This window comes from Mesoplodon bidens, assembly GCF_964165515.1.
Source record: "Mesoplodon bidens genome assembly, chromosome: 11".
In the NCBI taxonomy this organism is placed as follows: Eukaryota; Metazoa; Chordata; class Mammalia; order Artiodactyla; family Ziphiidae; genus Mesoplodon; species Mesoplodon bidens.
In genome coordinates, this window is record NC_138167.1 from 1 (window position 1) to 141,994 (window position 141,994).

Consider the following 141,994-nt stretch of genomic DNA (forward strand, 5'->3'; position numbering starts at 1 on the left):
GAGAGATGTAAGCAGACCACCAGGAGAAGGGAGGAAGAATGCCATTCATTTATCTCCTCGGCTTTTTCTTGAGATATAATCGACACATGGGTTTATGTGTACTGCCCGTTGATGTGACACATTTATGTGTAAAGTTATTACCACCACAGTGTAACCTAGGCTAAAACCGCAGTGTTAACCACCTCCGTGCCATCACATAGTTACTAACTCTTTTCTGTGGGGAGAACATTTAAGACCCACTCTTTAAGCAACATTCAGGTATATGACACAGTATTATTTGCTTTGATCACCATGCTGTGCGTTAGGTCCCCAAACTTGTTAATCTTATAACTGGAAGTCCCTACTCCTTGGCCAGTATCTCCTCATTTCCCCTCCCCCCACCCCTACTGGCCACTATTCTACTCTCTGTTTCTCTGAGTTTGTCTTTTTTAGATTCCACATGTAGGTGATATACAGTATTTGTCTTTCTCTGCCTGACTTATTTCACTTAACACAATGCCCTGAAGGTCCCTCCAGGTTGTCATATAGCAGGATTTCCTCCTTGTTCATGGCTGAATAATATTCCATTGTGTATACATACGTGTATGTGTGTGTGTATATATATATATATATATATATATATATATATATATATATATATATATATCCATCCGTGGATGGAAACTTGGGTTGTTCTTGTATCTTGGCCATTGTAAATAATGCTGCTGTGAACATGGGGGTGCATATATCTTTCATTATAATTAGTGTTTTTGTTTTCTTCAGTTAAATACCCAGAAATGGAATTCCTGGATCATATGGTAGTTCTATTTTTAATTTTTTGAGGAACCTCCATAGTGGCTGCACCAATTTACATTCCCACCAACAGTGCATGAGGGTTCCCTTTTCTCCACACCCTCTCCAACGCTAGTTACCTCTTGTCTTTTTGACGATAGGCATTCTGTCTGGTATGTGGTGATATCTTGTGGTTTTGATTTGCATTTCCCTTATGACTAGTGATGTTGAGCCCCTCTTCATCTATATGTTGGCCATTTGTATGTCTGTTTTGGGAAACTGTCTCTTCAGTTCCCCTGCTCATTTTTTAATCAGTGTTAGGTTCTTTGCTGTTGGGTTATATGAGTTCCATATATATTTTGAATATTATCCCATAGTCAGATATGTGATTTGGAGCTATTTTCTCCTATCGCATAGGTTGCTTTTTCATTTTGTTGCTTGTGCTTTTGCTGTCACATATAGGAGATCATTGCTGAGACCAATGTCAAGGTGATTTTCCCTTGTTTTCTTCTAGGAGTTTTATAGTTTCATGTCTTCATTTAAGTCTTTAATCCATTCAAGTTCATTTTTGTGAGTAGTGTAAGATAGGGGTCCAGTGTCATTCTTCTGCATGTGATTACCCTGTTTTCCCAGGACCATTTATTGACGAGACCATCCTCTCCCCATTAAATATGCTTGGCTCTCCTGTTAAATATTAGTTGACTATATATGCAGAGGTTTATATCTGAAATCTTTATTCTGTTCCATTGGTGTTTTTATGTCAGTACCATATTTTTTTTAATACTTATTTATTTGGCTGCACCAGGTCTTAGTTGTGGCACGTGTGATCTTCATTGCTGCGTTTGGGACCTTTTTTGTGGTGTGTGAGATCCTTTTTTTTTTAATAATTTTTTTCAAAGATTTAATTTTTATTTATTTTATTTATTTTTGGCTGCGTTGGGTCTTAGTTGCGATATGCAGGATCTTCATTGAAGCACGCGGGATCTTTCATTGCGGCGCGTGGGCTCTTCGTTGTGGTGTGTGGGCTTCTCTCTAGTTGTGGCCTGCAGGCTCCAGGGCACATGGGCTCAGTAATTGTAGCATGCGGGCTTAGTTGCCCTGCGGCTGTGGGATCTTAGTTCCCTGATAAGGGATCGAACCTGTGTCCCCTGAATTAGAAGGCAGACTCTTTACCACTGGATCACCAGGGAAGTCCCTATAATAACTTTATTTTATTTTATTTTGAATCTTTGAATTTTATTTTATTTATTTTTTTAGACAGCAGGTTCTTATTAGTTATCCATTTTATACATATTAGTGTATATATGTCAATCCCAATCTCCCAATTCATTACATTTTTTTTTTAAGTTGTGGCATGTGGGACCTAGTTCCCTGACCAGGGATCGAACCCAGACCCCCTGCATTGGGAACACAGAATCTTAACCACTGCACCACCAGGGAAGTCCCCATGCTGTTTTTGATTACTATAGCTTAGTAATATAGTTTATTTGGGATCCTTTGTGGTTCCATTCAAGTTTTACAATTGTTTTTTGCGTTTCTGTGAAAAATGCCATTGAAATTTTAATAGAGATTACAGTGAATCTATAGATGGCTTTGGGTAATGTGAACATTATAACAATATTCTGATCCATGAACACTGGATATCTTTCCATTTATTTGTGTTTTCAGTTTCTTTCATCAAAGTCTTGTAGTTTTCAGTGTATAGATCTTTCATCTCCTTGGTTAGGTTTATTCCTAAGAATTTTATTTTACTTTTTTGCTATTGTGAATGGGATATTTTTCTTCATTTTTTTCTGATGTTTTGTTGTTAGTGTATAGAAACACAACTGTTTTCTATATGTTGGTTTTGTATCCTGCAACTTTCCTAAATTTCTAACAGTTTTTTTGGTGGAGTCTTTAGCATTTTCTGTATATGAGATCATATCATCTACAAACGAAGACAGTTTTACTTCTTCCTTATCTATTTGGAAACCTTTTTTTTTTCTTTTTCTTGCCTGATTGTTCTGGCTAGGATTTCCAGTATTGAATAGGAATGGTGAGAGTAGGTATCCTTGTCTTGTTCCTGATCTTAGAAGAAAAGCTTTCAACCTTCTGCTGTTGAATATGATGTTAGCTGTGAGCTTGTCATATATGGCCTTTATTTTGTTGGTACGGTGCTTCTATACCAAGTTTTTTGAGCATTTTTATCATGAGAGGATGTTGTACTTTGTCAAATGCTTTTCTGCATCTGTTGAGATGATCATATTTTTTTCTCTCTTTCTGTTAATGTGGTGAATCCCATTTATTGACTTAAGGCTATTGAACCATCCTTGCATTCCTGGAATAAATCCCACTTGATAATGGTGTATGACTTTTTTTTTTTTTTTTTTTTTTTTGCGGTACGCAGGCCTCTCACTGTTGTGGCCTCTCCCGTTGTGGAGCACAGGCTCCGGACACACAGGCTCAGCGGCCATGGCTCACGGGCCTAGCCGCTCTGCGGCATGTGGGATCTTCCTGGACCGGGGCACGAACCCATGTCCTCTGCGTTGGCAGGCGGACTCTCAACCACTGCGCCACCAGCGAAGCCCTATGATCCTTTTAATATGCTGTTGAATTTGGTTTGCTAATATTTTGTTGAGAATTTTTACATCTGTATTCATCAGGGATATTGGTCTGTAAATTTCTTTTCTTGTACTGTCCTTATCTGGCTTTGTTATCAGGGTAATGATGGTCTCATAAAATGAGTTTGGGAGTGTTCCCTCCCATTCAGTTATTTGGAAGCGTTTGAGAAATATTGTTAATTTTTCTTTAAATGTTTGGTAGAATTCACCAGTGAAACCATCTGGTCCTGGGCTTTTCTGTTTTGCGAGGGTTTTATTTACTGATTCAGTCTCCTTACTCAATATTGGTCTGTTCAGATTTTCTGTTTCTTCATGAGAATCAGATTTGATAGGTTGTATGTTTCTAGGAATTTATTCATTTCTACTAGATTATCCAGCTTGTTGGCATATAATTGTTTTTAGCAGTTTCTTACGATCCTCTGTGTTTCTGTGGTATCAGTTGTAATGTCTTCTTTCATTTCTGATTTTATTTATTTGAGTCTTCTCTCTTTTTCTGAATTAGTCTCATAAAGGTTTGTTAATTTTGTTTATCTTTTCAAAAAAAAATCAGGCTCATTGATCTATTCTATTGTATTTCTGGTTAGGTCCTGTTACTTTAACTTGGGAATAGGAAAGTTCATTTGTCAAAGGAACCACTCTCTCCAGATGAGAAGGATGAGTGGAATTACTCCTGTTTCAACAGTTTCTGTAATAGGGTCTATCCTTTAATTTTCAAAAGCCTTGGCTGTAAGTGGGGGGAAAGAAAGAGTCGGGGAAAAACAACCCTCAGTGACTGAATCCCACTACCAGCATCGTGGGAAGAGCCCAGGTTGGTGTTTTTCAAACTTTTGATCATGTCCACAATAGGACATACATGTTACACTAGGACCCAGAAAACCCAGGTGGGCACAGCTGAGCTGTGAGAAATAATCCTTGACTCTGAGGATGCCACAGTGCACGCTGATGCTTTTTATTAGGCTTTATTCTGTTTTGTTTTAGTCATAGTGCATTGTAGGATTTTTGGTTTGTTTTGCGTTGTTTTTAGTGCTGATCCTGACCCACTGTGGGTCAGAGCCGCAGTCCAGCCGGCACTGGCTCGCGGGTGCTTGCAGAGGGGCAGCAGGAGGGCCCCAGTGGGTTCGTGTTCTGTGCCGCCCCGCCCCCGGCAGCCTGCAGGCCACCACCGCTGTGTTCATTCTTGGTTTCCCCAGAAATGCTCCTCTGGCTCTTCATGTGACCACATCTTTGTTCTGCACACACTGCCACTTTGTTTGCCGGCCCTGCCGTGCAGGCTTTGGTCTTTGCTCCAAGCCCTGATTGGGTGATGGCTCCCTGGCCTCCACACATCCGGGCACAGGGGAGAGGAGGGCCTGGCCTCCCTGGACGAGAAGCCTGGGCCTGGGGAAGGCCGGTGCTGGGGCGAGCGGATGACCGTGCCAAGACCAGGGGTCAAGCTGGGAATTTCAGAGACTTGCTCACCCTCTTCCCCTGCCCCTTGCTGCCTGCAGGTAAATTCTACTGCAAACCACACTACTGTTACCGGCTGTCTGGGCCTGTACAGAGGAAGAGACCAGCAGTGGCCCCTCTGTCTGGAAAGGTAATGTTGATCGGCCGCAGGGGGCGGGGGGGCAGCAGGTGCTGTTTCAGTGCGGTGACAGGGCAGGGTGTGGCCAGCAGGCCCTGAATGGCCACTGCATTGCCTTTCCTGTGAGTGGGAGGGCCTGAGAGATGGTCACAGTCCGGTATGGGGAGGGAGCATCTTTTCAAGCCTAATTAATGTTGGGTTTCGGTAAGGTAATGTTACAGCACCACCTGAGTTGGATTTGGAAGACCGTGTCAGACCTTCTCTTCTGCTTACTGTGTAAAAAAAGCCTTTTGCCTTTGAAAATCTCACCTTTCCTGAGAGGAGGACACCAGAAAAGGACTTGGCTAGAAATAAATGCTCTGCAGCCAATTTATTGAACTTTCTATATTCTGGGAATTACTTATCTAAGAACCTTCTTTTTACCAAAAAAAAAAAAAAAAAAAAGTAAGCGTAATCAGCTCCCACATCTGTCTTTCCAAGTGAGCTGTGTATTCTCTCCGCTCCGTGGTGTTGCCCTGTGGGCGTGCAGTTGACTGATGCTTCCAGGAGGGCCTCTGCGGACTGCAGAGAGACTGTGGGGGAAGGGACGTGAGGTGCCTGCGACTCCCGCGTGAAGTGTGCCCTGGCGCAGCTTTGGGTTTCCTGGTGAGGGCAGCAGACCGGCAGCCAGGTGTCGTTGTCTCCTGAGATGTGGGTGCTTCACTCAGTCACTCTTCCTCTTCTTGTGGACTTTCCTAGGAGGCCAGGGGACCCCTGCAGGACGGCCCCGCTGTGGACACCAACGGACAGCCCAGCACCAGTGCCATCCCTGCCGAGAGAACTCCAGGTAGCCTCACTTCCTTGTTTGGCTGGGTGGTGCGTCACTCTCTCGGCCTCTGTGACAAGGCCAAGGGGATGAGCCAGCACCTCCAAAGCAACGTTTCTTCAATTGGGCATCAGGTGGCCCAAAACCCTCTGGACTCCTTTTTCATGTGCCAGCTGCTTGCATTCGGAGTCCCCTTTCTCTATGGCCTGTCGGAGGTGCTGGTACAAATCAGAGGGGAGTTTCACTGGCCGACCGTGAGCCAGTAGGGGCGCCGTCTGGTGAGCGGCGTCACCCAGGCTTCGGTACTGTCTATTCAGAATCTCAGATTTTTATTGCTGGAGTCCTGGGACCTGCCCACATCCATCAGATACCTTGGGGGGTTGTCCCAGGCCCTGTTTAGGGAACAGAAGTTCAAAACAGGCTGCTTTTAGCACTGACCCAAGTGATGACCCAGGGCAGCGGGGCCTTCTTGTAGTCCCTCGCTGTGGGTTCCTTGGATAGAGCGTGGAATTGTGAAAAGGCCCCAAGGTCTGAATGTGTGTCCGCCTGAACTGGACATCCTCCGTCCTCTTCCCTGCTCAGGTGTCTAGGTGAGCTGCCACTGCTCTCCCACCTCACCTGTAACCACTGAAGGACATGCCCTGTCCTGGTCATTTTGGGGCATTTGATCAGGCCCTAATTGGTCCCACTTTCACTAACCTCTTCCTGTGTCAGGAGGTGAGTGCCACCACCCCACATCTAAAAACACATTTATTCTAGTCTCAAAGGTCAGGAGAAGGAAGGGCTCGTGGGCACCAGACTCCTTGTGAAGAACTGTGGTTTTTTTCCTTAAAATCACCTCTCCCTACTCCCTGCCAAACCAGCCTGTGACGTGTGTCCACAGTTCCACAGACGTGGGTGGTCCTGATGCCCTGCACAGCCCTGACAGGTCATAGCCCACGGTCACTGTAGCCAGTCGGAGAGGAAGTCGTCAGGGCCCTGTTTTCACCTGTCACAAGTTTCTTCCCTTCAGAGCAAATAGGTCTCAAGCAGCTGTTTACAAACTCACAGAAATCACCATATTGAAAACTAAAGATTATCAGCTAAGGCCAGAAACTATGGAGAGGGAGTTGGTAGTGGAATTTCCAAAATGGGAGAAGAGAAAGATTATCCACTGAGCCTTCAAATGGGAGGTTAGCAGAGCTGCTCCTTCGCCCGTGCTCCGGAACTAACGCAGGCCCCGTGGTGTTGCTCTGGGGCAGGAGGGTGTCACAGACACTGGGCAGTGCCCCCGGGTGCAGTGACTGGAGCTTAGGTGAACTCAGCTTCTGCGACTATGTGTGCCCTGATAAAATCTAGGCAAGTTTTTACCTGCCCTGCAGATTGGACCAATATTTTATAGCCATGTTTAAGCTACGAATGACTTGGTACCCCTTGAGCCCCTTTACAATCTGTCTTTTTCAAGAAGTGCTGATGGCCCTTGCAACAGGGGAACTGGTAGAGACAGGGCGTGTGCCTTTGAGCAGGTGAGAACCACCTGGGTGCTCAGCAAACAACTAAAACGTTTGGCTCTCTTTGTGGGCATCTGAAGAAGGGTGAAGCCAGTGGAGGTCAGGCCATTCCTCAGCCAAGGTTGTGCACTCTGTCCAGTTCAGTTTGCCGTCTGACTGCCTGCTTTGAAAGCATAGTGGGCTTCAGGTTTTTAGCAGTTGTGGAGAATTAAGGGTTCCATAGAGAAGGGGACCATTCTGTGAAGCAGGGAGAGAAGATGAGAGCTGGGGTTGTGGTGACAGAATCAAAGTCCTGAGGGCCTTCTTGATTCTGAAGGTGATGTGCTTGTCACAGCATGAGGGGTTCAAGATGTGAAGCCCAGTTGGAGGTGCCCTGTGGTCAGTGGCAAGGCCAGCACCCGGGGCCACTGGGCTCCAGTGAGTACCTGCCTCTGGAGGCCCGAGCTTTCCGAGAGCGCGGCTCCGAGTGTGGACATGCCCTGGAGCACCAGCACTTTTCCCTTCGTAGAAGAGGAGCAGGATCGTGGGTGTATGTTATAGTTGGCAGGAAATTGATTTCTTTTTCTCCTTTAATAAGGATTTCCTTCTTTAAATCCCAAACTAAAGCTTTGATTGGTTAACTAGAACTTCCTTTTGAAAAGCTTCAGAAAAACTCAGGCGTTTCGGGGCTTCAGGAAGTGTGTTGTGGACGGCAGTGGTCAGGCTGGTTCCGGGCACGTCCCCTGGGCTGCACTCTGAGCAGAGCGAGTAGTACGTGGAGCGTGGTTCACGCCCCAGATCCACGTCCCCCGGGAGGTTGTCTGGAGGAGCCGTGGCTGTGGTTGGCACTGCTCTGTGCCCCCCTTTAGTTTGTGGCATTTCCCTCTTTTCCCTTATGTTCTTCTCCTCTTACACCAAAACGACTGCTGTTGCCAAAAAAACAAACACAACCCGCGAGTTAGAACCTGGTCCGGCGTCATCTGTCTCTGGCCCCCTGGCCTGCGACTGCTGCCTGATTTAGCATCTTTGTTTGTAATGTGCTTTTAATGTAGAAACCCTCTTTGCTGTTCTCAAAATTAGTAAGTGCTTTGTTTCCAAGCTTCTTATACTTAGTGCTGCAGGTCAGTGGACCTGGCACAGATTTTCTTACCCTGGCCTCATAGTACCTGCCCTGATTTGAGGAAACATTTGGATAACAACAGGCAGAGAAAGAAAACCCCCAGTGGGATGTTTTGCCCTTGAATACAAGACCCTCAGTTGAAGGTTTTTAGATCCTTTTTTCATCCAGAGGAATCCTCTTTACACCTCACATCGTGGGTAACCAGGCATGGGGTATCATAGGGAACCGAAGAGCTTTGCTTCCAGTCCAGGTGACAGACATGGGATGGGAGAAAGGCTTCATCGTCTGTCATCTTATGGAAAGATGATCTTAACATAAAAGGCTGCCTCGCTGTGGCTGGTGCATGCCGCGTCCCCAGACACGCTTGCACGGTCACCCTTGGGTTCCATAGTTTGGATGCTGAATGAGCCATTAGGAAATGCAGGCATTTCCCACACCAGCTAGAATAGCCACACGCGGTACAATCCTGGGTTCCTGCCGTCAGGAGGAAGTTACGAGATCTTCCCACTGCTTCCCAAGCCCTCTTCCCTTATAGGCATTTCTGGAAAACCTATTAGAAAAGCAAAGAGAATTCCGAATCCAGCTTCACTCTCCAACCCCACCTCAAGAGTCCAAGTAGACGGTGATGTGTGAACACATACATATACACACCTGTGTTTGCGCTGGCTTAGTTTCATAATCTACAAGTACACGTTTATATGTTGTGCCCTAAGTGGTACTAACAATACTAGTGAAGCTTCCCCAAGCTTCTCATCCCTTGGCTCTGGCTTACACTGGGGACCATGCCACGGACCTGGCTTAGTGTTCCCGTCAGGCTCTGGGGAGAGCAGAGCAGCCAGGCGCCCGGGGGAGGGGGGACCACGGGGGCAAGTGTCCCCAGACACGAGCAGTGCACACTCCCCACCCCCGAAAGGTGACTCAGACAAAGCAGGGGAGCAGGGATCTCGCTCAGGAACCCCAGGGGACTGCGTCACTTCCAGGCGCGGGTCTGTTAGCACCGCTCCCTCCTGTCTCTTGGTGTCCAGTGTGTCTGTAGGGCAGTGGAATCCTTCGTCTCTCCTGAAAGGGTCCTCAGCATGGCCTTCAAGGCCTGGCCAGTGAGTTAAGGGGTTCTGCACCCACTGTTCCTGATCCGTTAAGCTTGGGGTGGAGGGCGGGGGCAGGCAGCAGGCGGGTCCCCAGGCGTGGTACAGAGGCCAGAGCTGTGCCAGGGACGGTGCGCCTGTCCGTCTCCAGCCTTCCTGCTGTGAAGCCTCGCCTTTGCCTTCGTCTCTAACCTGTGCTGTTGTGCGTTTTGGTGTGTTTCTTTGTGAGTTGTTTTTATTTACTTGTGTAACTTTGTTTTTCCGTTATTGTGAAACTAAGGTGTTGTGCTTTTAATTTTTTTTAACAAGTGTCACCATTCTTATTTAAGAGAATAAATTCCAAACAATTTTCAGGTTTCTGAGTATTTCTTTTCCTCCCCTTTTTCCTGATTGGAGGGTGGGGAGGGGTCGCTCAGGCAGGTCTCAGGAGTGGGCGTGAAACCACGGTGCCTCAGGATTCTCACTCGTGGGCTGGGCTCGGGAGAGAACGTAGGTGTATTAAAATGGGGAAACAAGCTGTTTATACCTAAAATACAGGTTCCCATTAGTGGAAGGGCCCCTGTTTGAGGGGGGCATGGTGGAAGGCATTTTGCTTCCTTGCGTGGAGGAAGATGCCACCTGTGTCCCCCATTCCGTCATCCTGCAAGAGGGCCCTGAGGCGGGAGCAGGTGAAGGAAAAAGCTCTCCGTGGAGCCTGCCTCCGCCTAAACCCAGGCTGTGCCCTCCTCTTTCCGACTAGCTGGTACCGTGGGGACCGGAGCACTTGGGCGCCTCTTCGCTGCCTTGAGGCTCTTGCCTGGCATCAGGGACAGTCCTTGCTCTGTCCTCCCAGCTCTGTGTGTTTCTGTGACCTGGACACAGAGGCAGGGGGTCCAGTTCTGCTTGGCTGCTTGAGCCTGGAGGGTTGAGCCCCCTTCTCACACACACTGTGACCTTGGCAGCGGGGCCTCTGGTGCCGGCCGGCCCGCTGACTACAGGGGCACAGCCGTTTGGGTGCTGAATGGGGCCAGGAGAGGGCACATCGGAGGGGGGCGCTCAGCGCCAGTCTGCGCCCACCGTGCTTAGGTGATGGAGGCCTGGTGTGAAGCGGCCTCCTGGCCTCCCCTCCACCCGGCGGCCCCCTTGGGTCCCTGCGCGGCCACAGCACCATCACTGGGTTGGGAGTTGGTCCCGGCAGGGAGAGCGCCCGCCTCTCCCGGCCTGCTCGCCGCCCTCCCCCTTCTCTGAAATCAGTCAGTCGGGTCTGTCCTGGGCCCTGCAGAAGGCTGGGAGAAAAAAGATTCGGGCTGAAGACCCTGGAGAGCTCCCTTTGGGTCGAGTTTCTTTCTGAAACTTGAAGCCCGTTCTCTTTTTTTCTCATCGGTTCCCTGGCCCTTCCCTCACTGGGACACTGCCCAGGAGGGCTCCTGCGTGCGACGGGGGCGCAGGAAGCAGTGAGAATGGGCTGCCTTCTGTTCCCGTCCTGTCCCCTGAGGGACCCACTGAAGACAAGCCCCTGCTCGGGCCTTGCTGTGGTGTAATAGCCAGCAGACAGCTTCAGGAAGACTCCTCCCCGCACGCCAGGCCCTTTCACAGAGCTCTACAACCTCACCAAGACTCCGAAACCAGGCCTTACCTGGCACCTCAGATCCAGCCAAGCATCCAGTAAGTGCCAGCAAGTAGATCCGTCATAAGGGCCTGCGGGGAGAAGGCGTGCGTGCTGGGGTAACGCCTCTCGCTCCGCAGTTGCTCTGGGGGCAGCGAGGCTTTGCTCCAAGAAGGACAGTGGGTGAGAGGTTGAGTCGCCCTTACACCCAAGCCAAGCAGACCTGACCTCGCCCTTGATGGTGTCCACCGGTGAGGTCAGACTGCCCCCATCACTCACAGAGGGGCGTTGGCACAAAGGGCAGTTTGGGGACACCTTCCGGCAGAAGGGGGTCCGGGGCCCTAGCTCTGCCTACTAAGAACAGGCTCCTGAGGCCATGCTAGTGATTGCTAGAAAAATCCTTAAAATGGAGTCAGAATTTCTGTTGCCTCTTATGGTGTTCTTTACCTCTATTTCTGTACTCACCAGCTCGCCGTGACTGTGCATTAATTTTATGAAACTGTCCCTAGTATGAGTTCCTATTCTGTACTTCTGTAAAATGTCAGGGTTATTTCCACTGTGTCACTGTTGTTTCATAGTGTCCTTGCCTGGAATTGTAGGTCTTTAGTGGTTATTTTGTGTTAAGGGGCCCCGGTTACTGGAAGAGCTCGGGCCCTGCAATTCAGGCACCTGCTTGCTTCTCTGCGGTTCCTGCGCCCCGGGTCCCAATGTGACTGGGCCTCCATCACAGCTGACTCCCCAAGAAAGTTTGGCCCTACTGGGGGCCCCTGCAGACCTGTGCTGCCAGACGGGGGTTGGGGCTCTGGAAGGACCTGGGCCTCAAACACACAACGAAATCGGGGCTGTTTCAGTGCAGAGGCCTAAATAAACACGTTTTCATTCAGTTCTCGTGTCCTTCCAGGGTAATGAAGCCGGGCATCAGTGGAGGTGAGTTCCTGAGGGTGTGATCCTCCTGGCACTTTGTGGCTGCTCAGAGATGAGACCTAAAAAAAAGTGGGATTAGGGACCTGAGGGCGAAGAGTCTGTCAGGCGCCTGAGCTCAACCTGGTGCTGAAGGAGAACAGCTGATGTTGTCACAATACGGTTATAATAGCCTGTTTATTCTTGTTCCCCTGTTTGCTAGAACTGAGTCAGTATCTAGAAAGACGGGGCTGGAGAGACCAGCTGTAAAATTTCCCTCCCACCATTTGCCACCAGCAGACTTACCTGGGGTAGTACGTTCTTCCTCTAGAAGAGAAGGCTCTGCCCTCGGTTCTATCTCCTGTGAATTACTCTAAACCAGCTCCCTGCCTGCCTTCAGTGGGGCATCAGCATTGCTGGAGGCCCAGGAACACAGGGATCCGGGTGTGGGGAAGGCAGCCCCAGTGGAGGCTCTGGGCCCTGGGGCGACGGGGCTTGGCCAGCTGCCTGCGGGAAGGGCCAGAGTCTTGCTGCCCTTGGGGGCTGCTGAGAGCCGACAGCCGTGCTCCGGGCGGCTGCAAATACCACACCAAGGGGCCGTCGTCGTGTTTACAACCGGGAGAGCCCCCGCCTCTGCTGGAGTCTCCCTCAGATAAAAATAGGGAGTGAAACTTGAAGTGTGCTCACGGCTGTCAGTCTCCCCCAAGTGTTTATACTGGTGAATCTGCCGTTGGGGCTGATGTCACACGAACTCATAGAGAACAATTCAGGAAGACGCGTAATGGGGTACAGCTAGTGTGTAGCACTTACTGTGTGCCAGGCACTGTCCAGACGCCTTCTGTATACGCATCCCTCATCTCATCACACCATAGGCTGTGAGGAAGGTAGCATTTTGCAGACTGGATCGCTCGGCCCCGTGACTGACCCAGGCAGAGCCGGGTGGAGTCGGTACAGGACGCACACAGTGCCGCCCCCTCCACTCCCGTGTCCTCCAGCCTCAGCTTGTCCGCATGGGGTGGCGGGAAGAGAGCTGCGTGTCGGCTCCACCAAGATGACTTTCTAAAAACACGCACGAACGCCCGTGTCATCTGTGAATGTGCATTTGGTTATTTCCGGGAAATATGTGTCCCCAGATTTTTAGCAGTGACCCCAGGGCTGGGAGTGTGCCTTTGCAAAGAGGGTAGATTCCAGAGCAAAGGGTTTCATCACTGGTACGTGAAGGGGGAGATCAGAAGAGACGGAGGAGAATAATGATGTTGAATCAACTGCTTTTCATTTCCTCCGTATCAGCACTCTGATCAGTTCAAACGACACCGAGCCTAAAGTCGTGCTACTAAGATGTCCCTGCACATGGACCCTCCCTGCCCGTCTGGAGGAGCCGGGCTTGTGCTCCGGGATGACCTTCAGTGCTGCTCTTGGGCAACAGTCTAGCTCCTTCTGACTTGTACGCCTGCTGCTTATTTCTCCTCTACACTCACATTTTATCACACTTCTCTGAGAGGCCCGGGGGGTGGTGGAGCTGACGGTTTCCTTCTCTTACTATTGATGCTTTACAGCTGCCATTCACAGCAGTTGCCTGGCTTGGCCCTGGGTGGGGTTGGCAGAGGAGAGGGAGAGATGAGGGTCTGCCTCTTTCTGTCCTGACACTTTGAGCAGAATCACCCATGACAGGAGTTAAACACGGACATTCTTACCTGTCGGAGTTTGGGCCGCTCCAGATTCCACTCACGTAAAACGACGCTTAAATCCGGGCTAAGCGTGCATGTCATTGCAGTGAGCATTTTGGGTTCTGCCGTGTTGGATCAACTTGGGTTGGGCACAGAAGCAGCTCGGGAGGCCTGAGCATGTCCAGGCCCAGCCTCGGGCAGGCGTGTCATGACGGGCCCTGCGAGCTCATAGAGGATGTTTCTGGAAAATGGAAAAGGAAGAGAGTTGGGGACATGGAGAAGGAAGCAGTGTTTTTCCCCGTCGTGTTTCCATGTCTGCTTTTCTCCCTGGATTTAGTGAGTGGGCCTTCTGACATACCTGTCAGCCTCCAGCACTTGGCCTCTGTCCCCAGGCCCCACGCCGGAGGGCTGGGCGGGTGGACGGGGGCCAGCAGGATGAGCAGCATCTCCGTGAGAGAGAGACTCCTGTGTACCGAAGGACAGTGGAGGGCGGGGCACCTCTGCCCAGCACGTGGACCGTGTGCCCCGCACGCCCTCCCCGGCGGGCCCTCCCCGCGCCGCCCTCCGGCTCCGGTGGCGGCATCACCGCCCCGTCCTGACGACCTTGTCCACTGGGCCGCGGTCCAGCGTCCGCCGCGCCGGGTGGCCTGGTCAGTGAGCGGTGGGAGATAGTCTGCTCTGATCTCCAGGCAGGGCTCTCGGGCTCAGCACTGTTGACGTTTGGACGGATAGTTCTTTGTTGTGCGTTGTTGGCTGTTTGCAGTATCCCTGGCCTCTTCCCACTGGATCTCAGGACACCCCCCTTCCCAGGTTGTGACATTGCTAGGTGACCCCCGAGGAAAAGATCACCTGGTTGACCACCACCATTCTAGACTACAGTCAGGAGAAGTAAGGACAGGCCCTAAATGTAAAATTAGCCTCCGTTGGATTGTTCCCTGTAGGAGACCAGGGAAGAGAGTGCGTGAGGACAAAGAAAGTGACACAGACCACACTGGACGGCAGGGCCTGCCCGCCCCTGTCAGGTTGTGGGCACACGCCTCCCAGCATGTGACGCTGTGTGCACGTCGGCAGCTGTGCCGGTACTGTGTGTGCTGTCCGACACCGAGGAAGTGTTTTAGAACAGGAGTCCGTTTTCCTGAACCACAGTGAATCGCCCTGTGCCCCAGAATGTGCTCATCTTCTGAGGTGAGCACAGCCTCGGAGAGCAGAGCTGGGTCTATAGGGAACAAGGACAGATCTTGAGGAGAAGATGCAGCCTGTTATCCTTGCTGTCTCCGGTCATTCGTCTCCCTGAGCCTCAGTTTCCCCATCTATTAAGATCATAAAATGGAAAAAAGGCTCCCTGCTGCTCTAGTTCATGAGATTGTTGTCAAGAGCAACTAAGCTGAGACGTGTGGAAACTCGTTTATTTAAAAGGATTACAGGAATATCATCTATGATCATTGGTGGAGGTTCCAGAAAATGCTGGCATAATCAGAGTCAGAGTGAGTTAGGGCTATTTCTGCTGACTGGGCGATGCATCCTGCGGGGTTAGGACAGGACGGCCTGCTGGGATGTGTTCCCAGCCAGCAGAGATTTGGGGAAACGGAACAGTGAGGAGGGCTGGCCGTGTCTGGTCCTGAGACAGTGGGCGTTGAATCTCTGCAGGGCTTGGCTAAATTTGGCCTTGCTTGTTCCTCAGCCTGCGTGGATGGGCTGTGAGGTCACCTGCTAACTCCATGACACCCTGGGGGCTCTTCACTGTAGCAACGGAAGAAAAGCAGTCCTGGATAGGTTGACATTAAGCTGAATTTCAGCACCCACGTGAGAGTCAGATGACTGTGCAGGATTCTAGCTTCTCTTAGGCAGAGGTAGGGTTACACATGGGCCTAGGGACGGTGTGGCTCCCCACAAGCCCCCAGGGGCTCCGAGCCACCTCCCGGGCCTGGAGTCAGCGCAGGGACAGTGCTTCGTGGGTGCCAGGCTGGCCGCTGGAGAGGGCTCTGAACTCCCAGCACCAGCCGTGCAGGCCCCCGTGCCCGGATGTCTCAGGGACCGGCTGACAGATGAGAGCGCAGGTGTGACGGGGCCGAGGTGCGCCTCAGGTGGTGCCTGTGGGCATTGCTGGAGGGGCTTGGCTCCTCTCCCACAGCAGATCTACATTGTCTGGGGGGGAGGCCGTTGCGGAGATGCTGTCTTTGGAAGGAGCCTGTCGAGGGCCTTTCGTCGCGAGGTGGGTTTGTCCCTGTTGATCGTTGGATTATGGGCAGGGCCTCGCTTCCCACCTTCCACGGCTCAGAGGCCAAGCCCGCTCTGGGGCTGTGCAGCTGGCCCCCCGAAAGCCCCTCGCAGCCAGCTTGGGACGCACTCTGGACTGAAGTGCCCCAGAGGGGAGGGGTGCAGTCTGAATGCGCATCTTGGAAAAGATCATCCTCTGGCGGTGCCTGGCGGGCAGACGCGTGGTCCTCCTCTCCCTTCCCACCTCTCCCCTCCGCGTGCTCGTACGGGTCTGGTCCTTCAGTGAGCGAGATGCTCCCTGGAGCTCAGCTGCTCTCCACGGTGAAGCGAGGACATGCGTTTAGAGCATCAAGTCGTTTGAGATGGCGTCTTTTCAGAGCCTTCCTCCGTGGAGTCTTGTAGGACGTTGGCATCTTCATAGGAATTTCTCTGTCCCGGGCGCTAAGGGAAGGGCTACTGTCTTCACAGGTGGTGTTCCTGCCTCTTCTTGGGGTCTGGAACAGCATCGAGCTCCTTGAGACACACAGAGGCCCTCAGTGTTGTGTGTCAAGATGAGGAAACCGAGACCAGATTATGTCCAACCAATTCCTTAAAAGTATAGTGAGGTGTTGCTGTAGTTCAGATACAGGCTGAGACCTTCCATCTTGATTGTTTATTCAAGACGCTTTACCGAACACTTGCTCTGCCGCACTGACGGCACCTGAACCACAGGAGGCTGGGAGAGCCCTGTGCGGTGGCGGACAGGACCCTCCAGTTTGGGGTGCACTCAGGAGGTGGATGGTGTGATGAAGGCGCACTAGAGCCCTGGGGGTACGGAGGGGCCAGCAGCAGCAGGCGGAGGGCCGGGCTGGGCTGACCTGTGGGCCACCCTTATCTTTACCCACCTCTTATTAAGATTTCAGAGGCTAGCCCCACGAGTGGGCTGGTGGACAGGCCCCTTACCTTGAGCTGTAGGGACCCTCCTGATCTGCCGACCGCACCCATGGCTCCCATGTGTGCACAGGTGTGTGCATGTGGGCGGCCAGGTGGGAACAGCAGAACTGCAGCTAGAGCTCAGCTCTGTGGGATTTAAGAGAAAACACAGCAGACCCCAGCGCTTTAGACAGCAGAGAGGTGGCCGTTCTGCGGGGTGACCCAGCTGACTGTTAAGGGTCAAGTCGAGTTTCATCTCTGAGATATTTCGACACATGAAAGATATGTTATCAAGAGAGCTACACGAAGCCCTGTTAAGGTGATTTTTTTATGGAGACTCGGGTACGTGCCTTAAAAGAGACCTCTTTGCCTGGGTCAGTTAGAGTGACGTGTGCCAGGATTTTCACCTGCCAAAAAGACACCTTTGGGAGATGTACTAATAGCAGCAAAAGTCACGTAATGTTAGAAAACTAACGTAACAGCAAAAGTCCCCTGGGATCCTGCAGACGGGGAGCCAAGGGCTGTGGCGATGGACGAGCCCCTCAGCTTCCTGAGGGGACTCTGCGGGCTGTAGGCTCCCGCCTCCCTCCTCCCACCTGGTGGGTTTCCTGGGACGGTTCTGACTTGTCCCTGTTGCGTTTCCCCTCCTCGGCCTCTCGGTCACTGCCCGACTCTTGGTAATTCAGTATCTCCCCCTTGCGTCCGCGTGACCTGCTTTTCTCTGTGCCCCACGTGAGCACGTGGTCCCCCTGGACGACGAGGAGACGCTGGGTATGGAGGGGCAGTTCGCGATCCCGTTCCTCGCTGCACAGCCACACGGCCCCGGGTGCCGTCCAGGGCCGGTCTCCTAGGGCCTGTGGACATCAGAACCCTGGGTGGCAATAGCGCCGGCAGCGCCCAGCGGCGGGGCGTGCAGCCCACGTCACAGTCCTGGATCAGCGGGTCGTCCCTGTTCCTTCATCACCTGCTTCCCGAGCAAACGAGCATCTGACACCCTCCTGTCCTGTGACCTCGGGACGTGCTGTGAACACTACCCCCTGGCAGCAGGAAACCACAGAAGAGTCTATCGGAGGGTCCACGTGCAGGGGCCGGAGTCACCTCACTGAGGCAGTGCTTGGAAACTCCTTCCTTTGGCCTCCAGAACCAAAGCGCCGGCGAAGTGTGCAGTGTCCTCCAGAGGGAGAAATGGCTGTGCGAGGCCTCAGGCGTGCGGCCGGCCCAGCAGAGTCTGCTGAGGCCCAAACCAGCTGTCCCAGGGCCCTTCTGAGAAGGCCATGGAAGCAGCCCCAGTGAGCCTTTCCCCCAAGGTGGGCCTCCTCCCGCAGACACCAGACCCACTGCCCCGCCGGACGGGAGTGGGCACAGGGTCCCGGGCAGAGCGGCCGCCCACTCCTTGGACAGCTGAGCAGCAGCTCAGCCGGCAGCTTGAGTGGCAGTGAAGTGGGGGGAGTGGGCTGCTGCTTCCCCACGGGGCCGCCGGGCCACTCACGTCACGGGGCCCCTGTCGAAGGCAGCACCCCACAGAGGCAGCTGTCTCTGGTCCGGACAGCAGTCCTGCCCCGGGGTGGCCATGCGTTGCCACAGAACTGCAGCAGGGACCCCCTCTCAGCCCCGTGAGGTCGGGGGCTCCTCGTGAGGAGGGCGACCTCTCCCCCAGGGTGATTTCACGCGTGTTGCCAAGGGCTTTGGCAGCGCTCGTCTGTCATCTGAGAGCGGGTTCTCCCGTGAGGAAAATATTTCCTTGAGGATGATGTATGGAGCTCACGCAGGCAGTGACTGTCCCAGAGCAGGGCCCGTCATTCAGGCTCAGAGCCTTTCTCTTATTTAGGGTGCCACCCAGATCCTGGAGCTGTTTCTCTTTGGTCTGTGGAGCTGGAATTGGCCTCCAGTGACCTGAGGTCTGCTTGCCTGGACTTAGGGAACAGTCAGCCTAGGAATGATCCCAAATCCCTCGTCCCAGTTTCAGCTGGGAAGCCCCTGTGTGTTGCTGCATCAAAAGCATGTGACGTGGAGAGTCTGGGGGTCTTGGCCTGACCCTGCTGGTTCACTCTGACTTTCCAAACTGCCCTCCTGCAGCCTCTGCTCTCCTGGGCTCCTCCGAAGCTGACGAGACAGCGAGGACCCGGGGGCGGCAGGTGGGGGTCCTCTGTCTGTCGTGGTGTCAGAACCACTGCCAAGGCCGCCTCCACCATTACTTCCTTCAGTGTCTTAATTTATCATCACCATCTGGTTAGTCTGGCAAATGGCCCTTTGCTCAGGACAGAGAATCAAGGATGCTGATTTTGTTGATTGTTTGTTTGTTTGTTTTAATTCCCCATGACATTTTAAGGTGATGGCCCAGGACTGCTAAGCACATTTTGGCAGCTGGTGAATTTTGGGTACTTGCCGAGCGTCCTCTGAGTGCCACCTTCCCTTTGGGAAACAGCCTCCATGGGGACCCGGCCCTGAGGGAACATCCCGCTTTCCCTGGTCGCTGAAAGTGGGTGGAGACCAGAGGGGCCTGGGGCCTGACCAGTGAGCGACTCCAGCCCTCCTGTCTTTTACAGCGTCTCCAGTGGGAATGTCTTAGGCCTCACAGCCCACAGCCTCCTCTCTGTGGGGACTGATGTGTGAATGATCTGAGTGTTTCTGGCTTCGTTTTTGTTGGTTGTGGCCAAGCCCAGTATTAAATTAACATCTCCCCTCCCTAAAGCCCTAGACTCTGGGCTTGGGGTTGGATGATCCCCTGCTCTACACAGCCTGTGGAAACTCCAGAGAATTGACGCTGGGAGGAGGGCAGGATGTCATTCCAGACGCCAGACACTCTGCTCCAGGACATTTCCATGGAGTCTCTGTCCTTCGTCATGAAGGTCACGGTGGGGAGGACATCGTGGTGAAGACGCCCCTGTGGGGTAAGGCAGAGCAGGACTCCAAGGAAACGTGCCTTGGCGGCAGCACGCCAGGCCTCTGAGCGGACGCTGTGCTCCTGGGACTCGGGTCTTGGCCGCACCGCTCACCAGCTGTGTGACCTTGGGCAGCTTACTTACTGTCTCTGAACCTCGGTGATCTCATTTGCAAACTGTTACCTACCTTAAAGCTGGCGCCTACCTCCATGTTCCTCCAGAGCGCCCTCCTTGGATCCCTGGGTGGGCCACGCGCCCCTTTTCCATGCTCCCGTGGTCCTGCGTGTGTGCTCGAGCCCTGACGCCTCTACACGCCTGGAACCATCCCTGTGAGGACTTTCTTTGCCATGCCTGGCCTGCGGCGCTCGGAGTAGAGAGCATTTTCGCCTGCGTTGCTTCCCCAGTTTCTCGTGGAATTCCTGGCAGACACTGTGCGTTTCCCCCAAGGGTCTTCCCATGAGTGTGTTCCTTCTCTACCTTGAAATTGCTCAGTCTGAACTGATGATGTGAGTTGTTTTCCCTGAAGTGACATCTCTTACTCTGTTTTTCTTCTACCATCTAAAAGAAATACTGGTCTTTATCCCAGATTCATGGAATTCCCCAGAACTTTGTGCTCGGGTAGTTGCCACCCATTTATTTCCCTTTCCGTTTAAGGGCAGTTGTCAAAAATACATGATGGGAAGGACAGGATCAAGTGGTACTGTAGTCGGGGACCCTTGGCCTTGTCTTTATCGAGATGGGTTTTGATGAGGAGAAGGAAGGAGGCCAGGAAGGCTGGTGTTTGGAAAGGCTGGCCCCGCGATTAGAGCCTGTGCCCTCGGAGGGCCTGGGGGCAGGTGTGGAGACTGTCGAGACCGTGTCCACCTGCTGTGCTCCCTGCCTCTTTCGTGCTGTCATCTGGAGACCACGTGTTTCCTAATTTTCCACACACCCTCGTCCAGCATCAGAGCTCACACTTCGGGGTCCCTGAGCTCAGTGTTGAAGGATAGTCCGGGGGTGTCCAAAATGAGGCTCCCGGGGCACCAAGACCGGGACGGGCAGATGTGTGCACACGGCACAGGATTCGTGCCCAGACCCCACGGTTATACATTTACCTGCATTTGTAAGTGAACACGCCCCAGGTCTTGCTTTTCAGAAAGAATCTCTAGTGATTTGAAGGGTGCTGTTTGGTGGGAGATCCTGGTCACTGCAGCAGATGTGCTGAGACTTTATTCCGTGACTGCCTGCGTTCACAGGGTTATTTCTAATGATTTTACGAGGAGGTTTGGAACGTGCGCATGACAGAAGGGTCAGCCTTCCAGACGTTTTCTGCACAGCCTCTCACGTCACAAAAGTTACTAAATCGGTGTTCCCACCCCGTCCTTCAGCGCTTCATCAGGGGGCTTCTGGGCTTCGCCTTAAGACCACCTGACACTGGCTGGTGTGACTTCACCTGCTAAACCTAGTGTCGGTCCCTAAAGCTGAGAGTGTCACTGAAGCCAGGTGCCTGCCCTGGCGGGACGCAAGGCCCTGTGCCCTGCCCCGCCCCAGTGCCTGCGTCCCTCCACCTGGGCCCCTTCCCTGTGCTGCTCGCTCTGCTCAGAGCCTCTTCCCGGCCTTCTGTGTCCAGTGACTGTCGTTTGCAATCCAGGGCAGATGGATGCAACAGACTTGTACAGGTGGGTGGTGAAAATGTTCCTGGACCTCAGCTGTATCACCTAACTCATAGAAGAGGGAGGCAGTGTGTACGGGGCACAGAGATGGCACCTGCACAGATGTGCGTACATGCGTGTGTAAGTCACTGTGTACTCGTAGTAACCCTGCGACGTGGGATTGTCCTTGTTCATGGATCAGGAAGCGAGCTCTCAGTGGTCGTGTGATTTTCCTAAGGTCCTTCAGCTGGTCAGTGGCGGAGTCCGTTGTCTCAGCGGGTCTGTCTGACTCTGCACCACATGTGACGTCCTGTCACAGTGGACACAGGAGAGTGGTCGGTGGGCCTCTTCTGCCCAAACGTGGGGTCACAATGTGTATTAGGAAGGGTAACGATGGAGATGGGGGAGGTGAGGGGCGCATGACGGCGACATCGGACACCTGAGTCCTCAGGGTCCACGAGCCCATCGCAGGCCTCAGATTTCTTTCTTTCTTTCTTCCTTCCTTTCTTCCTTCCTTTCTTTCTTTCTTTCTTTCATTTATTTTTGGCTGTGTTGGGTCTTTGTTGCTGCACGCTGGCTTTTTCTAGTTGCGGCAAGTGGGGGCTACTCTTTGTTGCAGTGCGTGGGCTTCTCATTGCGGTGGCTTCTCTTGTTGCGGAGCACGGGTTCTAGGCGCACAGGCTTCAGTAGCTGTGGCATGAGGGCTCAGTAGTTGTGGCTCGTGGGCTCTAGAGCGCAGGCTTAATAGTTGTGGCGCACGGGCTTAGTTGCTCCATGGCACGTGGGATCCTCCCGGACCAGGGCTCGAACCCATGTCCCTTGCATTGGCAGGCGGATTCTTAACCACTGCACCACCAGGGAAGCCCAGTCCTCAGATTTCTTCGCAAAGGAATGATAGAGTCTAGAAACCGCCATCGTGGGCCTCCCAGAGCGATAATTGACCAGGCAGGGTCATCAGTGGATCTTTAGGCCCCTGACCTGGGTATTCTGGGAACAGGTAGTCCAGGGTCTCTCCGCATCCCCCCACAGATTACATATTAATTACAAAGGGGAAAAGGTCTCTTTACCACAGAGACGTGGGTGGGCACCAGCTCAACCAAGCCATCCAGCTGGTGTCACCAGGACCGAGGGGGCCTGACTGTCCTGCGTGGGTGCAGTGGGAGGGGCCCAGAGTCGTCCACAAGGTGTTCCCGTGGAACAAAAAGTCTTGCCATGAATCTAAACGTGAGACAGACAAACCCACAGTGTGAGAAGCTCTGCAGAACAGCTTACCTGGACACCTCAGTAAACCAGCCAGATGCAGTGCCTGAACCTCGACTGGGTCCCGGACCATGGGATGCGGCAGCGGGTCCTGAACTGAGCGGGTAGGGACATTGGGTCCTGGACCGTTTTATGGGGGGCAGCGGGTCCTGGGCCTTGTCGGGGGGCAGCAGAGAGGACTCCCTTCTCAACAGGCTGCTTTCCCTTGAGGGCCAGTCCTGCCCCTGCCCCCCGGCCAGTGTGCGCTGCTCCCCAGGCTGTCGCGCCGCTGTAGGGCAGATGTGGGGTCTTTTGTCTCCTGCCCCCTCACACCAGAGGCCTCTGGGCTCTCCCAGCTGCCGTGTCCGGCTCCCTGGCCTCGTGGGACGGCCGCCCCTCCTTCCGGGGAGAAGTTCCTTCCCTCGTCCCTGTCGCTGATCCCAGAACTTTGCTTCTTGCTTGTCGTGCAGGCCCGAGCGTGAACGGCCTGGAGGAGCCCAGCGTCGCCAAGAGGCTGCGGGGCACCCCGGAGAGGATTGAGCTGGAGAACTACCGCCTGTCGGCGCGGCAGGCGGAGGGGCTGGAGGAGGTGCCCGAGGAGACGCAGGCCGAGCACAACCTGAGCAGTGTGCTGGACACGGGCACGGAGGAGGACGCGGCCAGCAGGTCAGCCTGTGGGGCTGCGTCTGTGGCGGGCAGGGGAGCGGGGCCCCGAGCCCGGCGCCTGGGTTGGCATCGTGACCCGTGACTGGGCAGGGCGTGTGACCTCTCTGCCTGTCCCCTCGTCCGTGTGAGGGGCGGCAGCACCAGGGCGTCCTGCAGAGTCGTGCGAGGGCCCCAGGGTAGAAGGTGCTTGGGACGGAGCTGGGCACGTGTAGGCGCTTGTAGGCGACGGCTGCGGACTGCAGCGTCCGACGCCTCAGCTGGTCGTCCTGCAGGGCCTGTGAAATATATAGGGTGTGCATCTCGCCCCCTCGTGGTAAGGAAACGATGGTGACCAGGACTAGGATGGAGGGTTGACTGAGGTTCAAGCCCAGGGTCTCTGGTCCACGTCCAGGGCTCTCCGTGTTCCCTGCCGCCTGGTGCTCCAGCTCCCCGTCTCGTTAGTCAGAAAGGACCAGTTTGTTTGCCTTAATTCAGAGATTCAGTACTTACTGAGTGCCTACCAAGACCTTAACCCTGCTTTTCATTGAAAAGGAACAGAAAAAATGTGCCCTGGGCTGGTGTTTACAGGTGTGTCGGGGGAGGGGCTTCCACGGGGAGGCGACCGTGCCCCTGTGGGTGGGTTCCATGGAGGCTCTGGGGTGACTCAGCCACCGGGTCGCTGTGCAGTCTTGGGGAAGCTGTCTCATCTCTCTGGGCTTCTTTTTTTCTCCCGTGTGTGGAAAGGAGCAGAAACCTTCATCCCAGGGCCCCTCGCAGTGCGTGGTGCCGGCCGGCTGAGCCGCGTGCACCTTTGGGGAAAGTCTCTGTCCTTGTCCGCGCATTCCCGCCACCCACAGGTCTGCCTGGGTCAGTGCCCAAGTCAGGGCTCAGCAGGAGACCCCACGGGCTGGAAGAGAACAGGGCAGGCAGGTGGAGTGGAGTCAGGACAGGCGGACCCCCTGCAGCCCCTCTTGTGGAGCCTCCCCAACCAGCGCCCTCAGGACGCAGCGCTCCCAAGGTGGGGCGGAGTGGAGGGCTGGGCTCGGTGACGTGGGCAGACCCTGTCCTGCAGGAATAACGTTTCCTGCGCTGTGATCTGTAAACCGAGGGATTGTGGGGCAGGAGTGGAGGTGATGTAGCCTGGGCTTTGCAGGAAGGCGGAATCACAGCCTTCGCGGCGGGTGAAGTAGAAGGATAGGTCAGTCAGCACCCAGTGGTGCAGTAAATGCCCCATCGTACTCAAGTTCCCATTTGAAAAAGCACTAAGTGTGGATGCTATGTAAAGTGTAATGATGGTCTCGTCAGAGTGCGGCGCCAGAGCTGTCTTATTTCCCCAAGGAAGCCGTAAGATGCCTCCGTCCTTCCTTGGGGAGTCATCAGACTTGAAGATGAGAGATGACAGGGTTTCCAGGAGCTGACCGGTCCAAGCGGGGATTCACTCTCCTCTTACCTCGGGCGCCTGCGGTGCGAGCAGCGCGCGGGGTGCCGCTGGGACGTGACTCTGCAGGCAGACAACCCAGACTTGAGGCCTGGCTCCACCTCCTGCTCGCTGGGGGCAAGTTTCTTACGCTCTCTTGCCCTCCCTTCCTCATCTGCAAAGGACACAGCACCTCAGAGGTTTGCTTTGAGGATTAAACCAAATAAAGTAGTGGGCACAGTGTCTGCGCCCAGTGGGCAGTTGCTGTAATCACTGTCTTACCTGTGGATCCAAGCACAGCCCAGGCAACCCTCACTAGGAGCGGCAGCGTGGTGATTCCTGTTTGGGTTTCCTTGAACAGGTGGTTTAAGTGCCAGAAATCGGGCTTGCCTTGAATTTGCTCTGGGGCCGTGGTGACCAAGCTTCGCCTGCATCAAAATCACCCGCCGGCTCGTGAGAGCACAGACAGCTGGGAGGTTTCTGTCCCAGTCCGTCTGGGGTAGAGCCCAAGATCTGCATGTCTCAGAAGTTCCCGGCTGGTGCTGTGGTCTGGAGACCACACTGTGAGAACCACTGCTTTAAATTTCTCAAATGTCCCTGATGCGACACGTGCGACACTTGGTCGAAGGATAATTCCTGGCCCCGCTCCTGCCAGGGTCTCACTCAGTGGGTGTGAGGTGGAGACCAGGAACACCTGTTTTGACAGATACCCAGGCAATTCCCATCATGTTCGCAGTTTCCTTCACACAAGCAGAGAATCTTGGCCGAGGCCTCATCAGCTCCATGACCCTTCCTTGGAGGGGCGGGAAGGGGCATCTTCCAAAGGGGGCCCTGGAAACAGTACTTGCATTTTCTCTGGGAGAGCCTGGGTGCCGGGGCAGGAGAAGGCTGGTCTGGTTTCCGTGTTTTCTCCTTCCTGTGTCGGGGAGGGCCGGAGCCCAGGTGTGCTTCCCAGACGGGCAGCCAGGGCTGCAGAGGACTCCCTGAAGGTCACAGGAGACAGGCTGGCCAGCCCAAAGGGTGACAGCGTGAGGAACAGCCCCACCGCGAGGCACGCCTGACTGCTCCCCTCGTCACCCTCCACCCGCAGGGTGCCGGCCTGAGCGTGGAGTGGTCTCCACTGCGTACAGATCGCAGGACCCGGCAGGTCTCCTCCACAGGCGGCTCAGTGCTTGCAGGGTGGGCGGGACCTCGGGACGGCCGCGCAGGACAGGGCATTGCTCGGAGACGCTCTGATTACCAGCGGGTTAACTTAAAAGGGAAGCCACCAGCAGCTTCAGGTGGTGTCCATCCGCGGCGGCTGCCCAAGTTCCCAGGTTGACTGCGGCAGCCCGGAGCCGGGTCGTGACCTTCCTCCTGGGTTTGACGGGGTGACCTGATGTGGCTGGACGCTGGGGGTTCCTGACTTCTCACCCAGACCACCCCACCTCTGGAAGCCCGGCCTCCTCATTTGTGGGAACAGGGATGATAACAGTGGCTGTGCCCTTGAGCTACTGTGTGATCAGCTGAGCTGATCCATGTGAAGTGCCTCGTGCTCCAAGCACGTCCTCTTCCCTGGATCTGCCCCTCTGCTGGCTCTTTTAAGTCTGGAGCAGACCTTGTCCCTTGAGAAGCTGCTCCGTTGACTTTGCATCCTCCTGCCAGCCCAGTGTGGGCTCGGTGAGAAGCCGGCGCCTGGGGAGGTCCGGGGAAGGCGCTGTGAGAGGAGTGATTGGGGCACAGCCGGCGGGGAGGCTTCTGCCCCGCGGTTCCAGCGGGACGCGCCAGCTCTGCTGATGGGCTTTGCTGAGGGGCTTCGCAGGGACCACCTCCCACCCTGTGAACTCGGGTGCAGCCTGCCTGGCCTTCCTGGTTGCGTCCCTCGTGTGCTTTTGCCCGTCTCGGCAGTGCCAGGCCAGCGATAAGAGAGGGTGTGGTCTGGGAGGCTGCCTGGATCAAATAGCCACACGGGGCAGGATGTAGTTACAAATGTGGAAACAGATCCCTGCTGTCGTGGAAAGCTAGTCTTGACGACTACATTTTCTGGCTCTCGTGTCTCCTGGGAGGCCGTGTCCTGAGGTCCCTCTCTCCTCCCTAAAGGACAGGGAAGTCGGTTGTCTTGTATTCTGTTCTGCTGTAGGGATTCTGCCCCCTGGACGTGTTCCAGGCTGTGGTCCAGGCAGGGAATGTGCCTCACACAGATCCTTCCTCCTGCCCCTCAAAGGCCAGACCCAGAGGTTCAGGCGCTGGGAGCAGCCCGAGAATATATCATAAGATGAGCCTTGAGTAGTGACTTCACACTGGGAATCTGACATGACGTGGGGAGCCTAGCCAGACCCGGAGGGCTGCTCTGAGGGCCTGTGGACGGTGATGCCTAGGGAGGAACAGCTGGCAGTACCTGTCCATCTCTGTCTTTCACCAAGGCAGGCAGGGCGGCTTGCCCGTGTCCCATCTCCAGAGGCACGTGGCACTCCAGAAGGATGGTTGACCTTCCGCCCTGTTTTTATGCTCTGTGCCTCCCTTGCTTCTCCGTGGTCCTTGAGCGGTCACAACTTGAAGTGGGGCCTCATCACGCTAGCTGCCCTCATGACACGGCACGGGGAGGGGCTGCCCTGAGCCCACCCCCCAGAGAGCTGCCCGCCGACAGCTGGGGCCCCAGTGTGCCTGGCCTGAAGGAGGGCAGGCTGGCCTCCCTGTCCACCTGAAGTGTTGCAAATCGACCTGAGGTTAGAGCTGAGCACAGGAGGCATTCTTACCCTGATTTCACGTTTGAAAGATGTTAAACGACACACATGGGCTCACACGTTGTCGTTAGTTAATACGAGTAAAGAAGTGAAATCACGACGATGAGGCACAAACCATGGCTAAGTAGACACGGAGGGCTAATCAGACTCCAGAGGACAGGCTTTCTGTGGTCCACATTCTTATGTCTTCCCACTTGAAACTGCCTCGTACAGACCCCCACCGCCCTGCATTTACCGGCCACCTTGTCTAGTCCTGGTGTTCGCATCTTCTCTCCCCAGACACTGAATATGTTTTCTGTGGCAGCTTTGTGACGTCTAGGAAGGGCACTGTGAGCAGAGACACTCAGTAAATTGTAGTTGAATGAATGGGTGAAGTAGGGTCGCCAGCCTGAGCTGCCGGCACCGAGGAGCTGCTCTTTCTGAGTTCAGCGGCTGAGCTTCAGTGGGTGCTCAGAAACGCCTGCTGAATGCCTGCGTGACTGAGTGTGTAAATGTGTAGACCAGCGAATGGATGGCTGGAGGACCCGAGTGTAGCAAAGCGTGATGCGATCAATAAAGTCTCACTCCACTAGGGGCACCCGCTACAAGCCGGTGTTCACACCCCCTTCCCGGCGTGGACACAGGCTTGGAGAGCATGACCAGCCAGCTCATGGTCACACAGCTGTCATGGCAGAGCCCTGCGGCCCAGTGAGGGGTCAAGGGACACAGCCCGGGAGGCCACCCTCACTTCTGACTCGATGAAAGTGATGGAGTCCCCAGCGCCACCCTCAGGTGCAGTAATTTTCTAGAAAGGCTACAGGACAGAACCCACTGGCAGGGCTGTGCTCACAGCCCTTCTCCGTCACGGAGCGGAGCGCGGAGGCCAGTCTGAGAAGGGTGGCTCCCGTCCCCGTGGGGTCAGGCAGAGCCACTCTCCTGGTGTTAACGTGTGACGACACCCACCGAGCCTTGGGGTCCACGTTCCCTGTGGAATGTGGTTGAGCCCGGTCTCCGGGTCGACTGATGCTGGTGACCCAAGGCCTTCACCCCAAACCACGTTCTTAGACTCTCCATCCTGACCAGAGGCCCCAGGGAGTCAGGCCTCCCTGTCAGGCAGGGCATCCCGGGGCTTAGGGTCTCCTCCCAGACACGGGTGGCCGGGCCAGGCTCTCTGCGCAAGGCGGGCGCTCTTAGCCCCGGGAGCAGGCGTCGGGGCCCCCGCGCAGCGAGCGCCTCTCCGCAGGGTGGGGGCTTGTCCAGGCGCCCTCACCCGCAGCGCTGCACACTGCGCTGTGGGGTTTGGGAGTGGGGCCCGGGGCTCCCTCTCCTGCGAGCAGCACCTCCGCCAGCCCGCTTCCTGCCGGCGGCCCTTCTTCCCTCCCGCGATCCTCTGACGAGACGGTGCGTCCACGGGAACGGACGTGCTCTTCACCCTTGGGCCCCAGGGTCATGAGCTTCGAGCCTGTGCTTGGCGGGGCTGCCCCGGCCCGTGTGACCCATCTCGCCCCCCATTCACCCTCTGTGCGCTGGCCCCAAGGTGTTGTCCCTCCCTTCCCGCCCGGCGGGTGCCTTGCCAGGAGCCTCTGCCTGTGCCCCTGGCTTTGAGCCGCCCCCTTCTCCGTTCTGTGGCCCCCTCACTGGGTTCTGTGGTCACTTCTGCAGCAGTTCTGAGTCCGAGATGGAGGAGGAGGAACCGCCGCTGCCCCCCTCGGACCTGGGCGGCGTTCCCTGGAAGGAGGCCGTGAGGATCCACGCTCTTCTGAAAGGAAGGAGTGAAGAGGAGCTCGAGGCCTCCAGGAGCTTCGTGGCTGGGGAGGAGGATGAGGAGGACGCGGAGGACGCGGAGGACGAGGAGGACGAGGAGGACGAGTCTAGTGAAGGTCAGAGTAAAGCCTCTCCTCCCGACCCGGCCCAGGTATGGGAGGCTTCTGTGGCCGGGGTCACGTGGCATGCCTCCCGCAGGCCCCAGGGGACCCACGAAGGGCTGTCCGGGTAGACCTGCACGCAGAGGCAGGTGAGGGCCTCCTCCAGGTCAGGCCACTCGTCCTATCCTGTTCCAGCTAAAGGAACAAAGGGAACTTAGCTTTCTGGGGGTTCCCTGGTTCCGGGTCCTGGACGTCGGAGGCTGCCGAGCATTGAGGAGGGAGGGCCCCCCAGGAGGGGTCACCTGTGGTGCGTGGTGACGTGCTGGGACCCGTGTCCTGGTAGGTCGGTCGGGCTGGCTCTAGATTCCTCTTGTCTCACACTCGAGGTGTTGGGTCCTGTCCCGTCCGCCTGTGTGATCCCGAGTGGTGAGAAGAGCTTCCTGGGCTCCTTCTCTGGCCTTTGTCGGAGGGTTATTCTCCCTGTTCCGGCTGCACCGGGCCTGGAGTGGTGAGCAGGGCCAGGCAGGCAGAGACCTGAGTCCGCGGGACCTCATGTCTGCTCAGGCCGTGCTCTCCCTGTGGGGTGTAGACAGGACGAGGAGGACGTGAGCCCTTAGCCAAGGAGCCCGGCCCGTGGGGCTGGCCCTGGAGGGCTCTGCGCCTTGCAGCTTGTCTCTCTGTTCCTCCTGGAGTTCCCTGTGCTCGGCGGCCAGTCCCAGCCCAGGCTTGTGTGCTCCAGCTCAGCGAGGGCCGGGCGCTGACCAGGCAGGGTGCGCGTTACCCGTGGTCCTCAGCTGGCAGTGGAGCCCCGAGCTGGCGGCTCTGACGAGGTCGGGCGGCAGAGGTGGGGCCTTCCTCGGGCTCCTGGAGCCCCCGTGGCCCCGGTCCTGCTGTAGGCCTCCCTCCCACCAGGAGGTTGGGGTGGGACCCCAAGGCAGCACGTGGGGCCTGCACACCGCCCTCGTGTGAGGAGCGGGGGGATGGCGTCCGGGGCTGCTTCCTCCGCCGGCTGTGTCTGTAGAGCCGAGTGCCCCGGCGTGAGTCAGTGGGGATCGCGTGCACAGCCCGCCCCAGGGAAGGCCACTCGGCTTATCTGTAGCTCCAGACACAGCCAGGGGTCGGGGTGTGCCCCCTTTTCAGGAGAGCTTGGGCCTGCTTCCCTCCCGAGACCTGATCTCCTGGACGTGGACGTAGCGTCCGGCTCCAGCCTGCGGGACGGGCTTGGAGCGGAGGAACCTGGGGATGACTCTTCTCTCTGTCCTCTCCTCCCCATCTCCCCCCCCACGCGCTGCTTTGCTGTGGGTGTGGAAGGAGAGTACTGGCCCCGGGACAGAGAACTCCTGCAAGGCCAGCCGCTGGGGCACCTGCCAGAGGAAGAGGACATGGGTACATGTGAAGGTACCTCTGCCCACCTCCACCCTGGCCCCTGGCAGCCATCCAGCCGCCCCCGAGAGCAGGTCCCCCGTGGAGAGATGGGGTTTCCTAGAGCTGCAGCGGCGGGTGAGGCATCCAGCCCTGGGCGCCCCTGTGTCCCTTTACCATTTGCTGCCAGTCCCTCATCCGGTTACGACTCAGCTCCTCCTCTGATGTGAGCCGAGCACCCCACGTCACCGTCAGCTCTCAGAAGTGGCGGGGCCAGCACAGGCGCCCGGAGCCCCTCCCCTGTGCCTGGGCGATGAGTCCCCAAGGCTGCGTGCACTGGCGACACGCAGGCACGCCCCAGGGAGAAGGGTCGCTGTCTTCCCCTGCTTGCCTGGAAGGTGGAGAAGGGGTCTGCGTTTCCTCCTTGACTTAATGTCTTCGTCCGAAGACAGTCGGGCTCTCTGGTGGCTGCTGTGACTCAGCCCCATCCAGCACCGCCAAGGCCCCTCGACCCTAGAGGAAGCCCTTAAAGGCCAGTGGCTCCCAAGAGACCACACGGGCTGCGACCCCACGCCCAGCACAGCCCCCATCCACGTTCGGTGGCCTTAGCGGTGAGTTCTGCCCACGTCACGTTCCCTGTTGCTTGGAGATTAGGAGGTTGTCGTTTTTGTGATGAAGCCAGAGCCAAAGCCAGTTGCCCAGTTAGACTGCAGAGAGTCCTTCTGCTCAGGTGGCACCTGCTCTTGCTGCCCGAAAAGCCACCCTCCCTCCTGTAGGGTCCCCTCCCCCAAGTTGCTGGCTGTCCCTTATTTTAACCCAACTGTGTGGCATGGTCCAAGCACTGATTATGTGAGCCCTCGGGGCAGGGGTGCGTGCAGATTCCTTGGGCCCCGAGAGCAAGAACAGCCTGAAGGCGGGGCCCCTGATGAGTTCTCACCTGGCTAAGAAGCCGAGTCTTATGTCCAGGGGGGGATCAGCGGGGCACCAGTAGAGTGTTCGGGAAGAGGGCTTTGACCTCAGAAAGGGCAAAGAGGGATTGACTTCTTGTTCCCATGAATTCCCAGAGCTCTGGGGTCTGCAGGACAGACTCCGCTTCCTCCCCACCGTCGCCTTCTCTGACCCCACCCCCGCCTCAGCCCAGCATGCTGCATGAGGCCCATTGTAGAAGGGGATGTTTTTCTCTTTAGCTGCAGAAGATAAAAACTAGAATCCCAACAGCGTCACTGTCTGCTCCCCGTGAGCCGGCTGGTTCGTGGCAGGACTGCCCTGTCCCGCCCCACCTCTGTGTCCACGCGGCAGGTGGCCATAGGCACGGGCTGTGTGGCCAACAGAGCCACATCCTTGGGACCTTGGGAGGCTGGCCCTGCAGAGGCCAGTTGTGACCCGCTCTTTTCTCCTAACTGGGCACTTGGGTCCCTCAGTCGCAGTTAAGATGAAAAGAGCTTCAGAAAGGAAGGTACTTTCTGCATCGGAGGGGAGTGTAGGACTCTCTTCATCCACATCAACAGCTGCATGAGGCTTGAAGGGACTGAATCAAGTTGAACGAGTAGAAGTCGGGCGTGTGTGTGTGTGTGTGCACGTGTGTGTGCGTGTGCTTATTCTCAATTCTTGCCTCTTTCTGATTCAAACTGATCCTGGCAAATATGGTAACTTTTCCTTCTGTTTCCTCTCCTGTGGTGTTTGATCCTTCCTTCCCTGGACTGTTTACTTTCTCCTTCCTTCCTTCCCGTCATCTCTCCCTTCCTCATCTCCTCTGCCCCTCGAACCTGGTACACTAGCTGGGAGCCCAAGGCTGCAGCAGCTCGTAAATCCAGCCGATCCCTTGGAGATCCAGGCTGACGTGCACTGGACGCACATCCGTGAGAGCCAGGAGGAGCGAGTGTCACCAGCCTCAGAGTCCCCTCCTTCCAGAGGTAACTCCTCCGGGTGCAGGGTGCCTGGCACCTCTGTCCCGCTTCCCCTCGGGCTGCCGGGGACTCTTCTGTAGGGCGGGGCCCCCAGGCTCCTCACAAGGAAGAGCCAGCGGAGCTCGTCAGAGGCTATGTGAAGTCTTGGTGGGTAAGAGGTGGGCTGTTGTCTGCTGACGCGGAACAGTGAACTTGACGTTGGGAAAACCAAGAATTTGCTGACTTTGCCCGTGTCACTAGGCAGGGCTCTTCCTTCTCCACTTGGAGGAATGTCCTGTGCTTTTCCTCGTGCGGTGTGTCTCGGTGTGAGTGTGCACGGACAGGATGGGGTCAAGGGACCATATCTTGGGCTGAAATGAAGGTTTGAGAAGAAATTGGTATCAAGGAGGCCTCTGAAGTGGCATCGTTACAGCTCTAGGTTTTAGGGGAGGTGCTGTGCATCCCATGGCGGGGTGATGATGAACCTTGTTCTGGCTTCTTTTAAGGAAGGAAAGGAAAACCTGGAGACCGTTGGGGGCGTCCTTCCCGTGCCCGCCCTCGGCGTACCCGCCTTGGTGCTTCGCCCTCTGTCTCTTGCTCACCTGTCTCCATGTTTGCACTCGGTGCCTGCTGGGGACACAGCCTGCAGGATGCCAAGGGCACAGAGTGGGTGGCCCGGCCCTCATGGGAGTTAGCCACCTTCGCCGCAGGCAAGGCCCACCTCTTTAACCACGTTTGCAGCCGCGTAAACACCCAGCAGCTCTGCAGGAGCCGAGAGAGAGCCTGCTGACGGGGGACGCCACCTTGACCCCCCCGTGCTCTCTCTCCTCTCCCTGGCCCGACGCCCCGCTTGTCCCTGGTCGGTGCCGGACGGGCCTCGGGCTGTAACGTCGTCCGTCTCTCTTCCGTGTGGACTCCAGGAGGGCCTCCACTCTCCTCGCCGGAACGCTTACTCCTGTGTAACTTTGTATTTATCGTCTGTTTCAAATTCAGGGCCCGACCTTCCCTCCGTTCGCCGTGCAGCAGTGCAGGCCTGGCTGGAGTCGGTCTCCGGAGGTTGTCGGGTGATGTTCGTTCTCTGCCCGCTCACCATAACCACTCTCTTGGCAGCTCTGCTGGTCCCTTAACCCTGGACTTCCGGTGCTGCCGCTAGCGCATGCGCGGCGGAGGGCGGGGGCACGTGCATGCCTCGCTCAGGCCGCCGCCCTTGCATGGACCAGACACGCGCCACGCGCCCTCCTGGGAAAACCAGAGCAGAGCAGTAGTGCAGTCGGGCGGGGGCGGGGGTGGGCGTCGTTTTGTTAGTAGAGATCGGGTGAAACCGAAGCCGAAGGACCGTGTGCAGCACTGAGGCTCAGAGTCCGCAGAAATGAGGCTGGACAGTGGCTGGGTGCGGGGTGGAGGATTCTCGTAACAGTCAGCAAACCTCCCGGGGTGCCACGGCTGAGGCAGTCAGTACTGGGATGAGGGCCAGGCTGGGTCTGCAGGCCGAGGTGCAGGGCTCCGCAAGCTCTCAGGCCACGAGGGAGCCAAGAGCCCTTGCTTGTCCTCAGTGCACTTTTGGGGGGGGGTGTTTCTCAGCGAGGGGCTCTGGCATCCGGGCAGGACGTGGGACAGCCTTGGCCCCCACCGGTTGTGAAATGCAGAAGGGCCGGGTGCCCCTTCCGGGTGGGCAGGATGGTTGCCCCACCAGCCGCCTGCCAGCCGCCCGTTGTCCTCCTCGGCTCACAGGTCAGGAGGCACCTTCACGCCGAGCTGTAGAGAGGGCTGCGGTCACCCTCTCCTAATTAGTTTTGTCCCCAGGATGGTTGGACGAGGCTGAGGTATCGGGACGTCCCAGCGGCCGCCGAATAGACCAGAGCTGAGCGTGTCGGCGCCGCCTGCTTCCTTGTGTGTGGCTGCTTCTAGCACCCGCTCCGTCCTAACTTGGATTAACCCCCAGTTCCCTCCCTCAAGCTATGTCTCTTTCAGCGTTGCTGCTGCTGCATTGATGCTTGTCGTGTATTTTGATACGTGTGACAGTCGTTCCTTTCAGGGCGCCGCTGAGGACCGTAGACTCCTAGCCCCGAGTCTGCGCAGATGTTTCTCTGAGTAGGAGAACCACTGGGGGCCGAAGGGCCAGGTCTGGGCTTGGGCTGCTCTAGTGTCCTGTGTCTGGAGCCACGCCAGGCTGGGGAGTCCATGTCACGCTTGCTTCCAACGGACTTGTCAACACAAATGTGTAAAATTGCCTCTCGATGCCTGGCTGCTCACAGACTGATTCTAGCACGCGTGTGGGCCTGGCGGGCACCCGCCGTGGGGCGGGCCCGGGTTCTGTCCCCATCACCGGCCAGCTCCCTGTCCCACAGAAAGCCCGGGGAGGAGAGGCTTGTTTGCCTCAGAAGCCCCCTCCCCTGGTGTGTGATGAGTGAGCAGCAGTGCTGGCGCAGAGGTCTCGGTCTATGGAAGTAACTGAGTGCTCTCGCCAGGACTGCTCCTGGCAAATGCCATCGTCACAGGAGGGCGTCCTGGCCCTGCCTCGTGCGTCCCAGACCGACTTCATAGCACTCTCCAGAGCGGTGTGCACCATCACCTCGTCTTAATAAGCCGAGTGCCCAGAAGGGGTGGTGAGGATACGTAACAGCTTAAGGAATTATTTAAAAACACCAAGACTCACCCACCTGCCACCTGGGTCAAGAAATACATTCCTTGCACCTAGAGGTGCCCACCTCCAGGCCATCACGGCTGTCTTGTCCCCAGTTTCCTTGTGCTCTGACCCTGTGGCCGCTCACGGTCACTGCTGGTTACTGCACAGCCCCAGGCGCCAGGGATGCAGCTTCACGAGGCTGGGCTGCTGGCCGTCGAGGGTCTCGTGGTCCTTTGGCCTGGCCTTGCGTTTCAGCGGGCTCCTCTGCTGCCCAGCCTGCCGGGCTTGACCCTCAGGCCAAGTATGTGCGGGTCAAAGGCCAGCCCCTTTCCTGAAAGGAGACCTGAGAAGAGCCCCCAGGAGCCCCGGGAGGAGGGACCCCTGGTCCAGGCAGCGCGATGCATCTGTGGCTGCTTCCTGCTGCCTTCTTGTAACCTGAACTGTAGTCTGAGTTCTTCTTGTGAAGGGTTGGGAACAGGTGTGAGAGTGTGTGTGTGTCTGAGTGTGTGAGTGTGTACGTTAGCCTCCTTGCTCAGGAGGAATGAAGCTTTGCCGCGTTTTGCGGCGCTGAAGGGCTGGTCTTGCGTCCAAAAAACGAACTTTCCACCTCCCCTCGTCCCTCTCTCTTATGCTTAAAAAAAGTACGTGTCTAAATTCTCCCAAGCGGGGCTGCAGCCCTGCCGGTCGGTCACCCCCCTGCACATGGCACTGGTGCCAGGCTGAGCGGTGGGGCTGCAAACAGACCCCCCAGCTGCCTGGGCTCCGTGTCTTCCCTGAAAGGCAGGGTTAGCAGCCTCCTCGAGGGTTAAGCGACTCGTGCACGCTTTGCAGCTGGGTGCCTTCCTGATCCGTGTTCAGGAGGCCCCGCCCAGCCCGGCCCCGCCCTGCTCTCGGAGACCTCCCGGCCCACCGACTCCCACCCAGGCAGGCTTCTCCCCTCTCCTCCTTGTGGTCGTCACGTGATAGCCCTGGGAGTCCCCTGCCCATGCGTCTGTCGTCTGTCTGTCCGTCTCTCTCCTCTTCCTTCCTTTGAACATCTCTGCCTTGCAGTCCCGTTTGACGAGGATGACCTGGAGGAAGACGTGGACTCGGAGCCAGCAGAGATAGAAGGCGAGGCAGCGGAGAACGGGGACACGGGGGACACTGGCGCAGAGCTGGGTGATGGTACGGGGACCCCAGAGCCTCCCCCAAGCGTGGTGCCCGCCTTCTTCCTCCTGGGGAGGGAGCCGCAGTGGTCTGAGCTCAGGGAAGACGGAACGCACATTAAGACGAAAGTGAGGTGCTCAGAGGAGCGGCCGTTAGGGCTCCTGGTTCCTTCCTTGTTCTGCCACTAATCTGAAGGTGTGTCGCTTCACCCACCCTTTGGACATGGGCTGCACTCGTTAAGTCGTGGGGAGAAACCGAGCAGATTCGGGGCTTCCTACGAGGGCTTTAATTCAGCTGCTGCCTCTGGAAGCTGGTACGAGGAGGAGATGGCGTTGAGGGGGAGGGGCAGGGACTGGGCTGGGAGGTGAGAACGGGCGGGGCTGAGCGCTAGGAGCCTGGAACTGGCGGCAGGGGTGGCAGGGCCAGGAGGGCTCCGAGTCCCCTCCCCGAGGCTGGTCCTTCCTGTGGAGCCGTACGTGTGCTCAGGAAGGCCTGCACCCTCAAAAGAGAGGGGGGTGCCACGGGTGTCCTGGGGCTCCGCGTCACAGAGGATGCTGTGTTGATGGACGAGTCTCAGGAGGGGGACCAGTGGGCAGCGCCTGGCCAGGATGCAGAGCCGGCTGGACCTCACGCTGCAGCTGATGGCCTGGCGGCTGTCCTCTGAGGAGCCGGGAGCCTGACAAGGAGCACAGCCTCACTTGAGGTCTGTGCTCACTTCCCTCGGCAGGTCAGCACTGGTCGGACGACGTGCCATCAGAGACCGACACGGAGCTGCAGCAGGTGGCGGCGGGAGTGGGACTGGAGCTGCGGGTGTCTGAAGGCGAGGAGGAGCCACCACCGGCCTCGGCCTCGGCAAGGCGCCCAGAGAGAGGTCTGTGTGCGAGCCCCTCCCCTCCCTGCACAGCCCCTTCCCCTGTGGCACCTGTGCAGCTCACCTTTGGACCTTTGGACGCAGATCCTACACTGGTGACACGGCCGAGGCCGGGATGCCCTGGGAGCAGCCCCGCTGCAGCGCGAGCGGGTGTTTCATCTTGCAAATCCTGCGTCTGTTTTCTCAGGTCGCTCCCAAGTCTCCAGCCCCAGCCGGTCCCCTGAGGAGCACTCGGTCCTGTCCTCTCCAGCCCACAGCCCCAGGGCACAGGTAAGGACTTGGGGCCCACTTTGGAGGCAGAGCTGATGGGACTCCTTAGGGGCCTTGGTGTGAACCCAGTTTTTTATTCCCTGTGCTGATGGGCTGTTGAAAACAGGAGTGGCCCTGGGGCTCCCGCCCGGTGTGGCCTGCTGTGCGCCAGGCCCACCGCTGAGCTTCCCACCACTGTTCTCTGTGCGTCCACACAGCACGCCGTTTTAAACATAAATTTATTTTTAAGTTAAAACAGTAATATTTGTGGGAGTGCTGGTTTGATACAACAGATGTGTTTTTTCTCAATATTATGCTAAAATGAATGTATGATTTTCTAAATTAAAAATACTTGTCCAGGTGACCAGTGGTCTTTGAACTACGCACTGCAGGATGCTCCATAAATAGATAGTAACACTGTGTCCTGTGGAGCACGTTTTTAGGGGAGGCCATATAGAGGGCGGCCGGAGCTCGAGGCCTGGGACTACTTGGCTTGGTCTTTGGGGTCCTGAGGAGCAAGGTGATTTGGGGGGTTTCATCTGCAGGAGGCCGGGGCGTGGCAGGACGGGCAGTCGGGAGGCAGACTGCGATTGATGCTGTTTTAAAGTCTCACGTCAGGGCTTCCCTGGTGGCGCAGTGGTTGAGAGTCCGCCTGCCGATGCAGGGGACACGGGTTCGTGCCCCTATCCCGGAAGATCCCACATGCCGCGCAGCGGCTGGGCCCGCGAGCCATGGCCGCGGAGCCTGTGTGTCCGGAGCCTGTGCTCCGCAACGGGAGAGGCCACAGCAGTGAGAGGCCCGCGTACAGCAAAAAAAAAAAAAAAAAAAAAAAAAAGATTTTAAAGTCTCACGTCAGAGACCTCGGAGCTCTGGGGCTGGTCGTTAGCATCCTATGGCTGGTGTCAGTTCAGGGCCCAAAGAACCAGTGCGTTTGGGATGAACCAAACCTGAAAGCTTCACATGTTCACTGGGTGAGGGGCTCTGAAGCTTGACAGACAGATCAAAAAGGGTGGTGTCCTCCTGGCCCTTGATCGTGGCCCCCCATATGGAGAGGGTGTTTCAGGAAGCTCAGGCCCTTGGTGGGAGAGCACGCCCGTCAGAACCCTGCCTTCTAAGCAGCTCCTGTCACCTTGCTTTCCCACAGGGCGCCCGAGCCCCGCTCGCCTCTGTAGCTGCCACGAGGGGATTGCCCGCGGAGAGCCCTGTGCCAGAGCCAGAGCCAGAGCTCCCCCATGGGGAGCCCACAGCCGGCACTCCCGTCCGATCGCAGCCCGAAGCCAGGACACCGCCCTCGCCTGCAAGCCCACAGCGCCGGTCCCCGCTGGCCCCCCTCCCCATCTGTTCCCAGCCTCAGCCGTCCACCGAGGCCACCGTGCCGTCCCCCACCGTGTCCCCCATCTGCTTCCAGCCTGTGCCGGCCAGGACCTCCACCCCCCTGGCCACCCTCCCCGTGAAGAGCCAAGGGGTCACCAAGGACACACTGGGCAGCCCCCTCCCTGGGGACGAGGCCCTGAAACGCAGCGACCTGGTGGCAGAGTTCTGGATGAAGAGCGCAGAGATACGCCGCAGCCTGGGGCTCACGCCCGTGCGACGGGGCCCTGGACTCGAGCCCGGATTCCAGCCTGCGCCCCTGCAGGCCTGTCCAGCTGAGAAGCTCCCCCAGGGCGAGGGACCCTGGCTTCTGAAACCCACACCTGTTCCTGGGAGGCTGGGGCCGCCCGCCGCTGGGGGGACCCAGCCCTCCCCGCCCACCCCAGGGTCCCCACCTGGCAGGGAGCCGAAGGGCGCCCGGGCGGAGCACAGAGACCTGTCCAGCAGCTCAGGGCTGGGCCTGCAGGGCAGCTCCTCCCGCACCAGGACGCCCGGCAGCCAGAGCTTCAGCACCTCCGACTCCACCATGCTCACGCCCCCCTCCAGCCCTCCTCCCCCGCCTCCCGACGAGGAGCCCGCCACCCTTCACGGGAAGCCGGCCCTGGCAGGGCAGCTCGCAGCCTCGGAGCCCCGAGCACCGGCCGCGTGCGCGCGGACCTTGCGGGAGCCCGCCCGGCCGCCCCCGGAGGAGGCACCGAAGCCATTTGTGGAGAGCGTGGACGAGATCCCCTTCGCGGACGATGTGGAGGACACGTATGACGACCGCACGGAGGACTCGAGTCTGCAGGAGCCCTTCTTCACGCCCCCCTCCCGCTGGCCCTGCCCCGAGCGGCCCCTGGCCCAGGAGAGCGGCCGGGGGCCCGAGAGTGGGGTCCCGCCGCAGAAGAGGGGGCTGCCGCTGGTCTCCGCCGAAGCCAAGGAGCTGGCGGCCGAGCGCATGCGCGCCCGGGAGAAGTCGGTGCGGAGCCCGGCGCTGAGGGACGCCATGGCCCGGCAGCTGAGCAGGATGAAGGAGATGGACACCGTGGCCACTGCCCCCAGGGCCCCCAGGACCCCGGCGCCCCGCAGAGCCACCGCCGTGCCCCCCAAGGGCCCCGAGGAGCCCACCCCAATGCACAAGGCCACGAGTGAGGAGGTCCCGTCCCCTCCCTCGGACTCAGGGGGCCTGGACGGCTCGGTCACCTCGTCCGAGGGCTCCAGCGGGAAGAGCAAGAAGAGATCGTCCCTCTTCTCTCCCCGAAGAAACAAGAAAGAGAAGAAGCCCAAGGGTGACGGCCGGCCCCCGGAGAGGCCCAGCCCCAGCGCCCTGGAGGAAGCAGCAGCCAAGCCCAGGTCCCTGTGGAAGTCCGTCTTCTCCGGGTACAGGAAGGACAAGAAGAAGAAGGGCGATGGCAGGTCCCGCCCCAGCACCCCTTCCAGCGGGACCGCCGTGGACGCCGGCAAGCCGGGGGCGTCTCCTGTCACGAGAGCAGGTACAGCAGCACGGGGGCCCCTCCCGGGCAGAGCGCACGGTGCGGGCTCTCCAGCCCCTGCAGCTCCCTCGAAAGACCCACTTCCCATGCTGCCCCCTCCCCCGGGGCTTCCTAGGGAGAAGGAAACTAAACCCAGTAGGATGTTCTGAAACTAGCGCGCAGCCGGGTGGGGGCCGTCGGGGGGCTGTGACTTCCCAGGGAGGGCCTGATGGTCAGTGGCTGGGCGCTGGCGCCAGACGGGGCCCCTTCGGTGCATGTGGGCCCAGTCCCACCCGGATATGCGTTAGCATCCAGTCTCGTGGCTCCGGGTGCGGGACAGACCCAAGCCGGGGAGAACCGCACCTTCGCTCCCTTGCCCTGGGCTGCCGTGGGTGTGGAAGTGGGGAGAGCACCCCGTGTGGCCACTGGTCATTGTCCCTGCCCTGCCTCTGCCCCCCAGAGCTGCGGCCCCGGCACCAGCTGAGCTGCTCGGAGGACTCGGACATCTCCAGCGACGATGTCCTGGAGCGGACCTCCCAGAAGTCCAGGAGAGAGGTGGGTGGGCCGCGGCTGCGACTCAGTCCCCTGTTCAGCGCCCCACCCAAGCTGACGCGCAGCTGAGCCCTGCGCCTGGCCCGTGTCCAGGCGAGACACGGCGGGAGCTCTCCCCTGGGCCCGAGCCGCCTGTGTCAGGGCCAGTCTGAGGGGGAGCGCATCCCTCTGACCACAGCTGTCCCCGGGCCCCAGGCGCCCTCCTCATCCACGCCGACAGCGAGTCTGGGACCCCAGCCCTAGGATCCCACGAGCGCCCCGTCGCTGGGGGCCGCGTAGGGAACACGGAAGTCAGGGCTGCGCCCAGGACGTGCTGACCTGGCACGACGTTATGTCCGGGTACGTGATAACGTCACTCCGGTTCCGCCCCGAGTACGCTATTGGGGTGGGGGAGCTGCGTGGGAAGCACCTTGTGCTGAGGACACACGAGCTGCGTCTGTGGGGGGAAGGGCCGTGGCGTATGCAGGCGACTCGGGAGAAGAGGCACAGGTGGGCGAGGGTGTCGTCCGCCTCTCCGTCTCCTGCGGGTCTGAGCATCTTCAGAGTAAGAACTGAGGGGCATGGGACACCCCCAGAGCATGGGGCTCCGGCAGCCGGTGGGTGGGGAGCCTCCTGCAGACCCCCACGGGAGCCTCGGGTCCGCGCAGTGGGGCACGTGGTTCCTCGACCCTGCTTCAGGCGGCTGTGAAACCTGAGTTTCATTTCATTTAAAAAAGCAAAAAACTAACTAAAAATGACTTATTTTTATTTAAAATGTTTATATAGAAAAATTAATACAGATTTTTAAAAAATCACCTGTAACCCCGTCAACAAGAGATAACTCACGTTTCCCACTTTGCCTCAGTTTGACTCAAATACAACCAAACCGTGCGGCCTGGCCCAGGGCGTGAGCACCGGCCCCAGAGCTGGCAGCCACGTTCCCGGGGCTGAACCCCCAGAAGTCGGTGAAGCACCAGCGCGTTTTTTTTTTTTTTTTAATTGAAGTGTAGTTGATTTACAATGTTGTGTTAGTCTTAGGTGTGCAGGAAAGGGATCTAGTTATACATATATATGTGTGTATATATATACGTATATTCTTCTTGAGATTCTTTTCCATTATAGGTTATTACAGAGTGCTGAGTAGAGTTCCCTGTGCTATACAGTAGGCCCTTGTTTATTATCTATTTTGTATATAGTAGTGTGTGTCTGTCAATCCCAGACTCCTAATTTATCCCTCCCCTACTTCCCACTTGGTAACAATAAGTTTTTTTTCTATGTCTGAGTCTACTTCTGTTTTGTATATTAGCTCATTTGTGTCATTTTTTAAAGATTCCACATATAAGTGATATATGGTATTTGTCTTTCTCTGTCTGGCTTACTTCACTTAATGTGATAATTTCTAGGTCTATCCACGTTGTCACAAATGGCATTATTTCATTACTTCTTATGGCTGAGTAATATTGCGCTGTAGATACGTGCATGTCTTCTTTATCCATTCCTCTGTCGAAGGACATTTAGGTTGCTTCCGTGTCTTGGCTATTGTACATAGTGCTGCAATGAACATTGGGGTGCATGTATCTTTTTGAATTATGGTTTTCTCCAGATATATGCGCAGTAGTGGGATTGCTGGATGATATGGTATTTCTGTTTTTAGTTTTTAAGGAACTTCCATACTGTTCTCCATAGTGGCTGCACCATTTACATTCCCACCAACAGTGGAGGAGGGTTCCCTTTTCTCCACATCATCTCCAGCATTTATTATTTGTAGGCTTTTTGATAATGGCCATTCTGACCAGTGTGAGGTGATACCTTGTTCTGGTTTGGATTTGCATTTCTGTAATAATTAGCGATGATGAACATCTTTTCATGTGCATGTTGGCCATCTGTATGTCTTTGGAGAAATGTCTGTTGAGGTCTTCTGCCCATTTTTTGATTGGGCTGTTTGTTTTTTTGATATCAAGCTGTATGAGCTATTTGTGTATTTTGGAGATTAATGCCTTGTTGGTCTCATGGTTTGCAAATATTTTCTCCCAGTCCGTAGGTTGTCTTTTTGTTTTGTTTATGGTTTCCTTTGCTGTGCAGAAGCTTTTGAGTTTCATTAGATCCCATTTGTTTATTTTTGCTTTTATTTTCATTACTCTAGGAGATGGATCCAAAAAAAAATTGCTGTGATTTATGTCAAAGAATGTTCTGCCTATTTTTTTTTGCGGTACGCGGGCCTCTCACTATTGTGGCCTCTCCCGTTGCGGAGCACAGGCTCGAGACGCGCAGGCTCAGGGGGCCCAGCCGCTCCGCGGCATGTGGGATCTTCCCAGACCAGGGCATGAACCGGTGTCCCCTGCATCGGCAGGCGGACTCTCAACCACTGCGCCACCAGGGAAGCCCTGTTCTGCCTATTTTTAATCTGGGAGTTTTATAGTATCTGGTCTTACATTTAGGTCTTTAATCCATTTTGAGGTTTTTTTGTTTTGTTTTTTAGTTTTTAATTTATTTTTTTATATAGCAGGTTCTTATTAGTTATCTATTGGATGCATATTAGTGTACATATGTCAATCCCAATCTCCCAGTTCATCCCACCACCACCACCACCACCACACCACCCCACCCCACCGCTTTCCTACCTTGGTGTCCATACGTTTGTTCTCTACATCTGAGTCTCAATTTCTGCCCTGCAAACCGGTTCATCTGTACCATTTTTCTAGATTCCACATGTATTCGTTGATATACGACATTTGTTTTTCTCTTTCTGACTTACTTCACTCTGTATGACAGTCTCTAGATGCATCCACATCTCTACAAGTGACCTAATTTCGTTCCTTTTTATGGCTGAGTAATATTCCATTGTATATACATGTATCACATCTTCTTTATCCATTCGTCTGTTGATGGGCATTTAGGTTGCTTCCATGACCTGGCTATTGTAAATAGTGCTGCAGTGAACATTGGGGTGCATGTGTCTTTTTGAATTATGGTTTTTTCTGGGTATATGCCCTGTAGTGGGATTCCTGGGTCATATGGTACTTCTATTTTTAGTTTTTTAAGGAACCTCCATACTGTTCTCCATAGTGGCTGTATCAATTTACATTCCCACCAACAGTGCAGGAGGGTTCCCTTTTCTCCACACGCTCTCCAGCATTTGTTGTTTGTAGATTTTCTGATGGTGCCCATTCTAACTGGTGTGAGGTGATACCTCATTGTAGTTTTGATTTGCATTTCTCTAATAATTAATGATGTTGAGCAGCTTTTCATGTGCTTCTTGGCCATCTGTATGTCTTCTTTGGAGAAATGTCTATTTAGGTCTCCTGCCCATTTTTGGATTGGGTGGTTTGTTTTTTTAATATTCAGCTGCATGAGCTGTTTATATATTTTGGAGATTAATCCTTTGTCTGTTGATTCATTTGCAAATATTTTCTCCCATTCTGAGGGTTGTATTTTGGTCTTGTTTGTAGTTTCCTTTGCTTTGCAAAAGCTTCTAAGTTTCACTAGGTCCCATTTGTTTATTTTTGTTTTTATTTTCATTACTCTAGGAGGTGGGTCAAAAAAGATCTTGCTGAGATTTATGTCAAAGAGTGTTCTGCCTATGTTTTCCTCTAAGAGTTTTATAGTGTCTGGTCTTACATTTAGGTCTCTAATCCATTTTGAGTTTATTTTTGTGCATGGTGTTAGGAAGTGTTCAAATTTCATTCTTTTACATGTAGCTGTCCAGTTTTCCCAGCACCACTTATTGAAGAGGCTGTCTTTTCTCCATTGTATATCCTTGCCTCCTTTGTCATAGATAAGTTGACCATAGGTGTGTGGGTTTATCTCTGGGCTTTCTATCCTGTTCCATCGATCTTTATTTCTGTTTTTGTGCCAGTACCATACTGTCTTGATTACTGTAGCTTTGTAGTATAGTCTGAAGTCAGGGAGTCTGATTTCTCCAGCTCCGTTTTTTTCCCTCAAGACTGCTTTGGCTATTCAGGGTCTTTTGTGTCTCTATACAAATTTTAAGATTTTTTGTTCTACTTCCGTAAAAAATGCCTTTTGTTGTTGTTGTTGTTGTTGTACACGGGCCTCTCACTGTTGTGGCCTCTCCTGTTGCGGAGCACAGGCTCCAGATGCGCAGGCTCAGCGACCATGGCTCACGGGCCCAGCCGCTCCACGGCATGTGGGATCTTCCCGGACTGGGGCATGAACCCGTGTCCCCTGCATCGGCAGGCAGACTCTCAACCACTGTGCCACCAGGGAAGCCCTGCCATATTTTAAATAAATTTATTTATTTTATTTATTTTTGGCTGTGTTGTGTCTTCGTTGCTGCTTGCGGGCTTTCTCTAGCTGCGGCTAGTGGGGGCTACTCTTCATTGCGGTGCATGGGCTTCTCATTGCAGTGGCTTCTCTTGCTGCGGAGCACGGGCTCTAGGCATGGGGGCTCAGTAGTTGTGGCTCGTGGGCTCTAGAGCTCAGGCTCAGTAGTTGTGGCACATGGGCTTAGTTGCTCTGTGGCATGTGGGATCTTCCCAGACCAGGGCTCGAACCTATGTCCCCTGCATTGGCAGGCAGATTCTTAAGCACTGTGCCACCAGGGAGGCCCTTGAGTTTATTTTTGTGTATGGTGTTAGAGAAGGTTCTAATTTCATTCTTTTACATGTAGCTGTCCAGTTTTCCCAGCATCGCTTATTGAAGAGACTGTTTTTTCTCCATTGTATATCCTTGCCTCCTTTGTCATAGATTAGTTGACCACAGGTGCGTGGGTTTATTTCTGGGCTTTCTATCCTTTTCCATTGATCTATGTGTCTGTTTTTGTGCCAGTACCATACTGTCTTGATTACTGTAGCTTTGTAGTATAGTCTGAAGTCAGGGAGCCTGATTCCTCCAGCTCCATTCTTCTTTCTTAAGGTTGTTTTGGCCCTTCAGTCACCCCCTTTAATTTAATAGATAAGTGCTGGTCCTCAGGCTGTAGTTACTAGTTCCTTTGGATTTTTTCACGTGCCACATGGGGAAATTACCTGTCTCCTTTTTAACTGCCTTGTTCTGATAATGAAAACCTTCTTCACTCTGTCTTGAGGCAGGATGTGTACACATGGCCAGGTGTGGCCTCCGGGAGGCCCTGACCTGGGAGAAGCGGCTGCCCCTCTCGCTCCCTTCCTGCCTTTGAGCTATTTAATGGGGCTGCCAAGCAACTCTGTTCTAGGCTCAGTGGGTGAGAAGAGGCCACGCTGACTGCCTGCAGTATCCCTGGTGCCATTTAGGTCCCTTTCCTGGTGTATAATCAGGAGATGGCCACCCCGTCCCAGGGCTGCTGGGGCCTGTTCAGGGACACCAGCAGGACAGAGAACTTGGGTGACAGGCAGTCTACCCGGGTCTCCCACCACCTGCCCTCAGCCATCACCCTGCAGTGTTCGGCCAGAGAGAGGAGTCTGAGCTTGCACAGAGAAAGAGCTCCTGTGACCTTGTGGTTACTTGTCACACAAGGGGACTAAAGACAGAGCACAGGACGTTTGGGGCCCGTGACGGAGGCACTGACTTCCCGGCAGAAGGGTGACCCCCGGCCTCACTCCGGGGTCACCCCCGGCATGCACGCAGCCGTCCTGGCTGGCACGGGAAGAGCCGTCGTGCGTTGTAGTCGTGCATGTTTGTTTTAAACTTGTAGCTGAGTTTGCTCCATGTCTGGGTTCTATGTTTAATTTTTGATCGTTGTTGCCATTCTGCTTTGTTCTCCATCACGTCCCTTTAAAAGTCGGTTTATGTTCAGGACATGATGTGCATCGAACGCTGTGTCCTGTCCCTGTGGGAAGGCCTTCTGCAGCCCCGCCCGGCCTGGCAGCCGAGCCCTTGCTAACCGTGTCCGGGCACGCGTGGACGGTGGCAACGGACAAGGACGGGGAGGTGCCTTGCTTGTCGCAGGCTGGGGGGCCATGTGGTGCTTTTGCTCCGGGTGCCAGTGGGGACAGGGAGGCCCCTCTGGGCCTGGGCGCCACAGGAACGGGGAGTTTTTGAGCCCTTGGCTCCGTGACCTACAGGGTACATGCTCCGGGAGTCCCGAGACGGTCCTTAAGTGGTGGCTCTCCACTAGCACTGGAACTCTTAGTTAGAGTAAAGATTACCAGGATAAACTCCTGAGTTAACTTCGGAAGCTCCTTTAAAGTCTGCAAAGGCTCCTTTTTCGTTTTCTTGGAGGCAGTAAAGAAGGTGTCCCTCAGTGTCACCCGCATTCACCCACTGTGCCCGACACTTGCTGTGCCCTCCACGCCACGTTCGCAGGTGCAGCTGTGCTGTCTGGCTGGGCGCCCCTCCGTTGTTGACAGCCCCACAGCCCTGCCGGAGCACGTCCTCCCTCCTCGTGGTGTGCAGACCCCTGATCTGTCCAGGTTCACCGGCACCCTTCCAGCTGCATTAGTTGGTTTGGGTTCGCTCAGACTTAAAATAGAAGCACCCCTGTTTCCTTCAGGCGTGACTTCTTCAAACAACCTTGCAAGTAGTGTTCATCTGAAAAAAGTGGCTTTTGATACCAAACAAAAAAGTAGAAGGATCCTGGGTTTTCTTTTTCCTTTCCCTGTGTGCCCCCTACAAGCAAGAGGCTTGGGGAAAACATTTGATCAAGATGTTCACCCCCACTGTCTTAAAGAAGAGCAGACGTCCTTACATGGGAAACAGGTGATCTCAGCAGTAAAGGCGCCCCACCCTCCTGTCCTAACTGCCCAGCAGTCATTGTGCAGCCAGCCTCCTGTCCCTGCCCCATGGGAGCGTCTCCCGTGGATCTCCGGGTGCCCCCTGGCCCGTGGAGCTCCTGCCAGGCCGAGGGTCTGGGCGTCTGCGCACACCTCGCCCCCGCCTACCCTGCAGCCTCCGTGACCCTGACTGAATAAATCCCTACCGTCCCCTGCAGCCGAGGACTTACACGGAGGAGGAGCTGAACACCAAGCTGACCCGGCGCGTGCAGAAAGCAGCTCGGAGGCAGGCCAAGCAGGAGGAGCTGAAGCGGCTGCACCGCGCCCAGGTGAGCCGCGGGGAGTCCGCACCCACAGGAGGGCGGGAGAGGAGGCGAGCAGGCCCGCCACTCCGCGCAACTGCAGAAGCCTCGCGGGGGGCGCTGGATGCCGGAAAGGGAGGGGCCCAGCTTTGAGTCTCCTAGATCCCTAGCTCTGGAAGAACCACTGTAAAGCCAGCTCCTGCGTTTGTCAGAGCTGTTAGCAAGAGGCAGCTGTGACTGGCTGGCCTCCGACGCGCCTGGGATTTAGAGGTTGGAGCTGTCCTCAGGGTCCCAGGCCTTTCAGATTTTTTTTTTTTTTTTTGCGGTACACGGGCCTCTCTCCTCTGTGGCCTCTCCCGTTGCGGAGCACAGGCTCCGGACGTGCAGGCTCAGTGGCCGTGGCTCACAGGCCCAGCCGCTCCGCGGCATGTGGGATCTTCCCAGACCGGGGCACGAACCTGTGTCCCCTGCATCGGCAGGCGGACCCTCAACCACTGCGCCACCAGGGAAGCCCCCAGATTTTTTTTTTAACAAAAAATAATTTTTTAATGCGAAATATTAAAAGATACCTAAATACAATGTGGTTTTTTAATGAAATCGTATGTATATAGTTGTGTTCATAAAGATGAGGACAATAATCAAAAGCTCTACAACAGGAAGAAACATTCACAGCAAATCCATTCCCAGCAAAGGTATTCCTCTGATTTTCCAAAACCGGCCTTCTCGTCCTTTCCCTGGACGTTACTCTGGATCTGCATTCCCTGCATGACCGGATCCCTGGATTTTATTTCATTTTCTGTGTGAAGATATGTCCCTGCCGCTGCTTCGGGGTGGGAGGTCCTCCCGGGTGTCAGTCATCCCTGAGAAGCCTTGCTCTGTGCAGAGTGGAGCCACGTTTTCTCATTGGGGTAGAGGTGGTTTACGATGTTGTGCTAATCTCTGCTGTGCAGCGAAGGGATTCAGTCATCTACATGTATATGTTCCTTTTATACTCTTTTCCATGATGGTTTATCCCAGCAGATTGGCTGTGATTCCCTGTGCTGTACATCAGGACCCCGGTGTTCATCCATCCTACGTCTAATAGTTTACAGCCACTAACCCCACACTCCCGGTCCCTCACCCCAACCCCTGACCCCAGCAAGCGCAAGTCTGCGCTGGGCAGTTTTAATCTTGTCGGAGCAGGATCTGTTTGAGACTCTCATGAGCCCCGCTGGGGTGTTGCACCCCCGTGCGCTCGTGCGGCGCTCTGGGCACCCGCCCGCTTCGCCCTTCTCCCTCCTTCACGCTGTTGTGTCGCTCACAGATCATCCAGCGTCAGCTGGAGCAGGTGGAGGAGAAGCAGCGCCAGCTGGAGGAGAGGGGCGTCGCCGTGGAGAAGGCGCTGCGAGGGGAAGCAGGTACCAGCTGGGCTCCTGGCGGACGGGGGACCCCCGAGGAAAGCCCACCCAGCCCCGCGGGAGGCTAGTTCCTGTCCCGCCCCTGGGAGTCAGCTAGTCTCCAGCAGGGTTCTCTCTCTGGTCCCCTCGTCACAGAGAGCCGGGGCTTCTGTTAAGCAAAGGAGGAGAAAGGCCCGTGCATCCGGGGCTGCCCCGCCCAGTCTCAGGGCTGGCCGTCCCCTCGGCCCATCATCTGCTGCTGACGCCCTGAGCCTCCTCTCTGCTCCCTCCTCCCCATCTTTTCCTTGAGAAGACAGTGACTGGAACGGGGCAGGCTGTGCACAAGGAACCATCACAGAACTGCTCGTGCAGGCCACCCCCGCCCCCCGCCCCAACGGGTGGAGCTGGTGCCCCGGGTGGCCCGGGCTCTGTCCTGGAGGCTGCGCACTCAGGGCAGAGCCCAAGCAGAGCAGACCCTGGGGAGCGGCTGTGAGAGCCGTGGGCGGTGATGGCCCTTCCTGGGGCAGAGCCGTGGGAGCAGTGCAGCCACACCACTGTCCCCCAGAGCCTGTGGGTGGGCCCAGCACAGTGGGGCTCAGGGAGCAAAGAGGTCCCGAGGGCCCAGGAGGCCCTCTTGGTTCAGGACCTTGAAACCACTGGGCCAGCCCCAGCTGTAGCCCCAACCCAGGCACAAGTGTTTCCTCCCTGCCTTCCCAAGTCCCCGAATCTGGAGCCTCCATCCCTTTGTAGAGAGCACGGGCCTCCAGGGTCAGCACTAGAGTCGTGGGACCAGGAATGAGGACAGGTGGTGACGTGGTTTTCCTCGGGAGCGGGGGCGGGTCCTCCGGGCTTTGGGCTGAGGGTAAACTGAAGGCGAATCAGGAAGAGGCAGCCACGAATGCGGCCTGTCGCTGCCTCTCACCTTGCTGGAAGACTGACCAGAGGTTGGCCTCCGAGTGAGCGGCTGGTGTCGGGATGCGTTCGTGGGGTTCTGGAGGACGGGGGTCAGGCACAGAGGAGGTCTCCCGTCCTGACCCTTCACGGCCACGGAATGCAGCTAGCAGTCGACTCGGTGATCGAGGCAGGAAAATGAGGTTGTGATGTCTTGTGCCTGATGCTGGACTCACTGTGCCACCAGATGAAATGTGAGAACTTGACTCAGGAGGCGAGCCAGCCCCTGTGCCCGGGAGCAGGGACTCAGGTTCACCCGGCAGGGCCCACCCTGCATGCCCTGACCCGGCCTCCTCGGTCAAGCCTGACAACCTGGATGGAGCAGCCCTGCAAGCAGTGGGAACGGGGACCCGTGGGCCCTGCCATCTCTGCTCTCTCTTCTTGCAGAAGATGCCAGGAGGACCCTGGACCCTCAGATCCCTCCTGCCGAGGTGGAGAGGGGTCACAGTTTGCGTAAGTTGCCCCTGTGCTCCACAGGGCTCTGAGGTCCAGATGCACACCCAGCGCTGATGGTTCCGCCTGGCATTCAGATGTCTGTCAGCTGCCCTGTGGTTTGTCCATGGCGGCTCCTCAGCATTTCCACAGCAGGCTGCATTCCTCAGTCTGCTGCCTGCCAAGGGGCCAGAGAAAAGGGACCGCTGAAGATTGACCTGGGATTTTGCTGAAATTCCGCTTACTAGTCGTTTACATAATTACCTTTTTGTAAATACATACAACCAGGATTTTGTCTAAGTCAGTGGTTTTCAAGCTTTTTTTTTAATCAGCAGCAGAATGCTTTTTTACAAGACAAATTATGAGTTCAAGTTTAATGCAAAAAAAAATTACTCTTAAATATTAATAAACACAAATTTGAAAGTGCAGGTTGTGGAGAGCTGCAGGGTTAATACCCTCCATGTCCAGTCCAGCCCTGGACGCAGGGTGGGCACCTGATGCACAGAGGTGGAGGCAGGTCAAATACAGCCGTGGGAATCTCAGGACGTGCACAGTGAGAATGGTCTGGGCGTCTGCAGCTTAAAGTCGGAGTTGCTCTCTCAGTGGAATCACTACAGATCCAACTGCAGTTCAGATTCCTTATGAAGAAGAGATCTCAGATAAATGCTCCCAAACATACAGTGAGCCCAGAACCAGGTGTGCTATGTGTTGTGGCACCTGGAGGACCACCTTGGCACCTGGAGGGCCACCCTGGTACCTGGAGGACCACCCTGGCACCTGGAGGACCACCTTGCACCTGGAGGACCACCCTGCACCTGGAGGACCACCTTAGCACCTGGAGGGCCACCTTGCACCTGGAGGACCACTTTGCACCTGGAGGACCACTTTGCACCTGGAGGACCACTTTGCACCTGGAGGACCACCTTGCACCTGGAGGGCCACCTTGCACCTGGAGGACCACCTTAGCACCTGGAGGACCACCTTAGCACCTGGAGGGCCACCTTGCACCTGGAGGACCACCCTGGCAGGACACTCCGAGAGTGAGACTGCTAGCAGGCCAGGACTGAAGTTGATGAGTGAAGTGTCGTTTTCCCACGCGTCACAGGCAGGGCAGACACACACACAGGGCAGAAGAGGCCTGGTCCTGGGGCCTCACAGAAGTGAGTTTACCTGCAGCACAGACTCACATGTTGATGGGCTTCAGTGGGTTACACATTGGCGGATCAAAGATTCGAACGTGGTGTGTCCTGTTTAAGGTTTTTTTTTTTTTTTTTAATTTGTTTTTTACTTTTGGCTGTGTTGGGGCTTCGTTGCTGTGCACAGGCTTTCTGTAGTTGCGGCGAGTGGGGGCTACTCTTCGTTGTGGTGCGCGGGCTTCTCATTGCTGTGGCCTCTCTTGCGGAGCATGGGCTCTATCTAGGCACGCGGGCTTCAGTAGTTGTGCCTCACAGGCTCAGTAGTTGTGGCGTGTGGGCTTAGTTGCTCCGTGGCATGTGGGATCTTCCCGGGCCAGCGATGGAACCTGTGTCCCTTGCATTGGCAGGGGGATTCTTAACCACTGCGCCACCAGGGAAGCCGTGTTTAAGTTTTTTGATGAGTTAAAAGTAGTTGTGAATCGGGTATTTGGGAGACCCCGGAACAGCACTTGAAGAGCCTGAAGCTTCCAGAGAGCAGGTTGAAACCACAATTGTGGTCCAGAGTCTGCTAAGCTTCCCAGAACTTCTGTCCAAATACACGTCTACTGTTTCAAAGACGGGCTGTGGTACCTCCGTTGGGAGATTCCCACAATGCATTTGGGAAACACTCGACACAGGAACCCAGTACTTCACTCTTTTTCTTTTAAGCACATCACTTCCTAGGGCACACTCCCTCTTGTCAGAAGCCCTGGGGCTCTGTCCCCACCTGGCAGAGGTCGTCTTGGAGGCTCAGCTGTGCCGTCTCTTGGGCTCCTGTGTCCCATCCCTCCTGCTAGTCTGCTCGCAGCCGAGCCTTTGACAAGGCCATTCGGGCTGAGCAGTGCTGGTCAGCTCCTTCCCTGAACTGGCCATTCGGTCTCATTCGGTCTCACCCGTTGGGCTTTCTGAGGGGTCAGACTGGTGGCCTAGCTGCCTTCCAGAGAAGGCTCGCATAGTTCTGAGTCTCACGTATATCTGCATGGCACGTTTAGCTTCAGAGCCTTGGATAGACTGAGACTCCTGAGGTTTCTGCTCTGGGGCAGCTGGGAAGCCCTCTTTGTCTCTGGAACCCACTGGATCAGCCTCAGTCTGTTTTCCGGTGTGTGTGTTTTGGAAGGAGGAGCCCTCGTGTGGAGCCAGAGGCTGCCAGGACCAGCTGTCAGATTGTGAGTTGTGGAGGAAAGGGTAGCGAACCGCAGCCGACTCCGCTCTGCGTGCGTTACGGCCCTGGGGGGCCACCCTCACAGCGCCTGTGTCGGGGTCCTGGAGTATGATGAACAAGAATACGTTGCCGCCCGCTGCCTGCTCTTAGAGGGGCTGGAGACTTTGGGGGCCTGAACGCAGAAGAAACAGGGCCTCCTTCATCTCAGACCGTCCAGCAGAAGTGCTTCTGCTTCTGCTGGGGTCGGCGTGGAGAAGGCAAGCTGAGGGCTGGTTCCTGACACAGCCTTTTTAGGGTGTTCACGTTTCGCCTTCAGCCCCTAGCCTGGGGCTTCTAATATTCGGAAATTAGGGAGGTTCGTAGCCTTTGATCTGCCCTTGAGTTTTTTAAAATCTTAGTTAAATGAGGTTGAGTCCCAGCAGGATTCCCGACCAAGCCAAGGCTTCTGTCCTGGCCGATCGCTTTCTGTCAGTGCAGTCACCTGTGGTTTTCTGTGACCGCCCCTTGCATCCAGAGGTCTGTGGCTACAGTGTGCACGTGGGGGGGGCGGGGGGGCACTTGGGAGGACACATGCTTTCCAGCTGCTGCCTGTCCCCCTCCTGCTGCGTCTCTGGGTGTTTCTTATGCTTCACACCGTTCATAGCTCGAGGCTCGGGGGGACCGGAGGGTTATCTGATGCAGTAACTCTCTTCACCGATTCCTTGTTGTAGACTATTGGGGAGAGTCTTATTACACTGACCTCATCGACTTGCGTCTGGGTGGTATGTATGCAGCCCTGTTGCTGAACTAACCCTGCTGATGCCCCCCTCCCCCACACCTGCTCACAAACAGCAAGAAGTCATCCCGATAACCAGCAGATGGCAAAAGCACAGGCCCTTTTCCAGCTCAAAGGGAGCAATGCCCGACCCTCCCCCTGCCCGTATGTGCTCCATGGGGAGACCCGAAATAGCTTTTGCTGCCCGGGGTTATTTTAATGTTTTATAAATAAAAGTTCACCTACCCCAGCCTGTCAACCACAAATCTTCACTCTGGCCCCACTAATATCGTTTGGTTGTTTGACGGTAGGAACACACACGGACACACTCAACACGCACGCATACACACACTCTACCATGACCTCCCCTCGAAGCACGTCCCTCGCACTCCCCCCAGGAAGCTCACTGCCAGCCACACTGGGGAACCGAACACACAGAGAGCTCGGCCTCCACTGATCTCCGTCAGGGCGCGCTCGGGCCCGCCCTGAGAGGTCCAGGTGCCTGGGAGTGGTGTCTCGGTGATTTCTGCCCAGATTCACCAGACTTGAGGCTGTGTTGACCCATTGCCTCTGAGAATGTTCCTCCCTCCTTGCTCTGTCCAGGGACCTACTCTGCAGCTCTTTTCAACAAAGACAGGAAAAGTCCCAGGCAGTGGTCCTCCGTGTATGGCCCCTGGAGTGGCAGCATTGGCACCACCCCCTGGGGGCCTGTTAGAAGTGCAGGTTCTCAGGCCCCGCCCCAGACCTTCTGAGACAGGAGCCCTGGAGGTGAGGCCTGGTTACCTGCTTTAACAAACCTTCCAGGCCATTCTCACGCCTTCTAAAGTGGAACCGCCATCTCAGAGGAACTCAGTATGTCTGTTGTCTTGCATACAAAGCTCACCATTTGTGTCGGATCAGAGAAACAGCCAAGGCCTGAGTCTCACCTCTAGATCTTGGGCACCTTTTCTCCTGGAAGGCTGCCCTCGTATCTGGAGCCAAGCCGGGTGGCTGCTCCCGAGGCTTCCGGGGCCCAGCGCTTTCTTGGAGTCCTGCGTCCTGGGTCAGGCGGTCTGACCTCTTCATCTCCCCATGCAGGCTCCATGCCTGAAAGTGGTCTTGAAACAGACGAGGGGACAAAGATCACTCTCTCTGATATTTTACTGTAATCCCATCCTTTTAAGAGAGTCACTTCTTGGCCCATTCATTTAAAAACCAAAGCATGATTCTGATTGCGACTCAAGACAGAGCCCTGGTCTTAGAGAGGCTCCACCAGTAAGGAGGCTCCCAGCCTCCCGGCCCCCTTGGGAGGGGCTGTCGCTGGCCTCTGCTCTCTCACCCATGTCCAAGGCTGGCCGCTCTGCATGGCCCTCCAGGGCCCCGAGCTTCTGGTGTCCAGGTGCTGCCACCTTGTGGCCATTGCTGCTGTAAAAGGGCTGATGCTTACACCCCAACTAACAGACCCCACCCCTGACTAACGTCCTGGGCTCCCTTCCCACCGCTTCCCGGCACCCCTGGGGAACGTTTATGTCGATTCCAAACGAACGTGAGAAGTATTTTTTCGTTTACTTCAGAATCTACTGGGAACTGTCGAACCCGTTTCTTTAGACTTAAGCTCACCCTTCCCTCCCAGCTCGAATGCTGTTGCCACGCTGATTACCTCGTGTGGCTAGTTTTGTGTTCTTTGCTCCTGTTGGCTTGAGTGATAAGATGTTGGCTGTTTCCATTTCTGTGTCCCTGGACTTCAGCTTCTAGCCTTCTGGGTTTAGAATTCCCACAAATTCCAGGGGAAAATGAAATAAATAGAAAAAGGAACTCAGTGTATCTCTGAATTATGAAGGCCTACATTAAACACCTTATGACCCCTGCTGCCCGATTCACTTCCTGCTCTGTGATTTCTGTGTAAACTCTAGCCTCGGTGGGCTCTGCTCAGCACGCAGAGGCTGCTGCCCGCCCACAGAGTCCGGGAGGAGAAGGGATGCCAGAATCAGCCCCCTTTTCAGTTCCTGCTGATGTTTCTTTCTTAGAGCGCTTGGTAATCTCATTATTTGGGGAAATTTCACCCTTTTGAAATTTGGAGCCTGAAGTGTAGAATCTGATTGCTTCTCTACTGTTGCATCCCCAAAGAGCCACAGGGAAACCCAGCACCAATCTTACTTCCTGCGTGGGTAAGAGGAGGCCAGCCTCCAAATCCCTCCAAATCTGCCCGCCACACAGACTTGCTTCCATGGGATCTTACAGTGGCTCTCAGCTAACTTTTAAAGGCACCAAATCTGTTAAAAGTCTCTTTCTGAGCCACAGAGTATAAAGATCCCCTTTTTGCAAAGCTGAATCCTGTGATTTCAAAGGACCCATTAAAGGACAGAGGCAGCGTCCTGCCTGCCCAGCCACCAATGTTGCTGCACTAGACCAAGGTAGGCTACTGGACATCTTCATATAAAAACATCTCTTCTGGAGAACTTTAAATTAGAAATATATGCACCTGGGGACTTCCCTTGCAGTCCATTGGTTAAGACTCCGTGCTTCCAATGCAGGGGGCGTGGGTTTGATCCCTGGTCCGGGAGCTAAGATCCCACATGCGGCGTGGTGTGACCAAAAAAAAAATTAATTGAAATACATACACCTGATTTCTAGTTTTCAAAGACCTCACCCCTTGATTTGTATGTCTCAAGGGGAAATTGAAAGAACATGAGTGGTTTAGAAACGTAGTGTAAAGGACTGGGGAGGGGCTTTCGTTGTTTCTGTGAGTTGTGGTGGGAAGGCGGGGAAGCACATCCGACCTGCCCACTCCCCGTCCTGAGCCTCCCTGTGCTGTTTGCCCCCCTTAGTTGATGCTGGCAGATTTTTGGCTGGTCTGTTCGGTTTGAGCATTAGCCTGGCTCTGGTTTTGCTTTAGGAGCTTTAAATCCTTGAGATTCCCCAGCATTCCTGTGTGTGTGCGTGTCCCAGCCTGTGTGTGTACACACGTGTGTGTGTGTGTGTGTGTGTGTGTGTTGGATCTCAGTTTTCACATGCATTCTTTTTCCCTTCATTTTTCCCCAGTCTAGAGGTTTGTTCTGTACTGAGTTTTCCTAACAAGGTATCTCCCCAGCTCTCTGTCTTCCACCCTGTCAGATGCTGCATGCCGCCGTACGGCTTGCAAACCAGCCACTCTGTCTCCAGCTACCCTGACGTTCCCTGTAGTGGGGTGACTGGGTGGGAGGGAGGATGTGGTGCTGCAGGCAGAGCCTTTATGAGGAAGCAGGGGAGATGGAAATACAGAGAAAGAACAAGTGGAGGGGGCGTTGCCGCAGGACTGGTCGTGGCTGCCCGCTGTTCCACAGCCTGCAGGGTCCTGGATCGGCCCCGGGCCACCAGAGAGGCAAGGCAGTCGCTGGAGAGCACCCGACTTAGGGAGACGAAACCTGGCTTCAGGCCCGCTTCACCGTGTCCCCAGCCCGGCCACTCGCCTTCTCTGGGCCTCTCTGTTAGGCGGGGCGCAGGCGGCTTGGTGGCCCTTCCAGGTCTGGCACCCGAGTGGGCTCTGTGTGTGACCCCTGTCCTCCAAGCTGCATCCTTTTGTTGGGTTTGCCTGGAGCCTCTGTCGGTCCTCTAGGAAGGGTCCTCTGTGCTGGGAACGGGAGAGCGAGGGCGGGTCCTAGTCAGGCTGCGCACCTCAGACCCTCTGAGCCTCCGGTCCCTCCTTTGACGGCAGAGCTGCCGTGCCTGTCTGGCTGGAGAGCCCCCGGGGCCAGTGCAGGGGCCAGAGGAGGCCACACATGTGCCCGTGGTTTGAATTCTGACGCACTGCTCACGTCACGCGTCCCTCTGGAATCCATGAGACATGCCTGGCTGCACGATGATAATCTGCAGCTTTTCCAATTCAGTGACACATGTCACCTGACCCGAAGTTGGGGAGGGTGGGTGCTGACGGCCACCCTGCAAGGCCGCACCTGGCACGTGGGCTCTGGGTGCTCTGGGTGGCAGCTGGGGTCAGAGTGAGTGATGCACACGGACAGGAACCCATCTCCCCGATGTTATACAGAAACTAATGTCAACGACTTCTATTTGCCATGAGTGTGACGACCTTTCTGCCCTACAGCTGGTGAACCAAATCTGTGTCTCTCATGTCTCCAGATGAGGCAAGAGACTAGCTCCAAACCAGCGTCTCTATGTCTCCCTTGCATGCTTGTTTCAGGTTCAGGTCTGGGGTGGAACTCCCCTTGTTTGGCTGGTTTTTTCCTTCAGTTTCTTCTTTTTAAAACAGTATTTATTGGGTGTTTTTTCTGATTATAAAGTATACATTATGGAAGTATCAGAGCGCGCAGGAAGGCTAAGGAAGAGAGTCACAACCCGCCCTTCATGGCCTCTGGCCATTTCACATCTGCTCTGCCTGTTGTCACGAGGGTGCTGCTTTCCTAATTTCTGTCCTGAGTCCTGTTCTGTGATCTCATGCCGTATTCTGTGCTGGAAGGGCATCTGAGGACGTGGTCTACATAAACGGGGCTGGATGCTGTGTTTTGTGATGTCCAGAAGGGGAAGCACATTCTTACCTGTGCTGCCGGCACGTGCTTCCTTGTTTCGGATGTGTGTGGTTGTGTGTCATGTCCCTGTCCCTTGCTAACAAGCAGGGATGCTGTTCCACTTTCACCGCAGCCTGTTTGCATTTAACATCTATCCCAGGGAGCGTCAGAGGTGGGGACCCTGTAGTTTGTGGACATATCCAGGTGTCCTGAGCACCAGCCTTTAGACAGAGAAGGTTGGATGTAGATGCGTTATAAGTTCGGGGTGTTTGTAAGAAAGGAGGCTCGCGCCTGCCCCAGTGACCAGCTGGTCACGCCACTCGGAACTCTGGACGTGATCGCTGCACACGTACCACACACACAGAAACACACACAGCCTCTGCACACCCACCTCACACACAGCCTCTGCACACCCACCACACACACAGCCTCTGCACACCCACCCCACACACACAGCGCCTGCACACCCACCATACACACAGACTCTGCACACCCACCACACGCACACAGCCTCTGCACACCCACCACACACAGCCTCTGCACACAGACCTCGCACACAGCCTCTGCACACCCACCACACACAGCCTCTGCACACAGACCTCGCACACAGCCTCTGCACACCCACCACACACAGCCTCTGCACACAGACCTTGCACACAGCCTCTGCCCACCCACCACACACAGCCTCTGCACACCCACCACACACAGCCTCTGCACACACACCTCGCACACAGCCTCTGCACACCCACCACACACAGCCTCTGCCCACCCACCCCCCACACACAGCCTCTGCACACACACCTCACACACAGCCTCTGCCCACCCACCACACACAGCCTCTGCACACAGACCTCGCACACAGCCTCTGCACACCCACCACACACAGCCTCTGCACACAGACCTCGCACACAGCCTCTGCACACCCACCACACACAGCCTCTGCACACAGACCTTGCACACAGCCTCTGCCCACCCACCACACACAGCCTCTGCACACCCACCACACACAGCCTCTGCACACACACCTCGCACACAGCCTCTGCACACCCACCACACACAGCCTCTGCCCACCCACCCCCCACACACAGCCTCTGCACACACACCTCACACACAGCCTCTGCCCACCCACCACACACAGCCTCTGCACACCCACCACACACAGCCTCTGTACACACACCTCGCACACAGCCTCTGCAACCCACCACACACAGCCTCTGCACACCCACCATACACAGCCTCTGCACACCCACCACACACACAGCCTCTGCACACACACCTCGCACACAGCCTCTGCACACCCACCACACACAACCTCTGCACACCCACCACACACAGCCTCTGCACACCCACCACACACACAGCCTCTGCACACACACCTTGCACACAGCCTCTGCAACCCACCACCCACACTGCCTCTGCACACCCACCCCACACAGCCTTTGCACACCCACCACACACACAGCCTCTGCACACCCACCACACACAGCCTCTGCACACCCACCTCACACACAGCCTCTGGCCTTAGTCGTGAATTTTCACCCAATATCAGGTTCATGCACAAAGCCCTGTGGAGAGCACAGGGAAGAGCTTAAACGAAAGAGAAAGCGTGGCAGCTGCACTCACCCCGTTGCGAAGTAAAGGGCCTCTCAGCCAGCACGTGGCTGCTTGGCCCTTGTATTCACCTGAACAAGCTTGTTTCTAATGGTCCAGGCCCTGCCTACCACGTGGGGCCGTGGCGCCTGCGTGTGCCGTGTGGTTCTGTGATGGTCCCTTGCTGACGGTCCCCCCTCCTGAGAGCCCCAGGCCCCGAGTCTAGAGATGTCCTCTGCACGACTTCCCAGCTTTGTTTCTGTGAGTTTTGGGCGTGTCCTGTCGTGCAGTCCGCAGTGTGACGGCGTCCCCGGCTGTGGCGTCGACCCTCTGCGGAGAGGGAGGGGCAGAGGAAGAGGGGCGGTCGGCTCTCCCTGGCTGTGAGGGGACAGGGATTCGGGCGGTGGGGACCGCCTCCGTGGGGCGCGCTGGACCAGCGAGCCCTGGCTCAGACTCAGAGCATCACCGGTGTCAGCCCTGTAGGCCCGTCAAAGGCTGGGCGCTGCCTCCATGGCGGGGAGCTCCTCTTTGGATTCAGCGCCCAGAGCCCCCCCAGCCCTTAGATTCATCCACGTGGTAACATGAGAACTCTCCCTCGGGCCTGGCTGCTCCACGGCAGCGGGCAGGCCTGCTGGCACTTTGGATGTTTTCACGGAGGGATCCCCAAACCCAAAAGGCCCCCAGATGGTCATTCCCAGCTCTCCCGCCCTCCCAGCAAGGACCACAGGAGGAGGGAGCCCGCCCTCCCCAGGCCCGGGGCTGTTCCTGCTCAGTCTCTGTGCTGGATAAAGGACTGAATTCATTTGTAGACCGTATTTCCCTTGCTTCTGCTTTTCCATTTCTTGTATTTTTTCTTTTCCTCCTGTTGTTCCTTTCTCACTTCGTTTGCTTTTTGTCCTCTGCTTGTTTTCACTTCTCCTCTCCCTGTCCCCCTCCACTTCCGCCTCCCCCTCCTCTCTGTCCGTCTCGCCTCCTCCTCCTTGTTTGGCCCTTTTTGAAGTCGAGCCCAGTGGCGGGACTCCACGACGTAGACCTCTCTCCTTCTGCCCTTGCTGTGTCCAGGAAGGTAAAGTAAACCCCAGCCTTCTCCCCACCGCCTCTCGGGGGGCCGTAGCTACACTAGTCAAACAGGGACCCGAAACCCAGCTCTTTCTCTTTCTTCTTCTGATACCTGGTAGCCCTGTTACAAACCCCCTGAGTATGTGGCAGTCCCTTACAAGGTACAGTATCCCTTCGACTGTCTCGGGGGGCTGGGGGGCGGGTGCAGGCAGGGAGCAGGTCCAGGTCTGGGGGCCTCTCAGGCTGCAGGCATCCACGGTTCCAGGCCACCAGTCGTGGTCGGGCCTTTCAGCCTCCAGTCCCGCAGATAGAGGGACCGGGACGCGGGTGAGGAGCCCTGCCCCGTGTGGCAGCGATTTGTGCTGGTGAAGTCGAGGAATACTGTCCTTACAAAGACTGTTCTGCACAGATGCCCCGGTTCTTTCCAAACCACTAAAAGCAGACTTCTCTGCCCTGTGTCTTGCTGAGTGTGTGTGTTTTAAGTTTGTCTGGTTTGCAGTCCCTTGTGGTGGTGATTGTCGTTGACAAGGCATGCGGGCGGGGCCGGGAGTGTGACCACGGCTAACCCGCTAACCTTCCTCTGCTCTCCCCGGCGCTCGCTCACCGCTGACCACCACCAGCTGCGTCCACCTCGGCCGTCCCTCCGGAGCTGGCTCGCGCGCTTCAGGAGGCATCCTGGCGCCCAGAGAGCTTACCTGCCCCGGGCCCCGTACTCCCCGTACGCCCCGCGGGTGCCCAGTGCAGAGCCGCTCAGGAAGGAACGTGTGGAGCTGGATGGGGGCTGCCGGGCGGTCGGGAGTGCTCTGGCCCCGGCGCCCAGCACGCCCTCCGCAGCGGCCAGGACCCAGGACAGCGCAGTGCAGACGCGGCCCTTGCCCTCGCGTGCGGTGGGAGGTCGGGGTCCCTGAGAGCCACCCCGTGTGTTCCTGGGCTTGGTTTTACTGGGAGAGGACTTCCGACCAGTGACCCATAAAGCAGAGGCACTTGGAGAGACCTCCCCGTCCTGGCCTCTTAGCCCAGCCGTGGGTGGACTTGGGGGGCCCATGAACACCTGGAGTCCTTGGCAGAGTTACTCGATGTGTTCACGTGCAGTTTCCCAGGAAGAGAGTCCCCAGGTTTCCTGAGACTGTCGAGTGGCTTGTAATCTGAAAACAGTGAAGAGCCACTGCAGTCTGGCTTCTGCGTCTGGACAGGACCCACTATGGCCGTGGGCTTCCTTGTGTCCTCTCTGTGGGGTGTGGCTCCTTGGAAAGGTCTTCCTTCCCTCCTGCTGCAGCTGAGACCGAGGGGGTCAGGCCGCTCCTGGTGGAGACGGGTGTCAGCTGAGTAGGGTGCAGGCAGCCGAGTGTGGGTGGCACCAGCCCCAGAAGCTGCTGCTGGGCTTGGATCAGAGCGGGGAGCCTGCGGTCTCCCTGCCCTGGTGAGAGTCCCCACGCCTCCCAGGGACGTACTGCGTCTGCCATGCAGGGGTCGCGGCAGCATCTGTCAGGAAGCCTGAGGAGCCACAAATCGAGAGAGGCACCTCCCTGGTCAGGGTATCGGAAACGAGGAGGCCTCGGGGCAGGGACCCTGTGGAGGTGCCGTAGTGAGCGTCCCCGGAGAGGAGGGCCGAGTGCCCTTTTAATCTCCGTTTGCCTCTTCATTACACTGGCCTCAGAGCAGACCTAGTACCTAGCAAGTACCAAATACGTGCTAGATGGCACAGCACCGAAAACAGGCCAAGAGAAAGCAAGCGGTCGAGCGGGAGAGGTCCAGGCGAGCTGCCTCCGGTGGCTGGGGCGTGAGGCCGGCCGGAGGGACAGAGGAAGGCGCAGGCTGGGGACCCTTGGGGGTGGGCGTCCCCGTGGCCGAAGGCACACTGGGCCTGGCCTGGGAGCGTCAGGCAGCGCCCTGCTGGGCTCTCTGCACATCTGCCCCGTCGCCGAGTCCGGGCTGGGGACGGTGGCGCTGCCTGCCCGACGCGCCCTCTCTCGGCAGGCATGGGGAAGAAGGATGACCCCGGGCTGATGCAGGAGTGGTTCCGGCTGGTGCAGGAGAAGAACGCCGTGGTGCGCTACGAGTCGGAGCTCATGATCTTGTGAGTGGGCTCGGGCCGGGGGCGGCGTGGGCTCGGGGCCCGTCACAGCAGGAGCGCAGCCCCCTCCCGGTTTAGGGGACGCGGAACCGTGCCACCCCCCACCAGTCACTTGCTTGTTTTCCCCCCAAATCCCCGGAAACTCCAGCGCCCGGGAGCTGGAGCTGGAGGACCGGCAGAGCCGGCTGCAGCAGGAGCTCCGCGAGCGGATGGCCATGGAAGGTAGGAGGGGTGGGGAGGCAGGTGGGGCGGCTGCCTCTGGCCCTGTGGACTCACGTGTTTGGTTCTGCCCAGATCACCTGAAGACAGAGGAGGAGCTGTCGGAGGAGAAGAGGATCCTGAACGAGATGCTGGAGGTGGTGGAGCAGAGAGACGCCCTGGTGGCCCTGCTGGAGGAGCAGCGGCTCCGGGAGAAGGAGGAGGACAAGGACCTGGAGGCCGCCATGCTGTCCAAGGGCTTCAGCCTGAACTGGTCCTGAGCGCCGCCCGGCCCTGGCTGGTCTGTGCATCCGTCTGACCCGGGCTGGCTGCTCCCAGACCACCCAGATCCGAGGTCTAAGTGGGCCTGGCGCCTCCTGGGAGTTTGCACTCAGACCTCCTCGTGGCTCTGAGAATCAATCAAGCGCCAAGCTGTGGGAGCCCCAGTGAAGACGGCGGTCCAGTAGCTCAGCCTCCTCGAAGAGGCCTCCCTGCTCTCCGGCTGCGGAGATGGAGGAACGTGGATCCTGGGGGGACGCCTGGTCGGAGGGACACAGCTCCTCCCCTATCCCCAGGCCCAGGGGGCCAGCGCAGACTTCATCCTGGGCTGAGGAGGCCCGCCCCACGGGCCCAGTGCCACACTCCGGGCCTCTCCTGGCTGTGGCCTGAGGCCTGAGGCTGCTGCATTTGCTTTTAATTCACAACACTGGAAGATACTGATTTCAGGGTCGGGCGGAGACCCTCTTCTGGCCCTGCCACAGGCCGGCCTCCTTGTCACGGGCTCCTCGTGGCGGGCGGGAGGCCGTCCCCCTCGCCTCGTTCCTGGGTTTGCCCCGAACGAAGCTGACAGCCTGGGAGACGTGGCCTCTTTGTCAATTAACTTATTTTTTTAATACTTGAAAAGAAGCAACTTCACTTTTATATCTTTACCAGGACACTGATTGCCTGGCACCTGGGTAGGGGTGTGGAGGTGGGTCCCAGCTGACCACGCTGTCACTCCATTCATTACTCTTTCATCGTGGGGCTGACCTGAGCCATCAGGTCAGCAAGACCCCCGTGTGGGCCCTGGCGTGCAGCGCCCGTCCTCCTGTGCCCGGCTCTGGGCGTCCGTGTCTACACCGCTTGCTTGTCAAGGATGCGTTTGAGCTGCTGGAGGCCACGCCATGAGGCACAGATGCCTCTTGGCCTCCCTGTTGGAATCCTAGCTCTGCAGAACCCATTTTTCCTCCGTTTTGGTGCCGAGATCTCACCTCCCACAGCACGTTTATTAAAGAAAGTTTTAGGCCGGCTGCACCAGCATGTGGGACCCTGCTCAGCGAGGTCCAGACCCAGCCAGCTGGAGCTGCAGTGACGGCACACTGGGGGACTCCAGTTGGGGTCACACACACACACACACACACAAGCTCCGGCCCAGCTCCAGCCCAGCGCCTCTTCGTGGGGAGGCACTGGACGGGAAGCACCGTGGAGCCAGCTCGTGCCGTGGCTCAGCCAGAGGCCGGCAGTGTCCAGCCTGCAGAGCCACTGTTAGACTCTGCAGGGGCCGTGCTCATCCACAGAGGAGTTAGGGCAGCGCCAGGCGAGTCCCGGAGGCCCTCCAGCCGACTCCTGGTGGAGCGGGACCGCGTGCAGGGAGGAGAGGCCTCAGGGCAGGACAAGGGGCGTCCACGCCGACCTTGGGACGTCCTTGGGGAACCACATCGTGCCTCAACTTGAACAGAGTCATTCTCGCTGCAAAGGAGCAGAGAACTGTCTTCTTATTCAGTCTGTCCCAAAGCTGCCGTTGAATCCAGGGCACGGGCTGCTCCAGCCCTCGCGGCTCTGACCTTCACCTCTTGCTTGATGAGGTAGAGCCTCCATTTCTATTCTCCTTTCTTAAAAGGGGGAGCGGAGGGTGTTCTAGATCCCATCCTTAAATCCCAGCCTTCCAATAAAATTGGGCTTGGGACGGGATTCATCGCCTGTGTGGCCTTTGCCTACCCTTCCCACCCCCCGGCCTGGTGCACGGCAACTGCCAGGCCCGTCCCTCGAGCTTCTGCCCACCCAGGACGAGGACAAGTTTACAGAGTGGCCAGGAGGGACACGACACGTGCCCCTGCGGAAGCACACTGTGCCTGCAGGAGCGAGGACGGCCTGGAGGCTGCAGAGAAGCTCGGAAGTGCTCCCCCACTCCCTCCCGCAGGGCTGCGCCTTCAGGTTCTAGTGGAGCACTTCTGAACGCTCCCGTGTTGTAACCACTAGTTTGCAGGTTGTTGTAGTGCCCTGCTGACGGACTGCGTGCAGTGTTTCCCAACTCTGGAAATGCACTCAGCTCCTGTCAAGTCCCCTTGAAGGCCGGGCAGCAGGAAATCTCTCTCTCTGAAATGCCACGGCGTGAGCAAGCCCAAGCCCAAGGCCCGTGCAGGGACAACCGGCTTCAGCTCCAGCAGAGGCAGGGCGGCGGCGCACCTCGCCTCAGTCTGAGGTCACCAGCGGCTCCACCTGGGGGTCCAGTCCTGCTCAGATGGCGTCTTCTGGCCTTTGCCCCGGGAGCTGTCCTCCAGCTGCTCTGACCAGCAATGATAGACTATCCTCTATCTTTTCAAAGAGCAGAATTTTTTCAGTGGGGCAGAAAGTGGAGAGAGTTTAAAGAAAACAATTTTAAAGGTGGTAACAACAGATCTACAAAGGGGAATGGGCCATTTTATGCGCAATAAAAGTTTGTAAAACAAGTACAGAGTGTATTCTTGGGATGAGCCAGGGCACGCTCTTCGGTGGGTTGGTGTCCACACACGGTGGCCCCTGTCAGTGTGTGTATGGGTTTGAAGAATACCACCTTTGTGCTTTCTCAGCCGACTTTATTTTCGTCCATGTTGTCCTGGCCTGGCCACCTGCTGACACCCCTTGAGAAAGTGTGTGGAGCGCCCAGGGTGTACGAGGCCGCCCTCCAAAGCAGCGCCAGGACCCTCCTGGAGAGACACGCGTTCTGTGAAGTGGTCTCCTCGTCAGGGTGACCCCGAGGCCCTGGCAGCCCAGTGCTGGGGGCTCTGCAGCCTGCAGGCCTAAATCGATGAGATGTATCCACCTCCCCAAGTACATTCAGAGCACAGGGTCTTGGGAGCCCTGATGTTGCGGCCCCGGTGCCCTCCTCGTGCGCTGGCCGCGGGGCGTGTGGCTGGCCTCTGTCACCGTGGAGCTGATCCCAAAGGCACAGGGCTTTCCTCTGGGCGGCAGCGGGCGGGGTCAGTGCTGGGCCAGCTGAGTCCCAGAGCCTCCGGCACCACGTGCGCATCGGGTAGAAAAACAGAAGCAGCGTGGCCCTCGATTCCTCAAAGGAAGTCTGGGTCAGGGACTGTGCCTGGTGGGGGCAGTGGGGCTGGTGCCACCTGTGCTGACCCCCTTTTGTTCCTCAGAGGGGCCCCTTGATCAGAGATGGAGACGGGCAGGGTTTGGCTGTGGTTCACAGGCACCCACGTGGTAGGAGGTGATGGTGGCTTCAGGCAGACAACTGAGGGAAGGCTGTCCTGCAGCTGCCACCATTCGTCCGAGAACCCGTGTCCGTGGCTCCGAAATCCCTCCTGAACCCTGATCCCCACGGTCCCGTCTTAGGAACCGGAGCGGGAAATGGGAAGGACAGAACGGGCTGTTGTATTGCCCGGAAGACTCCCTGAGTGCGGCTCGGCGGGGAGGGAGGAAGCGTCCTCGGGTGGGCCATCCGGTGCGGTGCCCAGGGGCCGGGGCTGCCGGGCTTGGCAGGGAGCGTTTTGTGGCAGCCCCACGCCCATGTCCCCTCCCTGAGGTGGCCTTGCGGCTGGGACTTAGCGGGGCAGTGGGGAAGGCCCCTGATTACAGGACAGACGTGGAGAGAGCGCCCGGGGTGCACACGTGCACACACGCTGCCCCTGCTGGCTGAGGGTCTTGGACCTTTCGGGGTTTCCGGTCACTAAGTCACTCAACAACCCGCTTCCGCCGCCCGCAGCGTGTCCAGGGCAACGCGAGCCGGGGAGGCGCCTCGGCCCCGCACCCGCGTCTGCCTCACGCAGAGGGAGCAGCGGGAAGGAGCACGCGGGGGTGGGGAGGGGGCGGGGACTGGGGACGGGGGCGGTGGGGGGGCTACCTCTCTGCCTGTCCTTCGAGGTCCAAAGCCTCGGCTCTGTCTTGGTGGGAAAGCACCTTGAAGGTTGGGAGCTGGTCCACCCCCGCCCAGGGTCAGACCTTTCTCCAGGGCTGGGGTGGCTCCTACACGTCAGCCAACCTCCCCTGGCCTCCAAGCAAGTTACTGGGCCTCCCTGGCCTCCCAGACTGACCCCTCTGAACGCACCTCGACCCACTGGGTTCTGTGGGGCGGGTGGGGAGCACAGAGGAGGAGCTTGGAAGGGCCTGGGTGCTGGAAAGAGCTCTCCCGGCCTCTGCTGGTCTGGCTCTTGGTCTAGAGCCGGGAGGGCCCAGGGCCCCGCGGCCCGATTCCCACTGCACGCCTGGGACCCACGGCCCTCAGTATGTGAGATGTCACCCCTCGCGAACTGGCTGTCAGTCTGCATCCTGCGGTGACGGGATGGGGTGGCCGGGATGGAGGAAAGCTGGACCCCACGAATCAGGAGTCAGCTGGGCGCCAGGTGGAAAGTGGCGTCTGCAGCCGTGGAACCCTGACCCCGAGAGAAGCCTGGGGCAGGGGTGCTCTGGGAGGTGGGGTGTGAGCCTAGCTGCCGCCCAGAGCCCCCATCCCGAAGGGATTTGTCTTGGGGAAGTCAGAGGCCTCACCTCCTCGGCTTGAGGGGACAGGTGCCCGTCGAAGCAGCAGCGACTGTGGGAGTCCCCTCGGAGCCCTGGCCTCAGCCCTGCAGGCTCCAGGGCCCCTGGCTGGTCCAGCCCCACACAGACCCCGCGGTGCAGGCAGCTCAGGAGGAGGGCGGCGGCGCGTCCCTGTGCCCCCTTCTTCCCCGTCCTGCCCCTTTAGAGCCCAGCTCCCTCTGCCCGGACCACCTCCCGCACGCAGACCTCTGGCTCCCGGCTGCCTACATCACGGCTTGGTGTTTGTACACATTACAGATCAATCGCCGGTAGGTCTAGTTAACATCCATCACCTCCCATAGTTAAACATTTTGTCCTGCAGTGAGAACTTTTAAGATCTACTCTCTCAGCAACTTCCACATACACGACATAGCAGTGTTAACTACCGTCACCATGCTGAACATTTCATTCCCAGGACACACTTATTTTATAGCTGGAAGTTTGTACCTTTCGACCTCCTTCACCCATTTCACCCACTCCCCGTCCCTGTCTCTGGGAGCCACAAATCTGCTCTGTGTCTGTTTTTCTTCCTTTCTTTCTCTCTCTCTCTATTTTTGGCTGTGTTGGGTCTTCCTTGCTACGCGCGGGCTTTCTCTAGTTGCGGCAAGCGGGGGCTACTCTTTGTTGTAGTGCGCGGGCTTCTCATTGCGGTGGCTTCTCTTGTTGTGGACCACGGGCTCTAGGCAGGCGGGCTCAGTAGTTGTGGCTCGTGGGCTCTAGAGCGCAGGCTCAGTAGTTGTGACGTACAGGCTTAGTTGCTCTGCGGCATGTGGGATCTTCCTGGACCAGGGCTCAAACCTGTGTCCCCTGCGTTGGCAGGTGGATTCTTAAGCACTGCGCCACCAGCGAAGTCCCTATTACGTAGTTGTTTTTGTTTTTGTTTTTAGCGGTACGCGGGCCTCTCACTGTTGTGGCCTCTCCCGTTGCGGAGCACAGGCTCCGGATGCGCAGGCTCAGCGGCCATGGCTCACGGGCCCAGCCGCTCCACGGCATGTGGGATCTTCCCGGACCGGGGCACGAACTTGTGTCCCCTGCATCGGCAGGCGGAATCTCAACCACTGCGCCATCAGGGAAGCCCTACATAGTTTTTATTCACTGTAAAATTGGTGCCACAGTCATTTAAGAAAAATTGGAAAATACAAAAAAGTAGAAAATACTGCGATTTTATGATTTGACTGTAACCAGCCCATGGTTTCTGGTTATATTACTTTCCTGTCTTTTTTCTTCTTTTTAAAATTCGGCTTCTATTCCTGAGTTCGCGAGTAGCGACTGCCCTGGTCCCGCTTCTCCGCGCGCGGCCTCGAGCGACCTGGCGAGGGGCGGGGCCTGGAGGTGGGCCTGGGGCGGAGCCTTGTCAGGGTGCGGCCGGGAAGGGGCGGGGCCGCAGCAAGGTTGAGGAAATGATGGGGTGGGGGCGTGGCCGTGCCGGGGCGGGCGTGTCCGGCAGTGAGGGGGCGGAGCCTTGTCGGGGCGGGGCGGAAGCTACAGGAAGTGGGCCTGCGGCGGTTGCGCGCTCCGCCCCCGGAATGTCGGCTTTTTTCCCGCCCGAGGCCTGTGCGCAGCCGTCTCGCCGCCTGGCGCCGCCGTGGGAGGTGAGTACCGCCCGGCGTCCCCAGTCCCCGCGTCCTCCGCCCCTGGGCCGCCCCCTCCCTGCCCCCGCGCGCTCCGTCTCGCTGCTCCCTCCGCGTGAGGCAGACGCGGGTGCGGGCCGAGGCGCCTCCCCGGCTCGCGCTGCCCTGGACACGCTGCGGCCGGCGGAAGTGGGTTGTTGAGTGACTTAGTGACCGGAAACCCCGAGAAGTCCGAGACCCTCAGCCAGCAGGCCGGGCGCAGGGCGTGGGGCGCGTTTCTTTCATCCAGCGAGCGGGACGCGCTGCGCTGCCGGGTGGGATGGCCCTCATGGGGGAGGGGGCGGTCTTCACTGAGGGGGGCCTCACCCCTGAGACCCTTTTGGGCGACTCCGCCCCGGCCATGCCCCTACTGCGGGTCTGTCTGCTGCCCAGGCCTCCGTCGGCGGCCTCAGCAGGGGCACGTGGTTCCCAGTCCCATCCCACCCGTCGGGACGCCCGCAGGTCGGGCTGGGGGCTCTCCTGGGCCCGGGTCCCTGCCGTCTCCGGGCAAACCCTGAGCCCGCCGGGAGCCACGGCTGACTGTCCCTGGAAGAGGGTCTGTGCTCGAGCTGGGGGAGGGTGGGAGGAGCCCTCCGGCTGCAGGGGTTGAGCTGGCTCTAGGAGGGCACCGCGGGGCGGCTTCTGGCCTCCTGCCGCCAGGGGGCAGCCTTTCCGCTGGGGTCCAAGGACGGTCCGCGGGACAGAGTGCTGTGTGGTGGGAATGGCGACGGTGGGACACCGGGATGCAGGCTTTGGAGCAGAGAGCTGCCGGAAAAGGGGCTGGGTCCCTAAGTCTTGTCTGAGGAGGTCAGGCCATCCGACGTGGACTCTGAGGGGTGGATAGGAGCTTGCCAGCAGTGCGGGAGTGCTGGGGGAGGGGCCCTGCTCCCGGGCCTTCGCAGACCCAGGACTGGAGGTCCCACTTACTGCAGATGCGAGCGGCCTGCCTGGAAGCCCCGGCACCCAGGGGCAAGGAGGAGGGAGACCGGCCTGGCGCTGCGGCCGCCTGCCTGTGGCGGGGGAGGGGCGGGCCCTGTGCCCGGATGGAGGAGCGCGCGTCGTGCGGCGGTGCCCGGGACGCCGCGACTGGACTGTCGGCCCTGAGAAGCCTCCCTCCAGAGCTGTGGCAGGTGCTTCTGTGGCTGCGCCTCTGGTGGCCGGACGTCAGTTGGGGGCTGTGGAGGCCCGGAGTGCCCCCCACCCCGCTGGGCCTCCCTTGCACAGGATCTGGCAGCAGTACCTGGCCCCCGGGGGTCACACGGGTGCGCCCCCGAAGCACACGCGGAGCTCACTGGGCGGGACACTCCGGCAGAGCTTTGTGTCTGGACGAATGCTGATCCGAGACGGAGACGCTTGAGTACCCTGCCGCCCCAGAGCCCGGGCTCTCCCCGCGGGGCTGCGCTGCCTGGGCTCCCGGCCGCCGCCCCACGTCCCAGCCCTGCTCCCCTGCACCTGTTAGACCCGGGGGGGTGGGGGGTGGGGGGATGGCCTTTCCGCAGACCCCTCCCTGCGGGCAGCCTTGGGGTCTGGGGGAAGCGTGGGGCGGTGCCGTGGACCCTCTCTGGGCCTTTTCCCCAAGTGCCCGACCCGGTCCTTTCCCTCCTTCCTCTCCCTCCCTCCTCTTCCTACCCGTGCTGGGCTGAATGGGGAAGTTCCCAGTGAACAGCAGACGTGATCATCTGGGTGAACCACAGAGCAGCCACTTCTGGAGGTTCTGCTGCAGATTGAGTTCTCGGTTGGCTTTTGTGTATTTGTGTCCAGGGTCCTAGAAGCCACCACTGGGACAATGAGGAAGTGGCTCGTTTGCAGTTATCCCCTTCCCTCAGTGTCCTGTCATCGCGGGCGGGGAGGAAACGAGTCCCCTCCGGGTCACAGAGCAGGTTGGAGAGGAGCTGGTCACCTTCAGGCACACGAGTGCCGTGGAGCCCGGGGACCTTCTGCCGCGGTGGAAGGATGTGGCGGCCGGCCGGGAGCGGGGCTGCCACGCGTGGGGGAGGGCTCTTCTCTTCCGGGGCCAGGGGTCCGGGTCACCAGGAGGGCCGTGGGACATCCCTTTTCTTCTCCCTGGCTCCAAAGCGAGGGAGGTTGTTTGGACGGAGGCCCACCTCGACGCTCTGGAGCGGCCCCCGGCACACCGGCCCCTGCGGGCCGTCTTGCTGCACCCTGTGTGCACACAACTCTCGGCCAGGGCCTGGGCAGGTCTGGCGGCGGTGGACGAGGACACTGGGACTCGGAGGCTTTTTGCACTGGGGGGTGGGTTTCACTTCTGGGGCTTGTGTGACGGGGTGGCTCCCCCTCTTTATTCCACCCTCCCTTGGGCTGCTTTTTTTTTTAAACCTCTTTATTGAGATATTTCACATACCATAAAATCTGCCCATTTAAAGTGGTTTCCAGTTTACTCTCAGAGTTGTGCAGGCATCACCACAATCTAATTTTAGAGCATCTCAACAGCCCCCACAGAAACCACGCACATTATCAGTCACCCCCCAGTCCCCTTATCCCCGCAGCCCCAGGTGACCCTTATCTACTTTTTTCTCTATGGAGTTGCCTATTCTGGGAAGTTCATGTAAATGGAGTCATATAATCTGTGGTTTTCTTTGACTAGATTGTTTTCATTCAGCATAATGTTTCAGAGTTCATCCAATGTTTCAAATTTCCTTCCCTTTTATGGCCAAATAATACTCCATTTTATGGATCTACTGCATTTTCCTTATCCATTCACCAGTTGATAGACATTCGGCTTTTTGCTGTCTTGAATAATGTCACGATGAACATTCGTGTACAAGTTTCGGTGTGGACGTGTGTTTTCATTTCTCTTGTGTATATGCATGCCTAGGAGTGGAATTGCTGGGTCTTGTGATACCTCTGTTTAACATTCAGAGGAGCTGCAGAACTGTTTTCCAAAGTGGCTGCACTATCTTCCATTTCCACGTGCACGGTATGAGGCTCCGGCTTCTCCACATCCTCGCTATCACTTGCTCTTATCCTTTTGGTTCTAGCCGTCCTCGTGGGTGTGAAGGGGTATCTCACTGTGGGTTTTTTTCCTTTCTTTCTTTTTTTTGGGGGGCCGCGCCGCACACGTGGCTTGTGGGGAGCTTAGTTCCCCAACCAGGGATTGAACCTGAGCCCTCAGCAGTGAGAGTGCAGAGTCCTAACCACTGGACCGCCAGGGAAGTCCCCTCATTGTGGTTTTGATTAGCGTTTCCGTAGTGGTTAATGATGTGGAGTGTCTTTGTATATGCCTGGTGACCATTTGTATATCTTTGGATCCTATTAAAATCTTTTGCCCAATTTTTAACTGGGTTGTCTTTTTATTGTTGTTAACAAGAACTCTTTGTATATTCTGGGTACAAGTCCCTTGTCTGGTAAATGATTCGCAAGCATTTTTTCCCATTCTGTGCGTTGTGTTTTCACTGATCGTTTCCTTTGAAGCACAAAGGTTTTTAATTTTCAAGAAGTCCAGTTTATTTTTTTCTTGTATGACTTGTTCTTCTGGTGTCATATGTAAGAAATCACTGCCTCTCCCAAGGTCAAAACGTTTTATTCCTTTGTTCTCTTCTAAGAGTTTTTTTTTTTTTTAATGGTTGTAGCTCTTATATTTAGGCCTATGATATGTTTGGAGTTTGTTTTTGTATATGATATGAGGTAGGGGCCCAAATTCATGCCTTCACCCCTGTGATACCCAGCTGTCCCAGCACCATTTGCTGAAAAGCCTATTCTTTACCCTGGTCTTGGCCCCTTTGTCAGAGGTCGATGAACCATAAATATTAGGGGTTTATTTACGGACTGTCATTTCTGGCCCATTGATCTGTGAGGTTATCCTTTGCCAGTACCACATTGTCTCAATTACTGTAGCTCAGTCATAAGTTTTGAAGTTGGGGAGTGTGAGTCCGCCAGTTTTGTTCTTTCTTACTTTGGCTCTTCTGTGCCCCTTGCATTTCCTCATGAAACAGGAGCCATTTGTCACTTTCTGCGAAGAAGCCAGCTGGGAGCTTGAGGGTAATTGTGTTGAGTCCGTCGGTGTCTCGGGGGGGCCCCACTGGCGGAATGGAATACATCTTCCAGTCCCTGGACAGGAATGATTTCATTTATTTAGATCTTTACTTTCCTTCCACGATGTTCGTGGTTTTCGCTGTACAAGTCTGACACGTCTTCTGTTCAGTGTATCCCGAAGTACCTTATTTCTCTTGGTGCTGCTCTGTTTCTCGGTTTCACATTTGGGTTGTTTATTGCGGGCACGTAGAAGTACAACAGATCTTGCAGAGATTGTGTCCTGCAGCGCTGGTGAACTCATTTATTACTTCCAGAGGTGTTTTAGTGGATTCCTTGGGCTTTCCCTTATGTAAGATCATGTCATATCTGTATCTTGAAGTCTCTCAGTTGCTCCCAGCGTGTGCAGCCAGGATTGAAAGCCAGTGGTTGCCAGGCCTGTGGGATGGAGGGGAGGGCCGAGGAGCGGGGCAAGCACTGGGGTTTCTGAGGATGTGCCCAGCGCCTGGGGAGGCCTGAGGGACGGAGAGCTCGGCACAGAGGAGCCAGAGAGACAGACCAGCGTCCACACGCCAGCTTCGGTCCTGGCGAATCCAGGTGGCAAGGGGCTGGAAGTGAGGCCACACTGTGTTCTGGGTGAGTGGCAGCTCCCACCCCGCCACGAGTCGTCAGAAGGGGCCCACGTGGACACTGGCCTGGGCCTCCTGTGGCTCTGCGTTGACCCTGCTCACCCGCTTTGGGGGAAGGACTGTCTTACGCGACCTCAGCAGACCTGGTGGGCGCCTTAGAAATCCACGTTATCTAGAAACTGGTTGTATCACCTATCTTACTGGTTCCCTTATTAATTAATGAGCTAATAAATAAAATCTTGGACATGTGTTCATTTTATTGTTTTGTATTTGTATGAAAGTCATGGTTTCTCCCTTTTCTTTGGCTGGCAGTTTTGGAGCCGTCCCTGAAAGCGTGCCGGTGGGTCTCAGCCCCCAGAGGCCACATCTCAGGGCCAGTGGAATGGCTCCCTCTGTCCTGTGTTTGGCTGGGTTTTGCGTTTGCACATGTGCACCAGTTACTCCTTTGGTGCCGTTGCTGACTGTGGTCCTTGTGGGCAGGTGTCAGAGGTCTGCTCTGTGTTGAGCGGGACAGGACAGAGAATCTGGGTGGTCAGACGGTGGTTTGTGTCCTTGGTCTCTTCTGAGCTCAGTTCAGAATTTCGTGCTACCACGGAGAACCACATCCGGACCCGTGAGCCTTGGTGTTTCTGTGTTTACTCTTGACCTGGCCCTGAAGTTGTGGGACTGACGCCGTGTGCCCTGTGGGTCTGTAATTCAGCAAGGCCTTGGCCCCTTGGTGTGTAAATGTGCGAAACATTTTCTCATCATTAGGGAGTTAGGCTGTGAAGTGTCTCAGATTGGAGGAACTCTGTTCTCATTGGCTTGTGGACCTAAATAAATGCTTATATAAATCAAATATTTCTAAAATTTCCAGAAAATCAGGAAATCTCGTTTCTAATAATTTAAATGCATTAGACTTTAAAAAATTTAGAATGCACAGAAACTCAAATTTTATTTATTTATTTATTTTTGGCTGCGTTGGGTCTTCGTTGCTGTGTGCGGACTTTCTTTAGTTGCGGCGAGAGGGGGCTAACTCTTCATTATGGTGCGCGGGCTTCTCATTGCGGTGGCTTCTCTTGTTGTGGAGCGTGAGCTTCAGTAGTTGTGGCATGCGGGCTCAGTAGTTGTGGTGCGTGAGCTCAGTAGTCGTGGCTCGCGGGCTCTAGAGCACAGGCTCAGTAGTTGTGGCGCACAGGCTTAGTTGGTCCGCGGCATGTGGGATCTTCCCAGACCAGGGCTCGAACCCATGTCCCCTGCATTGGTGGGCGGATTCTTAACCACTGCGCCACCAAGGCAGTCCAAACTCGGAAACGCTTTAAGAGTACAGGTTTACAAACAGACTCACAGGTACAGAGAACAAACCAGTAGCTACCAGTGGGAGAGGGAAGGGGGAAGGGCAAGATGGGGAGGGGATTAAGAGGTACAAACTACTATGTATAAAATAAATAAGCTACAAGGATAATATTGTACACCACAGGGAATACAGCCAGTATTTTATAATAACTATAAATGGAGTATAACCTTTAAAAATTGTGAATCACTATGTTGTACACCTGTAACTTATACATCAACTATCAACAAAAAAGAATGCAGGTTCACATAATTAAGATAAATCTTTGGCAAATGAGGATAAATTAATAATTCGGGGTTTAAAAAAGCTGTGTCTTTTCTCTGATTTATCGGTATTATGCTTAATATTGATTACATGTAATAATATATCAATATAACGTTGATATAATACATTTTATTGTAATTGGTTTCTGCCCAAACTTCTACAGGTTTACTTATCAAATCAGCTAATATTACTCTTACATGATGTTTAAAGTTAAGATAAATGTAAATTTGTTTTCAACTAAGTTGAATAGAATTCTGACATTGTTTTTACTTTAACAGTATTCCAGGGTACAGCTTGGACACACATTAAGTTGAGTTAATGATGGCAATCACTGTCTACCTAGGTAATTTCTAAGTAAGACAGGATACCGAAGCATTGGGTACCAGGTGTAAATTCAAGTGTTTTCAGTGTCCCCAGCAGAGGCTTCGTCTCTGGCTGGTGTTGCTCAGCGTGTCTGCACTGTGGGGATGCCCAGGGCACGCGTGCTGCTGGAGATAGCGTGTGAGCTGTGTGACACCTGGGCATCTGGTTTTCTGTGAAGGAAGGTCAGTCACTTGGGTTGAGTTGTAATTAAAATGGATGACAGAGAAAAACTGTTGTATATGTGCTTTTATTTTCAAGGAAAGGGGGTCTCTCCCCCACCCCCCAAACTTTTTGGTCTCTCTTCTACACATAAAAATTACTGAGGACCGTGAAAAGCTTTTGATTAAGTGGTTTTTATCTATTTTCTGTGTGAGAAAGTAAAACTGGAGAAAATTTTCAAATATTGTTGATTTGTTTGAAAATATCAATGCCTGTTGCTTAACGAATATTTTTTTTAAATACTGTATTTTGCAAAACAATGTTTTTAGTGAGAACATTGTTTCATTTTTTGTAAATCTCTTAAATGTCTGAGTCTGAGAAGAAGCTATGAAGTCTCACAATTTTCGCAAAGTTTGCTTGTTTTGATGGTCTTGCTTCCTTTCCTGCCGAAACGTTTTTTTTTGTTTTTGTTTTTTTTAATTGTTTATTTTTGGCCACACCGCGGAGCTTGTGGAACCTTGGTTCCCTGACCAGGGATCAAACCCACCCCTTGCAGTGGAAGCGCAGCGTCCTAACCACTGGAGCGCCAGGGAAGTCCCCAAAACAATAATTTTTGATGCTTTATGTTTTAAGGGGAAAAACAGCCCCACAGAGAACAAAGGTTGATCACTTACGAGGAGCTTAAGGTTTTTCTTAGTTCCGTTCACTGATAGCCATGTCCTGTTTCCCAGACACCCGTGACCCCGTCTTCAGTGCCCAAGTGCCCAAGTGGACTCGGACAGGGCTTCCAGAGGTTGGACCCTGAATTTAGAAAAATAAATGTTTTCAGGGTGTCTTTTACACCTGAAACTATTATTGAGACTTCCCAGAGTGCCCCTGGAGAATCCCACAGGCCGTTTACCTTATAAAGAGAGCGATTATACAATTAATCAGATTTGTTTGAAGTGTTACTGTTGTGAGGCTGCTTTGGTTATGTTTACAGGAAACCGTTACTCGTTTAAATGTTTCAGAAGCTGTGTGCTATATGGGGACGCCTTTATTCTCAGGGGAAACACTGATCACGTGTGTTACGTACTGTACCCCAAAAGAGAATCTGACCCCCTCCGTTCTGATGTTGTCGGTTAGAGAAACACATGAATCACCCCGGTAGCCTGTGCCCTCTGGGGATGACTTGGGGCTTTTCGTGTGTGTCCTCAGCAAAGAAGGACGGGATCAGAGGCTTGTGGAAAGGCTGGTACCAGGTACTTTGAACTAGTGAAACTTCACAAACAGGCTTTCGTGTTCTCCTGGCTTCAACAACTCAGAGCTTCACCCAGGGTGCAGGTCAGGGTTTCCAGGCTCTTCTGGATGCAGACGGCGTGGGCGCAGCTGCTGGGACCCACAGACCGAGGTGGGAAACTGGTGGTTTGCTCGGAATATTGCTGACGTTTCCATTTCTGTTTTCTAGACACACGAAACTTTCTCTTTCTTCAACTGTCTGTAACCCATAAAAACCTGGTAGGCGGAAATGACACCTGGTCCTTCCTGACAGAGTTCTTGCTAAGTTGCCTCATTTTGTGTGACGGTACAGCTATTTGCATAGGTTCAAAAAGACGGCTCTGGCGGGGGGGTGTTTTCTTTCAAACTTTTTTTATTGTGGTAAAATAGATGAAAATTTTACCGTTTTAATCAGTTTAAGTGTACAGCTCAGTGGCATTAATAGGAATTAATAATTCTCTAGAAAACAGGCACAGTTTCTCATGCAAGTGGGGCAAGACGGTGTGTGTCCTTCTGCGTCTGGCTTGTTTTGTTCGGTGTAACGTCCTCAGGGTTCCTCCACTTTGTCGCAGGTGCCAGAATTTCCTTCTTTGTTGTGCGTCTGGTAAAATATACATAAAATTTTCCACCATAACCACTTCCGAATGTCCCCGCACTGAGGTGCCACCACCCCGTCCTCTCCAGGACCCTCGCATCTCCCCGCCCCGGGCCCGCGGTCCACTTTCCAGCAGAGAAGTGGGCTCACGAAGCGGCCGCCCTGTGCGTCTGGCTCACGTCGCTCGGCTCAGGGTCCTCCCTGTGCGGCAGGTGCCAGACTCTCCTTCTCTGTGAGGCTGAACGAGACTCGCCACGTGAGGGACACGCCGCGTCCATCCACGCACCCATCAGTGGACGTTGCGTTGTCACCACCTGTGCTATTGTGAGTGACGCAGCCAGGAGGGTGGGTGTGCACGTACCCGGAAGCAGAGTTCCTAGAACAGACGGTACTTCTGTGTGTACGTGTGTGAGCAGCTGCCTCCTGCCCTGCGTTCTTTTCACCAGGACGTAATATAACTGGACAGCTTGAGAGCCTTCCTCAGACCGTCCTGTTTCTCAGTGATGCTTGTGTGATCGACTGTGACAGGCCACTTGTCACAGAACTGAGCTGCCTGTAGGGAGTGAAGGCTACAGAGCCCCCCAGGAAAGCCAGTCTGGCCCTGGGGTCCCCGCCCTCCGTGGTGGGAAGGTCGCTTCCTGCAGGCTGGGGAATCTGAGATAAGTGGGGACCTGAGTAAGAGAGGCCGGGACTGAACATACGAGTGGGCGACGGCAGAGTAGCCTGCCCGGCCCCGCCCCGGTGACCACCAGCCCGGGAGGTCAGGTCAGAGTGCTCTCTGGGACAGTCCAGGGAGCTAAAAATAACTTCAGGACTCGATTGATACCTGACAGCTTCTCTCCTTTCTGTTTGTGCCTCCGACGTGGGGCGACACAGAGGACGCCATCGCACAGGGAGCCACGGCCAGCGGGCCCCCTGCTTCCCCCGCGGGCTCCTCTGCAAAGCTCCCTACCCCCTGCCTGCATTTGAGTCTCTGCCACGTGCAAGTGTCTGGATCCGTGGCCCCTGTTCCCCTGGCTGGGCTTCCTTTTCTCCGCACACATTTAGAGGGGCCACAGGTGGATCCTGTGGACTTGCTTGGCCTGGCACTCCTGCCCGCCCTCCGGGTAGCAGAGTCCAGCCTGAGCTTCCTGGTGAGAATTTCCAGACAGAAGCTGATCTTGTGGCATTAGTAGTTGTTTAATATAAATTTGCAAAAGAAATCTAGGAGGCCTGGCTGGTTAATTAACATTCTTAGGAGACCCGCCCTGTTTGTGTGTGTCAAAGAATAATCTTTGAGATTACCAGTCCGGAGACTGTCAGGAAATCTGTGAAAGACTTTGAAATGGGCAAAAAACCTGCATATTCTGGCCAGCTCACCGTTTCTGCTTTTCTTGTCTTTGAGCTATTTAACGCCTCTGTAAGCTGCAGAAAACAGATGCTGATGCCGGTGATGTGTGCATAGAAATGCAGGTGGTCTGCTGTGGGTGCTTGTGTGCTCTGAGTGGTTTTAACATCTTTGTTTCCCCCATTAAATAATCAGTTACATAAAATCTTTAGTAAGTGTTCATTTCAGAAGGAAAAAAACGAAATCCACCTTCTCCAAACCCACTGTCTTTCTGAGGAAAACACCGGGGCCCAACCGTCCTGCAGAGGCACTTTCTCCTGTGCATCCATCCCGTCTGGGTCAGCATCCGTGTTCTGCTCTCATTCTATATCCTTACGTATAGAGGGAGAGCTATAAAGACATACATGCACAGGTGACCTTCGAACAACAAGGGTTTGAACTGCATGGGCCCCCCCTTCTGTGGGGATGTTTTTCACTAGTAAATGCCCCATGGGCTGTTGGTTGAATTGGAGAATGCAGATCGTGGATACAACGAAACTCTACGCCCACTGACCCCCACGTTGTTCAAGGGTCACTTATGTAAAGGCATTAAAACATTTTGTGGCAGTATCTGTTGAGGCGGGAAATGAGCACAGTGCCAGCGATGTGGACGTGGATCAGGGCCGCGGGGACAGTGGGGAGGGCGGTTCCCGGCGGAAGGCAGATTTTATGTGAGTTACCCCTTGATGGCGGCCTCCCCGGTTTTCGGAAGCTCGTTCCTGAGAGGGCGCGGTGGAGGCCGAGGCTGTGACTGTGGACGTGGGTTGGCTTCTGCGGCCTTTCCCCCAGGGGCCTGCACGTTGTCCTGCAGCTCTCCCTCCTGCCCTGGAGGCCCGTGGAGGCCCTCGGGCCGGCGTCCTGCTGCTTCCTGTCTGTCCCTCCACTCATCTGCGTCCTTTGCAGCCTGCCCGGCCCCAGGGTGGGCTCATCCCACTCCCAGTGGGTGGCCTGGGTCCTGGGGATGCAGGCCCCCAAGGCCCCCGCCCGCGCTCCGGGGGTGGGGGTGGTGGTGGTGGGGGAAGCCTTGCCCTTTCTCCCTGGAGAGGAGCTGGTGGTTCTCTCTTTACCCCCTGTGTATTTAGGAACCATATGGAGGTTCCAAATGTGACTGTTCCTGCCCTACGAGAGGACCCGTTCATTGGGTTTACCCTAATGCTGTGTGTAAACACACATTCACTGGTGCGGACGTTTTAACCGGGGATTATTCTGTTGACACTGCTCTGCAGAAACATTTCCAGTCTGTTTGGATGTCTCTACGGTGCACACAGCTCTCATTCTTTCATATTTTCCATGTTGGGGGCATAATCTTTTTAAACTCAGTCTCCGATGGGCTTTTTGTCTGCTCAGTTGTTTATGCCGCCGGGTTATTTAGTGTGGATTTATATGCCATCTGGAAGCCTCAATCTTTTGTGTGACTGTCAAATACACATTCTTTCTTTCTTTATACACATCTTTCTGTGCAAGACTGATCTCACCAGCCCTTGCAGCCGCGTGGCCCTGGGCCCAGGCGTGCCTGTTTTCTCACCCCCTCGGTGCTCTGGGGCTGCAGCTGGGGAGGGTCGGTGGGGAGCGCGGTGATGGGGCCGTGGTAAGGACACAGCAGGTCCCTGGAAACGTGCAGGTGTGTTCCGTGGAGGGAGCCGGCGCTCCAAGTCCTGTATTGACTTGCACAGGGGTCGGGAGCAGATGGCCCTGTCTGCCTGACCAGTGAGCTCGGGCTGGGGGCCGGGCTGAGGTGGGCGGGCTAGGGCAGCAGGGCTCCCTGTTCTTCCCTGGGGGTCCTGGAGGGGTGTCCCCGCGGGGCCCTGCACCCACCCTGTGTGTGTCCTCTTCCAGGCTGCCGACCCGCGCCCCTGTGAGCTGGAGCCCACGACGCTGCCTGGGCCATGGACTCGAAGGTCAGATGGGCGGTGGTCCTGGGGGTGTGGGCGGCGGAGCCTCGGGTCCCAGCTCTCGGGAGCACAGGGCGGATAACCCCCTCGTCCCCTCACCGCTTCCGCCTGCTCCTGTGCAGCATGGGCTCAGAGCTATAGCGTCACCGAGGTCGCGTGGGCCAGTCCCCTGCCTCAGCAGGATGGGGCCTAAATGGCGCCTTGTGCTTTGAGTGAGTTTAAAAGAGAAAGTCGCGCCTGGCCCAGCAGCAGGTCTTCTTCACCTCCTTCCTGTCTTTGCCAGGCAGTGTGGCATCTTCGGGTGCCCAGCCTGGGGCCCTCCGTGACCCCACCAGCCCCATGGGGGCGGCCTCACTAGGTGGTTCACGAGCCTGGCCCGGTTTCTGCATCTCTGAGCAGACAGCGCCTGGGGTCTCAGTGTGCGCTTCTCAAACATCCCTCTGCAGCCCTGGGAGCCGTGTGGTTCCCAGCTTAGCAGCTCAGGAGAAACGTCAGCTACTTGAGCAGAAGAGGTTTCGGGAGTTGCCCAGTCGTCTCCTGACGACTTCAGTGGGAAAGGGCAGACACACTCCCAGGGCTTTGCTTTCCCCTTTCTTCCCTTCAAGCTGAGAAAACCGAGACACAGGCGTGCCCCACAGTCAGGTTCATGGTGAGACATCCAGCAGCTTCCTCTTCCCCCGTCAGAAATTTCACCGTGCTATAGATTTTCTGACTTTTTTCCCCTATAGATTTTCTGACATTTTTCTGATTTTGTTTCCAGGTTTTTTTTTTTTTTTAATTACAGTAAAATTTACCATTTTAACCTTTTATTTATTGATTGATTGATTGGCTGTGCTGGGTCTTCACTGTGGTGCGCGGGCTTCTCGTTGCGGAGCATGGGCTCTAGGCGTGCGGGCTTCAATAGTTGCAGCACGCGGGCTCAGTAGTTGTGGCTCGTGGGCTCTAGAGCACAGGCTCAGTAGCTGTGGCGCACGGGCTTAGTTGCTCCGCAGCATGTGGGATCTTCCCGGACCAGGGCTCGAACCCGTGTCCCCTGCGTTGGCAGGTGGATCCTTAACCACCGCGCCACCAGGGAAGCCCCCGTATTAACCTTTTTTAAGTGTCCGGCTCAGTGGCGTTAAGCGCACTCGCGTCTCTCTGCCACCACCGCCCCCTGTTCTCTGTGCATTTGATGCTTCAGGGACCACACAGATGGGAAGCATGGAGCAGTGCATGTCCTCTTGTGTCAGGCTTGTATCACTGAGCATGATGGCTTGGTTTTTTTTTTATTTTTTTTTTTACTGTTTGTATGGTGCTATTCATCTATACTGTAGCATTCTTTGATTTTTTTTTTGATATGTAGAAAATGAGATTGATTTTGTTTTGTTTTTACTGTTTGTTTGGTGCTGTTTTCTCCAGGTTTGGACACCAGGATTAGTCTAGTTTATCGCACACATTGGACAGCTTTCCATCGTTTTCTCTGCACTGGGACTGATTTTATAGCACGAGTTATTTTTGCCTCCTATAGATGAAATCTGTATTATGTCCGGCAAGATTTCCTAAGTCTTGATCGTTGCTCTTAACGTACTTTTTCCTGTGACCTACAAGGATAAACTATCAAATCTCCCACCTTCTGAGACATCCATTGCAGCTTGTATCAATTGTCCGTCCTTGGCTTGTCACCAGCCTTGCTTGTTCTTGGTGTTAAGTGCTGTTGGTCTTCTGGGCTGGGTGCCTGTTTGGGAGTCCAGGCCAGCCTGTTCTTGACATGCTCAGAACGGAGTCTGTCCACACGCTTCCCAGCCAGCCCGCATGGCACTAAACACGTGGCTCCAGGGCCTGAGCCCTCTAACACGGGATGCTCTCCTTCTCGCCTGGCCACTTCTGTTCTTTGTGTTTCGGGGGGAAAGGCAGAGGTCACTGCATCTCGGTTTGATACCTGACCTGGCGTAGCTGCTGGCAATGCTGCTGCACACCCAGACTTCAGACCCTGTTTACTAACCTCTTGAAAAAGACGGCCTGGTTTAGTTCCCTGGGGCTGCGGCAGGGAAAGCCCACCAGCTGGGTATTTTCCTGAAGTGTCTGGAGGCCACAAGTCTGATATCAGGGTGTTGCAGGGTTGGTTCCTCCGGAGGCTCTGAGGAGTCTGCACTGGCATCCCTGTGTGTGTAAGTCCGCCCCTTTCTCTTGTAAACACATGGGTCATGGGATAAGGCCCAGATCCAGGATGACCCAGCCTTAACGTGACATCTGCAAAGACCCCATTTCCAAAGAAGGTCCTGCTCGCAGGTCCTGGCCGTCAGCAGCTGGGCCTGTCTCTGGGGGACACGGTTCAACCGCGGCCCCGCCTCAGCCCCTCTCCCCTCCTGACCAGGACGTCTCCTGAGGTAGAGACGCAGCACGTTCTTGAGTTTCTCAGCTGCCTTGTGCCACTGGCCTCACTGTACAGATTTAGTAGAGCTTTTACATACATTTTCCCCCTTTTAGGAGTAATTCTGGAGAAGTAAAGGCTGAATAGCAATACATAAGCACCTTATTTTATGCATTTTGTTGAAAACAATTTGTCCTCTAAAAACTGGCTTCCCAAAGTTTTCTGATTTTCCTAATCAGAATATTTTTCTAGTATTTTCTAATGAAAAACATTATGGACTTAGAAGTAAATTTTACCTGCACCTTAATTTTCTCCCCATGACTTCTCCCAGCCCAGGCCGTGTGTTTTGCATGTGTTGATATGGGCGGTCTCGGCATCCTAGCCTCTCACGACGCCCTCTAATCCCAGGTCTGGGGGTGACCTGAGCACCCCTGGTCCTGCTCTGCACTTGCCTTCTGGTTGCCACGTGCAGCGGCCCTCGTGGTTCCCCAAGTGCTGCTCGTGGGCTTGGCCAGGGGCTTATCTACCTGAGGTCAGCCAGGCCTGCCCAGAGGCAGGTGTTGCCTGTGGTCACTGCTGCCCGGGCTGTATTGAAAATCTGCTTTTGCACAACACCTTCCTGGGCCCACAAGGACATGATGGAAGAGGATGAGCTTCTAACTGCTGGATGCACTCCCAGTGAGCATGGGCTCTGGTTGGTAAAAGATACGTGGGGCCCAGAGCAGGCGTGCAGAGCCAGGATGGCACCTAGACACGTACGTGCCTGACCACCCACCCTGGGGCGCACCAGCTGGCCGCTGGCAGATGGGTCACCTTCTGCAGGATTGGAGCTTTTCGGCATCTGTACGTGGCCCTGCGGACTGGCCCCTGCCCACTGGCAGGGTGTCCAGGCCCCGGGCCAGGGAGGCCATCCCGGGCCCGGCTGCCCGGCCTGGGGCCATGTTCCCACAGGACTCTCCTCTCAGGTCAGCAACGGCGCCAGCCCCCAGGACGAGCGCACCACAAGCCTGCTGGTGTTCAGCTTCCTCCAGAGCTGTCCGCACTCCCGTTGCCACCAAGAGCTGGAGGTGCTGGGCCGCAAGCTACCCGTGTGCGCGGCCCACGACGATGAGCTGCAGACGGATGGCAACTGGTGCAGCCACTTCCGTAACGAGGGGCCGGCAGAGACAGGTAGGCGCCGGGCCAGCCTCCGCGGCCCAGATCTGGCTGTGGGGCCTTCGGGCTCAGGTCCACCCCGTGTCCAGCGGAGCAGGCCTCGCCGAGTCCAGTCCGTTGAAACCCACTCGGGCTCCTGAAGATTCTTTGCATTTGTGCAGCACCCATGCTTTACTCCTGTGTGTGTTATGGCCGTGACGATCTGCACGGTCACCAGGGCAGCGGGGACCTGGGGCCCTTCTCTGGGCTGGGCGGTCCTCCGGGTGTGGCGGATCCCAGGTGTGCGTCCTGCCCTCCGGCCTCAGCTTGTGCCCCCAGTGCTGCCTCCACGGAGGCGGCTGGGAGCTGCCCGCTGGGCACCCTTCTGGAGGTGGGCCAGGCACAGCACACCCTGGAGCCCCCTGAGGAATTCTGTAGGGTCCCTGAACCAGCCTGTGCTTCGGGGGAGGCTCCCAGGTGTCCCCGACGCTCCCGGGAGGCCTGGGCTGGAGTCTGCTGTCTGGTGGGGGGGGGGGTCACGGCCCTCTCGCGGCTTATCCAGCCTCTGGGCCGCCAGCTGTCTTAATTCGGGTGGCCGGCGGTGCAGCACGCGGTCCCCACCAGCCAGGGTTGCCTTAGGCGCCCCCTCTGGGAAGGGGCAGGAGTAGCTCTGCTGTCAGACCTGCTGCCCTGGTGGCCCCGTCTGCACCAAGCCCCCCTCAGACTGGAGCCTCACTGGACGCACAGGGCAGGGTAGGCGCTCGGGCAGAAGCGGGGTGTGGTCAGGAGCCTGAGGAGGTGTGGGAGCAACGGGCAGAACGGAGGCCTGGCTGCCACTCGTCGGTGGATTTGTTTGCTCAGCTGGACGGGAGGAGGTGGGAGAGCGGCGCTGTCGGGGGCTGTGTGGGAGGCAAGTCAGGACAAGCGTGAGGGCCGGGCTGCGAAGGGGACCACGGGGTCGAGCGTGGCCGGGCTGTCGACCCAGGTCGAGGTCGTCTCAGCAGGCGAGTGGTGACCTGTCCCCGAGCAGAGGTGGGCGGGTAGTGGGAGGTTTCGGGGCGAGGAGGGCTCGTGTTGGGGTCACACAGACACGTCTCAGTGAGGTCAGGGCTGCAGCCGGGCCCATGGAACTCCACGGGCGCACGGCTGTGCAGGCACTGCTGGCAGATTCCACCAACCACAGGTTGGAAATACTTGGGGGAAAAAGTTCCATAAAGTTCCCCAGAGCAAAACTTGAATTTGCTGTGCGCTGGCCCCTGGACTTTGGTGCCCGCAGTGGTCCTGGGCTGGCACCCACCCAGACCCCGAGGGACGAGTGTGCGGGCAGCTAGGCCCGCAGGCGTAGGTTAAGGTTAAGGTTGCTGGTTGGGGTCCAGACCACAAGGCGTGGCACTTGGACCCTCTGGTTTCCCAGCATGTGTAGACGTGTACACTACATGGAGGTGTGTTCAGTGTGCAACAGCGCTGTCTTAACAGCGTTCGTGCCTTAATGAAAAGTACTTCATTGCTGCACGCTAAGCATCCTCTGAGCCTGCAGCGTGTTGAAGCAGTGACGTCACTGGTCACCATACAAATATATAATAATGAAAAAGTGAAATATTGCGAGGATTACCAAAATGTGACACAGAGACACAGAGTGAGCAAATGCTGTTGGGAAAACAATGCCAACAACTCTCTCAACGTAGGGCTGGCTGCCACACGCCTTCCACCTGTGTGACAGGCAGAGGGGGGCTGGAGCCGAGGCGCGTACACTTCCTGTGCTGCAGGGAGAAGCGAGGGGGCTGGCTACTCAGTGCCCCAGGTCCCCAGCTGCGTACCCGGGAGTCAGCCCACAGCTGGGAACCCCAGAGCCCCTGGAAGCTTCTGTTCTGGGGAGGGGCTCAGATGGTGTCCAGGAAGGAAGAGCATGGCATCTGGGGAGGTGGGGGTGTGGAGGGGAGGCAAAGTCCAGGAGGAGAGGCCGCAGAGCCTCTGTCCTGACCGCTTCCTCTGCCAACAGCCATCGGACACTGGGCTTCGAGCCCGGGTTGTGGCTACCCCGGCATCACAGGTCCTTCTCCCGCCCGGCCCCTGTGCCTGGACCCGTGTCCACACCATCCTCACTGGGCTGTGGATGCAGGACCCACCCCTTTCCTGGAGCAGGTGGAGCGGGAGCGGGGTGTGAGTGGGGCATCATCTGAAACCTCCCCCCTCGTCTGCACCTTAGACTCTGAGGCTCAGGAGGAAGTGGTCCGGGACATCGCCAGGCAGCTCGCCCAGATTGGGGACAGGATGGAGTGCAGCATCTGCCCGGGGCTGGTGGCCGGCCTGGCCGCGCAGTTCAGGAACACGAGCCTGTCGGAGGAGGTGAGTGAGAAAACCCACGGGGCTCGTCCTCTGCCTCCTGGCAGACAGACCAGCGTCCGGGGAGGTGGCTCAGCTCGTGACTGCTGTAGAGAGTCAGCCTGGCGAACTGTCTCTCGGAAGAAAGTCACTTGACACCTGAAAACCTGAACCTGAAGTCGGACTCAAGAGTCTGGGGACGGAGCCCCCCAAAGGTTAACAAGACGGATGTGACTCTTCCTGAAACAACACGTTCCACTCCTCTGACTGCTGAGGCGGCGGGGCCCCCGTGACCTAGAAATGCTCTCGGGCTGGGCCCAGCGGGTCGAGCCTCCTGCCTCCGGGAGGGCCTGTCTGTCAGGGAGCCTCCCTCTGAGCTTCGCTGGCCGGCGTGTTTCAGACACATGCTGCTGGTGCCATTTCTTGCTGCCACATGTTGGCACGTGGAAGGTCCTTTCCGGTCTGGCGGTCCACGAGGCCTCTCCTGGCAGGAGCTCCCCATCCCGCTCGCTGCTCCCATGTACTGGGGCCGGACCCCTGGGCGGTGGCTGACCTTGATTTCAGGTGCCTCCAAGCAGGAGACGAGGACACGCCGCAGGGGGGTGAGGGGTGTGTGTGGGGGGGGGTGCCTCGCCTGCCCCCAGCTTTACCTCCTCTCCTCTGGCCTCCTCAGCTGTTTACAGCACTTCCCTCCTCCCCGCGGGAGGCCTGGTAACCACGCCTCTGCTTCCACGTGCAGGACAAGAGGCGGTGCCTGGCGGCCGCGCTGGAACAGCTCACACAGCTCTACCCTGCGGACGTGGACCGCGAGAAGACCCTGCTGCTGCTGACCATGCTCGTGGCCAAAAAGGTGGCCGACCACTCGCCAGCTGTGCTCCAAGATGTCTTCCATACCACAGTGACCTTCATCAACCAGAACCTTCTCGCCTACGTGAGGAACTTAGTCCAAAACGTAAGAGCCAGTGGTGGCAGCTCCTGGGCTCTTACCAACCCCCCACCTTGGTGTCTGCCTCTCGCCACTCCGGCCCCCTCTGAGCTATGGGACCCTCGCTGCAGGGCTGCCTGCTGGGGACAGACCCCGGGGAAGGTGGGCACGGCCCTTCCTGCTCAGGAGGAAAGGCTTGGTTCTGCGTCCGGGAGTCCAGCTGTTTCTGAGACGAGCTGCTCTTACAGGGCAGCGGAGGCCGACTGTGCACCCTCCACAGGCTTGTGCGAGCTGCTGGGGGGTGAGCGGGAGAGGGGGCTGCAGGGGCCCACGCTGGGCTTCCAGTCTGCTGTCAGCCTCACCTTGTCACAAAAATGAGTATAATTTAAATTAAAACACATGCTTACCAAGGAGGGTGAGAGGTCAAAAGGGGGTAAAAACGGCACACATCTGTCCTCCACCCAGGATATTAGAAGGTCTGGTGCTTCAGTTTCATAGACCACCTGGAAGGGAAAGTGGATGTATCTTATCTATAAATCTTGGGGTTTTATGTGTCGGGAATGTTGCTCAGGCGTCTGACCCTCTTAATATGTAGTTGATGAGCCTTAAAAGCATTCTCTCTGCATGGCTTTCAGTTATATGGGCTTTTACAAATAAAAACCAGAGGGAGAACACAAACCCCAACTCGTTGCAAAACCAAGCTGAGCTGTTGTTGGAAGGAGATAAGCCTCTCTTAACAGCTTCCAGACACTGTGGGGCTGAAACAGAACCTTGGTCCAGTCCTCACATCCACTGAGATGCCTCTTGGCACCATAAGTGACTTGGTGAAAGCTGTTTGTTTGCAAAGCCCCGGCCGCACTGCTGCTGACTGTGGCCCTAGAGGCTCAGGTCTAGGGTCCTGGCTCAGGAGGGAGGCTGGCTAATCCCGGCTGTTGTCCTTTCTTGCTCCAGGAGATGGACTGAAGGGACGACTCAGCAGAAGCGCGACTGGTTACCACTTGAGATGGTGACAGCGGTGTAGCTGTCTCCACAGAGATGGAGCCTCGGCCACTTTAACATGCGCAGAGAAGACAGGCACGTGGTGACAGCTGTGTATCTCTCACCACGTTACAGCCAGGGACCATTGAGGAATTTCTTCACGTGCATGTGTGAATGTTTCACATCCTCTACATCCATACGCATACTGTGCCTTTACCTAATGTCTGCTGCAAAGGTCCCCGCCTGAAAATCAGATCTAAAAGCAGATCGTGAGTTCCCTCGTGGTCCAGTGGTTGGGACTCCTCTGTGCTTCCACTGCAGGGACCAGGTCTGATCCCTGGTTGGGGAACTAAGATCCCACAAGCTGCAGCCAAAAAAGAAAAAAAGAACAAAATAAAAGCAGATTGACAAATAAAAGAAGAAAAAGAACACACTTAATGTTTTTTTGTTTTTTAAAAAAACCCACTTGGGGGGCTTCCCTGGTGGCGTGGTGGTTGAAAGTCCGCCTGCCAATGCAGGGGACACGGGTTCGTGCCCCGGTCCGGGAAGATCCCACGTGCTGCAGAGTGGCTGGGCCCGTGAGCCATGGCCGCTGAGCCTGCGCATCCGGAGCCTGTGCTCCGCAATGGGAGAGGCCACAACAGTGAGAGGCCCGCGTACTGAAAACCCACTTGGGACTTTCCTGGCGGTCCAGTGGTTAAGACTCCGTGCTTCCACTGCAGGGGGTGCAGGTTTGATCCCTGGTCAGAGAACTAAGATCCTACATACCGTGCAGCACAGCAAAAAAAAAAAAAAAGCGCACCCTTGGTGGTGGTGGTACCACAGGCAGTGTGAGGGGACCAGGGATTGGCGAGGGAATGCATGGACCTCTTACAAGTGAAAAATTCCTCTCAAAACAGGGACACCTTCATAGTAAGGAAGTGCAGTCTTTTTTTTTTTTTTTTTTTTTTTTTTTTAGGTTTCATAAAGAGGTTTAATGCTGTGTGTGTTCACACAGCAAAGCTATTTCCACCAACACAGGAAATCTAACTCACCGTGTATTTCCTCGAGGTCCATCCCAAGAGCCTGGGCCATTCCAGATGCAGATGGAAGAAGGCAGCACCACCACACACTGGAAGGTCCAAGGGGGTGGGTTTAATCGATCGTCCTTCTTGAACTTGCCGCTGATGTAGGGCACCCGGTCCAGAATCAGTCAGTGGCCCATACCAGCCCCACGGCTCCCATGGCGCCCCGCAGGCCCACTGTGGGTGACCGGTTTCTGGCCAGCTGGCGGCAGCAAGGGCCCATGACCTGCTCAGCACCGTGGCTCCGTCCCGGCTCAGGGTGACCCCGGCCCCGCTGGCTCAGGCACACTCAGTCTTGCTGTTTAAAAACCAAGCAGCACCAGAGGTTCTGGACTCAAACTTTTTTTTTTTTTTTTTTGCGTTATGCGGGCCTCTCACTGTTGTGGCCTCTCCCGTTGCGGAGCACAGACCCAGCGGCCATGGCTCATGGGCCCAGCCGCTCCGCGGCATGTGGGATCCTCCCGGACCGGGGCACGAACCTGTGTCACCTGCATCGGCAGGCAGACTCTCAACCACTGCGCCACCAGGGAAGCCCTGGACTCAAACGTTTAACAGGAAAATCAGACCTCAAAATGTGTTTGACTTTTTCACCGTGATTTCCTTTTACTTGAGTCAGGAACCACAGGCAGTTAAAAGACGTGGAGGTAATTTCAAGGCTTATGTCAGCCAGTTTCCAAAATCATGTAACTAAATGCACCCTTTTCTCTTTCCAAGAAGTCAAGGTTTTGATAAAAATTTTAAGCCACTGGAGAAGCTACTACGTCCGTCCTGTGGGGAATGTCTGTGAAGAATCTTACACTTTCATCTTCCAGCCATGCCCCCAGCTCATCTTCACCTATGAAGCTGCTTACGGAGAGAACAGGCTTCTAGGCGTATAAGATGAAAGAACAGACTTAAGAGTTCAGCATTTGTGGTGGCTCCCTTTTCTAGACACACAGTCAGTATACAAGTAATAACAGGGACCTCCCTGGTGGTCCAGTGGTTAAGAATCTGCCTTCTAGTGCAGGGGATGCAGGTTCGATCCCTGGTTGGGGAACTAAGATCCCACATGCCACGGGGCAACTAAGACCTGATGCAGCCAAAAATAAATAAATTTAAACAAAACAAAAAACTATAGTCCAATAAAATTTGAAAAAAATACAATAACAAAACGCAATCACTTAGCACCAGAGTAAACCAGAGCACTTACTGTTAGAGGCACAGCCCGGTCTGTTCCCAGCGCTAAGCGTTTCCTAGGATTGGTCTGCGTCCCAGTGTGATGGTGGGTAGGGTCCAGATCTCACATCACCAGTAACAAACGCCCTTGTTGCTGTGACCGTGATGCTCTGGGGAAGGACATGAACACGAGTAATGAAGTACTGATCACTACGCTGTTACCAAAACCACTTCCGTGTTCCCTGAGTTTAAACTTACCAGAAAAGAAAAGTGACTCCATGGTTCAGCATCCAACACAGCACCCCAGGGCTGGGTCTCAGGCTGACACCTGCAGAATGCTGCAAGTCCTAAAAGCAAGCAGGCGTGGCTGCGCCTCTGGAAACAATCTTCCAGATTTAAAGGGTTCATGTCACCGTGGAAACAGGGTGAATCACACACGAACACAGACACAGGGATCAGTCAGTACAATGTGTCTCAGCAGTGAGATACTTTCTTCCAGGCCCAGGAGCAATTTAAACTCAAGTAGTCAACTCTATAAACTCATGGAAGAGAAAGGAGCTCTAAAGCACCAAATAATCCCAGACTATCTCTTACAATACTTTAAATTTTTTAGGGACCTCCCTGGCGGTCCAGTGGTTAAGAGTCCGTGCTTCCACTGCAGGGGCCACGGGTTTGATCCCTGGTTGGGGTACTAAGATCCCGCGTGCCATGTGGTGCAGTAAGTACGTAAATAAATAATTTGTCACAGCATCTTTACCTGCCACGGTTTTACATTAATACAGTAAGCCGTTTTAATGCAGTTTATACATGTTTTGGTGTCAATTTTTCCAGACCAAGTCAGATATACTTTCTTGGTCATAAAGCAAGATGACCCGCTCTTCTCCGCAAGCCGGCGTCATACAGAGATTCCAGCCTTGAGCACATCCTGGCCACCAGGACTCGGGCACATCCTGGAAATTGGTGCATTTTACATCACAACCCTCGTGGACAGAATTGAGATGTTCTGAATTAAGAGAACGTTTCATCCTGCTTTTTAATTATTTGAATTAAGTGATGGTTAAGAGAACAAAAGATGCTCGGCATCACCGCAAGTCCAGAGACCCCTCTGGTGTACTCAGACCGGCTGCTCGGGAGCCGGCACTGACTGCTGGGCTGCTGCTCAGGGCTCTAGCCCCGGAGCCGCTTTCATTCTCCAGCAAGTTCACCAGCTGTGCGAGTGGGCCTTTGGGTGTTGCTAGCTGTTTGCAGAACCTGCAGTCAAACCACATAGGTACGTACTTAAGATGACAAGGCTGATGGTCTGGAAGCAGCCCTCCCGAGTCGAGGCAGGGGGTTACTGTGTGAACAGAAAGAGGAGTCATCAGTGTCTTCAAGGCTCCTTTTATTACACCCTCTGGTGTCTGCTCCCAACGCTGCCTGCAGCAGTGCACCACTCACAGAGCTGCGCTTTGCTACTTCCCCCAGCGAGCACAGAAGGCCAACGATGAAGGGAAGCAGAGCCGGGATAACCCACAAACCAGCTGTGCGGGAGAGCAGAGGGACCTCACACAGGACGAGGGTGTCAGCACCGTGACCGTTTCACCACAGGACTTGGGAGGGATGATGGCACCAGAGTCCATAGGACACAGACCTCAGCCAGGGAACAGGGGAGGCAGAAAGAGGCCCTTTTGACCTGAAGAAGGAAATGAACAACTGGGACAGCAAGAAAAACACAGGTCTAGGAAAATGATCAATTGTCTTTTCCTTCGGTGCTGACCAAGAACCCAGCCACTTAGTACAGTTCTCTCACCAGAAATCGTCGTCCAGACTTAACGGGGAGGGGCCCGCCTTCTGGCTCTCCCTGGGGAAGGAGGCCAACACTTGCTCTAAACAGCTCACGGGAGGGTGCGGTGTGGCCATGAGGGGCGGACGCCTGGGGAACAGCCCCCTGGGCTACAGCGGCGCTTGCGGTGTAGACGGGACGGTGCAAAGAAAGGGGAGATGCGGATCAACACTTCAGCAACTGACTTCCCAATCAGGTCGCGCTCCCAGGACGTGTCTGTCCGAGTGGGCGCCCCCTGCACCCCAGGGGGCACAGACGGGCACCTGTCCCCACACCACCCGAGGAAGTCAAGGAGACCCTAGTCCAGCAGGGTGGGTCTGGAACCGCCAGGCGCCAGGTCCAGGCTGGGAGAGGCCCCTGGTGCGGTGAGCAGCTGGGATAGACCGATGAACCTTGGCTGCCACGTGCGGTCCCACGATGCTGGCTCAGCACCTGCCTACCCGCAGCGTCCCCGGGGCCCGGACCGCCCCACGCAGGACAAGGTACCTGCCGGTACCTCTGCAGGTTCCAAGGATGGGAGACGCCGGGGAAGCCCTGGACCCGAGTCAGAACCTCTGACTGCCGCCTGCCGCACACATGCCAGACGCCTTCGGGACAGTAGTGACCCCAAGGGGGTGCGAAGGGGAAGCGTGATGAGGGAGGCCCTCTGACAGCCCCTGGCGTGTTGTGACCGCTCAGCCCCTCTGCTGAGACGATAATGACCACCCTTGTTCAGGGAAAGGAAAAGAGACGCTCCCTGAACCCAAGCCCAGCTCACAGCCGACCCTTGTGGGGAGTGGAGAACAGGGGGGCTCCACCAAGGACAGATCCTGGTCCTCTGGGGAAGAGGACACATTCTCCTGGCATCAGGTGTGTTGCTGAGACTTGACATGAGATACTGCCTGCATGGAACTGGTCCAGAGGCTAGAAGCTGTTTCTACAAAGTGACCAGACAGCCCCTCTTGATGAAATTCTTGGTAAGTCTGTGTAAACAGACATAAGAAATTGAGAAGAGGGGAAAAAATCTTACCTACAATACCTTTCTTTCATTTCTATAAAACATCTCAAAATAATTTTAAAATTCTACGGGTATGACATTTGTCCCCATGTCAAGCCTTCAGGGAAAAGGCAAGGAACAGGCACAGCTTTTATATTAGCAGGAATCAGCAAGAGACTGAGGAAATGAATTTCTATGGGAAATGAAAAGAGGCTGTGGTCCAAAAACCACATCTCTGGCTCCTGTCCCCCCAGGACACACCCAGGTAGAGAGACGACAGGCGAGAGGAGGATCAGCCTTTGGGAACCAGATGGTCAGCAGATGGCTTTTCCTCTAGAAAGCTTTCTGGGGGCATTGCTGATGCCCGTAAGGCACACTGGGGCTGACTGGTTTCTGAGGCCCTGGAGTTGTCACCACTTTACTACAGAGAACATAAACTAGCATTCTTTAATTCTGGTATTTTTCTCAAGAAACCTTCAGTGGCTTTTGCCAAGTGATCAGAAATCATTACATTCAATACAGCAGTTAAGAGTTCTGCAGAACCTACCAACACAACAGTTCAAGCGAGGGTGCCAAAAGGGCGCGAGGCTGAGTTCCACACCTGCGTCCCACCATCACCCTCCCTCTACCTCAGACGCAGATGTTCCAGTCCCACCAAAAAGGGGGTGGGCCGCTGAGAAACAGTTTTTAACGTCACAGCAAAACATGGGAGCCGCTACCACCGCAGTCCTTACTAGGCGCTCCCTCCTCCTGTCCACGACCAGAGGGGACGCTGAGGTCCTCCTATCACTTGGGAACCCCGTGCTTGAAGGCCACGCTGTCTGGGTCTCTGCTGAGTAAAGCGTGGCCCTGCCTTACCCCTCCGCCGTGGAGAACGCAGACCTCAGCAGACCTCAGCAGACCTCAGCCTCCGCAGCGCAGACCTCCCGCCAGCCGCCCTCCCGCCAGCCGCTCAGAAACGAACCGGCTCGGGTTAGTGCTTCAGTGCGTTCAGCCAATGGGCTTGAGGACCCAGAGTTTACATGGAAACACTGGAAAGAGAATATTCTATCATAAAAGGGAAGAGAAGGAAGACAACTCAGCAGCTCGCTCTCCCCCTACGAAGCAGCAGTGCTGCCGTCGGAACACACGGAGGAAAACCCCACTTCCCTCACCTCTGGCTCCTCAATGAAGGACACCAAGACCCTGACCAACATCCCTCCCCAACAAGACACAAAAACTCAGAATGCAAGACACACTGCCTGGTAAAGCTGCACAGACACACACACACATTCCAGACCTTTCTGACTAACTTCTAAACAGTATCGCTTTAGGAAGATTTAATTTAAAAAAAATAAAAATTAAAAAATAAAGCACATTTAAAACATCAAGTTTTGGTGATCAGGATAGGTAAAGTAATTTTATTACAAATTTCAGGATTTAAAAAGTAACCTGTTACATTTACTAGGATAAATCTGAGATGACCTGTCTCGAGCACGTGTGTCCCGTCAGTGACACTGACCTCAGGCATGAAGAGACGCGGTCCCCCGTGAGGGGTGCGGCCAGCGGATGAGGCTACGCTGAGTCTCCACGGGCACGTGCTGACGGTGATCATTACGGTTTGTCACTGTGGCATTTGGGCCATAACGAGCTCAGTGTAAGCCTCCGTTATGGAACTCTGAAAGCCGAGCTAGAACCTCAAGGGCAGCCTCTCTTTCCTGCTTTTTACTTCGATGATATTTAGGAGACTTTGTGTACTGAATGAGAGTTATGGTTCACTGGCCTGTAAGCCCACGTGTGGAAACCCTTATCGCCTGGCAAGAGACGGCCGAGGAGCGGCCTGACTGGGAAGGAGGCTGAGGCCAGAACCTGGGAATCACACTAGTTCAGGTCATGGACAGCGATGCCCAGCAAGAGAGACGCTGCCGGCCGGCGAGTCCCTGTCGGCTCAAGGGTGCCCACAGACAGAAGGGCTGGAAGCAACCTCGATAGGCCAGCTAAGCCACCCTCCAGCTTCCGAATGCGGAGACAAACTTGCCCCGCGGTCACGGGCAGGGGCCCCGGGTCTCTTCTCTTGTACGTTTAAAGACTAAAGGCAGCGTCTTTACAAGGGGAACTGCGGGAAGCATCGGGCGAGCCCTCCGCACGGGGCCTCGGGGCACCCTGGGGCGAGGCGGGCAGGGCAGTACCTGAGAGGCGGCTGAGACCCGGCAGAGCACGTGGGCTGCGGGACTGAGGGCGGCAAGACCAGAGGGGCTGAGAGACCCCGGGCGCCCCCACGGGGACCCTCGCCCTGAGACTGGCTCTCACGGGACGACGTTACCCCGGGGGGCGTTTGGCAGCTCGGGGAGACGCGTGGGGTGGGGCTGTCACCCCAGGGAGGGCGCTCCGGGGCTGGGGGAGTGGGCTGCGCACCCACAGGGCACAGGCCCCCAGGCCCGGGAGCTCCCCAGGGGCCGTGGACGCCAGGCGGGGGCCGCTTTACACACAAGACCCTGAACCTAGCAGGCGCCCAGGCCCGGGACCTCCAGTCAGACCACCGTGTGCAGCCTCCAGCTCAAGCCCTAACACATGGGTCGGCCCCCTGCCCTGCGGACCCAAGTCCTCCTGACCCCAGAGTGTCCAAGGGATGTCCAGCCAGCTCCTGGCCGCTCCAGTCCAGTTGACACAACTAAAACCGTACACCTTTTTGTCTTCTCTCTCCGAAAAATCTACTTCCTTCTCAGAGCCAGTGCCACCCCGACTACCACCGCCAGGATGGCAACGGCGGCGGCTGCCCCTCCGAAGAGCAGGAGGGACTTGCCCGCGGGCGGCGGGCCAGCTTTCTCGGGGCCGCCCGTGGAGGGCCCTGCCCCCAGCCCCCCACGCCCGCGGGCCGCCTGCTCTCCGCCCGGCGGGGCTGCTGGGGGCTCCACTGGGGGCTCTAGCGGCGGGACTCCCTCCTGCTCCAGTTTGGCAGCTTCAGACGCGGCCGCTCCCGCCTCTTCTTCAGCAAGTTCCACGAACAGAGAGGTCGTGGGACTGGCTGTCTGGACGGCCGACCCCTCAGGGCCAGGCTCCCCGGCCGCCATCAGGGCAGGGGCCGCCGCGGCCGCCGCCTCCGCGCCCTCAGGAATCTCCTCCTTCTCCACGTGCACAATGTCAGAGTTGGAGGAGTTGTTCTCACTCTTCTCTCCGGCCCCGTTGCTGTCCAAGCTCTTGACTTCTTCGGGGTCCACCGTGACCTGCTGCCACGACTCGGGACCCAGGGACACCGGTGGGCTCTCAGTGCGCCAGCTCTGGCTGCTGGACAGCGACATGGGGAAGCCCTCGGCCTGCCAGGACGCCGTGGCGGTGGTCGGAGACTCCGGGGGGCTGGCGAGCGTGGAGCCGCCACTGGGCAGGATGTAGATGTCGTTGCTGTCCTCCGCGGCGCCCGCAGGGCGCTCCTCGTCCTCCGGCTCCAGGGCAAAGACAGCGCCCTAGGAGATGAGGGGGGCGGTCAGTGCAAAGAAGGGGAAACAGATCTAAAGTAAATGTAAATCTGGAGGCAGCCCCTTTCCTAAACTGAACTTCCAGGGGTAAACGCACTGTTTAAACCTACAGTTTTTGGACTGAACGTGTTTGCTTGTAGACCAACACAGAGGAAGCATTTTTAACAAGACGGTACTCTGACCAGTTTCTTCAAAGCTGAAAAAGCAAAAAGCTGATTTATATTCTATTCAATGTATACACATTTAATGCAATAAATAATGCAACACAGCGGAGAAAAAGGCAGGCAGCTTGTGCCCTACGGATCTATCGCTCGGCCGGGCTGGTGCCGTCAGGAGCCCAGACGGGAAAGGACGCGTTTTGCTGGCAGCTGGGGTGGGTGCGGGAGCCTGGCGGAGGGACGTGGGAAGAGCTGGGAAGTGCCACCGCCCAGCAGAGGCCCAGAAACGTCAGCCGGGGGCGGGAAGCAGCCTGCCGTGACCAGGGAGGGTGCTAGAAGCAGACGCCACGGCCCTGACTCAACGGCACGGGAACGGTCATTGGCACTCGGTCATGGATGAAGCCGCCCCGACGATGGGGAGGGTGCAGGGCCGCAGTCCTCCCGCCCTCCTGGGGGTGGGAGCCACACAGCAGCAACACGGCCACGGGGGCTCCAGGCTCCCTGCGGGGGCTGTGTCGGCTCCAGTCACAAGGAAGAACATGACTCAATTTTGGTTCTTGACAAATGCACGATCTAAACATGAGGACTGACACAGGAGGCACACATTTCACCGCGACACCGGCAGCCCTAAGGCAGGGGACGCACGGGGACCAGGAGTTTCGTGGCGGAGATGGACAGGAAGTCACCCAGAGTCTGGACGACACCCGCAGATGCTACGGAGTCTGCAGAGCAAATGCAAGCAAACTAATTCCCACTTTATTTTGTGATTACGGCCGCCATTTATATGAAGTAGAATAGTTCTGTTCGGTAGTCAAGACCAGAAGCTTTGCGGTCACACTCGAGTTATCTGGAGATAAGGAATATAATCCCTTGTGTTCCCTACCCTTAGAATCACATCTGCAGCCCCTCGACGGCGCTGCTCCTCAAAGGGAGGGCCTGAGGGTCAGAGGGACCCACGTGCTCACCAGTGGGAACTCCCACCAAGGGCTAAAAACAGAGCCTCTAACAGCAAGAAGGATTTAAAAAGCAAAAGCAAAACAAAGGAACCATAACAAAACAGGTAAAAACTTTAATCCTCAGAAAGGAGACCTTTGCTACTTCTTATTTAGGGCTCGAAGCCAAAACAAGTGAAATGGAAATTTCACAAGTTGCATTGTGAAGAAATGAGGGAAAAGTTAACAAACTAAAACAGAATTTAGCATACAACTACTGTTCTCTTTATTTTTAACAGCTCAAAGCTGAGAGTCAGGAACATTCTTCATCCAACCAAGATACTGGATCAACATGGTTGTCAAGCGACAGCTCTGGGGGACGATATGGCCCAAAAGCCAGTTAGACTTAGTTGCCTTTTTCCTTGCTGTCATGGACTCTCTACCTTACAACTTATTTCTGTATTTGGGACGTGATTATTTTAATGATGATTCACCAAAAATTTTGTGCTTTTATGTAAGAAGTTTTAAAGAAAGAATAGATGACCACTGACCTGGTCATCTGAAGCAAAAATATAAAAATAGAGGCCTCTCCCTTGACAATTACTGTCATTAATGAAGACTAGGCTTTCAATAAAAGATAAAGCACTGTTTTGGGTAATACTTTACCTAAAACTTAGCACATTAGGGGACTAACATCTACAACTAGCCTTAGATCCATTCCAACAATTTAAATAATTTTTAGCACAAAATATGTATATTGCTGGAAACAGCCATCTCCTTAGTCCCACTATACAAAAAACAGAAAGGAGTAACTTCAAGGGCTCAAAAATATAAAACAGATTGGGACCAACTAGAGTTTACATATGCACGGAGGGGGAACTCCCTGGCGGCCCAGCGGTTGGGATGCCACAGTCTCACTGCCGATCCTTGGTTGGGGAACTACAGCCTGCAAGCCACACGGCATGGCCAATAAGTAAATAAATACGTACAAAGAATCAGAAAACTATATTTTGTTTAAACACCTGAAGCCCAGAGAGATCAGGTAACTTGCCCAAGGTCCCTCAGCTGCTGTGAGAATTGGACGTCAGTGTCCTTTTGAAGACTTCACTGAAATTAATTCATTTCACTTTCACAGATAAGGAAACTAAAGCAACTGAGATGGGTAAGTAATTGGCCTGAAGTCCAAAGCTGGGACTGGATCTAACCAGGTCGCTTACCTGCAGGGCCCACGCTTTCGTCAACTGTGCTCCCCTAACGCTCGAGCCCAAGGCACCCCCAACCCCGGACTTCCACACTGGTGCTTTTTCCTCAGTTTACAGCAAGAAGCAAATGGAAAAGGTTATTCTTGGTGTTTTCGTGAACAAAGATGTGTTCATGAAACCCTTCAAAGAAAAAGGGAAGCAGAGAAGAAACTGAACTACGGAGGTAAAGGGACTCTCGTAGAATAAACGTAAGATAAAATGTAAGCGTAACCTTGGTTTTAGTGGTAGGAACGCAGTACAAACCGCTTGGAGATCACTCAAAGAACCATTTCGAAGTGTGCAGCAGTGCTTCACCACGTCTGTATTAACCACGTTTGCTTCGAGTTTTGTTTTGGTTCACACCAGTTACAAATCATTCTGCCACTTCAAGCAGTGTTTCACACACAGGGTCACAGCTGCCAATGAACTTAACTGTTCCAGCTGAGGACGCCAGGGCCGACTCCCAAGACCCACGTCCCCTGGCGTGTACCAGCCAATCCTTATCACTACGATCTCTCTCTCAAGTATTCACCGGAAAAGACAAACACAGATACCTTGCTTCTCTACATTCAGCCAAACAGGGTACTAACGACCAAATGCCTCTTAGATCGCTATTAACCTAAAATAAGAAAAGAGGGCTTCCTTGGTGGTGCAGTGGTTGGGAGTCCGCCTGCCGATGCAGGGGACGCGGGTTCGTGCCCCGGTCCGGGAAGATCCCGCATGCCGCGGAGCGGCTGGGCCCGTGAGCCATGGCCGCTGAGCCTGCGCTTCCGGAGCCTGTGCTCCGCAACGGGAGAGGCCACAACAGTGAGAGGCCCACGTACCGCAAAAAAAAAAAAAAAAAGAAAAGAAAAAAAGAAAAGAGAGGGAATTCCCTGGTGGTCCAGTGGTTAAAACTCCACACTTTCACCACCAAGGGCCCGGGTTCGATCCCTGGTCTGGGAACGAAGACCCACAAGCCTTGCAGCGCAGCCAAAAAAATAAAAATAAAACAAAAACAACAAAAAACCCCAAAGAAAATACTGTGAGAGAGACTCAGAGAAGTAACTTTCCACCTAATGTGATGACCAAGACCACAAAGAATACATTTTAAACACAGTGCAGTACACACGCACATGCACACGCACAAATAAAACAAACAGATCTCATGAAACACTAAACCAAACCCTTACTACACTGAAACTACTTCAGTTGCAAAACCCACTTAACTGATTTTAGATCACAAACTGTGTCACCTTCCACACTCTGTTCTAACCAGTTCTGACCTAAAAGTTCCCAAGAGACAGTCTTCAAACATCCTTGATTAAAACAAACTTTTTGAGGTTTGCAGTTCTTAAAACAGAAATGAGAAGCTTCAAGTCAGAAAAAATAGACAAAAATTAATTTTATTCAAACTATTTAATATTATTACAGATGACATTTCCCCCAGTAATCCTTCATGTAATCTAAATGTTTCACAGTAAGTATTCAGGTTAGCACATGCCGCAGGAGAAGCCCACCCCGCGGTGGCCCCTTGCAGGCTCGCAGGCCTAGCAGCAGGGGGTGGGCTGTCCCGGCTCACCGCCGTCTGTGCCTGGCTGTGCCCGACTGCTGCCCGACAAAGACAGTCACCACCAAAACTCGAAGGAAACTTCAATCAGACTCGAGAAGCGGAAAAACACACACTCTTAGGGATGCATCTGAAAAGCTGATATTTGTCAAAATGTAATGTTCTCACAGAACACTTTTTCACACCATCACTTTTGTGAGCTACAGAAGCTGCTCTTCCATACTGTAATTGATGAAACTGAGGCTCAGCGAAGTTAAATGAATTCCCCCCAAAACTCAGGGCTAATATTTGGCAGAGTTGGGGCCACAAACAAATTGTGATTCCAATCAACACCCTCCATCAGAAATGGGCAGATCCAGCAGGCAGACAATCAGCGGGATACAAAGGACATCTACAGACCACTTCCATCCAACCACAGCAGGATACACCTTCTTCCCAAGCTCACAGGGAATATTCACCTAGACCAAATTCTGGGGCATGAAACATACCTTAACAAATTTAAAAGAACAGAATTATACTATGTCTGCTCTCAAACTGCAATGGAATGCAACTAGAAATCAATAACAGAAAGACAGCTAGAAAATCCTCAAGTACTTGGAGATTAAACAATGTATTTCTAAATAACACATGGATCGAAGAATAAATCTCAAGAGAAATTTTAAAAATCTTTTTTTTTTTTTTTTTTTGCGGTACGCGGGCCTCTCACTGTTGTGGCCTCTCCCGTTGTGGAGCACAGCCTCCAGACGTGCAGGCTCAGCAGCCATGGCTCACGGGCCCAGCCGCTCCGCGGCATGTGGGATCTTCCCGGACTGGGGTATGAACCCGCGTCCCCTGCATCGGCAGGCGGACTCTCAACCACCGCGCCACCAGGGAAGCCCTAAAAAATCTTTTGAAGTAAATTAAAATACAACTTATTAAAATTTGTGTGAGACAGTGAAAGCAGTGCTTAAGTGGAAAGTTACAGCATTGAATGCATACATTAGAAAAGAAGAAAGATCAAAAATCAGTCATCTAAGCCTCCACCTTAGGAAACTAGAAAAAGCAGAGTAAATTAAATCCAAAGTAAGCACAAGATAATAATAAAAAGAGAGCAGAAATCAATGAAATTGAAAATAGGAAATCAACAGAGAAAATCAACAAAACCAAAAACTGGTTCTTTGAGAAAATAAATAAAATTAATAAGCCTCGGGACTTCCCTGGTGGTGCAGTGGTTAAGCATCCACCTGCCAATGCAGGGGACACGGGTTCAAGCCCTGGTCCAGAAAGATCCCACATGCTGCGGAGCAACTAAGCCCACGCACCACAACTACTTAGCCTGCGCTCTAGAGCCCGCGAGCCACAACTACTGAACCCGCAAGCCACAACTATTGAAACCTGCGTGCCTAGAGCCCGTGCTCCGCAACAAGAGAAGCTACCGCAATAAGAAGTACGTGCACCACAACGAAGAGTAGCCCCTGCTTGCCACAACTAGAGAAAGCCCACACACAGCAACGAAGACCCAACACAGAGAAAAATAAAAATAAAGTAAAATAAAATAAAAAAGGAACTACAGACCCACACATTGCATAGACTTAAAGACAGGATATTTTTGAGACATTTGGAAATTTGAATGCTAACAGGATATTTGATGATATGAAGAAATTGTTTTTAATTTTTTTGTGATGTGACAATGGTATTGTGATTTAAAATAAAAAAAGAACCTTTATTTTTCAGAGATACATAGTGAAATCTTTACAGATAAAATTATAGGATGTCTGGAGTTTGCTTCAAAAGACTACTGTATTAAGAGGGGAAGTGATCAGGATGTGAATAAAGCATAACTGGCAGTAAATTAATGACTGCTAGGACTAAGTGGCAGGGGTTCATTATACTCCCGTGTCTGTTTTCATATATATACAAAATACTCCAAAAGAAAACTTTTTAAAAAAGTAAGTAGTGTAGAGAATTAAAAAAATTAAAATCCACTGTACCTTCCTCCAAATAAAGAAAATATGAATAGCTCTATGCCAACAAATCTGAAAATTTAGGGATAATATTCTAGAAAGATTATCAAAAGTTGACAAGAAAAAACAGAAACCTTCCCTCAAAGAAAGTACCAGGTGGTTTTGAAGGAATGTTATAGGAAGCGAGGCACAGATGATCCGAGTCTCCTACAAACTCTTCCAGAGTACAGAAAAGGAGGAACCATTCTTCCCAACTCTAAATTCTTTTATGAAGCCAGCACACCCTTAAAACTGAAACCAAACAAGAAAAAGTATAGGCCAACCTCACTCATCGGGACTGATACAACTAAATGGTGGAACGATTAAAGGAAATTTAACTCACATTAACATCAGAAAAGATAAGGATGGATTCTAATACCAATTCTGTTAATATGGTGCTGATTAGTACAATACATTTTTTTAAAAAGATAGACTCATCAAGGAAAAAAAATTGACATTATTCACACATGGTGTGATTTTCTATCTAGAAAACCCAAAGGAGCCCAGAGATAATCAGAATAATAAGGCAGTTGGACAAATCTGCTGGATATAAAGTCAATGTGGAAAAGCCAACTTGACAAAGGAGCCATAGTTATGCACGACGTTAACACTGGGGGAAACTGGATGAAGGGCATGTGGGGATGCTTTATCTTTGTAACTTTCTTGTAAATCTAAAATTATTCCTAAATAATCTTATTTTAATAAATAATTTTAAAAATTAGTAAGTCTGACAATATTAAGTGTTGGGGAGGAGGTACAACAACAAAAATTCTCATATTTAAGAAGAAAAACTCTTATATGCTGTTGACAGAGGGCAAGCTGGAAACCACTGTGGAAAACACTTTGGCATCATCTTGTAAATTAGAACATGTCTATACTCTTGGAACCAGAAATTCTACTCCCAAGTATATACCCAGAGAAACTCCTGCACATATGGATGAGACTCTTTCCAACAGCAAAAAGGGAGAAATGTCTACTGGCAAGCCTTAGATAAATAAACTACAGATAAATTGTGACATATTTACACATGGAAACCAAACGCCCATCAACACATCAACTTGGATCATGTGTTCTCAAAGGGGATGAAGTCGAGGGTTAAAACTGGTCTGGGGGGCTTCCCTGGTGGCACAGTGGTTGAGAGTCCGCCTGCTGATGCAGGGGACACGGGTTCGTGCCCCAGTCCGGGAAGATCCCACATGCTGCAGAGCAGCTGGGCCCGTGAGCCATGGCCGCTGAGCCTGCGCGTCCGGAGCCTGTGCTCCACAACGGGAGAGGCCACAACAGTGAGAGGCCCGCATAATGCAACAAAACAAAACAAACAAACAAAAAAAACCTGGTCTGGGGAGATGTGAGCAATCTTAGATATTCAAAGGCCCGTGGCCCTCCAAAAGGCCCCAGTACATAAACAGACTTATATCTGTGCTTTTAAAATTTCACGTGGGGAGGAAGGAGATGATAAGGATAAAAATGTCTAAAAAGGAACCTTAGGGGGGTGATAATGAAAAAACAATTGAGAAACAATGACCTAGGTGAATCTTAAGAATACAACACTGAATGAAAACAGCAAGTTACAGAAGGAGACATATTATACTATTTACATAAAGTTCCAAACATACAAAATAATATACTGTCTAGGGATATATACATATTAAAACTATAATTCAGAATAGAAGTTGCCCTTGTGAAGTGGGTAGGAACATGTGGATATCTAGGAGGAGTATATAAGGAGACTCAAAAGTGTTGGCTGTGTTCTTTTCTTCGACTGGGAGAGGTGTTCATTTATTTCCTCACCTCTAAAGTGTAAGTATATAAAAGTTATTACATACTTATTATATAGTTTTTCTCACTATATGTTATTATATACTTTTATATACTAAGTATACAGAAGTTATTTATATACTTTTTGCTAGTATGAAATGTTTCATAATTATAACCACTTAAAAATACCACACAGGGGGACCTCCCTGATGGCACACTGGTGAAGACTCCACGCTCCCAATGCAGGGGGCCCGGGTTCAATCGCTAGTCAGGGAACTAGATCCCACATGCATGCTGAAACTAAGAGTTCACATGCCACAACTAAGGAGCCTGCATGCCGCAACTAAGGAGCTGGCGAGCTGCAACTAAGGAGCCCACCTGCTGCAATTAAGACCCAGCGCAACCTAATAAATAAATAAATATTTTTTAAAAAAACACATGAATTTAGGAGTAAAATCTTAGTTTAACTTAAACTGCAAGAATAGTCTTTCCACTGATCACCATCCAATCACAATATTAAATAACACTGCACAATAATGTTAATGATATTTAACCTATGCTTTTAAAAACAACCATGAGGGGCTTAATTATTTTTTCTTTTAAGAAGATTTAAAAAAAAACAAAAACACAAACGTGGAAGTGCATACCCAGCCACCTTGCTGAACGATGTCCTCGGCGGCATGGTCCTCCAGGAAAGTCACACCAAACTGCAGCAATGCACTCAAAGGTTCCTGACCACGTCTTGTCAACTCCAAAAGCATTTGCCGTAGCAAAATCAGAGGCACCAAAACCTTTAAGGCAAAGATGAGAGAGTAAAAAACAAACTGAAATTCTTACAGTTCATTTTATATGTTCAACTACTAGAAAATACACTCCAGTGCATCATAATGAACTCCATTTTTATTATAATAAAGGAAATAAAATAGTGACCCCTACCAGAATTTTTTAGAATAATGCATGTATGTTTTATACCACAGGGTGGTAGAAATAATATTATATGAAAACAACTGGGCCTGTGTGTGTACGTGTGTGTGTGTGTGTGTGCGCACGTGCGTGTGCGTGTGTAACAACATATGTATAGGAAATTCACTGAAGCATTATTTATAATAGCAAAAGACCGGAAACAACCCAACAGACCAAATTTTGGTCATCCAGTAAAATATCAAGTAGTTGTTAAAAAGAATAAGATCGTCCACTGCCCAACTACCAAGATTTACTTTCAGTGAAAAAAGATAAAGGAGAGTATGTACAATAATGGTACCATTATTCTTAACATTATTGTTAACAGAACATCTACACACATGTTTGTATTTCTGAAAAATACCTAAGAAACTGGTGATAGTGGTAGCCTAAAAAGAGGAAAGCTAGGTAAGTGGTGACAAGGGTGGGAAAATATTTTCAAGTGTATGTCTTCTGTACTTTGTGCATTTTGTACCATGGGCTTTTATTCTATTTGAAAACAAGAACTTTCAAAATTATGAGCTATCTTATACAAGTCATCAAAAACCAGAGGTGTTATTATCACTCCTAATAACCTTATGGCTCAATATTTTAAAATCATAAAAATTTACTTCGGAGACTAACTAGAGTCCCTTTCCTTCCAAAAAAAACCCCTGCATACTGAAAAGAACTAAGTACTTTCAGTTAACTATCTGCATGCAATCTCTTCTGTCTAAAACATCAAGAGGTCTCCACATAACTGGGAAGGACCGTGAAAGGAAATGAAACCAATTCCAGTTTCCTGTCACTGACCCTCCAAGGTCATAGCTGAGGGATTACAACACATTTCTGCAAAAGAGGACAAACAGAAAAGACGATGAGTTTATATCCTCACTAATATTCTTTGGGTTTTTTTTTTTTTTTTAAGTAAAAGCAGCCCTGAAGGAATCTCTATCAAAGTCTGAAAGAAAAATGCAAAAAACATACATCTTCACTGTTTGACATTCTAAAAGAACTCCAGCCCCCAATGCAGTAAAAACCCCTCTCTTCTTAGCACCAATGGAGGGGTACAGGGCTATAAAGAAGACTGTGTTAGGCTTTTTCTACAATCAGAAACCTATTAACACTTTTGAAAACAGAAATGAACATGGGTGTTCATCCAGCCTAGTATTCTGTCTCAGCTGGAGCAGGAGAGGAGCTTGTGAACCAGCCCTGCAGACTCACATCACACCAGCTCCAAAGGCCTGGGACGTTCCATACCTCAAAACATTCTCATTTCCCATAATAATCTATGAACATGCATATTTTAAAGTTACTCACGTTTAAGCTCTATTACCTCTTAAAAAAAATGAGTTGCAAATATTTCATACTTGCTATATAAAAATAACTCTTATTTGTTCCAAATTTACCTCTTTCATGTATCAGATGTAGTTGCCCCCATTTTACTATGTAATAATCTAGAGATAAATCTGTAATCCTCTTTCACTACTGTCTTTAGTCCTTAACCGTATTCCCTCTCATTCACTATACTTTTTACGCTGAAATCTACTAATTTTTTAGTCCGTTCTTCACATAGCAATCCCGCCACTGCTTTTATCATTTAAGTTATCCTTTCCTGGATCTTCTCCATCCCAATTACATCTTTCTTGAAATGCAGTGAGTGCAGAAACTTCCTTTTACAAGACTAACATCTTCTATTTCGTTGACAACACTCTTGGTTATACATGTCCTGTCTGCTTCACCTATGTGACACACTATCTTCAAGGACCCACTACACTTTATAATTTAGATTGTCTTTATGTACTCATACCCACTTGCCCTCTAATTGCTATGATCACACACAAAGCTTCATGAGTATTTCTACAACTGACCTCCATCAAGTCCGCATTTTATATCATGTGTACACCTGATATTTTTTGTACTTCACCTCCCACAGTATTAAAAAACTGTTAAAATAAAACGGGATCCCCAAGTATCCATTCCTAAAAGGTCCCACTATTTCTATCTCTAGCACTAAAAAGCAACCAAGCAGTCTTACATTTTGAATTCTTTTCTGTAAGTCATTTCCTTACTGGATAACAGGAATCGCACAACTCATGTAAGTTATTGGTTTGTTCAATAACTTCTGCAGTAGATGCTAAGGTGCTTCTGACCATCAGAAAAGGTTATCTCCACTCTCTGTCTCCCCATATACACCACGTGGTGTCTTCCTCCAACAGGTTATATGCACTTAGCTAACAGTGTTATCCGTCTACTAAAGAACGTATGAGCTTGCCTGGTGCAGAAATGACGTATATCAATTTATAGCTCCAAGAATCCCTTCCGGGAAAATACTGTGATGATAATTACACATTTTGGTCCATGAATCTACTCTTTAACCCTTCTATATCTCAGCAATTCTAGTAAACGTCACACCCCACAAATTTTATCTAAACCTAATCCATTGATTAGGTTTGAATGCCTTTGAAATATCTGCTTCAAAATAAAATTTAAGAGAAAACCAGACATTTTGTGTCACTCAGTGTGATGTCACAGGAAATAGAGAACACCACCACTGACACGGTCTTGCCACAAAGATTAAACCTGAATATGATCAGGCCTCTAGAGCAACCTACCAATGGAAAGAAGATACAGTGGGCCCTTGAACAGCAAGGGTCTGAACCGGAGGAACCACGGGTACTGAGGGCTACCTCTAAGCGATACACTGAGTTCTCCCCACAGTAAATACTACAGTACTACCCCATCTGCAGATGCAGAACTGCATGTATGGAGGGATGCATGTATGGGACAGGAGGGCCAACTTTAAGTTATATGAAGATTTGCGGCTGGAGGGAGGGTCGGTGCCCCTAACCCCCGCATTGTTCAAGGGTCAGCTGTGCATGTTAGCTGGCATCTCAGTGATGCAGTCAATAAAATCCAGCAGGTAGAAAATTTAACAGAACAAATAATCTGTAAGTAATTAGAGAAAAAAAATAAAAACAAAACCCAAGAGGAAGAGTAAGTCTGCAAATTAAGAGACTTAGGTCACATATTATGTGATCCTATGTATATAAAATGCCCGGAACAAGCAAATTCATACGGACAGAGTCAAGCCATATGGCCGGGGGCTGGAAGGAACAGGAAATGGGGAGTGACTACTCTAAGGTACGGGGCTTCTTTCCCGGAAGATAAAAATGTTCTGGAATTAGACAGTGGAGATGGCTGCACAACTCTGTGATTGTACTAAACAACATTAAACTGTATATATCAGAAAGGTAAATTTTATGGTATATGAATTATATTTCAAAAAAATTTTTAAAGACAAGACATATCAACCAAATACAATGCATGAGCCTTGTCTGGATCTCGATTCAAACAAATCAGCTTAGGAAAAAACCTTTGTGAAACAACTGGGAAAATTTGAATACTGAATAAATAGACTATGTGCTGGTATTAGAATGACTGTTAATATCTGGGGTGTAATCATGGTATTCTCAGTTGTTAAAAAAGGGATATAATTATCCTTGGAAATACATACTAATGTATTTATAAGGTGTGCTTCAAGGTAATCTAGGGGTACAGTGTGGGGAACAGATGAAACAAGACCAGACACATACTGAAAGCCACCGAGGCTGAGTGACGGACACGGGTTTGTTACATTATTCGCTCCGCTTTGTGCACGCCTGACATTTTAATAATGAAAGGTTTTAAAAGATGAGTGATGTAATATGCCAGTAAAACTTAACTGAGGCAAATAGTTCACTCCTCTTTGCTCCCATGTCTCTAAAGTCTGTTTATTACATGTGAGCACTGTGCCCTAACACTCTAGCGTTTCCCTTTAATGGCCACTCTCCTCTTTTTCTATAAGCAGGTAAGTTCATAGGAAAACCAATTCCCATGAGGAAAAATAAAAGAAAATTAAAGAATAACCTACAATTCTGAGATAACTACTATGGATTATTTAACGTTTTGGCATACATTCCAATTATTTTTCTTGGCATATACATACTATACAGCCTACATTTGTACATGTACTTAAAAAAATCATTCTATTAATATGGGTTTGTGACAGCTTTATTCCTCCACTTCTTCTGATCTATTTAAAGAGCATTATACCAAGATGCTTTTAAAATCCCTATACAGATGAACTGACATTCAGTTTGGAAACTTGGCATGCTTTGTGGACATTTTTTTCATTTGAGTCTTATGTACCTACCAGATAGCCATATTCATATAATATGCTACATCAGAATTTTGCAAACATTCACGCAAAATATAAAATGCAAAATATGGGCTAATTGCTTAAATAAGCCAATCTGATTCTGATTGGGGTGGAAAGAGGCATTTCAGTTTCCTATCATAATAAGCCAGGTTCTTTTTAGCCCTAAAGGACTTAGGAGAGGGATACTGGATTCATCAGAGCAAGTCATATTCTAATTGGCATGCTTCATTTACATGAGGTATTCAAGCCACAGCCTTGGCAAGATGAGAGACTAAAATGAGGCAGGGAATGGGAAAAAAGGACAGGTGAAGAGGGAGAGTGAAGACTGGGGTTTACTCCAATTTTTTAGGATAAGCTTAGGATGGGGGGGTGGGGGAGGCAGGGAGACACACGAGAGTTGATTGTGACAGTCCTAGACAAGGGTGACAGGAAAAGAACAAAAAATAGCGGGAGAAGGCTAGTCATATTAGGTATCTAAATATTTGTTGTTTGATATACTAAGAAATATATCATAGCCAAGCTCATTGTTATTTATAAAATGAGAGGTTTGTTTTATTCCACGAAAGCGAATGAAACAGTTAGATATTTTAACAAATTTTTTACAGCTAAGTAACATACTAAAACTCCATAATAGTGACTATTTGGTAACAAGGTTCCATGTGTTAAATCTAACATAATAGCCACTGTTTACAGAGTGCTTACTACAGGGCCAGACACTGCACTAAAATAAGCACTGAACCGCACATCATGTCACTCAGTTCTAATAAAACTTCTGAAGTTAGTAGTATCATCTCCACTTCACATATGTGAAAATTAAGACTTCAGGTGCTTAATTCACCTGTCCAAAGATATGCAGCTAGTCAGTGGCAAAGCTGATACTGAAACAAGTCCGATTACAGGCCTATGATGCTAATGATTATGCTATAATGCCTCCAAAGCCTGTATTAAGGTGAGTAAAAATAATATACATCAATTAGGTACATAAGGTCACACAGTCTGGCTCACGGCAGTGACAATTCTGAGTAGAGGTGGCTATTTATAAAAATAACTGCACTGCACTTTCTCATCCCCAGCACCACATCACTAAGGGCCAGACTTCCTCCTCAGTGAGCTGGACCACCCCCTACTGCACCCCCTGAGACTCGGCCTCGGCAAGGTGATAAGTGGATAATACACCCTGAGACGATGGGTCAGCAGCATGGTACAGTGGGAGAACACGAAGCTGGAATCAGAAGATTTCAGCTCCAGTGCCGGTTCCAAAATGTATTAGTCAAGGGGTCTTAAGCAAGTACTTTAACTTTTTTTTTTCCTGATTAATCACCTGACCTAACTAACTAGCTAACTAAACAACAAAACGAAAGTTAATAAAATTCATTCTGCCATCTCCGAGGGATGGCTGCAATGCTCAGATGGTAAACTATCAGCACAACTGGGGCTATCCCTGTGAGAACCACAAGCTGTGTCCCCAAAACATACTCACCTGTGAACAAATGACCACCTGGAGAGAAATGTCACATCTAAGGCAGAGAAATGAAGAGATCATGGGAAATTCGGGACAGATGGGAAGGCAGATGGCACAACTATGGAACATGTGGTTCTGCGCCAGCCTTAATCAGAAACACTGCATAACACAGCTGGATTTATGCATTAAACAACAAGCTCTAACAGTGTTCTCTTATACGATGCTAACAATCCCTCCTGTACTTTATCACTAACACACTAAAATCTTGTAAGAGAAAAGATAACTTGGTTTATACCTTATTCCAGCCGCTGGCATGAACTGTGGTCTCCAGTGTACATTCCCGATATGCCTGATACGTCACTGGCCTGTAGAGATTTTTTTTAAAAGTCTGTGTCACAAAGAAGGAAAATTCTAAATTTCCAGATAAATGAACATACAGTCACTACTTTGCTGTTGAACTTTTTGCTAAAGTAACACAGATTTTTCAACATATAGTTTTCTATGAGACATGGCTTTCAACATTTGGTATGCATTTTTCTTTAAGCATTCTCTACAGGCTGAGATTTATGCTACGAGCTTGGGAAAGCAGTTTACAACATAAGAAGAGAAAAATATATAATAACAAATATTTTACAATTGCTTGAAACTTATCCAACAAGGCTTCTACGTTGCAGATAAATATAAACACTTGGGTTATTAATACAGAATCAAGTAATAACAAATAAAAAAAATTATCTCATTAATAAAATTGAAAGAACAAGTTAAACTTTTTTAACAAGTTAAAGGCAAAAAATGTAAAATATTTTAAAATTAAAGGGACACTGTCACTGGAAGACTTTTCAAACTGGGGACATAAGTTGGAATAAGCAAGGTCAATGAAGGAGCTCTGTGTTTAACCTGGAGTCCTGGGGCACCCAGCCCTGGGGCGGGCTCTCCTTCTGATTATTCCTGTCGTACAGACACTCGTTTACGGAGGGGGTGGATGTGAGTGCTGCATTCTCAGCGTGGGCCATGTGCAAATTAACAGCAACGACAAAGACACCCCACAGCAACTTACACATGAAGGCACCAAGGCTCCTGGACAACAGATTTAGTAAAGATTTACCTCCCCCCTCCCCCCACCGCCTTTTGTTGGCAAAGAATTAACATATATGTAAAAAAGGAGAGGAGTCTTGCTTTTGTAGGATTTTAAAATCCATTCCAAAGGCATTTTCTGCTCTGACCACCCCGTGGTGGTCTCTTCAGCCTATGAATATTTAAGATTGATAACAGGTACACTTACTGGTAGCCTATTGCTATGTTTTATATTCTTATATATTTGTGTTTTATATTCTATTGCATACTAGGAAAGTGAAGCTCAGAAAAGCTAAGAGACTGTCCCAAATCCACAGGGCTGCAAGCAGCAACAGAGGAATAGGAATTCACACCCAGTTAGTGCTGGCTCCAAAGGACACGCCACTGCTCCTAGGATTTTGAAATGGGCCACGACACACTGATGCCCCATGTAGCCAACGAGCATCTGGACCAGGGTAACGAGGTCCAATAATCCTCAGTATTATTGAGGAACACACCAGACTGCAGAGACTCGCTAAAAAGAAAGAACCTACGACATCTCACCAATAATTTTTATAATAAATACATGTTCCAACTATAATAGTTTTAATACATTGAGTTAAATAAAATATATTTAAAATCTGTATGTAATATTTTTACGTGGCTGCTAGAAAATTTTAAATTACATACATGTGACCTGCATTTATCTGCTGGACAGCGTGTGGCTCTAGATGTTTCAGAGAACAGTTCTGATGACACAGGTATAGTTCTTTTCTGTAAGCCAATATAATGTAACAGCACAGTGACACTGAGGAGTTAAGATATGAGGGATGACCGTCTTAATAAGATGTTATGTGCGACCTTCCTGCTATCGCACTGCCATTAAAGTAAGCGTACAACTGTTAGAAGATCCGGGCGACACACTAGGTGGCTGTAACACAGGCCTGAAGCAGACACGCTACCGTCTAACCTGCCTCTTGCTCCCTGCAGCTCTGCTTCCGTGCGTCAGTCCCTTCACGTCCTTTCCTGAACTGCCTGCTGCGCTGTGCACCATGCCAGTCCTTACGCGGAATCTGTCTATCAGGCTAAAGTACTTTAGCATCCTTCAGAATGAAACATGATCTGAAACATTATACGTACACACATATATGCACATAAAAGATCCAGCAGATTAAAACACTCAAAAGAAACCTTTTTTTTTTTTTTTTTTTGCGGTACGCGGGCCTCTCACTGTTGTGGCCTCTCCCGTTGTGGAGCACAGGCTCTGGTCGCGCAGGCTCAGCGGCCATGGATCATGGGCCCAGCCGCTCCGCGGCATGTGGGATCTTCCCGGACCAGGGCACGAACCCGTGTCCCCTGCAGCGGCAGGCGGACTCTCAACCACTGCGTCACCAGAGAAGCCCTCAAAGGAAATCTTAAACGTAGAAAAATAAGTAGTTAAAAAATCAGCCCTATCTAACGAGCTACTTGAATTCAGCAAAGAAGAAAGAGGAGGGGAAAAACTTTTCTTTTTCTTTTTTTTTTTTTTGGGCCGCACTGTGCGGCTCACAGAATCTTAGATCCCCGGACCAGGGATCGAACCTGTGCCCTCGGCAGTGAAATGGCAAAGTCCTAACCACTGGACTGCCAGGGAATTCAAGGGGAAAAACTTTTCAGATTGCTGGTGCTTGGCTGTATGAAGAGTTCAGGATTAGTTTCCCTACTTTAACAAAACTGTTTGGGGGAATAAGTGGTATTTTCCACCTTAAAAATACTGCCATCAGGGCTTCCCTGGTGGCGCAGTGGTTGGGAGTCCGCCTGCCGATGCAGGGGTCGGGGGTTCGTGCCCCGGTCTGGGGGGGTCCCGCGTGCCGCGGAGCGGCTGGGCCCGTGGGCCGTGGCCGCTGGGCCTGCGCGTCCAGAGCCTGTGCTCCACAACGGGAGAGGCCGCGGCGGTGAGAGGCCCGCGTACCGCAAAAAAAAAAAAAAAAATACTGCCATCAACCTGTATAATACTTCTAGTTCAACATCAGTTACTTTCAGGATATTAATAACTTTTTGAAGTTGTTAAGCTTTGGGGGAAAACAAAACAAATATTCATCCAAGACTGTATTTTTTAAAATATAATTTACTTTGTAGTGAAAAGATCAATTTGTCCTGTAGATCATGAAAAGGACTCCAAATACACATACTATAATACTGTTCTTCACATACATTGTACACATATAAAACTATAATGCGGTTCTTTGGAGAGCTCGTAATATCCCCGTAAAGTTGAAATGAACAGAGAAGCGATGGCAGAGTGAAATGACTTGACACAAATAGTCTCTGCATCAAAGCTGGAGACCATTTTTTGCCCTATGCTTCTCAGTTACTTTACTCCCAGTCCCAACTGCTTTTACAAGTTCTTTATGTCTGTATTGGCCACACAGTAAGCTCCTTCAAATCTAAGATGAAAGCTCAATATACAAACTCCATGCAAGTATGGCTGCTCTGGCTTAAGAAGAGTGGAGCGGGCCCAACCACCGCCCCTCACCTCCTCACAGCACTCTGAAAGCCACTGCTGTGCCTCCAGATTTCCTGTCTCGGTTTTACTTCCCCACACCCAGAATTTTCTCTCCACATTTATTTTTAAACGTTCTATGTATAAAGTTAAGAAAATCCAAATATGATTTTCATTTCACTGTTTCTTATGTATAGCTGGGATTTTTACATTTGCTCATGTCACCAAAATATGCGGAAACAAACTGAATCATCCTTAAACCGAAATTGCTTTCTTCTAACAAATGGTAATGTATAACCGTTGCCTTTGTGAAAGTTAGGGATTACTTTACTACAACAGTAATTTGGCATCTGAATGTTGGCCCCTTGAGTGAAGGAACAGTCTTCACCTTGTTTTAGTCATCTATCTTCATTAAACCAAACATTTTTTAAAATTCACACCAATCTGTTAATGATTCTCATCAAAGAATTAAGGGAAACAAATTTTTAAGGTTTACCATAAATGACTTGGTTCTACTTCATATACTTTCATGATGAGCTTCTTGCCTCTGGCTTTAACAGCCAGCACGACAGCTAGGAAAGAAGTTCCCACAGCAGGACTGTGGCAGCGGTTCCACAGGTAGGTGTGCACCCCGAAGTGGAGCAACATCCAGGACGGCCCAAACGGAGACACAACGTCAACCCCGCAGTACAGTGAATAAAACCCCAGTCACGCCACTAACGCTGGTCACGAGGGAGTGCTGGTAAAAAATGGTCAGCACAAGTGAAACAGCTTGTGTTTACAACCGGTGAAAGCATTTGTGGAAACCTGACAGCCCAACAAGTCAATACAAATGGTCAAATTCATGCTGGAACAGTTAAATCACTGCTCAAAACACAAACAGAGATGACTTGGGAAAGCAAAAAAAGAAAAAGTGAAGACAAGTAAGTGAGAAAAGAAGTGACACCGTTCACCTAAAACAGAGGCTTAAGAGCACAGAGACCGTGGGGACTCACCGGCTGAGGAGCGTCTGCAAGGCCCCGAGCAGAGGCGCCCTCAGCTCCTGCGACGCCTTCTCCCCGAGGTGAGCCAAGCAGTCCTCTATGGAGCTGTCGGGGTTTGCAGGGCTGAACACGGGCGAAGTGTGGCGGTCGAAGCCTGTGCTGGCGAAGGCTGAAGATGACAGAAGGAAAACCCAAGTTAATGAGCAATGCCAGAAGCTGTGCTGTAAAAGCTCAGGCGGTTGGGATGCCAACTACTGGGGACTAGCTAACAGTTAGTTATAAGCCACTTAAAAATGTCAGATAATCGTTATGGGATATTAATGTTTCCTTTGAAAGGCCTTCAATTTAGAGGTTTTTTTTCTTTAAGGAAAGATTTTTATGAAAAACCTTAGTTTCAAAGAAGAAAAAGGCTAAACTGACATGGCAAAATACACAAACCAATTTTGTATATTACCGCAGACCCATTCAGTCCAAGAATGATAAATGAGAGCAACTGCCAGCTCTATCACCCCTCTCTTAAGATTTGTTTTTACCTTTACAAACGTGGCTCTTCTTAAACCAGATTCTCATCAGTTATTCCACCTTAGAGGACCCCATGACTTTCACTCCCTTTCAGAGTGACCTTCCAGACTCGCACTCACGCACACGGATGTAATTCACAAGTATACAAGCCGCCCGCTCACACAGCCAGCTTCTCCTCTGCTTCCTCACTCCCTGTTACACAGACGCAGCCCTGCTCTAACCGCAGGAAGGAGAGGCCAGATCATCCCTGGTCCAGGGTACAAATGGGATGCAGGGCACAGACTTCCAGGAAAGCAGGTGGCCTGTACCCACTCCCAAGGGTTATCAATAACCTCCATAAAGCATTTATTGCATTAATCCAAAGCCTGCTCCTAGAAGGCTGCAAATTTCACTAGAGTTAAGTATGTATTTCTTCAAGAAAGATATACATGGCTACAAAGTTCACAGATGCTGCATGGTCTGAGCAGGCCTGAGAACGCCCACTCTGATGCTAAGTCTTGGGGAATACAGGTTCGATGAGGAAGTGCATATAAGCCTTCGCTGCCATTTTCTTTTCTGCCTTTTGCCCATTTTGCCATGCAGTACTGCTGTCAGAAATGGACAAGGATTAAAACAGAACTATAACATTAATCAGTTAAAAATGTCAGTAAAGGAAAATAAAAGAGAACATTAACATTAGGTTTCTGGATTTTTGTAAATTTCTATTTATATTTTTTCTTTACTAACAGGGAGCTGATTTATAAACATGATTTCTGGGTTTTTTTGTTAAAAATTACTGGGCAGGGAATTCCTTGGCAGTCCAGTGGTTAGGACTCAGCACTTTCACTGTCATGGGCCCAGGTTTGATCCCTGGTCGGGAACTAAGATCCAGCAAGCCGTGTGGCACGGCCAAAAAAAAAAAAAGAAAAAAAAAAACCCAAAAAAATAAAAATAAAAAAATAAAAATTACTGGGCAATACACATCTACACAAAAACTTGAACATGAATATTCATAGCATCATTATACATAATAGCCAAAAAGTGGAAACAAACTAAATATCTATCAACTGATGAATGGATAAACAAAATATGTTGTATCTACACAGTGGGATATTATTCCTCATACAATGGGATGAAGTACTGATCTGTGCTACCACGTGGATGACCCTTGAAAATACTATGCTAAGTGAAAGAGCCAGTCACAAAACACCACCCAGTGTATGATTCCATTTACGTGTAGACCCATAATAGGCAAATGCATGGAGACAGAAGGCAGATGGATTGGGGATGGAGACAGGGGACTGGTGGGACTAGAAGTGGGAAGTTACTGTCAAAGTATATAGTGTTTCTTTTGGTGGTGTTAAGAATGTTATCACTGCCACCACCATCTATAGCACATGAAAAATGAAAGCACGCTTCCATTTCTCCCTTTAGTGTTATTAATATAAAGATATCAATCACAATGAAGGGAAAGTAGTACCTTAACATGACTGTTTAGTCCATTACTTAACACCAGGAAAGGCTCCATCTACTCTGTTGGGTATAGTTTAGAAACTTATAAACAGATTCCCCCGGGAAAGAAAGAGGTACGTTCTAGCTTCACCTATAATCCCAGACCCATGAAGCTGTGTAATGAAATGTTGTGAACACTCCACTGTAAAAAAAACAAAACAAAAAAAACACCAAACAACCCACCAATTAACTAGGAAAATAAGGATAAAGAGACCTTCAGCAATTTCTTTGTCCAGGGATTTTAGCTCTTCTTCAATTTCAGTTTTAACTTTTAATAAAACTTCTTGATCCAGAGATTGTGAAGCTATATCCTGTTGAACCCCTGAAACCAATAAGAAAGATTACTAGTGAAAGACGGGGAAAGAAAACATTAGAATATGGGTAGGATTTTAAGCATTAAGTCAGAAAATACAAAATCAAAACTCATTATCTTGACTAAGGGCTAGGAGATAATATAAAGATGAGGAAGCTGAGGCCTGGGTAGGTTGTCCCACGACTATGGAGGAGCTGTGACTGGAATTCAGGCCCGTGTGAGTACAGAGCCACTAATGCAGGCTGTGTCCTCCTCCTCATCTGGTTGGGCTGCTAGGAAGGAAACAGCTCAGAAACAGTTCTGACATAACAGAAAAGGAAACCTAAAAGGCTGTCTAGATCAGTGATAATGTCTCCTGAAAATGACATTCACGGCCCCTTACCTTCACATCTTCATGCAAACTGCAGCTCAAGAGAAGGCCCATTATCATCAAAAGATTTATATCCTCCAAATTAAGAAAACCATGAATATACCAAAAGTATGGGGCACAAGCTATTCTCATGCAGTAAAAGGAAAAGTAAGGTCCTGGTCTGTAGCACAGAACGGAGAACAAAGAGGAAGACTCCAAAGGAGAAAAATAAGCCAGATGCTTAACAATGTACTAACTTTTCCTGCCCCAGATAGCTGGGGCAGAGTGTCATCATTCCATCTGAAACACTGAATCCAACTATGATGGCTCACTCCTCCCATTCAGAATGTATTTATATTCAGAATGTATTTATCTTATATATTCCCAGTACTTTTACAGTTGTTTGTATCACTGACAAGTTTTATAAACAGAGGTTTTAGGCTTTAATATGCTTTCATCCTTTGCAAACAAAAAATTCTGAATTCAAAGATGAGCTTACTAATTTAATTTAGGTCAAGAAACTTAGAGCATCTGCAGGCCTTTAAAATTCATTTGAAAAATAAAAGGTTAATAAACATTTCTATATCTCACAGATTATCTGATTAGATTTCAACTTTCAAAGTTGACAAAAATAATTTTTCTTCAGGCTACATAAAACACTTTCCTTCTGAGCTGAGACTAACTAAAATAAAACTCAGACCCTCAAAAGGTTTTTCTGTGGAAAATATAAAATTCCTTAGGTATTTCTAGTTGAAATGCAACAGAAAGGATCCCCTCAATGTCATGGTTAATATATATTTTATTTAATGACATTTCATTTAACATTTCTGCCTATATATATATATATATATATGTCTTAGTTGAAACTACATACATAAAAATTTTAAAACATTACCTAAAACAATATGCTACTAAACAACCAGTGGGTCACTGAAGAAATCAAAACGGAAATTTAAAAATACCTGGAGACAAACGGAGATAGAAACACAAGAATCCCAAATCCACGGGACGCAGCAAAAGCAGTTCTAAGAGGGCAGCTTGTAACAATACAAGCCTACCTCAGGAACAAGAAAAATCTCAAATAACCAACCTAACCTTACACCTAAAAGAACTACAAAAAGAAGAACAAACGAAGCACAAAGTTAGAAGAAAAGAAATCATAAAGATCAGAGCAGAAATAAATGAAATAGAGGCTAAACTCAGAAAAGATCAATGAAACTAAGAGCTGGTTATTTGAAAAGCTAAACAAAATTGATAAACCTTTAGCCAGACTCATGAAGAAAAAAAGAGAGAACCCAAGTAAAATAAAAAGTGAAAGAGGAGGGCCTCCCTGGTGGCGCAGTGGTTGAGAGTCCGCCTGCCGATGCAGGGGATACGGGTTCGTGCCCCGGTCTGGGAGGATCCCATATGCCGCGGAGCGGCTGGGTCCGTGAGCCATGGCCTCTGGGCCTGCGCTTCCGGAGCCTGTGCTCCGCAACGGGAGAGGCCACAACAGTGAGAGGCCCGCATACCGCAAAAAGAAAAAAAAAAAAAAAAAAGTGAAAGAGGAGAAGGTACAATCCACACCACAGAAACACAAAGGATCATAAGAGACTACTATAAACAACTGTACACCAATAAAATGGACAACCTAGAAGAAATGGATAAATTCCTTGAAACATGCAATCTCCCAAGACTGAATCAGGAAGAAATAGAAAATATGAATAGACCCACTGCCAGTAATAAAATTGCATCAGTAATTAAAAACTTCTCCCAGGGCTCCCCTGCTGGCACAGTGGTTGAGAGTCTGCCTGCCGATGCAGGGGGACGCGGGTTCGTGCCCCGGTCCGGGAAGATCCCACATGCCGTGAAGCGGCTGGGCCCGTGAGCCATGGCCGCTGAGCCTGCGCGTCCAGAGCCTGTGCTCCGCAACAGGAGAGGCCACAACAGTGAGAGGCCCGCGTACCGCAAAAAAACAAAACAATAAAAAAAACACACCTCTCCCAAAACAGAAGTCATAGACCAGACAGCTTCACAGGTGAATTCTACCAAACATTTAGAGAGGAGTTAATATTGTACCAATCCTTCTCAAACTATTCCAAAAAATTGCAGAGGAATGAATGCTTCCAATCTGATTCCATGAGGCCAGCATCAACCCAATACCAAAACCAGACAAAGATATCACAAAAAAAGAAAATTATAAGCCAATATCACTGATGAACACAGATGCAAAAATCTTCAACAAACCATTAGCAAACCAACTCCAACAATACACAGTACACTAAAAGGATTATACACCACGATCAAGTGGAATTTATTCCAGGGATGCAAGGATGGGTCAATATCTGCAAATCAATCAATGCTATACACCACCTTAACAAACTGAAGAATAAAAATCATATGACCATCTCAACAGATGCAGGAAAAGCTTTTGATGAAATTCAAAAGCTTTTATGATATTTATGATAAAAACTCTCAACCCATTTATGATAAAAAAAAAACTCTCAACAAAGTGGGTAAAGAGAGAATATACCTCAACATAATAAAGGCCATATATGACAACCCCACAGCTAACACAAAAGACCCTGAATAGCCAAAACAATCTTGAGAAAGAAGAACAAATCTGGAGGTATCACACTCCTGATTGCAAACTATATTACAAAGCTACAGGAATCAAAACAATATGGTACTGGCACAAAAACAGACACAAAGATCAATGGAACAAAACAGAGAGCCTGGAAATAAACCTATGCTTATATGGGCAATTAATCTACAACAATAGAGGCAATAGGGAAAAGATAGCATCTTCCATAAATGTTGGAAGGGACTTCCCTGGTGGTCCAGAGGGTAAGACTCCTTGCTCCCAATGCAGGTGACCCGGGGTTCAACCCCTGGTCAGGGAACTAGATCCCACATGCACGCTACAACTAAGACTTCGCATGCCACAACTAAGAAGTCCACATGCTGCAACTAAAATATCCCACATGCTGCAACAAAGATCCCACATACTGCAACTAAAACCCAGAGCAGCCAAAATAAATAAATAAATATTAAAATAAAAATGTTGGGATAACTGGACAGCTATATGCAAAGAATCAAACTGGAACACTTTCTCACACCATATACACACACAAGAAAACTCAAAATGGAGTAAAGGCTTATAAGACTTATAAGACCTGAAACCATAAAACTTCTAGAAGAAAACATAGGCAGTATGCTCTTTGACATGGATCTTAGCAATATTTTTTTGGATATGTCTCCTCAGGCAAGGCAAACACAAGCAAAAATAAACGGGATTACATTAAGCTAAAAAGATTTTGCACAGTGAAGAAAACTAGCCACAAAACAACAGCCTAATGAATGGGAGAAGATATTTGCAAATGATACTATCCAGAATATACGAAGAACACATACAACTAGACATTAAAAAAAAAAAACTCTATTAAAATTGGGCACAGGACCTCAACAGACATTCCAAAGAAGATAGCCACCAGGCACATGAAAAGATGCTCAACATCACTAATCATCAGAAAAATGAAAATCAAAACCACAATGAGATTATCACCTCACACCTGTCAGAATGGCTATTACCAAAAAGACAATAAATAACAAATGTTGGCGAGGTCATGCACTGTTGATGGAAATGTAAATGATACAGCTGATATGGAAAACAATATGGTGGTTCCTCAAAAAATTAAAAATAGAACTACCTTACAATCCAGGAATTCCACTTCCAGGTATTATTCTGAAGAAAATAATTTAAAAAGATACACACATACACACACACACACACACACACACACACACACAGAGGCACCCATGTTCATGCAGAACTATTTACAATAGCTAAGATATGGAAACAGCTTAAGTGTCCATCAACGGATGAATGGATAAAGAAGATTTGGTGTGTGTGTGTGTGTGTGTGTGTGTGTGTGTGGCCAAAAAGTTCGTTTGGGTTTTTCTGTAAGATGTAACAGAAAAGCCCGAATGAATTTTTTGGCCAACCCAATACAATGGAATACTGCTCAAGTATAAAAAAAAAGAATGAAATCTTGCCATTTGTGACAACATGGATGGACCCAGAGGGTATCATGCTAAGTGAAATAAGTCAGACAGAGAAAGACAAATACCATATGATCTCACTTATATGTGGAATCTAAAAAAAACAAAACAAATGAGCCAACATAAGAAAACAGAAACAGACTCATAGAGAACAAACAGGTGGTTGCCAGGGGGAGAGGGGTGAGGGAGAAGAGAAAAAAAACAAAACAGGGGCCTCCCTGGTGGCGCAGTGGTTGAGAGTCCGCCTGCCGATGCAGGGGATACGGGTTCGTGCCCCGGTCTGGGAGGATCCCATATGCCGCGGAGCGGCTGGCCCCGTGAGCCATGGCCGCTGGGCCTGCGCATCCGGAGCCTGTGCTCCGCAACGGGAGAGGCCACAAGAGTGAGAGGCCCGCATACCGCAAAAAGAAAAAAAAAAAAAAAAAAAAAAAAAACAGTAACCATGTGAGGTAATGAATGCTAATTAGCTTGCTTGTGGTAACCATTTCACAGTGTACTTTTATATGAAACCATCACGCAGTACACCTTAAATATATGCAATTTTTCTTAATTATACCTAAAAAAGTTGATAAGTTTTTTAATTACACAAAACAGACACAGGGACTTCCCTGGTGGCGCAGTGGTTAAGAATCCGCCTGCCAATGCAGGGGACACAGGTTTGAGCTGTGGTCCGGGAAGTTCCCACACGCCGTGGAGCCACTAAACCTGTGAGCCACAACTACTGAGCCCACAACGTGCCACAACTACTAAAGCCTGTGTGCCTAGAGCCCATGCTCCGCAACAAGAGAAGCCACTGTAATGATAAGCCCGCGCACCACAACGAAGAGTAGCCCCTGTTCGCTGCAACTAGAGAAAGCCCACACGCAGTAACAAAGACCCAACACAGCCAAAAATAAACAATTAAAAAAAAATCTGCCTTCCAATGAAGGGGACAAGGGTTTGATCCCTGGTCAGGGAATTAAGATCCTGCGTGCCACCGGGCAACTAAGCCCAAGTGCCACAATTAGAGAGAAGCCCATGAAGTGCAAAGAAAGATCCCGCATGCTGCAACTAAGACCTGACGCAGTCAAAAATAAATTTAAAAAAAAAACACAATCTTATGCAAAATTTGAAGACAAAATGTATCCTATGAATAAGGTAATCTTTGTAAATTCTCATAAAGCATAAAAATCTATCATTACATATAGGTTTTGTTTTTCCAATTTTTTTTTTACTGTGGTAAAATACATCTAACAAAATTTACCATCTTAACCATTTTTAAGTGTACAGTTCAGTAGTATTAAATACATTCATAATGTTGTGCTACCATCCATCTCCAGAACTCTTTTCATCTAGACCCACTACACAGTAACTCTCCATTACCTCTTCTCTTCAGCCCTTGGCAAACACCATTCTACTTCTCTCTCAGTTCTGACTACTCTAAGTACTCTATACAAGTGGAATCATACAACACTTGTCTTTCAGGAACTGGCTTATTTCACTTCCAGACTTGTAATAAATCTCAAGTACTGCTTATAATTAGAACAGGTTTTCCTTTTAAAAGTAATCTGGGGCTTCCCTGGTGGTGCAGTGGTTGAGAGTCCACCTGCCGATGTAGGGGACACGGGTTCGTGCCCCGGTCTGGGAAGATCCCACATGCCACGGAGCGGCTAGGCCCATGAGCCATGGCCGCTGAGCCTGCACGTCCGGAGCCTGTGCTCCGCAATGGGAGAGGCCACAACAGTGAGAGGCCCGCGTACCGCAAAAAAAAAAAAAAAAAAAAAAGTAATCTGTAGTTTAGACGGCTCTACAACATCACTGATTAATATAATTACAGTAGGTAAAGAGACTTCTAGAATATACGTAACATTATTAAAACAAGGCAAACACAGACTGGGGAATTATTTGGGGTCAACAGACTGAGGAATTATTTGGGGTCAATCTTATTTCTTTCACTGAAATTCTCTCTCTCTGTCTGGCTTCCTGGAAGGCGTCTCAGTAAAGGGGAAGGTAAGCTTTGGGGCCAAGCATTCCAGCTCATTACACGTGACTTTAGGCAACGAAAATAATCTTCCTGAACCTCTCCTCTTACGTGAACAGGAAAGTAATACCTACCACAAAGAGAAGCTGTCAAGGGCAGTGAGATAAATTAGTTAAGCTCCACCACATCAAAAATGCTCAAAAGATAGTGGCTCCCACCCACCAATCCTTCTGACTCTCTGAAATGGGTTGTTACCACTGCACAGTGATCTTTCCCCAAACCTTGTCCCTGTGAACAGAATCAGCTTATCATAGATTTCTAATCAATGATGCTCATACAGAATCTGCTTTCAGTACTCTAACAGTCTGGACCAGCAGAAACAACCTTCTGACAGTTTAGATAATGCCAAGTGACATAAAGTGTCTGTTAGAACACCAACAGTTACTCTCACTCTTCAATTGCTGCGAGAGAATGGCTTAATATCAATTGATCTAAAACTAAAATACAGGAACTTCCCTGGTGGTCCAGTGGTTAACAATCGTCTTGCAATGCAGGGGACACAGGTTCGATCCCTGGTCGGGGAACTAAGATCCCACATGCCGCAGGCCAACTAAGCACACATGCTGCAACTACTGAGTCCACGTGCCACTAGAGAGAAGCCCGCACACCACAACAAAGAGCCTGGATGCTGCAACTAAGACCCGATGCAACCAATAAATAAATATTAAAAAAATAAAACTAAAATATATTTTTTCCTGAACACATGTCCAACAGAGTTTAATTTATATTAAAAAATACAGAAGGAAAGTTAATTTTTAAAATATAAGCGTACATTTGACAATAAATTCATGTGGGAAGTTTTACGAGGAAGCTACAGTCCTGAGTACCAGAAGGTCCCTGGTTTTCCAAATTTCCAGCAGATGTGACTGCCTCGAAGAGACTTGCCTTCAAACTTTTTCCAGGCTCAAATAATCTCTGCCGTGCTCAACAATGGAAGAATTCTGATCAGTCACTGCCATGAGCTACAGTAAACACAGTGCTTTTAAGACAAACCCTTCTCTTACCTACCTGATCCTCCTTCACATGCACTTCCACAGCAGAAGCAGGGTGGCCACCATGTTGAAGAGCTTGGGTTAGCCTTTTAAGTTCTGCAAAAACATCTCAAACTCAACATCGGCCAGCTCGCTTCTGACCTGTCCTTAATCAGAAATACAGAGCTCCTGAATATTTCAGACTCTTTCCAGGGAATACAACCTGCTGGATGAACCTTTTTATAAGGTTTCCTGACATGAGAAGTAGTCCCTCCATTCCTTGCATTCTAGATTTTATACTCAAATTAAGCTGAAACAACAGAAAAATCCCCAGATAATATTACCTATTTGTTATAACTGAGCTGTACTTTGGTGCCATTTCCTTAGCTTTTATCCACAATTACATTAAGAAAGTGTCTTGAAATGTAATACTGTATTTGATATTGACATTTTCTACTGCACTTCTTTGTGTCCTATATAATAAAGCTCTAAGTGAAAAAACAATTCTCTTAAAGAATAACATTCCACTTTAAAGAAAATAGTAGAGCTTCTGGTTATGGGAAAAAAATCCTGGGAACTAAATGCAGTAGTCCCCTTTGTGGTTTCAGTTACCCGCAATCAGCCACGGTTGGAAAATACTGAGTAGTAAATTCTAGAAATAAAATTAAATGCTTTTATATTACACGCCATTCTGATTAGTGTCGTGAAATCTGGTGGGGTCCTGCTCCATCCCACCTGAGACCTGAAACATACCCAGCATATCCAGACTGTATACACCACCCGCCCATTATTATAGGAAAACACCAGTACACACAGGGTTTGGTACTAACGGGCACCGTTTCAGGAATCCCCTGAGAATCTTGGACCATATTCCCCATGGATGAGGAGGACCTACTGTACACCTTCACTTATTTTTGGCTTTGCCTTAGAACCAAATTCGCTGCTCAATGCTAGGATTACTGTATAGGACCCTACAGACTACATATCTATGACCTATTATTCCCACTATGGAAATGTAGTCTTCCTATTCTGACTTGATGGGAATTTATTTATTTATTCCCATTATGTATTAATTATAAGGCACATTAAATGATATATGGTAAGAAATTTTAAAAAATTAATTCCTCTTCCCACCCAGTATGAACTCACTGCCAATTTCTTCACTAACAAAAAAAGACATTTTCACCTAATCTGGACTGCTCTTCCTTTTCCTGATTATTTAATTCTGTCCACCCTGCAAGGACCAATTTTTTTAAATTAATTAATTAATTAATATATTTATTTATGGCTGAAGTTGGGTCTTTGTCGCTGCGTAGAGGCTTTCTCTAGTTGCGGCAAGTGGGGGCTTCTCTTTGTTGCAGAGCACGGGCTCTAGGCGTGCGGGCTCGGTAGTTGTGGCTCGCGGGCTCTAGAACGCAGGCTCAGTAGTTGTGGCGCACAGGATTAGTTGCTCTGTGGCACGTGGGATCTTCCCGGACCAGGGCTCAAACCTATGCCCCCTGCATTGGCAGGCAGATTCCCAACCACTGAACCACCAGGGAAGTCCCAATTTTTTTTGGCCTCGCCGGGCAGCTTGCAGGATCTTAGTTCCCCGCCCAGGGATTGAACCCGGGCCCTCGGCAGTGAAAGTGCCGAGTCCTAACCACTGGACCGCCAGAGAATTCCCTGCAAGGAGCAATTTAAGTCTCTCTACTTTTCCACAGTAACTTCACTGACTACTTACGTATCACTGATGTTTGAACACATATATCATTTAATCTGCGCCACATACTTTAACACTTAAATATATACTGTCTTATATCATTCAATGATATTATAGTTTATTATCATTAATCTGACCTGATTACAAACTACAAAATATTTGAGGTAGTCCCTTTGTCCTAGTCTTGGGTCAAGTAAGGACTAAAAAAGTACATGAATACTTGATAGCAATAGCTATCACTGTCACTGCAATGAAGACTCAAAGCATTACAATGTATAACATGACAACTCTGCTGGAAAGAAAGGACACTTAAGAAAAAGACAATAAAATAAAAGTTATAAATATATTCAGAGGAATTTTTAAAAGTTATCAGTATATTTTGAGGCTACCTCAAATGACAAAAGTTAAAAGAAATAAAGAAAATGAGTAGTCATTTTATGTAAGAGAGTAAGAATACAGAACAACTACCTACACAGGACAGTAACGAGAACGTTTATTTATGGTGATGGATTGTGATGGAGAACACTGAGGAGGAGGAATGGAAAGAATAAGACCTCAACCACCATCTCCAAGCTTATGAGAGTTTTCAGAAATGACTTGCCCAAGCTCAAATAAATTATACAGAAACAAGATTAGAAAGTAGATATTCTGATAAGTAAAATTATTACTGAATTCAAAAACATACAATTACAATTTTTGAAGTACAGTGAATGAAAAATAAGGAATATATGAATGTTTTATCTGCCATCTGCCCCTTTCAGGAAAATCTGTACACCTAAGACACATACACACCTTCACACGCATCACAGCACCACCAACACCACCACCAGGCCGCAAAGTAAATGACAGGAATGTCTTGGTTACCGTATGCCTCATCCTGCCCGATTAAAGAAAAGCAGCTGATTAAAGGCGTACCTATTCTCATGAGACTAATGTGATGCTAATTACACATGACAAGTTGTCGTACTTGATAATAAGCCATGTGGAAAACCTAAACCAGAAAAAGTCTACTGCTGTCAGGATACAAAAGGCTATTTCTTTAATAACCAATGACACAGACAGATTCACTGCTTTTCACTCAACCAGCCCCCACCCCACCCTGATTTCAAAAGCACAGAGCTAGGCAGTACCACCAATGCAGCATAAATCCTGCACTATAAACCCAGAAAAATATCTCAAAGATAAACAGACATTAGTACACTAAATCCCACCCACCTCCGTGTCAAAGGAATGGTCAGGTGAGTCAGCAATCATCATACTCCAGCCCTGAAATGCACTCAAAATGAATATCAGACCAACAAGCTTAGAACAGCTGTATGTATGGCCTAGACCTTCCAGAGCAAATGCTTTCTAAATCTATGGTTCCCCAAACTGGGGCACATTAAAATTACTGAGAGAATATTAAATAAATAATAATGAAGTAATAATTAAAGATACAGATTCCCAGGACCCAGTATGAAGCATCTGGTTCAGTAGGTCTGGGGCAGGGCTCCATAATCTTTGTTTTAATAAGTGTTCAGGCAATTAGACTTGACAAATACTGCTCTTGACAACCCAAATAATTATAATCAAATTATAATCAAATCAGATTATAATCAAACATCTACTGAATAGTACAGACAACATAGTTCAATTATTCATTCAATAGCAAAAACAAATACTCCAAATGATACCATACTGGACGAGTAAGAAACCAGATTTTTAAGAAACAAATTCTGGACTTCCCCACTGGTGCAGTGGTTGAGAGTCTGCCTGCCAGTGCAGGGGACACGGGTTTGAGCCCTAGTCTGGAAAGATCCCACATACCACGGAGCAACTAAGCCCACACGCCACAACTACTGAGCTCGCGTGCTGTAACTACTGAAGCCCGTGTGCCCAGAGCCCACGCTCCACAAGAGGAGCCACTGCAATGAGAAGCCCGTGCACCGCAACCAAGAGTAGCTCCTGCTCGCCACAACGAGAGAAAGCTCACGCACAGCAACGAAGACCCAACACAGCTAAAAAAGAAAAAAAAAAAAGAAACAACAAGATTCCAAAATAGTCAAATCATAACAGTAGTTTCCAAGCTCCAGTTACCACATCCCCAGCTATCCTGCAGATTAGGGGAGAGATTTGAGGAAGGATGGATCTAAAGAGAAGAATGCAAAGAAAATCCAACGAGCACCCACTCAAAACTCTGGGTTCATAGTAGTCAGGATCAAACATCTCCTGTTCCTGATAGAAAGAATGTAAAAAAAATAAACAGTACACATCTCTGGAAATAATGAATTGTGAACCACTACTGGGATCGGGTTATGAGAATCTGTCTTGAAAGGTTGATTTGAGATGGTGATACTCCCCAAAGTGATCTACAGATTCAATGTCATCCCTATCAAAACTCCAACTGCAGGGCTTCCCTGGTGGCGCAGTGGTTAAGAATCCGCCTGCCAATGCAGGGGACACAGGTTCGAGCCCTGGTCCGGGAAGATCCCACATGCCGCGGAGCAACTAAGCCCGTGCGCCACAACTACTGAGCCTGTGCTCTAGAGCCCACGAGCCACAACTACTGAAGCCTGCGCGCCTCGAGCCCGTGCTCCACAACAGGAGGAGCCACCGCACCACAACGAAAGTAGCCCCCACTCACTGCAACTACAGAAAGCCGCGCACAGCAATGAAGAACCAACGCAGCCAAAAATAAATAAATAAAATAAATTTATTTTTTAAAAAAAGGATGTTCAACATCACTGGCTACTAGGGAAATGCAAATTAAAACCACAATGAGGTGCCACTGCACACCACCAGTATAGCTATAACAAAAAACATGGACAATAGCAAGTTTGGCAAAGATGAAGAGAAACTGGAACCCTCATACACTGCTGGCGGGAATGGTACAGCCACTTTAGAAGACAGCTTGGTAGTTTCTTACAAAGCTAAACATACCCTTACCATACAATCTAGCAATCATGCTCCTTGATATTACCCAAATGAGTTGAAAACTTGTATCTACATAAAAACCTGCACATGAATGTTTATAATAGCTTTATATATAACTGCCAAAACTTGGAAGTAACCAAGATGTTCTTCAATAGGAGAATGGATTAAAAAACTATGGTACATCCATACAATGATATATTATTCAGCAATAAAAAGAAATGAGCTACCATAGTGAGATACCACTTCACACCGGTTAGGATGATTGTTACAAAAAAAGCAGGAAACAACAAGCATTGGTGAGGGTGTGGAGTAGTTGGAACCCCCGTGCATTGCTGATTGGAATGTAAAATGATGCAGCTACTGTGGGAAAAAAAGGATGGCACGTCCTCAAAACAATTAAACATAGAATGACCCACCAATTGTACACCTGGGTACATGCCCAAAAGAATTGAAAGCAGAGATTCAAACAGATTATTTGTAACAGCACTGTTCACAACAGTCGACAGGTAGAAATAATCCAATATCCATCAGTAAACAGATAAACAAAATGTGCTTATGCATACAATGTAATATGATTCAGCATTAAAAAGGAGTAAAATTCTGAAACAGGCTACAACATGGATGCACCTTAAAGACATTATACTAAGCAAAATAAGCCAGATGCAAAAGAACAAATATTGTGCGATTCCACTCGGATGAGATTCACAGAGACAGAAAGTAGAATAGTGTTTGCCTAGGGAGGGAGAAGAGGGGAGAATTGGGGGTTAGTGCTTAACGGCTGAACGAATAACAAGCCAGCATCACGACATGTATTTGACAGCCACATGACTAATTAACAGACATGAACTTACTCGCCTTCCTAACCTGAGAAATGTCTTACTAAATCCCGATTAATGACAACAACATCAAGATGCTCTATATTAAGAGATGCAAAGTTGAACATAACAAGTTATTATCTGGCATCATATATGCAAGTCAACAGGACTTCTACTAGTCAGAATATATAATCTTGAACATACGCAACAAACTAACACGGTCTGGAAGAGCTGACTTCTGGAAAAGTTCAGAGTTAACTGTTTAAGGAAAAGTATGTACCCAGCACATGACTCACTTAGGAAAAAATGAATGACATTTAACGTGACAGAAATCTTGAGTCATGAATAGGGTCACCTCCTTTAGCCTCTTCTTTTCACACCTATTGCTTCATGAATTTGAAACCAAACCCTAACCACATTGCACCAATGCATGCTACAGCAGGCCCTATTTATAACAGCATGGCATAGAAGGGAGTTGTACATCACATTTTAGATAACAAATCGGACAGCAAAGCAGCAAAGACAGCAAGTAGAACCTAATTTTTCCTTCTATGAAGTTAGCATACACATTTGTATTTATGTATTGACATAATACTCTGTACTTAGGCTTAAGGAAACAATAAAAGGATAACAACCAAATTTCAAAAACAAAACAAAAACATCAAAGCAGGTAAACTCCTCAGATCCTACAATGCTCAGGTAGAAAAAAATTCTATGCTCAAGCAGGGGGGAAAAAGTTGATCAACACAGGCTTATGTAATTGCTTAAGGTCCTTACAAACTTAATAAATCACAGGGGTTGAAAAGGCCTGGTTTTTTGTGAGCATGAAGTCTGTTACAGTTAAGAAATATCATAAATAAGTGGAATTTGGGTAGATGGGGAAGTACTTTATGTATTAGGGTGACCAACTCACCCAGTTTGCCCAGGATTTTCCCAGTTTTACTCACTCCTGGGCAAACTGGACAGCTGGTCACCCTAATGTGTAAATATGGGAGATATGTTAATTAGGACAGGGTAGTCTATGCTGCAGTGATAAATAAAGCCTGCAATTTCAGCAACTTAACCCAAAGGTCCATCTCTCCCTTGTGCTCCGTATCTAACCCAGAAAATTGGATGCAAGGAAACTGTGTCATACAGTCACTCAGCAACCCTGCCTGATGGTGGTCCTGCCCTACTACAACTATGCCCTTAGGAACATACATCCCCCTTAAATCCAGAAGGCAAGGGAAGAAGAATGGGGAGGAGGCATACTGACTCTTAAATGTCACAGCCTACAAGTGCCACAAACCCCATGCACTCACATTTCACTGGCTAGGACTAGTTGTATGGCCCTGCCTAAATGCAGTTTCCCAGGGGCCCGGGAAGGAGACAAGAACAGACAGGGGAAGCAGCAGGAACCACTACCGGAGAAGTCTACTGTTCTAGAGCAGCTCAGCTCAAGGGGAAAAATACAGATAGGAATAAGCATAGCTCGTTTACATTCCAAGGCAATGACAGACATGAGACACAACAGGTAACAGGATCAGGAAAACCAGCGAAAGTCTCTTTTGTAGAACAGCCTGAGGGAAAAGGGAGGAACTGTGGGTTCTGGATGTAAGAGATAACCCCTGTGTTTCAAGCCTGGATAGCAGGTGGTACCCTTAACAAATCACTGTAAGAACAGGGGCTAGCTTAGAGAGGAAGATAAAAAACTGAGTTCTAGACCTGTGTGTCTAATAATATTACAGCCACTAGCCACATGCAGCTTTTTAAGTTTAAATAAAAATCAAACAAAATTAAAAATTCAGTTTCTCAGTTGCACTAGTCATATTTCAAGCATTCACATGTGATTGTGACTGTAATACTGAAAAGAGCAGGTATAGAACATTTTCATCACTGCATAAAGTTCTATTAAATAGTGCTTTTCTAGACCTATCAGGCTATAACTAGTAGGGGAAGGTTTTAGAAATGTAAATGAAGCTAGAACTGGAAAGAAAATCTGCAGGCTAACAGATTGCCTTTTACCAGCAAATACTGGTGAACATCCTAAATATCCTACAGTAGGAGACTGGAGATATCTATTTATTGATGTGGACAGATGTTCAAGTATACTGTTAATTTTTTAAATGTCACAAAATGGCATGTACATGATCTCATTTTTGTAAACCATAAATTCAACTTTATATGTATCTATAAGAGTGGGAAAATATTAATATTTCAACATTTCAGTTACTGGATTATAGGATTTTTTCTTTCACTTTTTTACTTTTCTAAATACTTTCAAATACATATATATATAACTTATATAATTAAAAAGAATTATTTTAGTAGAAAAAGAAATATGATTAAAGGAAACGGATTTGGGCTTAATATAAAAAAACAACAGGGACTTCCCTGGTGGTGCAGTGGTTAAGAATCCGCCTGCCAATGCAGGGGGCATGGGTTCGATCCCTGGTCCAGGAAGATCCCACAGGCCACGGAGCAACTAAGCCCATGTGCCACAACTACTGAGCCCACGTGCCACAACTACTGACACCCGCGTGCCTAGAGCCTGCACTCCGGGACAAGAGAAGCCACCACAATCAGACGCCCGCGCACCGCAACCAAGAGTAGCCCCTGCTCACTTCAACCAGAGAAAGCCCGTGCACAGCAACGAAGACCCAACGCAGACAAAAATAAAAAAACAAAAACAAAAACACAGCATTTAGTTTTGTGCATAAATAGACTGAGCTCCTCAATAATAATGAGAAAAACAATGTTCCTTCTGCACTGTCATTGGGGGTTAGCAAATTAGGGCCCATCAGCCAAACCTGCCCCCTGCATATTTTTACACAGTCCACAAGCTAAGAATGGCTTTTACGTCTTTACATGCCTGAAAAAAAGGCAAGATTAGTACTTCTTGACATGTAAAAATCACAGGAAATTCCGTGCCCGTAAATAAAGCGTAACTGAGCCACGCTCACCCAGCCGTGAGTTCCCCACGCTGCTCCAGCGACAGTGGAGACAAGCCGCCCACAGAGCCCACGCAGCAGGGACACGGCAGGGACAAGAGGGCACCGTCGCACCCCCAGCCTCACTGCACCTGTGCATGAGCACATGCCAACACAAGAACAGAGCTGGACTCGGGACGTAGCCGCTCCTCAGACACAGGGGAGCACAGATCATCCTGTCACCACACGCGACGGCACAGTCCCGGGTGGCCTGGCTGTGCGAAGGAGCACGACGTGGCGCCATCGTCGCCAGGCTGAAGGCACTCATCACTGGATTCCCAACTCACGACAGTCCATCAGAAAAATCAGAAAATTTTAAATGTAACATCTCATCACGAATTTCCTTGTGAAATAAGCAATGAAAACGAGGCCACAACCAAAGTCTCTAAGGGGCTCCACTGTTAGCCAAGGAAGGAAATTGTGTTCGATTGCAGCAGCTGAAGAAATGTGTCCAGAAAAAACAAAAGTTGAATACTATTCGTCTTTTGAAGAGAACAGCTGCTCCGTGAGTTGAGGACACTGAAACAACATCAACAGTTAACTGAACTACAAGGCGACGACTCTGAGGGGCCTTCCTCGGCCCTGACAGACGCCTAAGGCTCAGCGGTCACCTCTTCTAGGGGCAGCGCCACGCCAGAACCGACTCAAGAGCCGCCACAGCCTGCAGAGAGCAACCACGCACGGGACGCCTGCAAAGAAGCCGTGGAGACGCGGATTCACCACACCCCGGAGCGGAACCCGCCAAGCTGTGTTACTGATGGTGGCAAAACTGTGCGGAGCAGAAAAAGACGAATTTACAAGGACTGAAAATGCAAGGTATTTAAAACCTATGCTCGTTCACTGCAGTCCTCAGTAGGTACTCTGGAAAATATTTAAATCTATCCTGTCTAATGAGCCAGGAGTCTCAACAGTGAACTTCACTCGCTGTCATGGACTTAATCATTAGCTTCATGAATTTTTGTCAGAAGTCTAAGCTGGATATCCTGACATACCCTATCACATAGCAGTTCAACGTCTAAAGAGTGGTAGCATTTCACTGCAATTTTTTGAGCTCAAAAGTGACACCAAAGTTTTTCTGAGAAAGAAGAACCGCCCTCAACCACTATTATCAAATGATGAATAGCTTTGGAAACTAGCTTTCACTGCAGACTTGAAAATGTTTCTTAATGAACTAAAGCTAAAATCACAAGGCCTGCTGTTTGCCAACCCTGCCCTGGACAATGTCCCTAAGAGTCAATGGCACCCCCCTGGACTGAGAAGGCCGTCTTACCCAGGGACACACTGACTCCTGGGTCCACTGTTCCCTGGTGTGGGAGTTCATGTCACACAGGTAACAACCAGGAACCTATCCTTATCTTTAGCTACCACAGCCCATGAGACGGCAGCCCTAGGAGATCAGCAGGTTAGTCTAAATGACCTTGTGTGGAGCACAAGAGACTGGTCTTGGCCTACATCCTGGATGAACAGGGAGGAGTACGTGTGGCTACCAACACCTCCTGCTGAGCTGGATTATTACGACTGGTTAGGTGGAACGATCCACACATGCTAAGGAAGAAAAAGACGTGTGTATCTGAAAAAAGTCCTACTAGTCCCTCTGGGACTTACTCGCTTGGCTGAATCTGGGGTCCTGAGGTGGATGACTGAGATCAACACTGCAGAATTATCTCCATTATGCTAATTTGGATTCTGTTGATAATAACCTCAATCAGGTGTTACATGAAACAAATGGATGGATTTCACTGCATGTAATCTGAGGGGCAGATCGCTGGTAGCAGCAGCCTGCTATGAGCCCCAGGCATCCTTGCACGGCCTTGCTGAGCAGGACAAACTGAAGGCCTAACTGTCCTCTGACCGAGCCCTCTCCACAGCTAGCAGTGAAGACAATCAGGCAGGTCCAACGACCACATGACTGCTCACTCCTCGGGAAAGGGAACTTGACTCGCTTACTGTTTGCTGCAGAAGGCACTGAGCCCTCAGGACCGGGCTCCTCAGTTGCACCACAACTCCTGCTTGAAAGGCCACCACGTGGGTTCATGGCATTGCCCTATGGTCCTTGAGGGCAGGGGAACCACTGCCGCCACAGTAACACTCCTGCTGTTTGCTGGGCTAGAGTATTAAACTGTCTTGCTCTAATCCACTGAGTCCTGATGTCTACTTTGGGCACCTATGGAATTAGGAGGTTGAAGTATAAAAACCACATATGTTTCATGAAATTAATTCCCAGAATCTTTCTCCCAAGCTGAAATACTGAAGACATAATCCCTGCCTCAGGGGACCTAACCATTTATGGAGTAAACACTATCAACACAGCTACTCAGCTGGACTCCCAGCAAGTCTATTATGATAGATGCTCACCTGAGTCTTAAAACAACAGAATCCAGCATTTTCAGAAGTTATAGTTAGTTCTTAAGACAATGTTTAGGGACCTCCCTGGTGGTCCAGTGGGTAAGACTGTGTGCTCCCAGTGCGGGGGGCCCAGGTTCAACCCTTAGTCGGGGAACTAGATCCCGCATGCATGCCGCAACTAAGAAGCTGGCATGCTGCAACTAAAGAGCCCGCGTGCCGCAACTAAGACCTGGCACAGCCAAAAAAAGTAAAAAGACAATGTGTAAAAACTTAAAAAGATGTGCTACATGGTATGACAACCTACAGGACACATATTTATTTTAAATGGCAAGCTCCTCATAAAAATATTACTCTGATTCAGCAGTTTGACTCTAGACAATTTAGAAAAGTAAATAACTGGGGAAAAGTAAAAAGCAACACATAGAAGCTCTCTTAACTACCCTCCACAAGTGATGTGCTGAGTTACAAGACCCAGTGCGGGTTGAGCACACGTGTACAGGGCGTGTGCCTACCAAGAATCAGTTATCGTTCTCCCAGCCTGTTTAGGAAAGTTATACTGGGAATACTGGGACTTCCCTAGCGGTCCAGTGCTTAGGACTCTGTGCTTCCACTGTAGGGGGCACGGGTTCGATCCCTGATCGGGGAACTAAGATCTCACAAGCTGCACAGCACGGCCAAAAAACAACATTATACTGGTCACTGAAATTCTGTAATTTATTTAAAATCACAGATATCGTTGAAAGATGACATGCAAAGAGGTGTGATATTTCTATGAAAGCTAAATTATATGTTTTGAGAAGTGCCTTTAAAAATACCACATCAAATTGGGTGTGAGAGAAACAACTGTAAAAGATTAGGGGGGAAATCATAAAAATCTAGAATGACTCTTCAAAGAAATTGCTTTACAAGTGTCTTTATGTTCTTGCTCCACTTTAAATAAGCATACATTTAAAACTATAGGTAATAGATATGGAGATATGGTTTATGGTAGAAAGATGACATGGACTTCCAATCAACAGACCCATATTCAAAAACAAAAAAGCCTTGGCTGTACACCAAAATTGCTATGTACATTTATTAACATTTTAAGTTAGAATTTCTTATCATAACCTCTTTATTTAGGATACCCTCTTGCCTTGACTTTTATAAATTAAATTCCTACTACCAGCATTAGTGACCTGGGTGGCCCGGCGAACAAGACTCCGAGCTCCCAATGCAGGGGTCCGGGGTCGATCCCTGATCAGTGAATTAGATCCCACAAGCCGCAACTAAAAGATCCCACACGCACAACGAAGATCATGTGTGCCGCAACTAAGACCCGGCTCAGCCAAATAAATAAATAAATAAATATTTTAAAAAATTTTAAAAAAGGGGGTGGTGCTCTGTGGTAAACCAAACACTGTACACAGCAGTGCTATTGATGTTTAAGATGACACACTTACACATGCAACAATGGAGATAAAATACACAAACACGCAAACATGTTTTAAGATAAAACTGAAAAAAATCGCAAATAACTGATCACAACTATTTGAAAACTATATACATACTGATTAATATCAGAGGACAACAGAAAGTAAAACAGCTGCTGTGTGAGTTTGGTGAAATAATCAATATTTCGTATCACATTTTCTTTTATGAGTTTTTAAAGCCATTTTCAAGTAATTTTGTTTAAACAGCCACCTACCTCGGGATACTTAAACTATGATTCGAAGTTTAAAAACAGAACACAACCACTAGTTACATGTCAGCATTTCAATGAACTTTCTTAGGACATCTTTGGTCATCCCTCCTGCTAGAAGGGTACTGGAGCCCATCATTTCTCAATCTCAACACTACCCTTTTTTACAAATTTTATTTATTTTTTAAATTTTATTATTTTTTTTAACATCTTTATTGGAGTATAATTGCTTTACAATGGTGTGTTAGTTTCTGCTGTATAACAAAGTGAATCAGCTATACATATACATATATCCCCATATCCCCTCCCTCTTGCGTCTCCCTCCCACCGTCCCTATCCCACCCCTCTAGGTGGTCACAAAGCACCGAGCTGATCTTCCTGTGCTATGTGGCTGCTTCCCACTAGCCATCCATTTTACATTTGGTAGTGTGTATATGTCCATGCCTCTCTCTCACTTCATCCCAGCTTACCCTTCCCCCTCCCCGTGTCCTCAAGTCCATTCTCTACATCTATGTATTTTTGTCCTGCCCCTAGGTTCATCAGAACCCATGTTTTTTTTTTTAGATTCCATATATATGTGTTAGCATATGGTATTTGTTTTTCTCTTTCTGACTTACTTCACTCTGTACTACAGACTCTAGGTCTATCCACCCCACTACAAACAACTCAGTTTTGTTTCTTTTTATGGCTGAGGAATATTCCATTGAATATATGTGCCACACCTTATCCATTCATCTGTCGATGGACACTTAGGTTGCTTCCATGTGCTGGCTATTGTAAATAGTGCTGCAATGAACACTGTGGTACATGACTCTTTTTGAATTATGGTTTTCTCCAGGGGTATGCCCAGTAGTGGGACTGCTGGGTCATATGGTATTTCTGTTTTTAGTTTTTTAAGGAACCTCCATACTCTTCTCCCTAGTGGCTGTATCAATTTACATTCCCACCAACAGTGCAAGAGGGTTCCCTTTTCTCCACACCCTCTCCAGCATTTATTGTTTGTAGATTTTTTGATGATGGTCGTTCTGACCGGTGTGAGGCGATACCTCACTGTAGTTTTGATTTGCATTTCTCGAATGATTAGTGATGTTGAGCATCTTTTCATGTGTTTGTTGGCAATCTGTATATCTTCTTTGGAGAAATGTCTATTTAGGTCTTCTGCCCACTTTTGGATTGGATTGTTTCGTTTATTGATATCGAGCTGCATGAGCTCCTTGTATATTCTGGAGATTAATCCTTTGTCTGCTGCTTTGTTTGCAAATATTTTCTCCCATTCTCAGGGTTGTCTTTTCGCCTTATTTATGCTTTCCTTTGCTGCACAAAAGCTTTTAAGTTTCATTAGGTCCCCTTTGTTTATTTTTGTTTTTATTTCCATTTCTCTAGGAGGTGGGTCAAAAGGGATCTTGCTGTTATTTATGTCATAGAGTGTTCTGCCTGTTTTCCTCAAAGAGTTTTATAGTGTCTGGCCTTACATTTAGGTCTTTAATCCATTTTGAGTTTATTTTTGTGTATGGTGTTAGGGAATGTTCTAATTTGTTTTACATGCAGCTGTCCAGTTTTCCCAGCACCACTTACTGAAGAGGCTCTCTTTTCTCCATTGTATATCCTTGCGTCCTTTATCAAAGATAAGGTGACCATATGTGCATGGGTTTATCTCTGGGCTTTCTATCCTGTTCTACTGATCTATATTTCTGTTTTTGTGCCAGTACCATACTGTCTTGATTACTGTAGCTTTGTACTATGGTCTGAAGTCCAGGAGCCTGATTCCTCCAGCTCTGTTTTTCTTTCTCAAGATTGCTTTGGCTATTCAGTCTTTTGTTTCCAAATTGTGCAATTTTTTGTTCTAGTTCTGTGAAAAATGCCATTGGTAGTTTGATAGGGATTGCATTGAATCTGTAGACTGCTTTGGGCAGTATAGTCATTTTCACAATGTTGATTATTCCAATCCAAGAACATTGTACATCTCTCCATCTGTTTGTACCATCTTTAATTTCTTTCAACAGTGCCTTATGGTTTTCTGCATACAAGTCTTTTGTCCCCTTAGGTAGGTTTATTCCTAGGTATTTTATTCTTTTTGTTGCAGTGGTAAATGGGAGTGTTTCCTTAATTTCTCTGTCAGATTTTTCATCATTAGTGTATAAGGATGTGAGATTTCTGTGCATTAATTTTGTACCCTGCTACTTTACCAAGTTCATTGATTAGCTCTAGTAGTTTTCTGGTAGCATCTTTAGAATTCTCTATGTACAGTATCATATCATCTGCAGACAGTGACAGTTTTACTTGTTCTTTTCCGATTTGGATTCCTTTTTCTTTTTCTCCTCTGATTTCTGTGGCTAAAACTTCCAAAACTATGTTAAATAATAGTGGTGAGAGTGGGCAACCTTGGCAACCTTGTCTTGTTCCTGATCTTAGAGGAAATGGTTTCAGTTTTTCACCATTGAGAACAATGTTGGCTGTTAGTGTGTCACATATGGCCTTTATTATGTTGAAGTAGGTTCCCTCTATGCCTACTTTCTGGAGAGTTTTTATCATAAATGGGTGTTGAATTTTGTCAAAAGCTTTTTCTGCATCTTTTTCTGATCATATGGCTTTTATCCTTCAATTTGTTAATATAGTGTATCCCACTGATTGATTTGCATATACTGAAGAATCCTTGCATTCCTGGGAGAAACCCCACTTGATCATGGTGTATGATCCTTTTAATGTGTTGTTGGATTCTGTTTGCTAGTATTTTGTTGAGGACTTTTGCAGCTATGTTCATCAGAGATTCTGGCCTGTAGTTTTCTTTTTTTTGGTGACATCTTTGTCTGGTTTTGGTATCAGGGTGATGGTGGCCTTGTAAAATGAGTGTTCCTCCATCTGTTATATTTAGGAAGAGTTTGATAAGGATAGGTGTTAGCTCTTCTCTGAAAGTTTGATAGAATTCACCTGTGAAGCCATCTGGTCCTGGGCTTTTCTTTGATGGAAGATTTTTAATCACAGTTTCAATTTCAGTGCTTGTGATTCATCTGTTTATATTTTCTATTTCTTCCTGGTTCAGTCTCGGAAGGTTGTGCTTTTCTAAGAATTTGTCCACTTGTTCCAGGTTGCCCATTTTATTGGCATATAGTTGCTTGTAGTAATCTCTCATGATCCTTTGTGTTTCTGCAGTGTCAGTTGTTACTTCTCCTTTTTCATTTCTAATTCTGTTGACTTGAGTCTTCTCCCTTTGTTTCTTGATGAGTCTGGCTAATGGTTTATCAATTTTGTTTATCTTCTCAAAGAACGAGCTTTTAGTTTTATTGCTCTTTGCTACTGTTTCCTTCATTTCTTTTTCATTTATTTATGAAATAAATAACTGCTAACTTTTTTGTTGTTCTTCTTCTTTCTCTAATTGCTTTAGGTGTAAGGTTAGGTTGTTTATCTGAGATTTTTCTTGTTTCTTGAGGTAGGATTGTATTGCTATAAACTTCCCTCTTAGAACTGCTTTTGCTGCATCCCATAGGTTTTGGGTAGTTGTGTTTTCATTGTCATTTGTTTCTAGGTATTTTTTTGATTTCCTCTTTGATTTCTTCAGTGATCTCTTGGTTATTTAGTAGCGTATTGTTTAGCCTCCGTGTGTTTGTATTTTTTACGGTATTTTTCCTGTAATTGATATCTACTCTCATAGTGTTGTGGTTGGAAAAGATCTTGATACAATTTCAGCTTTCTTAAATTTACCAAGGCTTGATCTGTGACCCAAGATATGGTCTATCCTGGAGAATGTTCCATGAGCACTTGAGAAGAAAGTGTATTCTGTTGTTTTTGGATGGAATGTCCTATAAATATCAATTAAGTCCATCTTGTTTAATGTGTCATTTAAAGTTTGTGTCTCCTTATTTATTTTCATTTTGGATGATCTGTCCATTGGTGAATGTGGGGAGTTAAAGTCCCCTACTATTATCGTGTTACTGTCTATTTCCCCCTTTA

At 51.4% G+C, this 141,994-nt stretch overlaps 3 protein-coding genes across 5 annotated transcripts in view; 2 read left to right on the forward strand and 1 right to left on the reverse strand.

Annotated features, from left to right (window-relative positions):
- Positions 1 to 4,674: 4,674 nt before the first annotated feature.
- On the forward strand, positions 4,675 to 65,478 carry MICAL3 (microtubule associated monooxygenase, calponin and LIM domain containing 3; the record flags this gene model as incomplete). The annotated part of the gene is made up of 15 exons (XM_081249106.1): positions 4,675 to 4,947; positions 5,674 to 5,761; positions 22,918 to 23,113; positions 28,874 to 29,091; positions 33,318 to 33,380; positions 36,001 to 36,114; positions 36,824 to 36,967; positions 37,155 to 37,237; positions 38,361 to 40,059; positions 40,499 to 40,593; positions 47,435 to 47,545; positions 48,822 to 48,915; positions 62,476 to 62,575; positions 62,721 to 62,794; positions 62,867 to 65,478. The coding sequence occupies 15 exons, from the start codon at positions 4,675 to 4,677 to the stop codon at positions 63,049 to 63,051; spliced, it is 3,537 nt and encodes a 1,178-aa protein (XP_081105232.1). The 3' UTR covers positions 63,052 to 65,478.
- A 3,564-nt stretch (positions 65,479 to 69,042) lies between these two features.
- BID (BH3 interacting domain death agonist) lies at positions 69,043 to 89,135 on the forward strand. 2 transcript variants are annotated; one of them, XM_081248971.1, is made up of 6 exons: positions 69,043 to 69,129; positions 80,940 to 81,001; positions 84,311 to 84,515; positions 86,686 to 86,825; positions 87,541 to 87,753; positions 88,678 to 89,135. In XM_081248971.1, the coding sequence occupies exons 2-6, from the start codon at positions 80,990 to 80,992 to the stop codon at positions 88,687 to 88,689; spliced, it is 582 nt and encodes a 193-aa protein (XP_081105097.1). In that variant the 5' UTR covers positions 69,043 to 69,129; positions 80,940 to 80,989; the 3' UTR covers positions 88,690 to 89,135. The 2 variants fall into 2 exon arrangements, with proteins under 2 accessions (XP_081105097.1, XP_081105098.1); XM_081248972.1 differs by lacking the exon at positions 69,043 to 69,129 and adding an exon at positions 69,276 to 69,297.
- Positions 89,136 to 95,092: 5,957 nt separating this feature from the next.
- The window catches only part of BCL2L13 (BCL2 like 13), a 62,235-nt gene continuing 15,333 nt past the window's right edge, over positions 95,093 to 141,994 (reverse strand). Inside the window, exons 3-7 of one of the 2 annotated variants that reach the window (XM_081249937.1) lie at positions 118,141 to 118,248; positions 115,926 to 116,082; positions 111,691 to 111,760; positions 105,441 to 105,584; positions 95,093 to 97,161 (exon numbers count right to left, since the gene is read on the reverse strand). In XM_081249937.1, coding sequence (XP_081106063.1) covers positions 96,412 to 97,161; positions 105,441 to 105,584; positions 111,691 to 111,760; positions 115,926 to 116,082; positions 118,141 to 118,248 — 1,229 coding nt within the window. In that variant the 3' untranslated portion in view covers positions 95,093 to 96,411. Of the gene's footprint in view, positions 97,162 to 105,440; positions 105,585 to 111,690; positions 111,784 to 115,925; positions 116,083 to 118,140; positions 118,249 to 141,994 lie in introns of those variants that run through there. The other variant, XR_014017120.1, reaches the window with a different exon arrangement.

Bases quoted from the DNA above. Each gene is read 5' to 3' on its own strand.
- BID (XM_081248971.1), top strand. The intron at 84,516-86,685 runs GTAGGCGCCGGG...TCTGCACCTTAG, and splicing joins CGAGGGGCCGGCAGAGACAG to ACTCTGAGGCTCAGGAGGAA. The intron at 86,826-87,540 runs GTGAGTGAGAAA...TTCCACGTGCAG, and splicing joins ACACGAGCCTGTCGGAGGAG to GACAAGAGGCGGTGCCTGGC.